Genomic DNA, 143,551 nt, shown 5'->3' with positions numbered 1-143,551 from the left:
CACCCCAGACACATGGCACCTCTACGTAGATGGAGCATGCAATAATAGTGGTAGTGGACTGGGGGCTATGTTAACTTCACCAGAAGGAACACAGCTACAAAAGTCAATCAAGATCGACTTCGCAACATCCAACAATGAAGCAGAGTACAAATCATTAATCACAGGCCTCTGCATGGCACAGCAGCTACAAGTCCAGAAGCTCAAAGCTCACAGTGACTCACAGCTAATCGTTAAGCAGATCACCAAAGAGTATGTAACAAACGGAGCAAATATGGCCAAATATGCTCAGGTCGTCAATGACATCATCAGCTCGTTCAAAATATTCTCCTTGGAACACATTCCTCGAGAGGATAACAGGCATGCAGACAGCTTGGCTTTCTTAGCCTTGAAGACCCAAGAGACATGTCCAACCACAGTCTACATTGACATCCTGGAGAAACCCGCATACCAGCAAGAAAGTGTCAACAGTCTCATAGACTTTCAGCCCTCCTCCAAAGAAGAGATCACTCAATCTTGGATAGGTCCATTTATGAAATTTCTCTTACATGGTGAGCTCCCAGCAGAAGTAAAGACCGCTTGTGCGATAAAATTCGAGCTCCCAGATACACGGTAATCAACGGATGATTATTCCGTAAATCTGTAGGAGGACCTCACCTAAGGTGTATAACTCTACACGAAGGCCAACTCATCTTCAACAAAATTCACAAAGGTGAATGTGGCAACCATGCAGGAGCAAGATCTCATGCTCATAAAGCAATCGCCCAAGGGTATTATTGGTCAGGCATGCACATCGAGGCCAATAAGTACGTTCTCAGATGCCACCAATGTCAAACATTTGGACGCAACCATCTAAGTCCGACACGAGAATTGATCAACATAGCCAGCCCATGGCCCTTTCACATGTGGGGGCTAGACATCATGGGACCATTCATCCTACAAAAGAAAACAGGACTCAAATAAGTCCTAACAGCCACAAATTACTTCACCAAATGGGTCGAAGCAATCCCACTAGTTCAAGTCAAAGAAGTCCATGTCATCAACTTCATATGGACTAATATCATCACAAGATTTGGTCTACCCCACACCCTTCCCATGGACAACGGAACTCAATTTGCTGGCTCACAGGTCAAGGTATTTCTACAAAAATGGCGCATCATTCAAGCATTTTCTACACCTAGATATGCACAAAGTAATGGTCAAGCAGAGGCTACCAACAAAGCAATCAAGGAAAATCTCCAAAAGAAGTTGGAGAACAAGAAAAGCCAATGGCCAGAACAACTCGAGAACATTCTATGGGCATACAGAACAAAAGCCAAAGCCAGTACCAATGAGTCTCCTTTCACACTTTGCTTCAAAACAGAAGCAGCCATACCATCATAACTCACAACCACAACCACACATTCTGACATCGTCGAGTCAGGAGAAAATGACAACATCTTGGCAAAAGAAGTTGATCTCCTAGAAGAGCGAAGGGAAACAGCTGCAATATCCATAGCTCTGTACCACCAAACAATCCGATGATCTTACAACAAGAAGGTTGTCCCAAGATCTTTCCAAGTTAGCGACCTAGTCCTCAAGAAGACACTAGCTCCAGCCAAGCTCGACCCAACATGGGAAGGCCCCTACATTGTTGACAAAGTCGTTGGAAATGGAGCATACTGGATCAAAACGCAGCTCGGTGATATGCTTCCCCGACCTTGGAATACAACTCTCCTCAAGCGTTTTTATCAATGAGTTTTCTCCAGATGTATCAGTCAACATGAATAAAATTTCATCAGCATTTCGTGTACAAATGTCATCTTTACATTATATGAGTACCACACATCTTGCAATAGCTACCCGATCTGGCACGAAAAACGTCAGGTCAGACACCAAAGACAGAATCAAGAGCAACTCGCCTATAATTACCACGCAGTGGTTAATTACTAATCAAATCCAACCCAAGTCCCCCAAAAGGATCCTAAATCAACTTAACACCAACGCCATGGTTAATCATGATTCAACTGTATATTCCACGCAATTATCAGTCAAATACAAACATTTGGGACCCCCAAAAGGACCTAAAGTCAACTTAAGCCTTTGAACAGGGTTAAGCTTGGCTCAACTATAAGTACTACTCAAAGGCTAGTTATCAGTCAATATGAGTTCCCCCAAAAGGAACAACCCAATCAAACACGCACAAGGAGACCTAGGTGACGACTAAGCTCATCTAGTCAGGTCGTGAACCAAACGATTATGACCTTCGAACATTAGACGATCTATCATAGTCCAACAAATCGTCAAGACTACCACTATGCAGCATAGGTCATCATACAATCACATTCATACAATCACATTCAAACAAAATTCAAAGACAATATCAATGAAGAATAGATAAGCAATTTAAATATTTTACTACTTACACAATTTGGTTAGATGCTAAGGCCCCCAGGTTATCCTGAGAAAACGACCTCAGTACCCCCATCAAAAATCAAAAGTCATCAATATCAGTATCAACTACACCAAGAAATAAAATATTGTTCAAACATTTCATCCATCATCAAAATGGATGACAAAGACAAGAGGATCAATTAACACAAGAAAGATTCTCCACATTTAAGGGCTCCAGTGGTCCACCCTCTTCACTAATAGGGCCACCAGTTAGATCACCACTTGCATTTACAACTTTTGTGAAGACCTCTTCAGTTGGCTGAACGGCTGGAGCAGCACCAAGGTCGGATGGTAGATCAGGTCGTCTACTAGCATCTGCAACAGCACTATCCACAGCTACTATTGCAGCCCCACTTTCGACCGACCTTTTCAGAGTTTTGTACTTACGTTCTAGCTCCAAGAAGTCATCCACCAGAACATAAGTATCCTCGCTCTCTACCAAGTCAACCAAGTCGTTTATTCAGCTTGGGCTCGTTCAGCAATGCCTTGCGCTTTCTTGCATTCATCGACCCAGTGCTGAACCTCCAGCTTTGAAGCATCAAGTTAAGATATGGTTGTAATAAGGCCACATTCCCAGCTAGCTCGTGCACCTGAGCCCTTAACCCTACAACTTCAGCCCTCTCCACTTATTGCATAGCCAGAAGCTTGTCATAGGACTCCTTGCCAGCATCCAGCTCCATCTTGTATAGGTCGGAGATAAGGGTTATCTCTTTCAGCTTCCTATACATAGCCAGGACCAAATCAGAAAGTAGTAACATCAAAGAATAAAACAAAGCTCAGATCGAAGAGACACTTACAAAGCACAAGGAGCGATCCATATCTTTCAGGTTCACTCCCAAGTCCTTTCCGTGCTCCAGCTGGTGCCTAACTCCGTCCAAGGCAATGCTCTCCAGCAACTAATGAGGACTTGAAACTACAATCCCCATTCTTCACAAACTTCCTCAACCCACTCACTGGGTCCTCATAGGTGACAAGCCTATCCAGAACGTCATCACCACTCTTGTCACTTGGGGTCGCACTCCCCAACCCCTTCAAGTTCTGGGTAGCTTGCTCATTCTCACTAGCCTTTTTCTTGCCCCGGTTTCAGCAACCCCCACATCAACAGCAAACTCCTTCAGATTCATCCTCTTCAAAGGAGCCCGACCTGAATAAGCACGACCTTCCCCAGCACAAGGTCGTTCCTCAGACTCAGTTCGGGACTTCTTCGCCCCCTCAGTCTCAACCACCTCAGAGCGCCTCTTCAGTTGAGGCCTCCAGAAAGGAACATCAACACTCCCCCCAACACTCCAACCAGCACTACGACCAGCTCGGTCACCATCGCCTCCTCAGAACGTCTAGGAGCAGAACGGCTATCAGAAGCTCCTCCAGCCGTTCTCACTCCAAAAACAGGTCGTACTTTTTGGCTCTCCCTCTCCATCTCAATGTCCAAGCTAAAATCAGAGATATCAAGAACAAGCTTACGTGCCCTTTTCTTCTGCTCAGCTTTCTTCTTGTTAATCTTCACACCACCACGCTTCTTAAAGTAGTAGGCAACCTCTCCCAAGATAGCTCGTTTCTCCTCCCAACTCAAACAAGCAAACTTTTCTATAATGTCAAGCTGAGGACGACCCCGAATGGAAATCTCTGCACAAAAGGAAACAAAAATATTAGAACGTACAACATATCAAACACAATACTTACATACGACCTACAAAATAGCTACCTACCAGACTACTTTACAGAGCGGGTATTCAGCTCACACCCAGAGGGAGTGTAATTACCCACAACTAACAATGGCCTACGCCCCCATTCCTCCTTACTCACCCCCACAATCACAGCAGACTTCTCCCTTACGACCTGCAAACTATAGTTCATTGCAGACGATCTTTTTCCAGAGAAATGCTCCAACACATCTCCTAAGCGGATGTTATTTCTCATTCAACAAATCCAACACATGGAAACACCTCCAACTATTCCCTATAATGACAAGGGGCTTTTCCACAAAAAGTCAAAACATCAACACCCCGAATGGAAATCTCTGCACAAAAGGAAACAAAAATATTAGAACGTACAACATATCAAACACAATACTTACATACGACCTACAAAATAGCTACCTACCAGACTACTTTACAGAGCGGGTATTCAGCTCACACCCAGAGGGAGTGTAATTACCCACAACTAACAATGGCCTACGCCCCCATTCCTCCTTACTCACCCCCACAATCACAGCAGACTTCTCCCTTACGACCTGCAAACTATAGTTCATTGCAGACGATCTTTTCACAGAGAAATGCTCCAACACATCTCCTAAGCGGATGTTATAACCCCTCTCATTCAACAAATCCAACACATGGAACACCCTCCAACTATTCCCTACGAACTGACAAGGGGCTTTTCCACAAAAAGTCAAAACATCAACAGTGAGACGGGAATATGGCAATCTCATCCCAGCCTTTAATTGCCCATAACAAACCACCACTCCTCCATCCGGAGAAACATAGTCATTGTTATACAACCTCCTCTCTCCACTCAGGTCGTACACGACCAGGTCAGCATTTACCAAACCAAACTCCTCCTTCAGATCAACATAAAGTGACCTAGGCCCCAACTCTTCAGCCATCATCTCCGCTAAAGAAGATGATGAAGCCCTAACTCCACTATAAGCTCTAACCTCATCATCCTCATCACTTACCATTCTCTCTCTCCACTGATCTACCTCTACTTCTCCATTAAAACTATCACTGGTCATAGACATTATGAAATAAAAAAGCAACAAAGATCAAGTTTTTCAAAGAAACGCACCTGGAAAACAAAATGACGAGAAAGGTAGGTTTGTTTTTCCTTTTTTTCTCTCTGCATTTTCTTCGCATGAATTGGTAGAATGAAGAATTGGAAGGCCTTTTCCACACGAAAACCCTTTGGCTGTGCAAACCTCAAGAAAAACAAACCTTTTTGTATTCCCACAAATGCAATGATAACTCGCCCACAAATCGCCGCGATTTTGGGCCCACTAATCCAACCTAACAGTTCCCGCACATTTTTCAAAACCCAATTAAACCAACCAGCTGTCCGACACGTATTTTAAAGCTTTATTTTACCCTTCCTTTTTTACACCATAGCTGTTCAAAGATTGGATAAAATAAAAGGGGATGTGTAAGTACCCTCCATTTTGCACTACAGGATACTTGTCCACACACCAGGTCGTACCAATCCATCAACTCATAGCTATCCATCAGAGCGTACCAACGACCCAAACCTAGGTCATCCCCAGCATTAGTTATAGCCATTTATGGAAGCAAATCAACTAGCGCAATCCTAGAGCTAAGTTAACGCAACAATCAAGAAGACATTTACTTTGTAACATCAGAGTAATGGCAAACCATCAAGATAGCACACAAGGTGGATCTACACTTCAAAACAGCCTAGAGCAAATAAGGAAAGTCAGCTCAAACATCTATAAGTAGAGAGAGATGAACTACGTAAGGCTTGATTCAAGTTTACCCCAAGAAACTTGATACGTCGGCAACTCTTCTTCCAAGAAGAGTGCAACCATTCCCTATCAAATAGATCATCAGGTCGTTCTCTCCTAAACACCAAACCTCTACAAGTGGAGTACAAAAAATGAATGTTAGAAGTTTTAAAAAAATACGGTCGGATCCAGAATTGTCACTCAGGGTGGACTGCTATTACCAATATACACTAACACATTTTTTTTTTGGTAGATTATACACTATTAACATTACTAAATCTTTCATTTTAGGAAAGTTGGGGTGGGCTCCCAATTAGAATAGTGGTATGAAACAGCAACTAGAGAAGAACAGAAGGAACAATAGACAAACAGTGAACAACCAAGGCGTCAATAAGACTGTCCTTAAGGAAAGATTTCACCCCTTCCACTGGTGCAAAAAGGCTACAATGGCGTCTTCTCCTCACAAGATTCAATGGTTACAGAAGGCTGGTTTTGCACTAATCAGACTTCTCTCTATAACGGCGTAATAACTCTCTCTGGCGGCTGACTGCAAGAAGAAAAGGAGAAGCTAGGGTTTGGTTTGTGCGAAATCTGTTTCTATAAGTATATTTGATCTGGACACACAATCCTGGTTATATAGAGAGTCACAGTCGGTTTCCAGAAACAGAATAGAAAACGTACTGGAAATAGAAATCCGAAACTTGCTCCAAAAGCAAAACAAGTTTAGGCAATAGTCAAGCCACTACCCACTAACAAGGTTAGTGATGGCTAGGCAATGTGGGATTATCTTCCAAGCACAAAAGTGGAGAGAACACTCATAGTTCTCCACCTCCACTTTGCTCACTCTTAAGTATATTGAAATACAACAAAGAGATTCCAACAATCCCCCACTATTTCAAAATACTTATAGTCCCCCACTATTTTGGAATAGGATATTACAAAAGGAAGGGTTTACAAAATGCCTGAGAGAAACGAAAATGCAATGCTTAAGATACTGGTGCCTTTCGGGATTGAACCAGTCATAGGGTAACATGTCTTTTCTCACGTGAAAGCGGTAGATTAAAAAATCTTTGAACCAACTTCCCTTGTAGTGAAATAAATGACATGCACCCACATTGCTTTTTCATTATATGCCAGTTTTGCGGTGTTGTGCTTTTGGCCCTGCGCTGCCTGTGTTCTATGAATGCTATAGAGTACTTGCCCGAATACTTATAAGAACTGACCCAGTTCTACATTAATGTAGGTGGATTTCCATCAGGTGTACATTGTAGTTTAAATACACCACCTTATTAAAATATGAGCTATGGAATCCAATAAGAGTTAAATAATTTATCCTTACTCACTGCAATTCTAGTTATACAAAGTATACTATAGTTCCATCTCGCCATAGGGTGGGACGTTTCATAAAAATAAGATGATAGTACTGCAAGACAACGAAGTGACTTGTTTTTCCCTTTGAACCTACTTCATGGGATCTCCAATCACATAGGTAGGGTTGCCGTCAGTGTCGTCGCCCTATATATGGGCATAAGTCCCACCCCCCTCGACGTATAACCACTTGCCTCCAAATAAGTGGTGTGGTCAAACATGTGGCCAAACTAAGTCCAACCTAACATAATCTCTAGCAATTGCTTGATTAAGTTATATCTCAAACTTATATATTTACTTTTCCCATTGCACATATTTCTTTATGTCTTAGATATTGCAATGAGACAGTTGCAAAGCATATACACATCAGGAGGTTGTTTAGAGCCAATGGGAAGATTTGCCAAGAGGTTGTTAACCCACTCAACATCATCACATACCTTTTCTAAGGCGATTAACTTGGATGATATCTAAGACACTCAATTTCCACCAAGGGTAAACACATAAACACTACTGGATCCAGTTTATATCACATTACCCTTCCAACAATGATGGAAATCTACTAAACATAAGTCCATAATTAATGGCTCTGCTATAGTACTTGGATAATCTAACAATATACATCCAATGTTCCTTATAAGAACAATGGGTTATCAACTCAGTATGCCATTAATGTAGGCAATGTCATGTCTCACATATATAATCCATCAAGTACAATAGGCTATCAATGATATTGACATATTTAATATGAGAAAACACAAGTAGATTATTTTTCATAAGATGGATATCTGCCACAAGAAGTGTTGACACAGTCTTACTAACGTAATACCCATACTTTTCAAAGAAAATATTTCTACTAAGTGCTAAAACAACATAATGAGGCCAACATGAGTTATAATTCCTATATTCACCAGTCATTCAATTCTGTAGTGCCCAAAATTTCCATATACCATCTGGCCGGTCTGGGTTAAGGTACGCTGTGGGTTTCAACCATATTCAAACGTCAACATCTTGACAACTGAATATAGCAGTTACAGAAATGAGTTTAACAACATAATAAACTATCATTTCCAATGACGGTCTATTATATGTTTAAAATAGAAATTTCTCTGTCTCATACACATTCTCAATGCTAACACTCATGATATTAAATCATCTAAACAAATAGAGATTAACACATATGTCTTGCTTTACTCTAAAGAAAGTACACATCTTTATCAACAATGGTATTTTGACATCCATACGACATCAATATGTTGTTGAATTGCTCATGCCATTTATAGGAACTTAAATCAACTCATACAAAGATTTAACTAAATTGTATACCTTAAGCTCATTACTTGGTACAACTTGGTATTTAGAATTCTGAAGAAGAAATTCTAGTTACATGAGCAAGATTCCAAAATAGTATAAATTTTTTCTCTGAGTGAAACCCCTTGGCTATTATTATTAGCCTTGTATTTTGTAATACAACTATCACGTTTTAGTTTTCTCTTGAAGATCCAATTCAACCTATAGATCCCCCAATAGGTAGATTAACTATCTCCCCTTAATGATTTGTGTAAATCAAAAGTCCAGTTTAGAGGAGTTGTATCCTTCAAAAATGACACTTTCATAGACAGACAACTTCCTTATAGGTTAATGAATCTTCCTTAATAAACATATAAACGTCATCACCGTGAATGGTAGATATACTCATTGATAGTCTTCCAAATTTCTTGTTCATAAATTATGGGATTCTCTTATGTAGTTCATTATAAACATTCAACCACTCTATGCCAATTTCACAGAAAGCACAACCTCAAATAAAATTAGCATATAAAACATTCAATAATAGTGTGGTATCTACAAGATTGTTATTACTCATGACAACTGAAAACAAACATCACTATTATGAGTTTCACCAATGAACATCTACTAGATAGTTCTAGGTCTCAAAAATACTTCTTTTAAATTCATTCACAATAGCCTTGGCAAGACACCCCCCATATTTTGAAATATTTTTTGATAGGTCCAAGACCTTTCCATATTTTGTAGTTTAGTGTCTTTCCAGTTATTTTGTGAGGTAAACTATGGTAAAATAGTGTCATGCATATGGGTCACAACCCCCCACAGTTCAATGGTTACCCAACCTAATCAAACTTACATACAAAACACATTATACCGCTACAAACACTAAAAAAATAACAACAATAATATGCACTCTTATGATAAGAATATACTTTACTCAAGTCTATGATTATGGATCATATTAAATATAGTTATATTATGTCCATGCTATCTATATGAAAGGAAATCCACAAATGATTCTAATGAATTTTAAAGAATAGAAGAATTAGATGAAAAAATTTTTACCCAATATAATATCATTATTATTCTTCTTTTCATCATTCAACATTCCAACTTATATAGTGAGACAATCCACGTACATGTACATCACCTTGACTATTTATTCATAGTCATAGGAGGATAATGTCTAATAAGACAATCTATAAGCGTTACATCTCCTTGTCTAAAATAGTCACTGGAGGATATTGTCTAAGAAGACAATCCATAACCTTACATCTCCTTGACTAAATTAGGTTTATAAGGATATTGATTGTTTCCCATATTGTTTCCTCTCGTAGACAACGATGCTCATTACTTAATAATATATGATATGGTTAAGCTTCATGCCAATGTTAAATAATGCATTCATGCCAAACATGGTTAATTAATATCATATCATAGGTTCATAAAAAATAAACTTTAATTGTACCCCTCACAAATCTTGCCACTGAATATGCAAAACAACTAAGGACTCCACCTCCTCTTCTTATATAAGCTCAAGTAAGATAGAATACCCTATCAACAAGACCTCAAGTACAACCACAACATCTAATGGCTCAACCCATTAATGTCTTCAACTAGAAAAAAAAATTACCAATAAACTATCATCAAGTTCAAAGTAAATCCATGATGATTAATATCCAAAACTAGCATGCTACAAAACATTAAAATATGTTATATTAGATATAAGCTACAAGTTACTTCATCTGACATGTATTTTCACAACATTATAATTATAATCATCGTCTAACAACACGTACACTCAATAGAAGTAAGCAATTATGCATTGAATACATTATAATTACTACCCAAGATTTGAGTGTGGTTGATATTAACTATCTTAAGGTCTCTCTTAGACCATCTACATATATCTACATATGTACAAAGAAAATTAATATCAAACTACTTCTAGTCAAACCAATTAATATCTTAGTGATAAACATATAATTTGTTGACTAGGTTATTAAAGAAGTTTAAGCTTAGGAATTTCCCTCTTAAGAATAAAAACTAGCATGCAACTCAAGGCAAAAATATCATCATATAATCAAACCAAAAGAATTGCAAAGAGTGAAAGAATATGATACCTAACCGATTGAAAAACTGGATTACCATATTTTTCTCCTTCCAGAAAAATAGTTCAAAAGAACTGTAATACTGAACAAGCTTAGGACGAATTGGGTATCAAGCCTTATACCACTGGAAAGATCTTTGAATTAGCTATTCAACACAAGAAGCAGATTGCAAAATCGAGCTCTGAGCTGAATGTTATAGCAGTTTCCGTAACAAGTGATGCAGCTGTCAAAAAGACAAACCTTGACGTTTTTCTTAATAGAAATCTCAAATTTGACTCCCACAAACGTAGGAGAAAGGTCTACAACCATATAGGGTTTGATAAACCACAAAAGATAAATAAATATTCAATCCTTAATTGGTTTCCCTAACAAAAACGAAATTATTAGAAAATTTCTAAAGTCATAACCTAATAACACAAACAATAACTCAAAGTAAAATACTTATCTTTTGATTGTTGTATTAAAGCACTCGCCTTTGTTCTACTACGAAATTCTTTTCTTAATATTGTTAGAATAGTTGTATGAAACAGCAGCTAGAGTAGAACAGAAGGAACAATAGACGAATAGTGGACAACCAAGGCGTCGATAAGACTATCCACCCTTAAGAAAAGATTTCGCCCCTTCCACTGGTGCAGAAAGGCTACAATGACGTTTTCTCTTCACAGGATTCAATGGTTATAGAAGGCTGGTTTTACACTAATCAGACTTCTCTCTAGAACGGTGTAATAACTCTCTCTGGTGGCTGACCATAATAAGAGAAGGAGAAACTAGGGTTTGGTTTGGGCGAGATCTGTTTCTGTAAGTATATTTGATTTGGACGCACAGTCCTAGTTATATAGAGAGTCACAGTCGGTTTCCAAAAACAGAATAAGAAACCTACTGGAAACACAAATCCCAAACTTGCTCTAAAAGCAAAACAAGTTTAGGCAATAGCCAAGCCACTACCCACTAACAAAGTTAGTGGTGGCTGGGCAATGTGGGACTATTTTCCAAGAACAAAAGTGGAGAACTCTTAAGTAGATTGAAATACAACAAAGAGATTCCAACACTCCCCCAAATAGTTAGACAGACGTTTTTTTTTTAATGTTGGAGCGATATATATGATGCACATGTTTTTTTAATTTTAGCTCTTGATATTGATCGATTACAGACGATTGGTAATGTTGATTCGTCAGGTTGTGGTTTGCGATTTAGCTAGCCCTTTCTACGCAACTCTTTTGTAACATTTCTAAGTCTCCATCTATGCAAAACAGAAATTCTTCATCATTGTGATTAACGTAAAAGGACCTCAAAAACAATTCCTAATTTTCTTCGACACTGGTCTAGACGTCTAGTATTTGAGTTCTCGACCACTAAAACGTACTACAAAAAATTTACTTAAAAGGCGAATAAGAAGAAGAGGTCTGAGTGCCCCCCACACATGAAATACCAATGTATATAGTTTCAGAGTTTTTCACTCTAGCTCATACAAGAAAAAGCACTTTTAAATAATACCTGGGTTTTCCACCATACATGAAAAAGCACTTTAGTGTCAAGCTTTCTCACTACAAACAAATGTCGTCGTTTCCTGTCATACGTACGGAGTAGCTCTTATAAATCTGTTATGCCCTTAATTGTTATGTACGAGGATCCTACTAGTCAAATTGTCATCACCATGCCATATACTATGAAGTGCAATGTGTTAGTTGTAAATGGTGTAGAGCAGTAGATCGAACACTCTTTTTTTCGTCTAAAGACGTTGTATTGGTCTTATGGTCATTAATCAACCAACAATAAAGCTTCTGTCCCAAGAGACAATGATCATAAAATCATACCGTGAGTGAAGCCTTTCAATTTTCTTATCTTTAATTTCCTTACATACATCATTGCAATAATAATGCTTCTTGTTTGGTTCATATGCTTTGCTCTATTGAACGGAATAATATGCTTTCAGTCAACTAATTTAAGTGTTAAATCACTTTTAATACATCATTTTAACTTCATTAATACATCACGTAGTCCCTCACTTTTAGGTGTAGGTTTCAAGTCATGCATGTACATAATGCAATTGCTAGCTCAGGAAGCTCACTAAGTCAAAAGCTCAATTGAGTGCCTTAAGAAGAAGTTAATTTAACAGTGTCAAATCTTCTTGTAGTTGATATGATGCATCTAATCAGAGCTGAGGCTCACTGTTTCAATTATCAAAAATTATGACTTGACACCATTTTAGGCTTTGATTAAAGTTTCTGGGACGCGATTTGGCCCCAGTCTTGCAGATACAGATTACTCATTACTAAATATAATGTAACCGTATATTTACATTTTATTTTCTTCAAAAGACAATTAGGGATTAAGAAAAGTATATGCAATCTTGAATGTATGTAACTGTATATATATTATGTTTTTTGGGAAAACAACGAACTTAAATTTCTAAGTGAAAATTATATATATAGACCCAATAGAGTTAGTGTTTTGCAGACAATAATATTCATGATATATGTTGAGGAGAACTAAAACGTTCAAAGAGCCTTAACAGGCCTACAACAATTAGAGCCTACATGAGCACTAATTAAAGCAACAAAGTAAGCTAGAGAGACACATATATAAACGTTGCTCCTCTATCATTGGGACATTAATTAGTGATTTGTAGATCCTAAATAAATAAAGTGATGGTTTCATGAACTTTCTTCTTCATGGAATCGAACATTGTACTAATTAATTTTGTTTTTCCACAAGTCATGCTGTGCTTATAACAAGTGGATTAAAGAAAATGAACTTTTGGAAATGGTGGTATTTGTATTCCAAGTGTATTAGCTAGGACGACTGCTGGCAGGAGTTTTGGCCAAAATTAGCTCTGCATATTGAACTAGGTACGAAGTTCAACACCCAGGCACAAGTACCAGTGAAGGTGCATTATTAACTATGGTTAGCAAAGATAATCAGTTTTAATTGGCCAACTAATAACTAACTTGGCTAAAATTTAAGGGACAAGTTGTGTGGCTTTCTTCCTACTTTCCATCCTTTTTCTTCTTCTACAAAGATAAAGCCAGTTAACTCCTTAAAGAAAGAAAGACTTCCTCCTAACACACCCAATCGAATGATACACTCTTCACTGTGATTAAAATGAAACAATGGTAGTAATTTGAATTTCTTGCTGTGGAGCCCAGATAAAGGATACAATTGATCGAATCCACCCGAGGTCTGGGAAGGTTCCAGATAAGTAACATCACCCAGAATGATGTGGCGGTAAGGAGTTGGAACCTTTCTCCAATATTTGCTGCCTAGACTCCTATAATAATGCTCGACAATAACCAGCATCAGATCAATCATCAGCAATTTTATTTGGACCAACTAGTTTTGACTAAGTGTCAATTTCCTATTCGTCCCACAAGTCCACATACAATATATGCCCATATATAAAATTCACTGGGTAAGTGTGGAACTCACCCCAACTAATAGTACGAAATTAAGCTTTTAAACGCAGTTTAGTAGGGTGGTTAAGCTGGAGACAGTAGAGTACCGGCTACTAATGAGACTCATTGAACCGAACCTATTGTAGGTAGAGAACGGTTCAAGTACCAATTCAAACAGGAATCCAAGCTACGTATGTAGAAAGTTGCAATATGCATGTATCCAACCCTGCAGTTCAATAACATGTCAAAATGGATTGGTGCAGTGTGTCATTCCAGTGATACGAAAGAAGAATCAAATACCAATAATGTTGCAGACAATGGAACCAAGAACAGCTTGTTAAGCGCTTCTCATTCCCTTCAGTTTGTTTTGTTTGTTCCTGACATCCAGAACCAAATCACAAAAAAGCATGTTATTATTAGTACATTTTTTTTCGGATTGCCTTCGGTGGCCCCTATTAGCTGTTTAATTGGGTCAACAGATGTACCATATGGCTTAATTAATTATGACCAGTTAATGCATGATGGTTTCATAAGGAACAACTGTAACTCTGCTATGTTCTACACTTCTAGTACAGAAGAAAGATGGTAGCTTATATGACTCGATCAGTTTTGATGCATGTTTTTGTAACTTACATGTACAAGAACAATGTAGAACCTTTCTCCGTGAAAGTTAATTTATCTCTCGGTCTCTATCGACCAACAATAAAGCTTCCTTTGAAAGATATTGACGATCACATAATCATATACCAAGTGAAGCTTTCATCCCACTTTCTTTTACTTCATCCTTTACCAAAATAATTATACTTTTTTCTCTGTTTAAAGACTTGCTTTCGCGTGTCTCCACTGAAAAGGAAAAAGTGTTATTTTGTGAAATTATATAAGTTTAATCATTACTAGCTTAATATATACATCACTTTAACTTAACTAATACATCACTTGGTGCCTATGAGGCTTATAGTATGTATTAAGCTTTCTAGGCGTAGGTATGAAGTCCTCCATGCGACCATGCACAACAGCACAAATGTTCTAAATATTAAAAAGTACAATATAAATGATAAATCAAAGAAAATATTCAGCTTAAGTGCCTTTAGAAGAATATTAACCGTGTCAAATCGTTGTCTAGTGGATAAATCGATCAAATCCAAGGCTTATGTTCCAACTTCCATGATACAAAATCCTTGATTGATCTGACACCATTTTTGCCCCTTTTTTTTGGTTGTGAAGCTAAAAATTTTCCCCTAATTACCGTTTATAGGGACAATAGTTCAACGTTTATAGGGACAATGATATAGTTCTCATGAGTCATGCCCCCACATTTTACATCATCTCTATTCTCCAAGTAAAAACCACATTTTGCATTATCTCTAAGTGAAAGTTGTCAAGTTATTCACCTAAGCTAGTTATTTTGAGTAAACCTACAACCGACCCACGTGATGTCTCATGCTCGAGTAATTGATTCTCCTTGGGACTTCACTCTTGAATGGGTACTGGGAGTCTGGGTGATGCAGGACATCAAGCATAGAATACAATCTTTTAGTTGCTAACTAGATTTTGGACCCGGTCATACGCCCGGGATCTATTAAATATTTTGTGTGTTGAAAAGGTTTTACAAAATGTTTCACACAAATTTTCGAATCAGAATATATTTTTATTGAAAATAAACGAAATACGTTAATGAGCAGCGATTATGGTGCATAAGTACTTGGGAACTAAGGGATCAAATTGAGATAGTTTCTTCACTTTGTGGTTTAGGATATTAATCCATAATTTTCAAGTAGAATTATCTTAAACTCGATCTAGCTTGTATAATAGTTTTCTTAGATTTATGGTGATTTAGCGGAAAATTTTCGAATCAGAATATATTCTTATTGAAAATAAATCGAAATACGTTAATGAGCAGCGATTATAGTGCATAAGTACTTGGGAACTAAGGGATCAAATTGAGATAGTCTTTTTACTTTGTGGTTTAGGATATTAATCTATAATTTTCAAATAGAATTATCTTAAACTCGATCTAGCTTGTATAATAGTTTTCTTAGATTTATGGTGATTTAGCGGCAAATTTTCAAATCAGAATATATTTTTATTGAAAATAAACCGAAATACGTTAATGAGCAGTGATTATGGTGCATAAATACTTGGAAACTAAGGGATCAAATTGAGATAGCCTCTTCACTTTGTGGTTTAGGATATTAATTCGTAATTTTTAAGTAATCTTTTTTTTTTTTTTTAAGTAGAAAATTATCTTAAACATATAGTCTAACCATCTAGCTTTTTGTATAATAGATTTCTTAGATTTATAGTGATTTAGCGGAAAATTTTCTTGTATAATAGAGATTTATAGTGATTTAGCGGAAAATTTTCGAATCAAAATATATTTTTATTGAAAATAAACCGAAATACGTTAATGAGCAGCGATTATGGTGCATAAGTACTTGGAAACTAAGGGATCAAATTGAGATAGCCTCTTCACTTTGTGATTTAGGATATTAATTCATAATTTTCAAATAGAATTATCTTAAACTCGATCTAGCTTGTATAATAGTTGTATTAGATTTATGGTGATTTAGTGGTAAATCATCACCGCACGGCTTACGTACTAATGTGTACAAATCACTAAAACAGATTGATTGTTTCCATATCCTCAAAGAATACACTGCTCCCACTTGAAAAGATTTATCACATGAACATGTCCTAAGAATGGGTGTTGTTATATTAAATTATTCTAAAAAATATTAACAACTATGCATAGCTATGAGATATGAAAATTATATTAATTACTCATTTAAATTTCTTGCACTACTCTCTATAAAAAGGAAGCATCAAACCTTGATAAAACTCATCGACTTCTTTTTATTGTTAGGTTTAACAATAGAAGTTTGATTGAAGTTTTGTGAGAATGCCCAATGTGGCGAAAATAATATTGATGTTACTTGAATAGCAAGACATTCCCAATCACAATAAAAGAATTATGATAAACACTACTTAAATTTAAAAACTGTATTTGTCGAGACATTTATTCCCCCTACATATAATACAAATATGTTTTAGGGTTATTAGTTCAATGCATTTGCATCAAATTTTTGATTTTCCATTAATTATTCTTTGAGGTTAGTTTAATATAGTACGTTGCATCCAATTTCCAATATCTCATTAATTATTCTTTGATGTTAGTTCAATGCAGTTGCATCAAGTTTCCGATTTCCCGTTAATTATTATTTGAGGTTAGTTCAACGCAATTGCATCCACTTTATGATTTCCCGTTAGTTATTTATTAAGGTTAATTCAGTACAGTTGCATCCAGTTTTCGATGTTTCGTTAATTAGTATTTGAGATTAATTCATTGCATTTGCATCCAAGTTTCAATCTCCTGTTAATTACTCTTTGAGGTTAGTTCAATACATCTGCATCCAGTTTCTGATTTCCCGTTAATTGTTTTTCTAGGTTAGTTCGATAGTTTACAATTTCTATACAGTTTGCATATATGTAAGAGTCTGTTTTTATAAACTCACTTTCGTTTTAGGTTCCTAATTATTCGTAATTACTCATGTGAGAAGGCTAAAAAAGCGGACATTTATGCTTTGAGGTTAGTGTGATGTAGTTACATCCGACTTTCGATTTCCAGTTAACTATTTTTTGAGGTTATTTCAATACATTTACATCCAATTTTTGATTTTCCGTTAGTTAATCTCTTATTTTAGTTTAATGCAGTTGCATCCAGTTTTTGGTTTTTCATTAATTATTCTTTGATGTTAGTTCAATGCAGTTGCAACCAATTTTCGATTTTATGTTAATTGTTCTTTGAGGTTAGTTCAATGCATTTGCATCAAGTTTCCGATTTCCCGTTAATGATTTTTTGAGGTTAGTTCAATGCAGTTACATCAAATTTATAATTTTCCGTTAATTATTCATTTAGGTTAGTTCAGTGCAGCTTCATCCATTTTTCAATGTTTTGTTAATTAGTCTTTGAGATTAGTTCATTGCATTTGGATCCAATTTCCGATTTCCCTTTAATAACTCTTTAAGATTAGTTCGATGCTTCATTTTGTTAGTTGAATTCAACTTCATTTTGTTGTTTAATAAAAGAAGTTTGATTGAAATTTTGTGAGATTGCCTACTAAGGTGAAGTTTATATATATTGAAGCTACTTGAATAGCAAGGAGTTCCCAATCATACGGAAAGAGATAAGATAAACACCATTTTAAATACATCTACATCTAGTTTATGATTATTTATGCTTTGAGGTTAGTTCGATGCAATTATATCTGATTTCTAATTTCCTGTTAATTATTTTTTTAGATTATTTCAATGCATTTGTATTTAGTTTCCGATTTTCCACCAATTATTCAATGAGATTAGTTCAATGCAGTTGCATTCGGTTTTTTATTTTCTGTTAATTATTTTTTGAGTTTAGTTTAATGCATTTGCATCCAGTTTCCGGTTTCCCATTAATTATTATCTGAGGTTTGTTTGATGTATTTGCATACCGTTTCTGATTTTCCGTTAAATATTTTTCAAGGATTTGCATCCAATTTCTAATTTCCCGTTAGTTATTATCTGATGTTAGTTTAATGCAATTGCATCCAGTTTCTGATTTCTAGTTAATTACGTTTTAAGTTTAATTTATTATATTTGCATAAAGTTTCCGATTTCCCGTTAATTACTCGATCTTAACTTTGAGCTCAGTTATGTATTTGAATCTAGTTTTCGATTTTCTTTTAATTATCCAATGTGGTGTATAATACCAATTTCTACTGATCCATCTGTAGTGTCATTGTAAATATGACATAAAATGTAAATTATGCTTGATTTACTATGTAGGATCATCGAAGATTATCCAGTTCCCGATTTCTCATTAATTATTCTTTAAATTATGCATGACTCACTATGTGGAATCTTCAAAGATTATCTACGAACGGGTGTTGTTATATTAATTATTCTGAAAAATATTTACAAATATGCAGAACTATTATATATTAATATTATATTTATCACTTAACCAAATTTCTTATAACGTGAAAACCTCACTCTCTATTAAAAAAAAAAGAACTCGATCACCTTTGATAAAACCGTTCAACTTCATTTTGTTGTTTAATAAAAGAAGTTATTTGATTGAAATTTTGTGAGATTGCCTAATAAGGTGAAGTTTATATATATTGAAGCTACTTGAATAGCAAGGAGTTCCCAATCATACGGAAAGAGATAAGATAAACAACATTTTAAATACAAAACTATACTTATCGAGACATTCCCACAACATATAACCCAATTATGTTTTGAGGTTAGTTCAATACATTTGCATCCAGTTTCTGATTTTCCGTTATTTATATTTTGAGGTTAGTTTAATGCAGTTGCATCCAATTTCCAATTCCCGTTATTTATATTTTGAGATCAATTCAATGCAGTTGCATCTTTGCATCTGTTTTTGATTTCATCAATTTTAATTTCATTATTTGTTTTGAGGTTAGTTCAATGCATTTGCATCTAGTTCTTGATTTCCCGTTAATTATTCTGTGAGATTAGTTTAATGCATTTGCATCCAATTTCTGATTTCTCGTTTATTATTTGATAAAGTTGCATTTGGATCTAGTTTCCGATTTCCCGTTAATTATTGTTTGAGGTTAGTTCAATGAATTTGCATCCAGTTTCCGATTTCCCGTTAATTATTTCTTGAGGTTAGTTTAATGCATTTGCATCCAGTTTATTTTTTGAGATTAGTTCAATGCAGTTGCATCCAGTTTCCGATTTCTTGTTAATTATTTTTTAAGATTAGTTCCACGCATTTGCATCATGTTTCAAATTTAAAATTAATTTTTCTTTAAGGTTAATTCAATGCAATTGCATCCAGTTTTCGATTTCCCGTTAATTTAATATTTGAGGGTTAACTGAATGCATTTGCATCTAGTTTCCGATTTTCCGACAATTATTTTTTTTTATGTTAGTTTGATGTATTTGAATCTAAGTTTTGATTTTCCGTTAATTATTTTTTGAGGTTAGTTTAATGCAATTGTATCCATATTCCAATTTTCTATTAATTACTTTTTTAAGATTAGTTTAATGTTTGCATTTGCATCCAGTTTCTGATTTCCTGTTAAATATTATTTGAGGTTAGTTCGATGCATTTACATCCATTTTTCGGTTCCCCATTAATTGTTTTTTGTCGTTAATTTCATTTAGTATTATATATATATTTTTAAATATTTGTCATTATTGCTTTGCCGTTATTTTTTTTACATTTTATATTATATATTTTTGAAATGTTATTTTTTGTATAATTGTTTTTAACTATATTTTGAGGCCGTGTTAAGGATATATTTGAAATAAGTCGGTGTTTTATCATAGACACTAAAGTTGTATGATTTGTAATAAGGAATTAGTTTCTACAAATCACCTATTTTTTAGCAATTTTTTTTATTTGATCAAATATATAAGAATTGGAACACTAAAAATGTTTGATTTGTAATAGGAAATTACCTTTTACAAATCACCTATTTTTTAGCAATTTTTTTTATTTGAACAAGTATATAAGAATTAGAAATATACTCAAACTCTCCAAATATAAGAATTATAAATGCACTCAAACTCTCTGAGGATATTCAATGTACGTGGGATTGTAAGCTATTAGAAAAGACTATCTTTCATATTAGAGTGTCACATATGAGAGAAAAAAAATTAACTCTCATATTAGAGTGCCACATAGGAGAGAGAGAAAACTAACTCTCATATTATAGTGCCACATAGGAGAGAGAAAATCCTCCATTAAAGGTCTCTGCTTTAGTATATAGATAGTATATATTATTGTTTTGAATTTAGAATAATTGCTTATTAAAAATTTAGAATATTTAATATTTTCTATTTAGAGTTTAATTAGCTTTAGAAGTCTAGGTTAGATTTAGAAATCTAGTTTTCTTATTAATCAAGTATGGTTTATCTATATAGAGAGGTCATTGTAGTTTAGTTCATAATTCAATTATCAAATCTCCAAAACCTATTATACTTTTCTCCCTCAACTTCTACAATTCTTCTATTCAATCTTCTTCCTCTTTAAATCTATTCTCCCTTTTGAAGATCTTTGCATCTTTTCTTCTAAATCTCTCGTTTATTCTGCATCAATTGGTATCTAGAGCCCCACTTTTTAGATTCTGATCTAGAAAGCGATTCACTACCACCACTTCCGCAAACCACCAAATTTCTCTCTCTCAATGGCTGAATATGTTACGAAGAAAAAACTAGTAGAAACTATCGACGACGCTATCAACAAGCTTAAGTTAGAATTGAACATTGATTCAAAGCTTGAAGCTATGGAGACGAGACTCGTGAATATGTTCAAAGAAACTATGGCAGGTAAACCAATCATTGAATCCTCAAACAAAGATCTTCCCCCCAACCCTAAAGATACCCCAAAAACACAAGATCCACCATTACCACATCCAATTGCCAAAAAAATTCCACAAAAAAAAATTGAGTTTCTAAATAACCCACCCAAAACCCCATCTTTTCCCACAAACAAAAAACAATCTTTTGATGACGATGATGATAATGATGATGATGTTTTCGGAGTTGAAGAAGATAATATTGAAGGTGATACTGATCGTCGTGATGAAGATGAAAAACGTCTCAACCAAGATGTAAACCGAGTGAATTATGGCGATATTCTAGAGTACAAACTCAAGGCCAACATCCCTACTTTTTTAGGTAATTTTAAAATGGAAGAATTTCTAGATTAGGAATATGAAGTCGATTCTTTCTTTGATTTTATGGAAATCCCATAAGATAAGCAAGCTAAGATGGTTGCTTATAAGTTAAAAAGAGCTGCGTTGCTGCTTATTGGCTTAGTTTTAAAGAAGAAAGACGTCATAAAGGTCAACCTGAAATTTTGAGGTGGTATAGGATGAAAAGAATTCTTCGCAAGAAATATTTGTCTGAGGATTATAAGCAACAGTTGTTTACTAAATTACAAAATTGTCGCCAAGGAGCACACTCTATTGAAGAGTATGTGACAGAGTTCTATGGTCTTCTTGCTCGCAATCAAATTACTAAGACAAAATCACAATTGGTATCTCGTTTTCTTAATGGTCTCAATCGGATTGTTAAAAATCAGCTGGTTACTCCTGTTCGTACTATGGTTGATGTTATTCAGACGGCGATAAAAATTAAAGCTACTTTGAGTTCTTCTTCCCAAACCAACCGTTCTTCTTACCGTAACAACAATTATTCTAGACCTTACCAACCCAAATCCTACAATTATTTCACAACCACAACATTCCCCTACCCCTTATACATATACCAATTCTCCTTCCGACACGTACTTTTAACTATTCACCCCAACCTCCATCTTTTTCTCGCTAACGCCCATCCTACCAAACCACTTCACACCAATATTCACCACCTTTACTTCCTTTACCTACACCACCATCAAATCCTACCACTCCTCCCTTTACTCGTCCTACATTTCAACAACCTCAATACAATACCCGCAACAACCAACCCAGAACCCAACCTTTCAACCACCCAACTTCTAAATCCAATAACCCTTATGCTAAACATAGATGAGACCACTCTTATAAGTGTGGAGATACTACTCACACTTCTGCCCAATGTTGTTAGTTATGTGGAGCGTGACACTGAACTCGATTGTGAACAAGATGATGATTTTTCTAATGAGCAAATCGATCAAGATACAACTTATGAGATTAATGAAGTTGACGGTGATCCCATACTTGCTATTTGTCGTCCTTTGTTACTTGTGCAACCTTCTCCATCACAAAGGCATGCACAATATTTTCCGCTCTAAGTGCTTCATTAAAGACAATGTTTGCAATTTAATTGTTGACAGTGGGAGTAGCGAAAATTTCGTTTCTTGTGGTTTGGTTGAAAAACTTCAGTTATCTGTTACTCTCCATCCTAAGCCATATTCTATTGGTTGGATAACAGATAATTGTTCTTCTAAGGTAACCCATTAATGCCTTGTTGAATTTTCTTTTGGCAATTATGCTGATTCTATTATTTGTGATGTTGTGCCTATGACTGCTACTCACTTACTTCTTGAATAACCTTGGCAATATGATGTTCGTGTTGTGCATAATGGCTTTGAGAATACTTACTCCTTTTGTAAGGATGGTGCAAAGTTTCTAATGCGACCGTCTCGTTCTATACTCTTGCTCATTCACAAAGTGATGCTCAGACACAAGCTTTGGTTGCTACTATTCTAAAATCTTTACATCCGCAAGCATCTACTCCATCATTCTCTTAGTGCACATGAAGCTGCAAAGCCTCCAGTACGTGGAAATTCCTCCTAAGGTACAACCTTTGATATCTGAGTTTAGTTATTTATTTCCCAATGAGTTGCCGAATTGTTTACCACCTATGAGAGATATTCAGCATAACATTGATTTGATACCGGGTGCTAGTTTACCCAATCTTCCTCATTACCGATTAAGCCCTAGTGAAAATAATATTCTTCAAGGGCAAGTTTGAATATTTGTTACAAAAAGGGTTTATTCGTCCAAGCAAGAGTCCTTGTGCTTGCCCGACTTTCTTAGTTTCTAAGAAGGATGGAAGATGGCATATGTGTATTGATTGTCGAGCATTGAACCGCATAACTATACCTTATCGGTTTCCCATTCCTCGCATTGATGACATGATTGATATGCTATCTGGTTCTGTGGTTTTTACTAAGATTGATCTTCGTAGTGGCTATCATCTTATTCGTATCCATCACGGTGATGAATGGAAGACAGCTTTTAAGACAAGATAAGGTCTTTATGAATGGATTGTTATGCCATTTGGATTATCTAATGCTCCTAGCACTTTCATGCGACTCATGAATCAGGTTCTGCAACCTTTTCTTGGAAAATTTGTTATTGTTTATTTCGATGACATTTTGATATTTAGTCATAGTATTGATGATCATATTTCTCATATTCGCCAAGTTCTGCAAGTACTTCTTGAAAATGTCTTATATGTAAACTTGAAAAAGTGTGCATTCATGACAAATCATGTACTTTTCTTGGGTTATGTGATATTTGATAAATTAAGGTGTCCTTGTCGATGATACTAAGATCAAAGTCATTCGTGATTGGCCAATTCCAATTTCTATAAAAGATGTCAGAAATTTTCATGGATTAGCTACCTTCTATCGGTGTTTTGTTCATAATTTTAGTTCTCTTGTTGCACCTCTCACAGATTGTTCGAAACAAGATAGATTTCAATGGAATGAAGCTACTGCTAAAAGCTTTAATCCTCTTAAGGAAAAGTTTTGTACTGCTCCTGTTCTGGCATTACCAGATTTTGATAAACCTTTTGAGGTTGATTGTAATACTTCTATATATACTTGGTATTGGTGTTGTTCTTTCTCACGAGGGTCATCTTATTGCTTATTACAGCACAAAGAATTCTGATGTGCGCAAGAAATGGTCGACTTATTATGAATTGGATTTGTTTGTTGTTGTCCAAACTCTTAAACAATGGCGCCGACACACTTATTTGATTCATAGAGAGTTTATTCTCAACACAGATCATCAAGCTTTTAAGTTTTTGAAGTCTTCTTCTAAAGTCAATCGCATGCATGATCGTTGGCTTTCCAGCATTAACAAGTATACATTCTCTATTAAGCATAAGAGTGGCCACCTCAACAAGGTTGGTGATGCATTAAGCCGCTATGCTCATCTTCTTGTTACAACTCGTAATGAGATCACTGCCTTTGACTATTTGAAGGACTTGTATGTCGATGATGGAGACTTTCAACCTATGTGGCAAAAATGCTCTAATATGCAATCTGGCACCGATGATTTCCTTATACAATATGGCTTTCTCTTTAAGGGTAATCATTTATGTATTCCTCAAGGTTCTTTACGTGACCATATTGTTCGTGAGCTACATGCAGGTGGTCTTGGTGGACACTTTGATCATGACAAAACCATTACTTTGGTTGAGGAACGTTACTACTGGCCATCATATCTTTGAAAAAGGATGTTGACAAGTTTGTTAGAATATGTTTTGTTTGTTAGCAATCAAAGGGACATTCTCAGAATACTGGTCTTTACACTCCTTTGTCTATTCCAGCTACTCCTTGGGTTGATTTATCAATGGATTTTGTTTTGGGACTTCCTCATACTCAACTTGGTGTTGACTATGTTATGGTAGTTGTTGATCGATATTCTAAGATGGCACACTTTGTTCCATGTAAGAAGACTTTTGATGCTTCTCATATTGCTTTTCTCTTCTTTAAAGAGATTGTTCGTCTTCATGGAGTACCAAAATCCATTGTTTCTGATCGTGATGTCAAGTTCATGAGTTAATTCTGGAAAACCTTATGGATGAGGCTAAATACTTCACTGAAATTTAGCACCACATCTCATCATATCCCCAAACTGATGGCAGACAGAGGTTGTTAATAGATCTTTAGGAAATTTGATTCGTGCTACTTGTGGTGAAAAATCAAGACAATGGGATCTTCTTCTGCCTCAAATGGAGTTTGCTTACAATACTTTCGTAAATCACTGGCAAGGCTCCTTTTCAAAAAAAATTATTCGGTTCCTAATCACGTTCTTGATTTAGTGGTGTTACCCAAAGCTCCAAGGTCTAATATTTCAACTGATCATATGCTAGAGGAAACTTTATAAATGCATGCTGAAATTCGTCAAAAGCTTCAAGCCTCTAATGCTAGATACAAGAAAGATGCTGACAAGCACCGTCGTTTCAAGACTTTTGCAGAAGGTGATTATGTAATAGTTCATTTGCGCAAGGAAAGATTTCCTACTAGAACTTATAACAAGACAAAGATGAAGAAGTATGGTCCTTTCAAGATGCTACACAAAATCAATGATAATGCATATGTGATTGATCATCCTCCTACCTTTAGCATCTCCAACACATTCAACGCCTAAGACATCTTTCAATTTCATGGTGAAGAAGATACTCATATTCCGGACATTAACACGAGGTCGTGTTCTTTTCAAGAAGGGGAGCCTGATGTAGGACATCAAGCATAGGATACAATTTTTTAGTTGCTAATATTATTGTTTTTAATTTAGAATAATTACTTATTAAGAATTTGGAATATTTAGGGTTTAATTAGTTTTAGAAGTCTAGGTTAGATTTAGAAGTCTAGTTTTCTTATTAATCAAGTATGGCTTATCTATATAAAGAGGTCATTGTAGTTTAGTTCATTAATTCAATTATCAATTATCAAATTATCAAATCTCCAAAATCTATTATATTTTTCTCCCTCAACTTTTACAATTATTTTATTCAATCTTTTTCTTTTTTAAATTTATTCCCCCTTTTGAAGATCTCCACATTTTTTCTTCTAAATCTCTCGTTTATTCCGCATCGCTGGGATACTGGTTTGACCATACGGGCGTCTGTACTAGCCTTCACTCCATGAAGTATGAACAGGTTGCGAGTGAATTCCCAAATGTGTTGAATTATTTTGATAGCATAAGGGTTTCTTCAACAGTTTTGTATACCTCGTTAGAGGTGGTTGTCTTTTTGCAATATAAAGAACATCAGGTTATTCCACCATTTTGGGCCACCATAACCACAGGTCCCTTCGCTATGTCAAATAGACTAAAATGAATAAATGATACAAAATATATGGGAATGCCGACGTGCGTAAATGTCAACGGAAAGCGACACAGTATTTGGAAATGAGCTAGGAACATTTTATTACGTTACTAACAAATTATAATTGTTAATTATGCTGCATACCGATGAACAACAAACTAAATAACGGAATTATGTGCTTTGGCACGAATCAAAGCTTACGACATGGTAGTAAGACATTATCATGTATTCATGGCTTCATGCGATTCCACCGAATTGACAACAGGAAATGAAAGTTGATTGTGATAAGCTAACAGCTTGATTAGAACTCTCAATATGTTGATATTTGCTCAAGCATCAGAAGTCAGAACAACTTTAGCTTAATTCAATGTTCAAGTGTATCATATAGGAACAACTTTAGCTTAATTCAATGTTCAAGCGTATCATGTAGGACCGAAGGTGTAAATATAACGTGTTCAAGCATATCATGAAGGACCGAAGGCGTAAATATAAGGTATATAAGATGGCCCTTGAGCAAAGTCGGATAACCAGTGTGTTTACGATGGAGGTGTAAGGACATCTCCAATGGAAAGTGTAGATTTACACCTCCACCTAGGCTCTACATAAGAGCCACTAGACTTTTACACTCCCAATTCCCCCTTAAGGTACAATGGATTTTCAAACAAGATACCGTCACACACTCAGTCAGCATTCGTTAGTCACACATTATAGGATGCTCATAGATCAAAGCAAGTCCAATGGGAAGTTATATGGGCTGCTAAAGGCAAATATAGCACTCTAACCACAAAAATGTCATTCTAATGGGACTGCTAGTTCTTAAATTTGAAAAGAGTTCAAAACTCAGCCAAAGTTAAGACTTTCGATAGCAACTGTTATAATAAGTTCGGGAGACGGACTGCATAGTTTTTGCCGTCCGTGTGTTAAATTTCGACGGACGGCAGAAACTGTGTCGTCCGTCCAAAAAAAAATCAACATAAGTTACAAAATAATAGACGGACGGAATAAACTATGCCGTCCGTATCATTTAACACTTCAAAACAAAAAACGTGATTGGATTGGTTTTTTGATTTTGGGGTGCCAAATTTGGTTAGACAAGCTAAAAAGCCTATGTGGCACCTTTTAGCAGCCCAATTTAGCAACTCTCCATTGGACTTCCTCTCATGAGATCATTTTATAAGGTGCCCAGAATCCCAATATTAGCCCAACTACAGAACTACTCGTACAATCTCACTGGCATGGTAGTCCCCATTTGGCTTACTAGCATGTTTAAATGAAGACTCCACTCTGTTGATGGCGGCAATATCAGATTCTGGACTGAATTATGGTGTGGCAATCGACTCCTCCTATGGCTTGCTAGCATGGTATTAAGAATACTTGATTTTCTGTGGAAATGTTTTACAGTGAGGATATCGAATTAGCCTACTCTAATCTTAGTAAACTAACAATCACGAGATAAAAACTGAATTCAAACGACAGTTTCTTTATTAAAGATCCGTTATAAGTGAGGACATGACTTATATGTTATATATCAATATTATTATGGTATAATGACAACATCCGAAGTATAAACACAATATGACGGTCAGAATTGAAGTGCATTGCATTGTAAGGGTATGTTTCAGTTTTTATACGTCTTTTTGAAATGAGCTGCTGTTCTAGCATACAAGCAAATCCCATCTCTCTACACCCTTGAGAAGTAATCCTTCAACAAGAAGATGGAGACAGATTTGAAGTGCTTACAGTTCATAGAATTAATAAAAACAATAAATAATAAAAAAATGTTCCTCAACCAAAAACGTCTGTGTTTAAGAGCAATCTCCATTCTTCAAGCTTTGAAGCAATGTTAAGAAACCACGATGTTCAGGTCTTATGAATCTGCAAATTTCCAGACAAACAAAATGAAATAATGATTATTTGAATGCTAGAATAACCAAATGTCTTATTCAGTTCGAAGCTAAGTCACCAGTGGCTAGTAAATTTCGCTGAGTTATGCATTATACGGACGAAAAAAAAGAGAGCAATTAAGGTGATTGATAGGACGAAGGTTCGTACCCATGTCGTATCAGGAAATCAATGATAACCAGACAACAATTTGGCTTGAAAAATTCTGTCCTCCGTATGATATTTGCGACACAATTTACTGGGATCATCTTAAAACTCCCCACCTCTCCATCTGCAACAAACAGACAAATGAATCAAGCTGAACGGATCACCAACAAGTTACAAGGTATGCAGTCTCACGCTACACTGCAATTGCAATGCAGTGGATAAGCTAAAAATTAATTCCTCGGAAGCAACTGAAGTGCAAATAACCAGTTAACAGCAATCTGTAGAAAGGTTTAGGTTCACAATAGACTCAACAACATCCATGTAAAGAATCAACTCCAATGCTTACCTTGATTACTGGGAATGAATTCATCAGAGAGTTCTAAATCATAGCAGAACAGAACATCTCTCTTGTAACGTGGCCCATCAATGTCCATGTAAGAAACAGCACCAACTGAGACAGCACTGCAAGACAAGCAGCCAAGAGTTACCTACTATTAACATCCAACATGCATATAAAGTGCAAAATGTAGAAGAAATGCATATATTAATATGATGGATTATCATTTTGATAAAAACCAGAATAATCTTCATTCGAGAATTTCTTCACTGCCAACTTTCTCTAGAAGTCCCATATGTTAGAGGTGTGTAACAATGTCTGTCAAAGTAACGTATCTTCTCAGGTAACAAACCCCATGGGCCAGCACGCACCCATGACTTTTCCCCACAGCAATATTGCTGGATGTGTGGATTGAAGAATCAAACCTATCACCTCTAAGTGCTCTCCGCGATCTTAAAAACTGATATCAAAATCCCCAAGCTGTTAAAGAGTCATGTAACAATTTATATCAAAAGCGACGTGGGTCTAATAGAGGCTGGTACAGATCAAAGTACCAAAAGCCACCCCTGGTAACATGCCCATCACAGGGTCCACAATATAATGCATTCAATCTTACAAACTAAATCATATTATAACTACTGTATCAAAGTTAAGTAAGGTGAAGTAAACATACGATTTGGAGATAGATCTTGGTATTCCTGCTTCCTCTTCACATTCCTTCATGATATTTGCCTTACATGTGATATTGTGCGGCTGCAATAGCCAAATTAGATATGAGTTCTCTGTAAGTAAGTTGAGACAGATATTTGCTCAGACCAAATACAGTGACGTTTAGCCTACAACACTCCGATAGGTTAAAAAGCTGCAAGTGAACTTGTCTAGTTAACAGATTGACATAACTAACAATTTCTACATTCTGAAACAAGGTCGAGAACTTAATTGGTTTCCACACATTCAAGGTCCTTCAAGGGATTCTTTGAATCCATGAAGTTTTGTCGAGACCACACATTCACAATAAGGATCCCTCAGCCATCTTCATCCTTGAAGCTGTGGCTAAGTGATTCACTCATTCTCCCCTCTATCTATGTACAAATAAAGAAGTTGACTGTGTCATATTGATTTAATTAAATTCCAGAAGCAAAGAAAAAGCTGGTTCAGTCAGGTAAGTGCTGCAATAAGTATTAAACTAAATCAATCACCGAGTGGTGGACCCACATCTCTTAGATAGTACAAGTGATTATCGGTGCAGGATCAACTAATCGAAATATATTTACTTGTTCGATTCTATCTAACTTGGTAATGGGGACATCCTTGGATCTAACGTTCCGAATATTGAGGACAGCCATTTACCTTCTTTACAAATTTTGCCCAAGACATAATAAAGTCTTGCAATATCTAAATGACATAATGGTCTCAATCTCCCCAAATAGCATATGCTTAGTAGTCAGGACTATTATTTATTCTGTCTGAAAAAGATCAGTTGCAGACCTGCAGCAGGGTGTTCCTTCTTTTATTTTACATAATGCCCTTAAAAAGGTTATATCTAAACTTCCGCACAAACTCTGATATTGCAGGAAAGTCCCAGAATAGTAGAGGGGCATCATCCAAGCAGAAATCATTCCTCCAGACTCCAGAGAGCTTCCTACCTAGGTTACATGGACACGCCATATTTTGAAAAAAATCTGTGTCGGATACGTATCCACGTGTCCGTGTCCGTATCCGTGTTGGACACACACGGACACATATTGTATTTAATTTACCTCGAATTTCTGATTTACCATCTAATTTAATAAATTTATAATTATTAAAAAATTAATTAATTATTCTTATCCGTGTCCCCGTGTCGATCTTCAACTGCTCGCCGTATCCGACACCCCGTATCCGTGTCGGACACCGACACACGTGCCCGTGTCAATGTAACCTAGCTTCCTACTAGGCACTACGTGTACTTTCTCGACTTTGGGTGTCTTCAAAACCAACACAATATACCATCATGGCCTAAACTACCACAATATACCCAAAAATACTGGTGATATACTTTTACCACCTATTTTCACAAATTTACCTTGATATGAAAATGTTGGCCCGATATTCCGATATCTGTGATAAATATCTGGAAATCAGGAGTACGGTATATCAAACGTTGTCGATCTTGTGGGCTTTGTACACCATCACAGATGTAAACATACGATAACCAAAGTAGCAATAGATCTACAATATTAGCTAAAAAAATATATGTCGATCAACGAAAATCAATGATGCACTCAAAACATTCAGGATTATCATTTACACGAGCACTGAGCAGGAACAAAGAGTAATACGAAGACATGAACTCCATTACATACCAAACCTCCAGCAACTAAATGATCAAGCATCCCTGGATAAGTGGGCTTCACTTCACTTCTCTTTCCTACCCACAGAAATTTTTCTCCATCCTTATTGACATACCCATTCATATGAACACCATAAGCCTGTTAACAGAAAAAGGAAAAAAGAAGCACTCCACTTGACCACCAACATAAAATAAACAGTATCTCAATTGATCAAAAGCACTGTAACCACCAACTTTGAAGCTTAAATACAATCTTTGAAAACATTGCAGTCCAGGTGCTGACCAAAAGAAATTCCCGGCCTTCACAGAATAATGCTGTTTTTTTTTTTTGGGTATCCATTAGCTAATGATTTAGTTTCAAACGAGGTGAAGTATATAATGGTATTATCTTCTAAATGAAAATTGAAATGAAGATCTAGTTGGCAAGTTGGATCCAAGTTTGACTAGCAAATAGCATATTCCGCATTACAGATAAATTGGTATGTATTGAGCCAAAAAGAAATAATTATATAAATTCTACTGTTTGTTTATGCTCTAAAATTAACATGCGGGTTGAGAGAAGCTCCCTTGGTATATGAAGTGCACAATTTTGAATGCAAATGTGTGGGGACTTAAAGCAGCTTTCTTAGAAATAAAAACAAAAATGGAATACATAAATGGAATCAATGTCATAATATATTTACTTTCCTATAGTCCATAATGCCTTGGCTTCCCTATTATAACTTCATCCTCCAAAACTCTGGTTTTTGCAATCGAAGTTCATGGATTTCTTAACCAACCTTTATCCCGAAGTAAGGAGCAGCTGCACGCTCTACCGAGAAACATACTGGCATCCCATATGATGATGTTACAGGGTATAACTGATTGAAACGAAAACAACCAATAATTAGCAAAATGAAGGAAACAAAGATGCTCTTATAGTGAAGGATAAAGGAAGGAAACATGATAAAAGAAGACTAAAATCTTGCACACTCAAGTCTCAGTAAGAAAACGAGGACATTTTTAAGACCATAGTTGTAAATGCCCAAATATATCTTGGTATTCAACATAACTGCATCTCTCTCCCTTCCTCTCATGGTGGTTATGGAGTAGCCCTAGCTAGGGTTCGATCCGCTCACCGCCACTGCTGAGAGGTCGTTTTGGAAGGAAAGCCACAAGGTTAAGAAAAGCTGAATGCGAAGAAGGAGGTACTTTGCAGTATACTGTGTTTCTCAAATTTAGGAATGGTTAACATGATAGCTCAAGCAGCAGACCAACATTCAAAACTTCATTTCATAGTAGTAATCACAAGTTTCACTGGGAGCACTAGCACCCAACACCATATCCACAGCTGTGGGCATAGTAATTCCCTGTCGAGGAACAAAAACATGGAAATTTTCAAATATTGTATCAAGGGCTACGAGAGCAAAGGCAATGTCAGACCTTATTTAAAGAGAGCGAATTAAAAAGAGGGTGGGGGGGGGGGCAACGTTGAAGTGACAATCACTGCAAAAAAAAATTGGGTTACTATCCAGCAGCGTGATCAAGTATTCTAGAGCACAGGAAACAGTGTCACCACAATATTCACCAGAAAAGATCTAGGAGATTGATACAGTAAGAAAAAATGTACCACCAGAGGTATTGTAGTAACTACAAGCATCATGGAAGAGTCATTGCTTCACTCAGAAGATAACAAAAGAACAGTTCTAAACGACAAAAGATATCCACGATAAGTTTTTTTAATCTAACCAGAAATTTTGTTTGATGAAACTTCTAGTCATGGAAAGCAATCAAAGTGTTTCAAATTCTCAAATAATTCAATGTGGAATAAAAGCAAGCCATGCCCAAGTTGACATAGGGATGGAGTCACAAACTATCATCAATTCATTCATTGAGCAATAAAGACAAGAAACATTAGCAGGAATACCTCTTCATTTCTTCTATCAAGTACAAAGGGAAATATCTAAATACCAAGGAACATGAAATTTCTGAGTATATATGTACTTCACATTAACAATGATACAAACACATGATACATAAAGGGTTGTGTCTTTGATGAAATCAGGATTTTTGATAACAAAATTCAACAGACACTTGGATCAAACACAAAGAAAACTGCGTTTATTACATAATGAGCGCAAGAAGTACCTCGTTGCGTATACCTGGAATCAAACCTTCACCCAAGCATTTGACCACATATCCAACCGCTTCCGTCCTATCGTCTGGTGTTTCAAGTAATTGATTCAATGTAACTACATTGCTACCAAATAAACTATCTTCTCCAAATACAAACACATCCTTAAACTCCCTCAAATTATCCGCAAAAAACCTGAAGTTAACAAAAAAAAACGTCATAACCAATTCAATCTCAAAACAAAATGAAGCCGAAAATCTATCTACTTGCGCTTACTGTTTATGTATATATCCAACGACTTGGCTATCGATAACAAATGGAAAGAAGTCCATCTTCTTTTCCTACAAGTAAACTTATAAAGATCAATGTCAACTAAAATATAAAAGAAAGTGCAAGTGGATGTTAGCTTACAGAAGCACGATTGCACGTTTGGATTCTTTGGAAGAAGCCATGAAGGTCTAATGAATCATTATTATTAGTTGACGGTACACAAACTTTCAAAACGTCTTCCCATGTGAAACTACTAGTCCTCTGAGATAAACAAGGAGATTTTGGGTATGCATAATTTTGATGTTTTGGGAAGTAGTTGATATTATTAGTTTGGAACAAGGAAGAGTTGCAGAGTGCCATTAGAGACTGTTGTTGTTTTGACTTTGTACTTTGGGACGCAGTTTATTATTATTATATATACTAGTAAACGGGCACGCTATGAAAGAAAATTGGGATAGAATTATGTAATGTAAAATATGACATATTACATTTGTCTGAATGGATTATGTAAAATGGTTTATATTCAAAGAACTTCAATAAAAAAAAAAAACGATTGAATACGCTAGTTTTAGTCTTTGTTTGAATAAATATATTTGAAGAGGTATTTATCCGTATGTAATTTAGTTAGTATGTAATTAGTATTGTATATGGCACAAACTAATTTACCTAAAAAATAGGTATTATGTTGATGAAGTTTACCTTTGTGCTGCTAGTTTTTGTGGAGCATTTATAATTGATGGAGGAATATTGTTGGATTTATATGAGTGTATTACCTATAAGATACTAGCATTTTGGGCACGCTCGATGAGCGTGAAATTTACCGTGTGCTACATGTTTATACGTATGGTATACATAAAGATCAGTTAAGGAAATTGAGACAGAGTAAAAACGACATATACTAAAGCTTTTGAGACGGAGTACAAACTCAGTAGTTAATAAAGAAGTCATAAGAAGATACTAAATACCATATACATGTGTAGATGCAAAATAACAAAAGACATGGCCGAATAGTCATTGTAATTTTCTTCTAAAGTTATATGTATGGTAGGTAACTGTGGTAGGTAACTGATCTGGTACATGTGCTTATGCCCTCATGGAGGAAAGGTCCACATTAGCCATCCAAAATTCAGAGTAGTTAGCAGACGGAAGCAAGCATATGTTGTGAAGTTTAACACTCTGCAAATATAAGATGATAAACATTTAATCAGTACGTAAATATCACCGTCAGTATAGTTTATAACCAAATGCAATTTTCATTAACTAATCTTCAGAAATTAAATTTCTTATAGAGGTAAAATAAACTGCATATGCTCATAGCATATAGTTAGTTTTTAATATTTTCTGCAATCCCAAATAACAACATGGCAAAGCTATAGTAGTTAAATGGTACATAGTCATGAAATTGTTAAAGATAGAAGAATATATTCACCTGCTTGTAGGATACGGACATGGTAAAATCTTAAAAGTAAATGTTATTGCAATAGTACACCTGCAGAAATAACACATGATGAACACAGATAAGGTAAGCTATTGATGATGAGACGTTGAGGTACATGATAAAAAGGGTGAGATATATACCTGCGATTTCTATTATCCATTAGAGGAGCGGAGAACACTTTTGTACACAATATTCTTCGTGTATGTTCCAGTATAGCCAGTTAGAACTCCTTTTTTAATTAAGATCTTAGTGTTTTTTCTGGATACTCCCCGTGATAGAGCTACATAAAGTTGGCCATGATCAAAGACATGATCAGGTAGATAAATTCCTACATGAGGAATTGTCTGTCCCTGCGATTTGTGAATTGTTAAAGCGAAACCCAATCAAATTGGGAATTGTTTTCTTGTGAAATCAAAACCCAAATTGAGGTCCTGTGACGGCTTCATTGGAATACGATGAAGAAAAGCTGGTTCACCGGCATGAGTTCCTGTCAAAATCTCAGCAAAGATTACATTTTTGTAAAAACCACGACAAATCAGCCTCGTTCCATTGCATAAACCATTAGCAGGATCGATGTTCCGGAGGAGAATTATTGGAGCCCCCAATTTCAGAGTCAGCTTATGTGGAGCTAGACTGCCTGAAGATATAGAATTGAGGAAGTCCTGTTGATATAAATTTTTTGGGTCATTATCAACGGAATCAAATGAGTAGAATGTTTTATCTGCTCCGGGAAATATCTCAATGACGATGTCGTTTAACCTATCAACATTGTCATTTGTAAGGGTTAGCAAAGCTCTTTGTGCCATGTAGTCTGTCAGGTGAGCGTTTTCATGCATCTTAGGAAAAACTTCATATATTAAGTGCTCCAATGAATGTTCACCTTCCCATGGAATAACTAAGTCATCTGGAATTCTGACCATATCATCAAGTATGCAATGCGCACTACCGTTACCGATGTGTAGTAGGAAAGCCGAGAATGTCGGGTCAATTTTTGCTCGCATGTTTTCAGTGAGATGAATTACCTTGACGGATCTCCATAGATCAGATTTTGTAATGCATGCATCAATCTTTTCTGCAATGGTACCATGAGCAACAAACGGAAGTACGGCGGAAATCACCACCAAAGACAAAAAATCTTTCCCCCAAATGGCAAATGAGAATCTGTTATATCCTTGAGCGTTCTATTGAGAGCTTCAAATGTGTGGCGATGTGTCATTGTTGCCTCATCCCAAATAATGAGACTCGCTTCACGTAGCAAGTCAGCAAGTGGAGACTCTTTACATATCCTACAGGTGGAAGTAGCGGAAGTAGGAACAGGTATCTTGAGTCTGGAGTGGGCTGTCCGACCTCCTGGAAGCATGGTGGCAGCAAGACCTGAGGTGGAGGTTGAAATTGCAATGTGGCCTCTGTCCCTTAAATATGCTAAAATAGAACGGTAGAGAAATGTCTTTCCGGTACCACCTGGGCCATCAATAAAATATATAGAGCTCTTGTTTTGGATAGCGAGTGCACAATAACTCGAAAAGCATACAGTTGGTCACCATTTAGTTTGACGATTGATGATACATCCTCTGGTGGTATTACTACTGACCGTTCCTCAGCAATCAAATCATGGACATTGGAGCGATCATCTAAATCAGTACATAACGGCGGCAAATCATAATTAGACAACTTCTTATTATTTTCAGCTAGTGATGATTCAATCTCCTTAAGTAAGCGGTTGGTTGCATGAGTTAAGCTACCCGAGGAAGGGTAATCTTCAATCATGTATGGGAAGAATTCGTTCCATAATTCACGAACAGCTACAGGATTACAAAATACCAAAATAGAAGAAAATAGCTTCCGTAATGCAGAAGGCATGTGAGCGATGCTCGCCGATAAGCAATCAGCGTATAGCACTATCTTCTTCAAAGAAGACCGTTGTTGTTCGGCCAACCGTCACACCCGAATTTCGGCTGCATCGGAAAAACATTATTTGTTCCCGACTCTTCGATCTCCGAGGTGTGACGCTCTCCACTCCAAAACTCATAAACGGTTTAAATATGCGGATAATTAAAACCAATAAAATTTTTAAGCTGAAACAACGGTCCTATTCATTTCAAAATAATTTACAAATGAAAATGCAAATAACATTATCTCAACTGAAAATCTATATCACCTCAAAGGAAAACAAGACACATCCTGAGATGCAACGCTAACGCAAACCACAAGCCGCAACCAATCTTCTTCAATATTAAACCTGTCAAAACTTATCAACTATGTTCATTGAATGAACACCCCGATAAGCAAACATGCAAATCGGTTGACATTATAAACAATCTTTGGTGTGAGTAGCTCTAAAATATAACATATAATTATACATATATATACACAATCCCTACGGCAGTTAGTTCCTCCACCGAGGCGCCTTAACTTTCAACGACTAATATGACATCCTTAAGAATACTAATTAAGGCAGGTAGTTCCTCCACTGAGGCGCCTTAACTTCACACTAACCACACAACAAACTATACTCATAATAAATAAGGCATGTAGTTCCTCCATCGAGGCGCCTTAGGTTCAACTAAACAAATAACCAACCAAACATATTATATACATTCATCTATTTAAAGATACATCATTAACCAAGATATTACCATAATTATATTAATTAAGGTTTTCTTTACGTGTCCCTAAAATCACGTCGTATCTATGTCTTACCTAGTTTCCCTGGCTACCACAATCGCAACCCAACGCCGAACATGTACATCCACATGCCTCCCTTACATAATGAGCCACTCCGTGCGTAACCACCACTGGCGGGATCGCACACGTAAATCCTCACACGGAAGCCAAATCTATGTAAGCACTGCCACTATTCGGCATAAAATATTGCGCATCATCGTTCTATTTTGCGAACGGAATAATCAAGCCACTATTCGCTCGCCGGGGAGGAGACGCCGAAGGCCATTCAAATTTTAAGCGAAGCGCCCGGAAGGGGCCAATCCATGAGTTGTGGTAGTCGGGTTCTAGGATTTTCGATTCGTAATTTATTCGGATGTCATACATCTATGACTCATAAACATTTCTACTATATCACGTCGCGGTCAATTACCTTATTGCACTAAGCCACAATCTCTAGAAATATCTCAATATATCTCATAACCATATTTCATACTTTCGCGTGCCAATATCTTATTGACTACACCACACTCGTGGGGGCAAATATTCACCAATACTATATTAGCATCTCACATATAAAATAATGGGTGTATATACATTTCTCAATATATTGCATTAATACAACTATTCCAAAGATATTATATCATGTCACAATGCTTCAACGTATCGATACATCTTTATTATAACGTATTAGGAATATAATGTCTCCTAACATCTCAATATCGTCCGCGTGTCAAAAAACACAACATAAATGTCAAATCTTTCTTAGATAATGACAACCAAAGTTATACAAGCTTCCACAGCATTTTATTACTATATGTGTCCATATAATATACACATAAAACGTAGCACAAATTAAACAGTTCATAGTCCACAATCAAAGCCCAATATATAAATGCTTTACACACTACTCACGTCAAATCTAAATTAGATAATGACCAACCAAGTTATATAATATTCGACAATATTTTATTACTATATTTATCCATCTAAATCAAACATATGAAAAACTAGAAAAGTCAACATTCGGTCAACGGTCAAAGTCAACGATTCGGCGGTCAAAGTCAATGGTCAGCGGTCAAAGGTCAACACCTCATGGTCAAGGTCAAACTCAACATGTCATGGTCAAAGCCAAACTGTCATTGTCAAAGTCAAAGGTGAAAGTCAACCGTCCATGGTCAAAGGTCAAAGTCAACCATCAAAGTCAACGGTCGATGGTCAAAGTCAAACTGTCCTAGTCAAAGTCAACAGGTCCTGGTCAAAGTCAATTCATCATTGTCAAAGTCAAACTGTCGTTTCCGTGTTCGACAGGTCCAGGGTCATAGTCAATTCATCATTGTCAAAGTCAAACTGTCGTTTCCGTGTTCGACAGGTCCAGGGTCATAGCCATGGTTCATGGCTAAGGTCAAAGGTGCATGGCTCATGGGCTCATGACCAAGGTGATGGTTCGGACCCAACTGGCGGAGCCCAAACCTTAGAACCCGAAACTCTAGAAGTCCACTTATTTATTCTACCTGACCCAATTGGATCTATTTTAAGTCCTATGGACTGGCCTCAGACAATATTAGAAACGGGCCCAAAACAATTAAGTGGTTCAGTCCAAAAATACAAATGAAACGGGCCCATAGACTAATATTAGAACTGGTCCCAAAACTTAAGTTAAACTGGTCCACAAAACTTAATTAAATTGGGCCCAAACAAAACAAACACATTTCGGCCCAACATACAAATGAAATTAGAATGGGGCCTAAACAAAACCGACCACTTGGTCTTGACCCAAGCCCAAGCCCCAACCCGAAAATTCTTTGTTCATCTTCTTCAATCTTCTTCCACCACCAAATCCGCCACCACAAGCCTCCACGCGACCACCCAATTTATACAAAGCGGTTTTAATCCCATAACAACCCAAACAACATTAACAAAACAAAAAACACCATTCACTAAATCGACGCCCATCTTCAAAACTAGATCTACAAGATTTTTCTTATCGCCGCCATTAATGGCTTCCTACAGACCCACAACCGCCCTCACACAAACCTCAAACACACCCCTCACAACCAACCATCAACCCATCACCACAAAAACACAACAACCCATTTTAAACCCAAGAAAAACAGCCCAACACCGGTAGCCATTAACGCCTCCAAGCTTCACCGCCCCCACTCTCCAAAGACCAATCGACGATCCTCATCCCTCAATCAAACCTCATAACCCACCAAGCAAACAACAACAATCGGAAGGGCGATTACCAAGTCGAGGTCGCGGCGCCTCCATTTTGCTTGTTAAGTCTTTGACGAGGGGGTTCAACATCCCACCCAATTTCAACCAATCAACCAATATAACGACCCTAATCACGGTTTAATCAACACCCTTCCCATACACAACAAAACGGTTCAAACACAAGAAAAATAACAGAAAATGAAAGATGAATGAGAACACGAGAACATGGTTTTGACGTACAATTGGTGTGTCTATACGGGAAAAAACGAAAAATAAACTACTCACAAAACAGTTTATTTGGGTAGAAAATTAAGTAAAATCTAAACCGATGAAAATCATAGTTTTGGTAGTGGTGAGAGTTAACTCTACTCACGGTATTATTGACTCCGCAATTCCTCCGAGTCCGGAGCCGTCGGCTCCGCCGCTCCAAAGAAGCGAGCTTCAAGCTCTGCCTCCATTTTTAATATATTATTATTTTTATGAACCCTATTTTCTAGAAAAAGTGTTTATATACTTGGGTCCGAAACCCAAGCCCAACACAGACTCGGGCCCAAAACCAGGCCCACGTATCCCGAGTCCGATCCGACGAATTTTGAAAATAAAATAATTTAATTAATTAATAAAATAGAAAAAATATGTATTTAAAAATACGGGCGTTACAGCTTCCTTGTAAGTAGAGTATCTAACTCCATCGAATGTTCGGAGATCTTCAAAAGAAGTAGGACCTCTTACATGGTTGAGAAGTAGTCGCAAGTAGTACCTCTCAATATCTGATGGATGCATAGTTCGCAGTCTTCCAATCACTTTGAATTTGCTTTTCCTTAGACGCCATTGCTTAGCAGAGTTGTTCCATACATAATGCTCGGGGAACTCCCTGTAGAGATACCGTCTTGCTTCTGGATCAACGCTATTTGTCTTGAAGAACTCGGTTAACATGGTTTTAGATGTCCTCTCGTCCGCTAGAAGGTGTTCGAGATTGACTTTGTCAGAGTAGATAACTTGGTGCATTCTATCAAGATGCACCTGTAATGCATAGACAGCAGGGTATATTCTGTTGAGAGGGAACCTAAAGATCCTCCATAAGGATTCTTGAGGACATATCCAACGTCCATCAATGAACTGCTGAATTTCATCGTGGGTATTATGCACCTTTGAACTGACTTCCATTGATACACGGTCCAGACCTTTGTATACATATTTGTACAAATACTTCACCGACTTTATGGAGGAGCAAATTTCGATGTTGATATGACAATCGTATTTCCTCAACAGCCATGGGTTGTAAGGTACAACCCATCGATTATCAATGGAAAGATCATCTTTTAGCATAATTCTTTTGCCATTATCACGCCTCTGGTAAATAGCATAAGAGTCATTGCCCTGGACGGTTACTGGGGCAAATTCCTTCGGAAAATTTCGTTTGCACCTTCCATTTTTCATGCAGACGGAATCTGGTTTCAACTCTCCACACGGACCGTGAATCATATGTCTCATGACAATGTTGTATAAATCATGTTCATGGTCTGGATCAGGAATTTCAGCCCTAACAACTGTGTCATAATCATCCGGGTTGTTAAGCTTGTCATCCTCATCCAAAATCAAGAGCATATGAACGTGTGGCAAACCACGTTTTTGGAACTCGATGACGGTAATGCGTGGGCGACAACCTTTCCGAGGACACCCTTATCGAACAAATCTTTCTTTAGTTCCTCACATTTTTCATGAAAGACTCTCGTAGTAAGATCGGGTCTGTCTTGTGAGGTTTGACCTTCCTTTAACCTCCTTGTAATCTCCGACCAATTCGGATTGCATGTCATGGTGAGGAATATATCCGGTTTTCCAAATTTTTGAACCAAAGCCATCGCGTCATGATATCTTTCGTGCATATCTCACGGGCTTCCTATATAGGATGACGGTAAGATAGTTCGTCGACCAACATTAGCTATACATATACAATATGAGATGTTAAAAAAAAAAAAAAAAAAAAAAAAAACATATCATCTAAATGAAAAACAGCATAAAGCATGGCAAAATCACAGAGGCTAGAATACAGTCCAGCGTTAACTTTTGTTCACTACTGTAATATTGGTTCGATATTGCAACTAAAATAATATAAATACCTGCATTGGTTTCGCCCATCTGCACAGAGTCGTGCAACCCTTGGTATAACTCAGCTCTTAAAGTGTCCTGGTTGTCACGGATAAATCTTAACTGCTGAGTCGAAATTTTGACATAAATGTCAACTACATACTGTTGTAGGAGCCGACCGCCACGAAGCAATATTGAGTCGTGGTTATCCCGGATCTAATAAAAAAGTAGCATGTATTTTTTTGTCAAATAGAAAGATAAAAATAATTAACTGAGATATAATTTATTAAATATTTGACATTGGAATGTATAATTTACCTGGAGTAGGTAACAATAAAACTCACGACAACTGATTCTCTGAGCATCGTCACTGAATATATGCAAATCCCATCCAAAGTTTCCGTAAGGGTGAAGCAGTGGATATTGAAGGGGGTTGTAAGAGCCAGCAGTGTCAGGCACATTTAATAAATCACCAGTCATAGTCTCTATGATTATATCTCTCTCCTTACGTTCAGCAGGATCCTCAGTCCCAACTAAAATGGCAGCTACCTGGGAAGACGTTGGCAGAGTATAGTGATGCTTGTCAGAGGGCACTTCCTTGATATGTAATCGAATATCCATTAAATTTTCAGATCTAGCAACGCGGCGAAAAGCGCGCACAAAAGGGTTATTACGGTCGAGGACTTTCTGCAAAATGGACAGAACTTGGGGATTCAGCAACTTATTTTCAGATAGTCTGTTCATCATTTCATGATCGGTGTCATAGACATACATTTGCAGAAAACGCGGTCGCTGGCCATGTGTAGGTATTAGACCACCGATTCTATGGTAAATGGATCCTTGAGCTCGATAAGTGTATACTCCATTTTTACCGCTAGCCAATTTTTCATCAAAGTGCACTCCCATCGAGGTGAAAGCAAAGACATGGTTGTAAGCACGGATGTTTGTTCTGAAGTGCGCACCTTGTTCTGACCGTGCAGTGTACAAATACATCAATTCTGGAGGAGAATCTATATGGGGTAGTTTAATTTTACCTCCAAGACAACAAAATTGACGGGACTCAGATGGAAATAGCTTCGGCATGGCGGTTGAGTGCGGAACCGCGATGTTGCTTATTTCATGTCGTTGAAATTCTGGAGTGTCAACGAAGCCTCTTGCACAGTTGTGATAAGATTTCTGTGATGAGGGAACCTTTTTAGAGCGAAAAGTGCTGATCTTTTCGGCACCATTATTATTTTTTTGCTCTAGCAATAGCATATGCAGGTATCGAATGTTATTTAAATATGTCACAATTCAATGCACATGGTAAGCTAAAAACAAAATGTATTGATATTAAGAAACAAACCTTGAATGTCATTTACGAAGTTGATATTATCTAAATCAACTTCATTACGATAGCCATCAATGTCGTCACCGACTGGTGCACTTAATACGGTGCTCGGGTCATCTGATAAAAAAAAAAAAAAAAACGCGCGAAAAGAGTAAGTCGACAACATCAACAACAACAACAACACTAAAAAAACATCTGACAACAAACAACAAACAACAAAATCAACAACAAACAAACAAACAAACATACCAATGACAAAATCTAGATTCATTCGATCTAGGAACAATGTTGCAGACAAAGGGCGGCTACTCAACCTGTCAACTTCCGATTGTACGTGAGTCTGGATGATATTAAGGACTTGATTTAAATCAACAGCAGGATCAGATGGTGGTGGTATGCTACTCTCGTTCAATTGATCAGCCAAAGGTGGCGGTACACTAAAATCATGTAACTGTTTAGTATCTAAAGGTGGCACACTAACGTCATGAAAACGTCAGTGCGTTGGAATGTACGCCCGGCAGACTCAGCATCCAATATGGTGTTAAAATTGGCATCGTTTTCCATAGGCAGTGTCTCATTTGATTGAGAAAGCAATCTTTCTCTTCTGCGTCTATAATTCAGGCGCTCTCATTCTCGTAGCTGGGACCTCTGCTCTGCAGTCATTTCGGCCATTCGCTGTCTATAACGGATATGGCGACGTTCTCTTTCAGAAGCCAACTGTTCACTACTCTTATTAAGATTCCGTCTTCGCTCATAAAGGCGTCTCCGCTCACGCTGCTCATCAGTTAATCTTCTACTTGATAGAGGGCAATGCCCAATGTTTTTCGCAATATTGGGCGACATGATGAAACCGGCTAGATAACGTATACATCAATAAATACAATAATGAAATATTTAAACAATATAGAGATAGTAAGTTCAGATATGATGAATTAAAAAAGAAAAATTACTGAACTTAAAAACTCATCAATTTGCTAAAAGAACAATTACTAAACTTCAATACTCATCAATTTGATGATTATAGTAGAAATAGAATTAGCGAGCGTGAAAGAAACAGAGACAGAGATACAGCAACTTGGATTATTTAGATCGGTACAAATACACAGATGAGTTGATACAAAAAAAAAAAAAAAAAAAAAAAAAATCAAAAGATGAAGTATTACACTAATCTCATTTGAAATTAATCAGTGGGAAATCGGGAATTTGGAAGAGCGCAATGCGTGAATAGAGATGGGGAACTGGAGATGGAAGAATCTGGAATAGGTCGTGGCCATCCACAAAGCCCATCAGAACAGAGAACGAATTGAAAGACATATATACCCTTACTAAACATTATATATTACAATTAGATACAGAACAGGAGTCCATAAATAGAAGGATAAAATAGGAAATGAAAAAATCCTTGCGATGGAAAAGGAACTGTTACGCGGGGAGTTTTATTTATAGGTGAAAGATAAGAATATTACATCATGTTGTGCAATATAATTGATATTCTAAACTGAATAATAAAATAGCTAACAAAAAATGCAAGAAGAGTAACCTTTTTCTTTTTATTGTCTTCAGAATGATCTAGCGAATCCTTTTTTTTTTTTTTTTTTCGTTAATTATTTTGATCAGTTTAAATAAGTAGGAAGCTTGGAGGGTTGGTAGCTAAAAAAAGCCATTTTTTGTTTGTTTTATTTAGGAACGTTCACATTTAAGTTGGATATAATATGTGGACTGAATTGAATGTGTAAATAATAGTTTTCGGTAAGATGGCTATGTGGCAAAATTACAAATTAAAAGTTTTAAATATAATGTGGATCCATTTCATGTGTATGGAGATTGAATTATTCAAATGATGGAGGGTTGAATTTTTTCAATCTATTTGTAAGGAGGTGTCAAAAGGAAGAAATTATAGATGTTAGCTGCATCGTTGAATTACATCTGTGTCATCCTTCTGTTAGTCGCACATTAATTTGATCAATTCTTACATTGTTTATTGGTCCCTATTCTAAAAATGTTATTAGCACCAAGCTACACATTCAAAAATTTGCCAGGTTTCAGGATTCCACTTGATTAACATAATGAAATGAAATGTTGGTTCTTTGGTCCCAATTTATGAACCTTTTTCTTTTGCACCAAGCTGCACATGCCATTCATCAATCTTTTGCTTCATGATGGATTGGGTTATCCCATTTTTATATATTGTTCTGGGCCTGAGCATGGTAAATAACTAATTATTGAAATATTGCCCAACAATGGCGGAATCATGGATTGTTATGGATGATGAACTTTAGTATGAAGACTTTGCAATTGGGTGAATAGGTTCTGTGCCGGAGTTTCGTTTGAATTGTGAAACATGCAATGGAAAGTTTAGTAAAAGTCATTATAAACAATAATTAGAAAGGCAAACAACAGGCTGTATAGCTTAGTGATAGAGTGTAAGTTCCTGCAAAATGTGCTTTTTCTGAGATTTAAGAACACATGGGTTATGTTTATTTTTGGTGTTTTGGAAAAGAGTTTTGTGTCTTTTGGGTTTTAGCAGATTGGGTGTGTAGTAATTTGGGCATATTTAACTGGTTTGTGTTGCATTTTGTAATTGCCTATATGAGTTAAACATTTATCGTCTCAAAACAATTTCTCGTTTAGAATGTTTAAGATGGCATTATTTATGGGTAAATTCACCTTGAGTTGATGGTCAACTGGGAAGTTCTATGGTATTGCAACTTATTTAGGTAGGACACTTACCTTACCATATACGTAAATGAGATTTTTGACATCAGGGAAAGATGCTCAGCTTACCTGTTAGGCTGTTTTATAGAACAACTATTTATGTAAATCCTATGGCATCACTGTGACATGCCAGAGCAAATCTAGTAGCCATTAGTAACATCACTGTTGCTTTACAAATTAAATTCCAACAACAAAATATCTAATAACCATAAGTAATAAAACAATAATAAGTTGAGGACAATATTAATAACAACACGCTCCAAGCCATCTCCATCATTCAGTCCTATAACCGTTAACATGTTCCAATCTTAAACCACTATAGCAGCAGCAAAATAAGTCGATTACACTACTAAACCACCTGCCACCTACACCACTACAACATGACACACCAGTCCACACAAAGATACGAACCAGCACACTCACCACACTCCCACTACCAGTCATCAGGTAGCAGCAGCTGAAGCACTTGGAGTCAGCAGTAACAACAATAGTAGCAGGCAGAAAACAGCACCTAGCCAATTAAACGGCAAAGAAGTACCCAACACACACACGGCGGCGGTCGAATGTAGTAGCAAACAAGCGGTAATAACACCCAACACTCAACACAACACCACACACATAGCACAACACAACACGATGTCACACACATAACACAACACCACATGACCTGCCATCATACACATACACACAAAACACCACACACACACACTACCACCTCCACCACACCACAATATACAGTACCACATCCACAACACAGCACACACATTTACTCCTATAACGACATATTCTTTCATCAAACATTTATTTAAACTAAAGATCACAATAGATGGAAGTTAAGAATTCTAATGACCATAATTAAAGTGTATTACCTGGTAAATTGTGCGGATTCTCTTAGATGCAACAGTCGTGGCGGAAGTTTCCACGGTTTCCTTAAAGTTGTATGAATGAATTTCTTGTGCCAACATAATACGCACATTTTTCCCCAGGTTAGTTATAAAGGAAAAAGAATTGATAAAAACAAATAGTTAAAAATTAATGCGTTTGTATATTTACCACACATTCGGATTTTCTACGCATACGTTTAGGATTTGTTTCCTTAGTTGAGGTTCCAGGCGGTTCAGAAGAATTTTCAAATGGTAATATCTGTATCAAGAAGGATTGAATTTCTAATGAGCTGATCTCACTACAAGAAACAGGTTTTTTAGCGACAAAACCTTTAGCGACGATGGAAAAATGTTGCTGATAATAATTTTTGGCGACGCTGAGAACGTCGCCATTTTTCCATTGTCTTAGTTTGTATAATAAGTTTTGGTGACGTTTTTTAACGTCACTGAAAGACTGATTCAATTTTTTTGAAAATGTTGAATTGAGAAATCAATTTTTGGCGACGAAATGAATGTTGCAAATAGGCGTTTTGTCAATGACAACAATTTCCAGCGTTGGTGATAGCAGTGTTTCCCAACTTTTTTTGGAAGCGTCGCTAGAGGCTACCTTTTTGCGATGCTTTTTCTTGTAGCCAATTGTATTGGTATAAAGTGAAAATAATTATAACAAATGGCGACATTACTAGCATCTCAAATTGTAGTGTTTTAGCTGCGCTATTGATTTCATTTGCTTAATATTTTTTTGGTGTGAAAAAGTTCTCCCACCCTCTCAAACTTTCGACATCTACCGCCTATTTTTTTGATATCCAGCGCCCATGTTTTCGAAATTTTTGATGACCTAAAAAAAAGAAGAAAAGAAAAAGAATAAACATAACCGCCTTTCTTCTCACCTCCACCATCGATTACTGAATCACCTAATTCTACGTACGAACCATCAGTAAAAGGTACACTCTATCGCTCTTTATTCTCTTACTTAGGGTTTCAAGTTTTCAACTATGAATTTAGGGTTTTTAATTAATTTGATTATCAAATTTTAGGGTTTTTATTTACTTTTTGGTTCACATCTTTTTTTTCTATATTGAATTTTCAATAATCCTTTGAATATTTACAAGACTATTGAGAGAAAGAGTCCATTCTGAGTGTACACCATGAGTCACATGCATTTTCGTGGGTAAGTTAGTTTTTAGTCCAACGTTTCTCAGTCCTTTTTATTTACTTATTCTGTTTTGATTTTTGATTTTTCAGGAAAGGTTCGTGTTTCTTCATCAACATTACATACAAGAGAACACCACCATCATGGCTAAAGACCTCTTCACAAGACGTAAGAAAAATAAAAATACCCGAGTTGAGAAAAATTAAAGCAGTTCTTGTATAATACAGCTCAGTCAGCCTTGAAAATTGAGAATAAGTCTTGATATTGGCTTTTAATTTTGCAGAAGACACCGAGTTGCTCCATTTATGTAGTGGCCACTATAGAAACCTTTGAACGGGAACTGGGATCGAGTGTTTCTCTATGCTTTTAGCGTTTTACTTGTAAGAACCTTAATTTAATTTTTTGGTGCTTCTGGATTCAAAACTTAGTTGCTGTTACTATTATCCTTAGTGCTTATCCTAGTTCCAACTGTCCACTCATTTCTTGTTACAGTGGAACTAGTTTTCTCTAGAACATGGGTAACAATGTAGTCTGTTCTCTTTTTCTTCTTATTTTGATTTGTTTGTGGGTTTAGGAGAGGTTGTGTACTAGACTACTAAGGAAAGAGCGAGTGGAACTACGTGTGTCTTGTTCCTGGAAAGAGAATCCAAGGGGTACACCTATTTAACAATTATGTAATTTTGGCCCCCCCCCCTTCTTTTAATGTTTATTATCCGTTGTAGAGTATTTGACTATCAGCTATTCCTTAAGGTTTAATGTTTAGTGAGCCCTTACGGAATTAGAGTTGTTAACTGTATCGGAGATGGTTCTTCACTTCTTCTACTGTTGATAAGTTTTTTTTCCTTAATTTCATAAATGTAATCTTTTATGGTGTATGTTTCTTACTAACGAAGATCTTCTCTTCTAACTAACAGCTAACGCCAAAACTCGGGAGCCTTGTCTTTTGTAGTATATGTCTTCTTCTTCCTCTTCATATTTGTGCCCTCTATTTTGCTTATGTTTTTACAAGGAAATTTTCTCTGTTTTGGAAGAAGAAAGAGTTGGAAATAGATTTGGGGGAGCTTAATCTCTCTCTCGACCTTCACCAAAATTCTTACAGATGATGAAGTACTTAGCCCCTTGATAGGTACAGACCTAGTTATTATCCTTGTTAAAAAGCTTATGCAAAGTGATTGATTTGTGTTTTTCATACAATTTGATTTCAATAGAGTAGTGGATATATATTAGTGGGGTTCGATTTTGATTGCTTTACTAGTGTGCTGTTTTGGTTAGAATAGATAAGATAATCGATTAAACTCTACGATAGCAGGTAAAATAATGGGGAAATAAGGAGAACGTCCAGGAGATGCTAACTAATCATGTTGGAGGAGACTCTGGAATTTCAAGGACGATCTGCTATTCCTTTGTTTCGGTGGATTTGGGTTCCATTACAAGACTTTCATTTAGTTGAGTCAAGTAAACAACTTGATTGATTACATTGTTTGGTTGCTTTCGGTGAGAATCGGTGTGCAAGGGACGGGTAAGTTTTCACTTCAATGTTTCATCACGGGTGATTCACTTGCTATAGACTTGATAATATTTAAAGAACACTTGTTTTCCTGTCTGTCTTGTGGTAGTTGCACTGGTCTGACTTTGCACTAGAATTTGTTTTAGTTAGAGTGGGTTTTGGGATATAGTGATCTAGGATGAAGAGTTAGTTATCTAAATCTATTTAGCAAGGGTTCCAGTTTCATGGTATTTGGATATCTGAATCAGGAGTTACGCATGTCCAAAGATGGTATTCTAGCCTGCCAGGAAAACTACGCTGAACTGACTTCGCGCTCGATTTTGTAGTAGTTAGAGTTAGATTTGGGTTTTAGTGATCTAGGCAGTAAAGTTAGTACTCTGTATCTGCTTTCTAACGATTCCAATTTCATGATATTTGGATTACTGAGCTAGAAGTTACGGGTTTTGAAAGGTGGACTGTTCCAACCGAATTTTAAGTGTACTGGACTGATTTCCAGCTGTGGTTTAGCATAGTTAGAGTCAATTTTAAGCTATAATAACCTAGGTAGAAAAGTTAGCACTCTATCTGTGTTTTCAAATGAACCAAGTTTCATTGCATTTGAATAATTGTAGCAAGGGTTATGCTTCCTACAAGATAGCATGTTCAAACTGAATTTTTACTTGCTTTACCTCATTGATCATAATTATGATGTATTATATGGATCTTGCATGTATATTGTGTGCCTTTATTTTTTTGTATGTGTATTACCTCTGTTGACTATGAAGGGTTTTAGATAGCACTTCTAAGGGATAACCCAACAACTAGAGTGTCTAAAGACCGAGAAAGTTAAATCCAGAAAAAGGTAGGCTTTTGCTGCCCTCCTTATCGGAAGGAGCAACCATACACCATTTCCATTCCTACATAACACCCTAATTAACAGGAAGAAGAACTACACCAAGCAAGAGGTAAATCCTTTTGCCCTTGTGCGTCTCAACCTCATTTGTTCGCTTGTTATTTTTGTTTCAATGTCATCTAAATTTGCAAATGCTTTATGTTTTGTTCACAGGTAGTAAAGATGAAAACAAATATACTTAAGTTCCTAAACTTTGAGATGGGAAATCCCACGATAAAGACTTTCTGTGGAGGTTTACAAGAACTACACAAGGGGATTGTGAAGTAAGTCGATCACACTTTTGAATATCTACTTGTTATGCTCCCTTTTGGATGTTTGAATTAATAAGTGAGTTATGTGGCTTTTTGCGGTGCCCCAAGTCTACAATTTGCAGAGCTAAGTTTATTGGACTATTGTTGCCCTAGGTTCCTACCCTCACTTTGGTTACTTGTTCAATGATATTTCTTACCAACTTCACACTTCAACGAAGATGCACCCTGGGTAAGTAGTTAATTTCACTTTGATACTTTTAAATAGTGTTTATATTTAAAAAGAGTAATAAGTTAATTTCCTCCTTAAGTTAATTGTCATAAGAGCTTGTTTCTCACTAGTTTAAAGTGTTGGGTATATGGATTGTTCAAGGTAGAAGCAAAGCGAATTGAGCGTTAATTGGTATATTTAGTGGTGTGGCATTACCATATTATAGTAAAACTCTTTTCGGCAAGATTTAGATATTCACTTTAGGAAGGGAGAACTTTTACCACTTGCATACAATTGAATATGAGGTGTTGATCGTTATGTTGGTATGTAATTAATGCTAAGCGGAATGAATATTCATCTTTTAACACTAATTAAACTCTACTAAGTTGGCCTACCATTTGCAAGTGGTGAAGGCATCACTACAGTTCAATTCCTAATATTTGATATGTTTTGTGGCTAAGAGTTTGGTGGCACCTTGTTTAACTTGTGTTTTATTAGTAATAACTTTTGTACCTCTTCAGCCACCCTGAAAACCTTTGAAATCTGTTCCATAATAGGGATAATTCTTACTACATCTTTTTTAGCCCTAGCATATATAGCTTGATTGCCCTAATATTCTTATTTGAAGTGGAAATGTGATTTTGGCTTATATATTCGTGGTCTTTAGAGTCTATGCTTTCCTTAGTGCCTTGCTAAGGAGGTATATAACCGTGACAAGACTCCTCTGGCCTTGTACTTTTGTGCCTTCATATTAATGAAATTCTTGTTTTGTATATAGTTCAGTTCTTAGATTTATCTCAATGAATACTAGCTAGTAGAGGTCTAATGGATAAATTATTTGGATACAATTTAAACTTAACATAATTGTTAATAGTTCACCGGATTTTAATTTTGGCCTTGATGAAACTATTATATTTTTGTTTCCATTTTTTTTTTGTGGTCTAATAGATAATATATTTGTATGCAGATAATCTTACGTCAAAATGGATCGGTTTGGTATTAGTTTTTTTGTGAAGAAATGGCGGTTTAGAATTGCAAGAGGCACTAGAAGAATCTAAATGCTATTTTATTATAATTTTTTTTTTGTGAAGACGGTCCATTTGCAAGCTACTTGAGGGATGTTTAGAAATGCTTTTGTTTTTGTTTAAGTAAATACTTTTCTTAAGATGAGTTCAAAAATAAAAATTATGAAAGGGAATGATGCAACTCTCTTTTGTTTCTAATGGAGTGAATTAACTCACTTTTATTTATTGAAAATTTGTTGCTTAAGATAATTGATGTTGTGGTTGTGAGTTTATTTGTTGAATAGAAGGGGGGGGGGGAATAATTGTACAAATGGTGCACAATCGGCAACGATTTTAGTGATCAAAATAGTCTTTTGCGACACATGTAGTGTGGGAATATGATCACAACTAACCAATAGCTACGATCAAAACGTCACTTATAACACTAATTTTTTTAATTCGTTTGACCTTTTTCGACGATAGAAACGTCACTAAAAACACAAAAAATTTAAATATTTTAGATCTTTAACGATGATAACAACGTCGCTTATATAACCAAAGTTTCAAATTACTGATATCTTTAGTGACAATAAAAACGTCGCTAATAGGATTTTTGTTTTTTTTTATTTTTTGGACTTATAGCGATGATTAAAATGTCGCTAATAATGCTAAAATTTTCAAAATTTTCAGACTTTTATTGACGTTAAAAACATTGCTAGTAATGCTTTATTACCTGCGATTTTAAAAATGTCGCCAAAATTTCATCTTTTGCGACGTTACTGCATTGAGAATACCAAAATTAGTTAGCGACGAAATTAGAGAAATAGCGACAGTAATAAACGTCGGTAAATATCTACTATTTGGCGACGTTAAAATAGCGTGGCTGCATATCATTGCCGACTATAGCATTAGCGACGTTGACTCGACACTCCAAAAAGCGTCGCCAAGTTGTATTAGCGACGTTTTTGAGATTTTCAGCAACAATTTTTTTTTGTCGCCAAAGACCCTGTTTCTTGTAGTGTCTGCCCAGGACATGATTCTTAACAAAATAATATTCAATTTTCTAATTGAACCCCTGTTACAAATAATAAAAGATGGCAACAGATAACATAACGTAAAAATGTGTAATAGCATATTAGTATGTACATTTTCTCTCTAATATATATATAACAGTTATCTCAAGTAAACAAATAAATAAAAACATTTTTTTTTATTAGTTTAGAATCACTCACTTTTGGATGCTCGGATATAGGATCTGGGTAGATATTATTAAGAGTATGAATTTCTACTTTGGCCTGCATCTATAAAAAAAAAAAAAAAAAATTATGCATTGAATAAAAAAATAATAATGTCTTGTCTATCTATCTTAAACTTTTATTAAATATACTGTTTCTTTTTACCTGATCAATGTGAGTAAGCATCATGTCTCCTTCTAGCTTGTAATCCATAGGAAAAACTCTAGTTGTTATGAAGTCATTGGTTCCTTGATTCTTGATGTTGTATTCACTAATTTTTATTTCAAAAATTAATGATGAACCTATAAGCTCATTCAGTATATTCTTAACCATTTGAGAACCACTTGCCTGGTTTAAGAAAAGATTATGCACTTGAATTAGATATATTTAAATGCAAATAAATTAGTGTTGAAATGTTTAATAGTAGATTTACCGATTTAAGCATAGCCTCCAATTCAGATGCTGGATGTTTAACCAGTGTTTCTGCTTCTTTTCCAAATATGGTCACAATAGAACGATTTGTGTGATCTTGAATGCGGGCTCGAATTTGATATCTAGCATTCAATGTCAATATAAATAATTGAAAGGGAAGTGAAGAAGTTATAATAAAATATAATAGTTTTACCTTGTAAATGGACATGGTAGAAACTCATTACAGCTATTACACCAATAGCGATCATCTTTTTCCAAAACTTTTTTCTTTCGACAACCAGCTTTAGGGCATGATAAATAATATGGCTCATAGTCATGTATGACCCATAGAAATTGAAGCTTTGCATGTTAGAACATGTCCCTGAAAAGAATGATTCTATATAGTGAAAAGTTTTAAAGCAAAAAAAAAAAAAAAAAAATTATATAAAAGTGTATTGTTAACTCACAATGGTGTCTCTGTCCAATGAATTAAGAATTTCAGCAAGAGTTTTCCTGTTCTTGAGTTGTCGAGTACTCGATATACGATCAGTAGATGCTGACCCTTCAAGCAGTTCAATTGTTTTGTTCTTGGGACTGAAAAAATGAAAGTTAAATTTTGAGTAATGTAAAGTATATGTACGTTTGAGAACTTTACCTGTTCATTAGATGTTGAAGTTCAGGAATTGCCAAGTTGTAATAATTTTTTGTCGCCCTTGTTGAATTTAGATAGTAAACTCCTGAAATATTTAAAGCAGCAGTTAGTTCCAAGGAGAAGGAATAATATAGTAATATAAAGCGTATAATTATACTTGTATTAATTAAGTTACCAGTATAGATGTCAACAGTCAACGATGTTACAATGACCACCGGCAGATCCACAGTAGAATTAATGATATCTTTGTCAACCAAGTCCACTGCATTTTCCCATAGTGTAATCCTCATTTTTTTCCCACTGGGTAGTTAATTTTTTTGTTAGTATATAGATACAGATAAGATGTTTTCCATGCATACTCATTAAAACAAAATTTGGAAGCTAACTTGTCATTCCTCAAGTGAATATTTCTCAGTTGCTTCATTCCTTTCCTAACCGTTATGGCTGAAATTCCTTCAAGCATGCCACATACATCTGATAAATATTATAAAGAGATATTTGTTATGTATAAATATACATATTTGTAGTTGTATATATTGCTCAGTGGCTTCATTCCTCGGATACCTGTTAGATTTGTAATTTGTTTGTAACGACTGTTGATGTTGTCAAATTCAGTAAAAGGAAACTTGTACGGCGGAATTTCTGGTGCAGTTTCACTTAGTAGTTTAACAAACGTGTCCCATTTAAAAAGTATAAGAAACGCATGTTGAACAGGCCGATAATCAGCCACTGTTTGTACATTAAAATGCTCAGCATGATACACGCAGCCTTCTCGGATAACTTCTGAGAATTTTTCAGATTGGTTCTTTGGAACAATTGCATGCACTTGATTCCCCTGAAACCAAAATATACGCAAATAGTTAATAATTGTTTGAATAAAATATACTGGAAAGGGAATTTGTACAATTCAAATAAAATTGGCTAACTTTATTGTCTATCAAAACCATGTCAAATCTGCTAGTTTTTCCATGCAATTCTTTTCCGATGCTCCATTTTCTAGAGACGCGAAACTTAATTCTACAGTCTTGATTCTGGTAATTTATGTCAGATAAAGGAAGATATCCCGGTGGTATCATTTTGAAGGAAACCTATAAAATTTTAAAGTCAGAGAAATATAGACCATAAAAAATATATTTTACGAAGGAGTTTATGAAATGCAGTAGTGAATAAGAAAAAGTACACTAAAAAGTAATGAATCACTCTTGAAAGTGCACGTGATGAACAGTCTTGAAAACTACAACACTATGAAAGAAAAAATGATACGATGAAACAATTTAGTAGAGTTAAAATGGTCTATTTAAAGTTGAAATATGTTGTTGAAGAGACTGAAATTAGTCATGACCAAAGCTTTTTTGCAGGATAATGCTATTTGTTGATGCCAAAGATGGCACATGAGAAATTGGGAAGGAAGAGAATAAGTGAGGCTTTGACATTGGAATTTTTTTTGTATGTATATTGACAGTTTCGCTTAAGAAACGGTTATAGTTTGAAGGAACCATACGAGCGGTAGTTGAAGCAGTTAGTACTTGAATTTTGAAGGAAGAGTTTTTTTTACGATTGAGGGGATTGAACTTCAAGCAGTGAGGATCGAAGGGATAAGTCTTTTTTTTTTTTTTTTTTTTTTTAATTTTTTTATCATTCCTGGGCCTTCCTAGTGGGTTTGAAAGCTCTATGGTATGGGCATTTCCAAAAAGTAATATTGGAAATTCGCTCTCAAGCAATACCTCGTCTGAAGGTGTGAATGTAGACTAAATGTAACACTCGTAGCTCCCTCCTACAACTCTATCTGTGTATTAGCAAAGTGTTGTAAAAAAAGGTTGACGTTTGTATGTATATTTGTTGGAAACTGACTTTTTAGTTGCATGTAAAAAAATGCATATTTGATGGCGTTAACTTTATAAGTTTGTATTATGAGATAGTAGTAAGTATATATCAATGACACAATACGTTTAAAAACTGATGTAAACCGAAATGAGTACATAATTATACAGATCTTGCAATGTTGAATTACGCCAAAAACATACAGATCGAGTTCATGGGTATAACATGTGGAGAAAACACATTTGTTCAAAAAGCAAGAACAAATGTTTTTCAATCAAACTCTTCGAAGATTAACGGAGCTCGAGAGGGGCAGCAGCGTGAAGAGTGATCATGGTTTTGTAGTTTCCCATCTTCTTCTTATACGTCTAACTGGAGTTTCTTCTTAAAGAATCTCATCAATACGTCTCACTGGAGCATTAATCATTTCACTTGTTTGAGTTATGAAGAACTATGAAGAAGTACTCCTATACTCCTATATTGACCTGGGAAGAAGCTCCTTGAAGTATACACTACTCTCTAAGCTCTAACGAAAAACTTCGTACAAACTCCCTTTCCCATGCGATCCTTCACTCTTTATCTGTTGTTACATAATGTCAAACACACATGCAATCTACCCACCACCATCTGAGCTATTTGGCATAGGTTACCATTTGACCTATGAGGCAACTGATAAGAGCCCAAAACTGTAGTTTTAACCCCTTAATAATCATACTGTAGACCAATTATGTGAATAATAAGTAAGAGTTAATACTGATTAAGTGTTTTTTATGCATTTCGAGGCTTCAAAGTCCATTATGTGCGAGAAATGTGCCATTTTAGCGAGATAAATGAGCAAAAGTCAGAACTTCGAATGCCATATCTTTGGACTCAGACCTCGGAATGAGGCCTACCTTATGTCAAAACGACCGGCTCGGAAGAGCTTTGCAATGGTCCAAGCCTTGACCCAATCAGAGGAGCAGAAGTGGACGAAAAGTCTGTGGAAGCCAACTGCAGCTGAAGAGGCCTTTTGGATTGAAAGAATTGGGTTTTGGGCACGATTCTCCGGCCCAAAACATGGCTCCAAGCCCATGCACGATTTTTGGATCTGGATGTATAAAAACAAAAGCTTGACTCAGTGTTAATGGCAGTCGAGAGCCGATGAGTTAGAAAATAGTAGATAGCTTAGAATAGAAAGTAGCCATTAAAATAGCTTATAGATCTAGTTTTATTTAATTGTTTTTATTAAGTATAGTTTCAAATCTAATTCATTTCATTAGATTAAACCTTGAATCTTGTTCTTCATTTGATTAGATCAATAAAGTAGTATTCTTTACCCATTTCGATTTTGTCAATTCAATTCTAGATCTAAATTCAATTCTGTCCTTATTTCAATTTAGTCATTAAATTAGATTTCATTATTGTTAAATTAAGTAAATTTCAATGCTTTATATTATGTTTAGTCTTAATCTAAATGGAAATGATTGCGGAATGATTCAAGGCTAAACCTCCATTAGAGGGGTTGTGAAGCCTTGATGAAAGCTTGATTCGATTATCGTAGAGTAAAATTAAGTATTTTCTATTCCACTCTAGAGAGACGATTAGTTCACCATGAGAATGGGTTTAATTGTTCACATGCTAGTTATGAATTGGTAGAAATGCCATGTATAATTAGGGGATTAGGAATAACCAAATTGTTTCGAAGCGATTCAATTCGATTACGACGATTCGTCGTTAGTGGATTAAGTTGAGTTAAGGTGGAATCAATCCCCTCTAACTCCTTATCATAGAATCAACGTAGCATTCCCTTAGTATTCGATAACCCGACTAGTTGCATCTTGTGGGTAGTTGCATCGGGAAGGAGTATAATTCCTAAAACTCTCATAGACTTAAAAACGACTAGTTAGATTAGAAAACATCCATGCTAGAGCACTAGGAGTGGAACGAATTCGTTACTCCATTCTATTTCGATAGACTTGAGAGTAGGAAACTTTGATAATCAACCACGTAAAATTGTTAAGTTCTAGTTTACTTACGTTGTGAATTCATCGTTCATTTCGTAGGTAGACTATTCATTTTTTATCATATTCAGTACATTTACAAATTTATTCTTATCAGCAACAAATTAACATGTTAACAGCCAATAGACTTACTGGGGCCATCTTGAAACATTTTAACAGCCAATACTTAAATAGTTGAAAATCTTTCTGCTTGAAACAATTGGATCTTGAACTGCCGAAGTGAGCATAGAAGATAAGTCCCTAACATGGGAGATGTTGGTAGTTGCATCCCTGATCTCGGAATATAACTGGTCAGTCATGAACAATACCTGTACAATGTAGATCTTAGTTAGATAAGATTGGAAAGATCAAAGTATTGGCTTGAGGTATTTGGAGTTGTAATAAACAATTATTATACTGACAGCAAGATGCCTAGAGCTAAACATAACAAAGGTACATATAAGAATTTCATTCGCTTACTTACGATGAAAGAACCACTCCTCACAATCTTTGTTGTTTCCCGATCAAATAATGTGCTAGGGAAGGAACTCTGCCCACATTGAAAACATCCGCAATATATTTATCCTTTGCAACATGGCGCCATCGGCTTTAATGGTGTCCTGCCAAGTTTAGCTCAGTAACAAAGAAATGTAGGAGTCCTATTGGTAACACATTATTTATGGTAAGGAGACCAGCATACCGTGCCAGTGAGATGTAATATAAAAGCATTGGATTTTCGGATGGGCCGACCTTTGGGCATACACAAACATACACTATGAAGCCTTGATTTTGTTTGTTGGCTGAATAAGATGTGATTGTTTTAAAGAAAAACTATGCTCTAACTCTTCTCAGACTGGTGCTAAACTGATAATGGTAAACTTAGTTTACAACCAGCATACACATACACATACACAAAACACAAAACACAAAACACACACTACCACCTCCACCAAACCAGAACACACCATACACTACCACATGCACAACACCACAACACAACACATATTCTTTCATCAAACTTTTATTTAAACTAAATATAACAATAGATGTAAGTTTAGCATTTTACTGAACATAATTAAAGTCTATTACCTGGGGTGCAGCAGTCGTGCCTGAAGTTTCCACGGTTTCAGTAAAATTGAATGCATAAATTTCCTGTGCCAACATAATACGCACATTTTTTCCTCTCGTGTTAGTAATAGTGGAAATCCTCTTTCAAGCAATGGCTCGTATGAAGGCATGAATGTAACACTTGTATTCCCTCCTACTACTCTATCTGTTTATTAGCGGTGTGTTGTAAAAATATTTTTGCTTATTAGCATAGACCTTCTACAGGGTGTCACTCCAGACCTTGAGCTTCCGGAAAAGCTTGCCAGTAGAAACGAAAGGAGTCGACCTATATTCGAGAAGAAAAGAAGAAGGTCAATTAAGAATAGAAAACTTTAGGAGTTTAAAAGACGAAGCTTACCCTTAACAGGTGCTTCCCTGTAACCCTTCGGAGTGCTTGGGTAGTGAAGGAGTATTACTTCTTCTTTCCTTGATGACGATTTTAGGTCTTGGACAATTCCTGATTATTAAATCTGAATAAGTAAAGGAAACATATCGAAGAAGTTGTGAATCAATATGATGTCGATTTCCCAAGTATGTTATTGTTTCTAATATGAGACAACAGTTATCGGCTATCTGCAGGACCAACATAGTTAGAGGATAGTAGAATCCATATCTGTTTTTTGGATGTCCTACGTTGTTACATTCTGAAAATATCTAGTATGAAACACATGGGATCGGAATTCGACAAAACAGAACAGAAGCATAAAGCATACCCCTTCAACATGAGGTGGTGTTGTAGATCCCAGAACTACTAATGTAAAAATAATTGTTTGTTTGCGGCGGTCGGGGCTGCTTATTACAACCAAATAGCGAGTAGAGTATGAAGCCGAACCACGGCCGGTTTATGCATGACAAATGCACTGTTTTATTTTTCCTTCTAATAATTGCTTTATCAAATGAAACTATGAAACTCATAATCGCAAAAAGACATAAAAGATAATTACAAAAATAGTAATGGTGAATTTGGAGATAGGAAACAAACCTAACAGTATCCAAATCTTTGCCTTTTTATTCAACACAAAATCGAATTGCATCCTGCCAACAACATCCGTTTCTAATATGCTCAGATAGAGTAGCATGAAATGCAAGTAACCTTTTCTAAGAACTCGGTAGTGGTTGCAGTTTTTTTCAGGTGGAATGCCTCCTTAATAGCTTTTACAACCTTTACTTGTAGTGGAAGCATTTGTTTCCCTACTAGACTGTCAGAAATTGGAACATATGTCCCTCAAGTACCTTAGATCTTGATCCCTTAAATCTATAAACCTTTAAAACCAAAGTGATTATATATACGAATGTACTGTAAAATGGAAATTATATAGAGGGAATCAAAGAAATAGCACAATAAATGCAATAAAGTTATTCACATTATTATACTGGTTCTGATACGTATGATAGAGATGTACTTCATGTCTAAAAGCAATAAAGTTACAGAAGATAGCACAATAAGGTTTCTTTTAAGAACACAACTAATAATAAAAACAAATAAATATAAAATATCTCCATCGCATGATCTACTTTGACACATTTTATCTTCAGTCCTACAAACAAAGAAAAAATATATGTGATTGAAATGAGTAAGAAGAGTCATGTAGAATTGTGGTAAAGGTCTATTTGTTTGAAAATAAGTAATGTTTAAATACCTTGTTTTCTTTTATCCTACGAACTCTTTTAGATGGAGGTCTAATGACTGAAGTTTGGGATGGTTCATTCGAATCTTCAGTCGAAAATTTCTTTGACAAATAAGCAGACAGAAGATAAGTGAATGTCTAACTATCTATTAAAAAGGGAAACATATAAAAGTAAAACACATACCATATAAGCTTTTATTTTGAAAGTTTTATTAGATCTTTTTTTCTTATTTGAGGGCTGAGGAATGTCATTGGAACTTGCCAAAAGAATCTGCTGCTAGACAAAAGAGCATAATAAGAATAAAGCGATGAATAAAGGAATATGCAATTTTTTTTTTGTATAGATACTTAGTCATTTGCAATAGGGTAAAAGTAAATGAATACCTTTTCTTTCATAAGAGTTAAGTTGTTCTGCTTCATGTTGTCAGGTAGTTGGGCATGGAAGGAATCATTTAAAATCTGTGATGACTCTGTCACCTGAGTGTATATTAAGAGGTAAACCAATAAATATAAGCCAATGATAAATAATCATATTATTGGTAGCTAGTGTAATAAAATTGAACGGGTCCAAAGGGTGAAAAAATGAAGTATGTATCTAATAGATAAAACACAATCATAAAGGAAAAGTTTGTATATCTATTTACCTGTTCAATTTCTTCTTGTATTTGGTGTGAATCAAGATTGTAATCCATCTGAAAAACCTTATTAGCTGTAAAGCCATCCCTTCCTTGACTCTGGATGTTGTATTGGTTGATTTTTATCTCAAACACTATCGAAGTTCCAATAATTACATCCATTATGGCCTTAACAGTTTGGATACCATCTACCTACTCCAATAAATGATAAGTAGTCAGTTATAATGTTGTATTTTGTAAAGATATATCGCATGGCATAAAGATCGGATGCAAAAATTTTGATAGCGTTGTAATGGTTTTACCGTTTCGATAAGCCTAGCCAACTCAGAAGCTGGATGTTTTAGTAGCTCTTCTGCTTCATTGCCAAATATAGTTATTAGGGTACTTTCTGTGTCATCTTGAATGTGAACTTTCAGTTGATACCTAGCATACATTTTTATTAGATCAAAATCATAAAGTCGAGAGAAGTATTAAATGAATATCTTTAAATGAATATATATTATATATATATATATATATATATATATATATATATATATATATATATATATATATCGGAGATGGAATAGCATTGTTGCAATTATTGCACCAATAGTGATCACCTTTGGCTATCACTTTTTTCCGGCAGCCGATTTTGGTGCATGACTTATAGAACGGTGCATAATCATGAACAATATCATTAATAATTGCTTTGCATGTGAAGACTTGTCCCTATATGGAATGTAAGTATTTTGAGAAAAGTAAAATTAAAAATGGTCGATAGGCAAATGTAGAGTAAACTTACAACAGAATCTGCGTTTAACATCTGAAGAATTTGCGAAAGCGTTTTCCTGTTTCTTAAAGATCTATCCTTCATATTACGTTCAACTGATGACGAAGCTTGTAGCACTGAAATATTTCTTTCTTTGTAAGTGGAGCTGTAAAAATATAAAATATAGTCATACTTGATCAATGGCTAGTTAATAAAAGTGTATATTTTATTTTAAATAAGTTTTCATTTTATTTGATCACCTGTTTTGTAATTCTAACATCTGGAATTTCCAAGTTGACATAGAACTGGGTTACGCTTGTTGAATTAAGGAAGTATTGATTTGAAAAAGAAAAAATTTAAGATTAAATAGGTAATGTAAAAGAAAAAGTGCTATATAGATTATAAATCCAATATAATCACCATAATAGCTTCCAACAGTTAGCGAAGTGACAACCAACACCCGATACGCTCGTTGCATACGTAATAACATTATCCATCAATTGTATTGCATTTTCCCGGAGATTTATTTTCAGTTCAGTTCCACTGCATAGATAATATATTACTGTGTTAATGTATAGAGTTGGTTATGCATTTTTTAAATTCTAAATAAGCATATGGAAAAGCAAACCTGCTATTCTTCAAGAAGATCTCTTTCAACATGAGTCCTTTTCTAAACATCAATTCTGAAACACCTTCAAGCGTACCATACACATCTGAAAAAAAACAATTTGATGAAATAGTCATTTCTAACGATGTTTTTAGAATTGAAAGACTGCTATTATATCACGGCAACTTACCTTGCAGATTCTGATTTTCTTTTGGAAGCAGCCTAATGTTGTTAAACTCAACGAAGTCAAAATTATATTTTGGAATTTCAGGGTGTGCTTCGGAAGATCCCCTAACAATAGTATCCCATCTGATAAGTATAAGATATTCGTGTTGAACGGGGTGGTATGAATCTGTTCTAGTTTGCACACTGAAGTTTTCAATGTGATATACATGTCCTTCGTGAAGAACATTTAAGAATGTGTTCGAATGGTTCTTACTTCTTAGGAACAATGGCTTGAATTTGATTTCCCTGAAAATAATTAAAATCATTTAGGCAATGTCATAATGGGGAGAATTCAATATAACGGAACATAAATGACTTATACAAATTACCTGTTCATCAATCAGGACAACATCAAATCTTTTCTTCTTTTCTTGGGAGTCTTTACTGCCTAAGGTCCATCTTCTCGAGACACGAACTTTAATTTTACACCGATGAGTTCTGTCAGTTAATTCAGACAATCGAACATATTCTGCTGTACCCATTTGTAACGTGTACTTAAAGTGCAATGAATTAGTTGAAAGGAAAAATAAAGCAACAACATGCCAAATTTAAAAGTTGTAACTTAAAAGTGAGGAGATTTAGAAGCCAACTTTTTGGAGTGATTTGGGTACTTGTTGTTCTTGGTGATGATGTATAAGAGAATTGAACAGAAGTAGAAGAAAAGAGGGATTTGAAAATGTAGTTTTTTGAGTATTTATAGTAACTATCATACCTGTTACAGGGTAGTTAGGATTGACAATGTATGAAGTAACTGAATCTGTATTCTAAACGGTGTGTAGGATGTATCTCTTTTCAAATAGATTCAACTGAAACCTAGATTCTTGGCTTTAAGGAAAGTGGTTGTGTAACTGTTTATAAATGAAAAACTTGGCGGTTAAGCCAATTTTTTTTGCAAGTAAAAAACGGAAGAAAAAAAATTAATGTGGGAAAATATTTCTAAGACGTGTAGTAATTCCTAATAAAATTCTTGAATATGATTTCAAAACGTGCCATTCAAAATTAACAATGTTACATAGCGATAATTTTTTTTTCAAAAAGATTTATGATTTTTTTTTTGTTAGGCAAACCTCTGTTGAGCTTTAAAAGCAATGTTAGGGACGATCGTTTATTGTAAAACGGAACTTGAAAAAAAATAACGTCAAGACATTCAAAAGGAGACAACAATAGAACCAAAAAAATTGGGATGGAAGCTTGCAATTCTATGAAGAAAATGAGTGTCAGTTCTATATTACCACCATGTGTAAATGATTTTATTATAGTCATCTCTGTATGAATTCATGTGAAGGAACAAAGGCAAGTGTGTTATGTATGTCTAGAGAGTATATATCAACAATGACGACAACAATATAGTCTTGTCTAGAGAGTATATATCAGACTTGGTTCCTAGCATGCCCGTTTGTTGGTACTCTGGGTCTATGTAACAAAATGTCCCCGCTGCTGATGTCATGTGATATTGAGTAACCATGTTGGCTACCGAGGGTGGGACCAAACGTGCCATCCCAACATCACTGATCTTGGTCACATAGTTGTGATATAGGAGAATATTGCATGGTTTAAGGTCCCGGTGCACCAGGGGCTCTGGTTTTGTTTGGTGAAGGAATAGAAGTCCAGTTGCAATCTCGGCTGCTATCTTGAATCAATCCACCATGGAATCGTAGGTGTCCCTCCCCTCCTAAAGAGCCTTTCTTCTAAGCTACCATTGTCCATGTACTCGTAGACTAAGCATCCGGACTCGGGGACGAAAGCAAAAGAACCATGTTTGGATGTCTAATGCGACTTAACACTTCCACTGCATAGTCATGTTTGTTCATCATGAATACAAAATTTCGTGATAAAGACATAAATGCATAGTTATTTACTTATGCTACCACCACCGCTAGCACTATATATGTTACCTCTTGTTGGAATTGTTTCATCCCTTGTCTGCGCATCCGATCTTAAGACCTTAATGGCAACTGGTGTGTGATCAAGCTCAACTCTATATAAACTGGCCCATATCCACCTTCACCAATCTTTAGAGAATCGAGAAGTTATCGATAGCAATCTCGATCTCTTCTATGTTGTATGTTACTGTTGGCCAAAGCAGTCAAGACATTGGTTTTCGCTTCTGCTTCAATCAGAGCCTTAATCTCGACAACCTTCCTCCTCTTTGTCTCCAGTTCGGCTATCCTTTTTGATGCGGCAGTAGCTTCATTGGCCGCCCGCGTCCTCGCCTTTTGCATCTTGGCAATTGCAAGTGTTGCCTCTTCAGCAAGCTTTGCATCCTCAAACTTGTGAACTTCATTAATTTTCCATTGGTGAAACTCTAAAGCCTGATATCAAACATCACAGATACCAATTTTCTTAGTAACTTGGTTTTGAAGGAAATCAAGAAAGGTTCATGCAAACTTGGCGAGTCAATGGTAGTTAAATGTTGCAACCATTGCTCTTAACTTATATTTGGTACTTGGGTTATAAGCAGGTCCTCAGTTATAAACTGTTGTAGTTCGACAAAATATGATCAGGTGTTCAAACTGAAAAGATCTTACCTTGTGTCTGAGATCGCTTCTTTGCGGTCGTCTTTGTACATGTCCATGGTTTGCTTTAGCTCCATTTTTAGTCTCCTCATCTCAGCCTCTATCTGTTGAAAGAAGGATGTATTTATTACTTATCTTCCTTGAAAGTAATGGACTACCTATCTGACTAAAATCAATAAAGTCGCAAATTTGATGTGACATATGTACATATGAAATCATAACTCATTTTTTGCAATGGATACAGATGAAGTCCTTTCGGCATTAATGGTTCAAATCACGCATAAAAATAAATTAGAGGAAGGCAACGTACAATAAACTATTTAAGATTAAATTCTAACTGAAAGTAAAAGTGAAATTAGGAAATAGGAATCTCACCTCTTCCATTGTGGTTGCAGAGGTAATGGAGAGTATGCAAGGGGAGAGACTAATTAGAGGGAGAAGTAGGGGGTGAGACATTTAAAGTGATAAATCTATTGAGAATTCTCATCGAGTAATGAAGATTTTATCGGTGTGTGACGTGATAACACTGGAGTTGCAAGGGTTCTTTGTTGAGTATTATCTTACTGGCATGGGAGTATACATTCATTAGGAAGGGAGCATATATCATTCTCCCGTGGAAGATATTTGATGTTTCATACTCACCCTTAGATCCATGAAGTTGCTTGCATAATCTTTCACGTTCTGACCATATAGTCCGGCAACTGGCATGGACACCAGAAATGCATGAGCAGCGTGGCCAGTGGTTGTCATGAGCTCGCGACAAAAAAATCATATCACCATGAATTATTCTGTCTATAAAGCAGATGAGGAGCAACTTGTAAGTCTGTAAAGAAGGTTGCAGTCTAAAAAACAGGATACTCAGTAGCACTTAATAAGCATCAGGGAACCGGTGTGTCAGAAGGAATGCAATAAGAAGATAATTGCATGTTGGAACATTAGGGCACAGACCTGCGGCAACCATATACTGAAACCATCTACGAGCTTTACCAGCCTTTCCCCATGAAACTAACGGGAGAGCGTAGACAGGTTCATCTGGAACCAAATTATTTAGTTTCATATCTTTAAAAACAGCTTCTGCTTCAGTGAGATGACCACAATGGGCAAGGACTTCATCACACTAATGTATTTGTTTATGGATATGTCTATGTCCTAAGGGCACTGGTATCATTGCCCTGTCATCGAAACAAATGCACCCTGGATAAAGGCCAGTGTCAAGTAATCTGATAATAACTTTTTTACAATATGAAGCCACAAGCCATAAACCAGAACTGTGTAAATAGATCTTTATATGACTAATGGTATGCGGCACGATCACCTGGTAGTTTATGCATATCGGATAGCTGAGATTGTGTTAGCCTCGAACTAAATACATTCATAATATTGTTGTAGGAGTAGAGTAATGTTTCTTACTTGAGCGATGCCAATGTGTATCGATGCAATGATTCACGTGTTAAGAAGGGTGTTTGTTTTCCATCGGCTTCTTTTGCATCATCATTTAAAGTTGAATAACAATGACGGCAACAGCTAGAATTGAATTTAGTTCAGTCTGAAAACATTGTTCATATCTCAGCTTTTGCACCACCATTGAATCTATTGGCCTCTTTATCGTCACAATCGATTGTTAATGGAACAAAAGGCAGATGCGATGACTTGTATATCTTGAACAAATTGCACGAAGTTTAAAAGTAATATGTAAGCACGTGGAGAATATAAGGAAAATTGGTCATATGATGGGTAAATAGAACTATATACACTTGAATAAAAAAAAAAAAAAAGGCTAGTCCACAGATCGTACGGAAACGCATAAAACAAATTTTTAAAACAAAATATTCTTGTGCAGAGTTAAATTCTTCAATCCTAATCTTATAGACCCATTAACGGGTGCACATCTTGTATATCACATTTACAAACCTGTACTTGCAGAACAACTTCAGTGTCGTGTCTATTGTTTCAGCACCACACAAAAAAAACTTAAATCAACTTTAGTGACAGATAAATTGCTGCACCACCACATGTAGAAGCTGAAATTGGAAAAGGACGAAACGATAGGAAGTAACAGCTTGATAGTCAGCACTTCCTAAGAAAAGTTCGATAATCAGCACTTCCTACGAAAAGTTAGAATGGCTGACATGGTATGTTTAAATTCCAAAATGAAGCTATCAGTACTAAGGATAACTAATAGCATACAACATAAAAATAAATTTATTTCCCCTCCTCCTTTATCTGGGCTTGGGACCAGCAATGCAAAACGCAAAATGCATTGGCGAAGTTAAAAAAAATTTTGGTCAGTCATGGATACCCTCCCTTTAATAGTTGTTATTCTAATTGTTTGAGCGTTTGCTTTGTTTACAATCAGGAATTCATTGAAAAAACTAAAGGCACTTGTGTACTGTACCAACAAAAGGAAACAATCACATAGTAAATATTACACGTTCTAAGGCACGTTCAATTTGCACTCTGACTATTCTTTACTAAAAATCCTAGTGACTACTTGAGCATTGTTGGGTGGTTACAGACATATATAGGTTTTAGGGGGTCTAATAGAAAAATCAGATAGGAAGACAATATTGTGAATTCAATGGATTGCCCAAAAAATTTCCTCATATGATATCTCTAATTCATGAATGTTTATATCTCCGTGGAGAGTTTTTTAAAAAGTAAAGCGTGGGGGAGTGGTGGGGATGACGTATACCTAAATGCAAATATTAACTGTGGGTGGGTATCCCGAACTAACCATATTGTTTATTTTAACTGCAGTAGAAAAGTATTCATCACATTTTATTGTACATACGAAAACCGGGGAGTGAAAATCAAAGGAATAACGATTCATTGCATGATAGCATAATGACACGAAAAGAAGGTCAGTGTAAAGCATCCATAGCATCATCATCATCTGAAAGTAACACGTCCTGATATACAATATTTCTAGTGTAAGTTCCACTACGTTTAGTTAAGGTTCCATTTTTGACTAAAATCTTTATGTTATTTCTTGAGACGCACCTCGACAGTGCAACGTATAGTTGGCCATGAGTGAAAACATGATTAGGAAGGTATATACCAACATCACGAATAGTTTGTCCTTGTGATTTATTAATAGTCAATGCGAAACTAAGCTTAATTGGAAATTGTTTCCTTATAAAAGTAAACGGCATGTGTTCGCTTTTATTTGGCTCGAGAGGTATTCGTGGTATAAACTCTTTTTTACCTATGAACTGGCCAGTGGCAATCTCAGCATATATAGTATTATCATAGAAATGAATACAAATTAATCTAGTACCATTACAGAACCCTATAGTCGGATTAATATTTCTAAGAAGCATGATTGGGCATCCCTTTTTCAGAGTTAATTGATGTGGGGGCAGGCCACCTGGTGCAATAGAATTCAAAAATTCTTGTTGATATAAGTTCCGAAGATCAGGTGGAACAATATAATATCAAATGAGTAGTAGGTTTTTTCTTGTCCTGGGAACATGTCTATAATCTGATTATTGAGTTTATCGACAACATCATTCCTCGGTGTTAAAATAGCCCTATCAATAATGTAATTACTATTACATCCATTAAGACTTAGTGAAGGATAAACAAAATCTATTAGATCATTTATTGACGAATCACTTGTCCAGGGCAATACAATATCATCAGGTAATCTAATCATTCTATCATCATCAATATAAGGCTCGTCACCATTTCCAACACGTAATAGAAAATCAGCAAATCATGGATCAATTCGTGCACGCATATTTTGTGTTAGAGAAATTATTTTTACCTTGTTCCAGAACCATGACCTAACAACAGATGCGTCAATCTCTTGAGCCCATGTAGAACGCGGAACAACAGGAAGTGTTTGACGAAAATCACCTCCAAGAACAAAAAAACTTCCACCAAAAGGGAGGTCAGAGTCAGTGATATCTTTTAAGGTTCTATCAAGAGCTTCAAAAGCGTGTTTATGAGCCATTGTTGCGTCATCCCATATAAGTATATCTGCACAACACAAAAGCTTGGCAAGTGCAAATCGCTTACCAATGTTACACGTCGAGAGGTAATCTATATTTATTGGAATGGCGAACCTCGAATGTGCAGTTCTACCCCCAGGTAATGCAATGGCTGCTATCCCTGATGTGGCTGTCGCTATCGCAATATGATTATCATTCCTTAAAGATGCAAGAAGTGCTCTATATAAGAATGTCTTCCCCGTACCTCCTGGTCCATCAATGAAAAAAATAGAATGTTTTTTTTCTTTAACAAATGAAAGTATTTCATCAAAAGCCTGTTTTTGTTCAACATTCAAGTTTTGAATCGCCATAAGGTCCCCTTTTGGAATTTGCAAAGATCTCTCTTCAACAATAAGCCTTGTTAAATCAATATCCTCGTCAATGCCCCCCAATAATTTCGGGTAAATCATAATCAGTAATTTTCTTTTGTTTCTCAGCTAAAATATCATCAAGTTCCTTCAGAAGACGATTAATAAATAGTTGGGTATTTCTATTTCTATCATTTGTCGAAGCATAGTCCTCAATCATAAATGGGTAGAATTCATTCCAAAGTTGTCTTACTCCACTTGGTTGACAATAAATTTAAATGGTAGCAAACAATCGTCTTAAAGAAAAGGCATATGTGTAGTTGCAGCCTCGCTTAAACAACTTTTAATGCTATCATCATCTTCAAGTAAGCCCCTTTTTCTAACTTATTCCTTAAAAGTGCCTACATGCTCACCATTGACTGTTAGCAAATCGTTAAAAGAAGTAGGACCTCTGACATGTAACAATAACAGGCGTAAGTAATAGCGTTCTCCTTCCATAGGAGAAATTGTTGCAATTCTTCCGATCGTTCTGCGATTGCGACTTCTACGGAACCATTCCCTACGAGTTGAATCCCAAGAAAAGTATTCTGGAAACTCCAAATATAGATAATGGCGTGCTTCCTCATTAATAAGATTTGTTTTGAAAAATTCTGTGAGCATGGTTTTCAGACGGTGTTCATCATCTAATATATCCTCTATAAGTTCACCACTATAGTAGTAACTTGTTGTCTATTAGGTAGATGTATTTGCAAGGCTATAACAGAAGGAAACATGCCATTTAAAGGGAACTTATATAATCGCCAAAAAGCTTCAGGTGGGCAAATCCATCTTGCATTAACAAATTGTGTTATCTCATCATCACTACCAGATGGTTTACTACTAACTCCAAATGACACCCGATCAGGTCCTTTATAAACATATTTATACAAATATTTAACAGAAGTTATGCTGGAACAAATCTCCACATTGATATGGCAATTATATTTTAAGAGAAGATAAGGATTGTATGGAACAACATTACGATTGTTTAATGTGTATTTTCCAACACTTATTTGCCTTCCATTATCACGTCTCATATATGTAGCATATGAATCAGTACCATGTGAAGTTGAGTGTGAAAATGACTTAGGAAATGCACTTTTACATCTACCATTTTTCATACAAACTGCATTCCTATTAACAGTTCCACATGCGTTATGTATCATATGTTTTGTAACAGCAGCATACAAATCAGGATCCGTATCAGGATCTGGAATTTCAGTAGAAATAATCTTATCGATATCTTCAAGATTATTTATTTTATCATCTTCATGGAGAATGATGAGAAAATGAGCATGTGGAAGGCCTCTTTTTTGAAATTCTATAACATGAACTTGTGCAATCACTCTACCTAATATATGTCTGTTAAATAAATCATGTTTAAGTTCCCCTAAAATAGAATGGAATGTTCTGGTGGCCACATCTGGTCTCTATCTTGTGTACGTAGGTCAAGGTCTAATTCTCGTGTTATTGCATGCCAAGATGAGTTACATGTGACAGTTCACTACTAAAAAAATGACATATTATAACACTTGTTTTTTATCTATCTTGACGGCTTTGTTAAAAACCGTCAAGATAGGTGTTTTAGTAATATTTTTATGACGGCTATTGCAACATTATGTCGTGTATGACACAAGCATCACGAAATTATAATAAATTTATGACGACTATCGCAACATTATGTCGTGTATGACACAAGCATCAAGAAAATATAATAAATTCATGACGGCTGTTGCAACATTATGTCGTGTATGGCACAAGCGTCAAGAAAATATAATAATTTTATGACGGCTGTTGTAATATTATGTCGTGTATGACACAAGTGTCAAGAAAATATAATAGTATTTCTTACAACAGTCAAATTAGCAATAGAATAAACCACAAGCGTCAATAAAATATAATAATTTTATGACGGCTGTTGTAATATTATGTCGTGTATGACACAAGTGTCAAGAAAATATAATATTATTTCTTACAACAGTCAAATTAGCAATAGAATAAACCGTCAACCTTCTCATAGTTTTTTGGGCACTAGATTTGTTCCATTTTCCTTTCAATTAAACCGTCAACAACTTAACCGAAAAAAAGAATACCAAAATCAATGAACTCGTTAGTAAGAATTGAACCTTCTTAAACCGTCAATATACTCCTCACTTATGGAAACAGCTTTAATTTATCAAAAAAAAAACTTATCGAATCAAAAAAAAATCTTATCGAAACAGCAATAATGAGAAATTCCCCTCGCGATGAAAATTTTCCCGCTCACCCCAATTACTTTTCCCTCTCGCCGGATATTAAGGGATTGATGTTAGGGTTACCCCTATATATCCTTCTTCCCCTTCCAGTGCAAACCCTAACAATTACGCCCTTTTTTTTTTCTTCATCTCATTGGTCTCTTGCACACTCACTTCTTCACTGCTGCGCTTAAACTTGTTTGAGCTAGAAGGGATCAGTCTGATTACTACTACAACAAAGGTTTCTGAAATCTAAAAGTAAGTATTTTTTTTGTTTATCTCTTTTTTCTTGTTTAAATTGTTTGTAGAAATATTTGTTATTGCATTTGAATTTTTTGTTTTCAATGAGAACCTCGGTCGAGGCTATTAACACTTGTTATTTCAACACGACCATGAGCACTTATTTTTGTAATTTCATCCCACCTCTTTTCCGATCATAATTCAAACAATGACTCATGGCCGTTGTTTATGCATGTTCTGGTGTTACTGGTTGTTGTTTATTGTGACAATACATTTTTTTTTTGCTTCTTTGTTTACTTCTTTGTTTTTCCATTTCATATTGAAAATTTCAACAAAATTGATCCCAGTATCCAGTTTTAGGTACAGCGAAGCTCCCAATAGAACTAAGATAGAAGAAAACCCACCTTTCCTTATTGGACTCCTTCCTTTACCAATGACACAAGGCACTAAAAGTACTTCTATATTTATTTTGTATGGCATTAGGTATTTCTTGGTCAAGCACCTGAAAGTAATGTTAATTATTAGTATATGTCAAAGTACTCTACAAGGAAAAAATAAAACATACAAGAAATGTGAAGTATTCAATCGACAAAGAAGCCTGTTTGCCTAATAGGTATATTTGCTATTATATATGTTAGATTGTCATATGCATGGTGACCAGAAAGTAGGTAATCTAGGTAAGATTCATGCATTAATTGTTGCTTCACGCATGAACTAGGAACCAGTAAACTGTGAGTATTATTACAAGTGTTGTTTTACTCTGCATGCATACATGAATAATTACCCTACAAATTGACATATTATATGAAACGTTGTAGATAATTTTTTTTAGAGTATGTAAATATAGAAAATGGCCATGTGTGTGCCACATGTCAATACAGTTACAACCAATGTTTGTGATTCTCTACCTTCCAAACAGCACTTGGTAACACTAGCTAGGAAACAAAGAAGAATGTTGTGATGATGATTTAATGACAGATTGGTTTTTAAAGTAATAACCATAGTTTGTGATTTTCCTTGCTGCTCTATAACACGAGTTAGCTAAAAGTTGATACAAGAGCCATTCAACAAGCTTTAGAAGAACAATAGATAACACCATGTTTGTATGAACCGAGAGAGTACAAATGAAGTGTTGTGTGTGAAGATGAATAGATAGTGGTGATGTTAAGAAGATATATATAGAGTACTGTACATGATGGTCTTTAGTGTGAGTGCTTTAACGTTTTGTTGTGTGTACATGCGTGTGTGTGTCCTACTTTGTGTGTGTCGTGCTGTATTGAACAAAGAACTTAACATAAAGCTTAACAACTGAAATGAATTCTAAATTACTAACTTTAACATATAAAAGGTAAACAAAGCGCCACCGCTTATTAAAAAGTGAAAAAAGAAAAGATAAAACCATTAAAGTAGCCAAGGAAATCTTGGTACACCACCTACCCTTAGTCTTTACCAAAGTATACAACAACCAAAACCTACTCAAGTAACAAATAATATACTAATTAATGGATTTTGCATGTATACAACATCCTATTTTGACTAAGGACATTACCAGCTAGGCTTGGAAACAATAAAGTCATTCTCTTGCATAAAATATTTCATGAAAAGAAAGCAGTTTAATAAAACCACATTCAACAATTTGTTGGGTTACGTTTCTTCCCTCTGAGACTCACCAAGCCAAAAGTGCGTATTGCTCAACTACAAGCCAAAGTAGCAATTCTTTAGACAAATTTAATAAACCGAAATTCTAACCTTGATATATGAATACTATTCCAGCTCTAGTAAAACAGTAAGAAATCTGCACTTCTACTTCTCATATTCACATCTAATTTTTCAGCATAACACCCATATCTACTATAATTATTAGACCAACCGCAAACTACACGAAAATAGTAATTCCAAGAATTAGTAGTGAGCTTTCCATCTAAGGAAAACTTCCTTGAACCCCAACAAAGCCACATGTACAAACCAAATTCATCTAAGGTATTTCCTTTATATACTTTTGCATTTTTTATTTATTTATATTTTTAGCAAAATTGAGTGCTCTGTTTGGATGTCTTCAGGAACTTCTTGCCACGCACATACTTATTAGATACTAAATGGACAAATTGTGGATGTCCAAGGATAGGTTGTCAGATGAATATATTCAAGGGGTTGCAAATTTTCTTTTATTTGCAAACCCCACAGAGAATTAGGAGACTTGTATGAGATGTCCATGTGAGCACTGTGTCAATCTTTGCGAGTTAAGTCAAAAGGTGGTTAGAAATCACCTTTTCCATCACGGGATTGATAAGCAATACACAAGATGGGTATTTCATGGGGAGAAAATTCTTAGTGCAACTCCTTGTTTTGATAGACAGGATGCCTTCCTTCACGGGATGGAAACTCCAGACAATGTAGCGAGCACAAAAAACTTGCTACAAAGCGGACTTGAACAATATCCGGGGGATCCTGGAGAGTTTGGAAAACTGCTCAATGATGCTGAGAAACCATTATATGAAGGGTGTTCCAAGTATACCAAGTTATCAATGGTGGTGAAATTGTACAATCTAAAAGCGAAGGGTGGGTGGTCTGATAAGTCTTTTTCTGAGTTATTGAAATTGTTTGGAGACGGGCTTCCTGAAGGTAATTTACTACCCTCTTCAATGGGGAAGGTGAAAAAGATGTTGTCCGTTTATGGAATGAAGTATGAAAAGATACATGCATGTCCTAATGATTGCATACTATATAGAGGTGATGCTAATAAGGACCGCACTACATGTCCTACTTGTGGAGTGTCAAGGTTTAAAGAGAATAAGAATATGGTGAGACAAGCAAAGGTGTGCTTATAAAAGTTATGTGGTACTTTCCACCCATCCCGAGGTTCAGAAAGATGTTTGGTCTGTAAAACTGCCGAGGATTTGACATGGCATGCCAATGAAAGAGAAGTTGATGACAAACCGTCACCAGTGATTCCCGGCATGGAAGTCTGTAGATGCTATGTGGCCAGAGTTTGCAGCAGATTCGAGGAATCTTCGTCTAGCCCTTTCTACAGATGGATTCAACCCACATGGTTCTTTGAGCAGTAAGTACAGTTGTTGGCCTGTTATGTTGATCACTTACAACCTTCCACCTTGGTTGTGCGTGAAAAGAAAGTTCATGATGTTAACTATGTTAATATCAGGCCCACGACAACCGAGAAAACGATATAGATGTGTACTTGCAGCCTTTGATTGATGACTTAAAAGTTTATGGAATCTGGGGTTGATGTTTATGATGCTTACCGACAAGAAACCTTCACATTGAGATCTGTGTTATTATGGACAATAAATGATTTCCCCGCGTTTGGTAATCTATCTGGTTGTTGTGTTAAAGGGTATTATGCTTGTCCTGTATGTGGTGAAAAAACACGTTCGTTTAGATTAAAGCATTCTTGTAAAAATGTATACATGGCCACCAGAAGATTCCTCCCAAAGAACCACCCATTTAGAAAACAAAGGAAGGTGTTTTATGGCAAGCAAGAGTTTGAGTTACAGCCAGAAGTGTTGGATGGTGATAAAGTAAAAGCAAAGGTTAGCATGATCAAAGTCTCTTGGGGGAAAAAAGTGAAGAACACAGGTTTGAGCAAATCAGTAATGCCAAAAGGGGGGAAAAAGGTCACAGGAGGAAAATCAGTAAAGCGAGTGGGTAAAAGGAAGCGACAAGGTGTAGGAGGACAAGCAAAGAGGTCAACCACACCAAGGTCAAAACAGGTTGATGATGGAGTCGACGAAGTTGTTAAGAAATGTTGGAAGAAGAAGTCAATGTTTTTTTAATTGGACTACTGGGAGTTTTTGCTTGTCAGACACATTTTGGATGTCATGCACATTGAGAAGAATGTGTGTGACAGCATTATTGGTACATTGCTTAACATTCCCTCGAAAACAAAGGACACTGTTAATGGTCGTATGGACCTTCAGGACATGGGAAAGGATGAACTAGCACCAAAGATTGGTAAAACTAGGACATTCTTACCCCCAGCTTGTTACACATTGTCTAGAGCTGAAAAACATAGGGTTTGCCAAACATTGCATGAGATGAAAGTCCCAGAAGGATACTCTTCTAATTTCAAGACACATGTTTCAATGGAAGACTTGAAGTTACAAGGGCTGAAGTCACATGATTGCCATGTTTTGATGCAGCAATTGCTTCCAGTGGCAATACGGTCTGTCTTGCCGAAACATGTGAGGTATACAATTATTAGACTGTGCTTCTTCTTTAATGCACTTTGTGCGAAAGTAATAGATGTGATGCAGTTGAGTAAAATTCAAAGGGATGTCGTCGTCACACTATGTTTGTTGGAGAAATACTTTCCACCGTCGTTCTTTGACATCATGGTTCATCTCACTGTCCATCTCGTTAGAGAGGTTAAACTTTGTGGTCCAGCTTTCTTCCGATGGATGTACCCATTTGAGAGGTAAAAAAACTTTATCCCACTTTTTTGTCTTTATAATGTATGAAAAATGGAGAATCATCCTATCTTTTTGTCTTATAATGTCTTAGGTATGAGTGTGTTGAAGGGTTATGTACGAAATCGCAATCGTCCAGAAGGTTGCATGGCTGAAAATTATATTGCAGAGGAAGCAATTGAGTTTTGTAGTGAATTCTTATCTGATTTGGACCCAATTGGAGTTCCTGCCAACTCTAAAATCACACCTGATGATATGCTTCTGGAAGGAATCACTCCAGTGGGGGGTGTTGCCACTGCAGTTGATGGTACTGCCTTAGAGCAAGCACATCTTTATGTCTTGCGAAACACAAGAGTTGTTGAACCTTACATTGGGTAAATTTCTTTAAGTGTTTCCTTGTTGATTATTCCATTAGCTTAGAAATTCTATAACTAATTCATTCTAAAACTTAATAGGGAGCACATGGAGTACCTAAAGAAAAAACACCCCCGTTCCTCAAAGAAACCAACTTGGTTACAAGAAGAACACATCCGTACTTTTAGTGATTGGCTGAAAGGAAGGGTAAGATAAACTATTGTTAAGTAATAATTTTGTGTACGCCTTGGTTACTAACTTTAAACATAATATAGGTTTCGTAAGAAATGAAGCATTCGAATAACAAAATCTCAAGTGTGTTAACTTGGATAGCTCGGGGACCTCGAATGCATGCATTGAAATATGAGAGTTATGTCATCAATGGTTATCGGTTTTCTACAAAGGTCGTGATGCTTCACGAAAGTGAATCAAAATAGTGGTGTAAGCTTGGTGGCAGGAGCAATGCAAGTTGCAAGTGCAAAGGACAAAAATCCGGACTTTTCCAACATGTCCTTCTATGGTATTGTCGTTGAAATATGGCTTCTTGATTATTTTAGTTTCACATTCCGGTGTTCAAGTGTGATTGGGTTGGCGATGGGAATGGCATAAAGACCGATGATCCGGGTTTCACACTAGTGGATCTTGGTAGAGTTGGGCATAAATCTGATCCCTTTATCTTAGCCTCTCAAGCCAAGCAAGTCTTTTATGTTCCCGATCAACTTGATCCTAAATGGTCGATTGCTCTAACAGCTCCTAAAAGATGTTATAATGTTAGCGATATTGGTAATGACGTGTTTGATGGGGATATTGGAGATAGGGTTCAACCTTAAGTTGTGCCAAGTGTTGATTCATTTGATGTGAATGATGAATCTCAACCAATTTTCTCACGTAAAGACTGTGAGGGAATATGGGTCGAGAATGATTCTTCTAAAACCTAGTGTTTGTTTTTCCTCTTTATTGCAATTTTTTGGTTGTAAGACTTTTATTAAGTGTTTTTAATAATTTCAAGTGATTGATTTTTTTTTTTTTAAAAGTGGTTAGTCCATCTTGTATTTATTCATTTTAATCGTCTATTTACTATTGCATTCAGTTTACTACTCTATATAATATGGTTTGAATGTAGATAATATGGTTTGAATGTGGATAATATGGTTTATCTTACGCATTACTAATTACTACCATATGTTATTCATAGTTCAATGATGGATCCGAAGAGGTTGTCCATTCAGAAGGCGAAGAAGAACTAAGTGACACTTTGAAGCACTAAGTGAGAGAGGTGCGACCATAATGCATGCCTTGTCTCGTAAGTGGGATGGCATAATAATTATTGTTGAATTTAATGGAAAAGGTAAGCCTATAGGTCAAAAGGTGCGCAACCAGCTTTACGGTTGGGAAGGTGCTCTTCTTGAGAGCCCTAATTCCTTTAAGTGCTTTTCAAACATGGAAAAAAGCACCTAAGGAGCTTCTAAATCTTTTGTGGGTCGGCATTCTGGTAAATATATCTTGTATAGTTCATTTTTTTTGGTTTGTTTCTTATCATGCTTGTATCTTGATTTTTTTTTGTTTGTTCATTACTCAGATTAGATTCAATATAGATGTTAAGTATAGGAAGGCAGTTTTGAAATCAATTGGAGTTAGTTGGAGGACCTTCAAGAATATGCTTTACGAAGAAGTTTATCTTCCCTTTTAAAGATGATCAAGATGCATTTACAAATCCACCTAAAAATATAAGATAAGGAAACCCGTGGCATGCATTTGTGAAATCGAGATTAGCGGGGAGAGTTTCGGGTATATCATAAATTTTATTAGAATAGAATTTTCAGTAAATTGGTTGTGTTTATTCATGCGTACTTGTGAAATATATATACTAAGAATGCATGTAAACCATTTTGAAAGGAGAGAAGCAAATTACAATCAGCCGAAGGAAAATGAATAAGTATAACCACCGAATCGGGGAGGCTTGGATATCTTTGGCCTAGAAGATAAATTGGTAAGTACTTGCACAAATATTTTAAATATCAATTTATATATTGAACGTAACATATACTCTACAAATAATTGGACTTCCTATTTATATGTTTTATAATAGAAAGAAGAGTTGGGAGAATCTTTTGATGAGGATGATAGAGCTAATTTGTGGCTTTTAGCTCGTCAAGACAAGAATGGTGGATATTATGATGATGATACGAGGGAAGTGGCAGAAAAAATTGTAAGTTGTTTATATCCTTTTATAGATATTTGAGTATATGTACTTATGTGTAATGTGTAGTAATATTATTAGATATAGCAAACATGTAGTAGGTTGTGTGCTGCTATAGCAAACAAAGAGTTTTCTGCTAGCCCCTTTAGGAAGTAAAGTTTTTCCAGACGAAGCCCTCCACCAGCCCCACTTGACCATCTGCCACTACTACAAAAAAGGACATAGATAGCATCCCAAAAACGCTATGAAATTTATTGGATAGCACTTACAAAACGCTATTAAACACGATGCTATCCTTTTATTGATAGCGTTGTTTCCAAAAAGTACATCATGTACCGGTTTGATAAGATCGTAGTCTCCCAACGCCCTTTAACAACTAACTCATGTAGAGCCGCCCAATTCAATAACTTGCATTGTCATCTAGGTGCCTATATTTCCAAAAACAAAAGAAGAAAAAAATTTAGTATGTGACGAGTAGTCTTAGGCACACATTATACATTGCACCATGACACACTAATATATCTTAACTCAATAAAATATCATGCCAGACCAAGTAACCGGCCTACAAGTTACCCCTGCTTGTAAAAGAAATATTTTACTTGTTGAAGAGTAGTTTGTATCCCCTGATCACCACTGCCTATGCCTTGACCCTAACACCGTGCGAGAAAATGATTTCATGTCTAGCTTGTCTATCCTTCTAGCCATAGCCTTGTTCTATTAAATTCAATCTACAAAATAGAAAAACAAAACAAAAGTAGATAGGTTCAATAAATCGTAAAGCGACAAAATCCAATATAGTAAAAATGCAAACCTCAACTTCTTAAAAAATTTGCGCAATGTACAGCCAACAAGGAAAAGATATCTAATCAGCTCGAGTAATTAGCGAGATAGCTGGATAGTTCTAGTTGAAGTTGTTTTATGCAGAAGGGCGGTACTTCAAGAATGGGGGTAGCATGAGCTTTATTTGAGTAGTGAGTACTAATTTTAATGCATTTCTTTCAAACTTAACCTTTTATCTACCCAATTAAATTTTAAAATGCAAAAGAAACCCTTACCTCTTTGCAAAGCGGTTGTCGACCTAGGATGTGCATGACAAAATGGTTTGGGGAAATCTTGTCCTCGGCTTCAAATCCGGACTCAGCGAGTAGATGTGTCACCTCCTTTCATTTGTTCCAACAGTAGGAATGATACCAAAAAAAAATAGAAAGCTATTACAAAACAATGTATTGAAGATGAGTTCAAAAATGTATACCGAGTATTGATAAATTTAAAGGTCTTACGCCTTTGTGATGTGGCTTACTATAAGCAATTATCGTCACGATCATTGATCAGCGATAACAAACCATCACCCCACCCATCCATTCACACCGACTTCAATTCAACTTAGCTTAATTATCTTACGGTACACTACCACTACATTCTTCATACCACAAAACTTCACATTAGTCCAACCTTACTATCATACTTCATTCAAAATAAAGTATCTATTTCAATAATCATCATTTTAAATCCCAAATCAGTACCTACACTAGCTAAAACTAGGGAAACTAACAAACCACGCCACAAAAAATAAGTAACCAAACCACTCTAAACTTAAAACAACAAATGTACCTTCAAAGTACATGAAGACACCATCGATGTAGTGGCAACGCTGCGATGCTTTTAGTCCAACGGGATCGGCACCATTCAAAGAAACATTTGTGAAAAAAAAAAAAAAATGTCGTCAATACCGGTCAAACATACTAATTATATTGACGATCAACTTACTATATTGACATCAGCCTTAACTATAACTCTGGAAGTTACCTCATTTACAATAAAAAGAAAAAGAAAAAACCAAACTTAAACATTTTCTATGAGACACAGTTCTCATTATATACCTCGTGAACATAGTCTGCCCATATATCATGAAACAAGGATAATCAAAGAATAATCGTATACCTCTAAAGATATACACCAATCAAATCCTGGCACGTTCGCGATAATATAATAGTCCATGGTTTGGACTAAAATATGTATGTACCAGGGTTTTCAGTAAATTAAAACAAAAAGCAAATCAATGTAAAAAAACTTTGAAACCCTATACCTGGCAGTAACCAACAAAGGGATTATGCCGCGCATAAGGTGTAAGTAAACACCCTCAAGACATTCCTACCGTCCTCGTCGAGGGGTAGGATGGCGAGGAAAGTTCGAGGCAAATCCTACAAACTATAAGCTTTCAACTAAGCCAATACTAACCATGTTACTCGTCTGTAAACATACCAACAATTAAGTAGAAGATTTTTAAGAAAATGAATACCTAAACAAAAGTCGAAAAAGCTAGCTAGCATGAAAGCTTATTCTTAAGGACTTTGAATTGTTAGTTAATAGAGTGAGTGACAAAGTGCAGAGCTGGAAAACCAGAGTTCTTTCCCAGGCTGGTCGAACGCCCGGACGGTGGAAGAGCCAGGGGAGGCCGGGTCATTTGACGGAAATGGAAGGCTTTTTCCGAGCGGCTCATGAATTCTTGGAAAAAGAGGGAGTGATCCAATGGATCAATGAATAGATAGAGCAGGCAATCAATCACCTTTTGTGGGCTACCTTTTTCCCTCATCCTGAATGAACTTGGCCGATTGAAATTGATCCGCCCTTTCACTTTCTCATTCGAGCGCATTTTTCACCAAGCCAAGCTTAATTGGATTTGGTTGTACCCATTTCATTCCTGCTTCAGTCCATCAATGCAGGAAGCAAGTCAATAGTCAAAGTTGCGACACATTTCCAAATCATTTGAATGTCGGGGTTTTTCCCCTTTGGAAAGAGAATAAGTCGATCCAATAAGATAAGAGACGACTTACATGCATCAACCTGCTGCTTTTATTTCTTCCTTTTCTATTAAATGCTTTAAACGGTTCAAATACCCACGGAACATTTCTATTGAATAAATAACTGAATCCTTCTTATCATAAGGGTTATAACAAGCAAGGCCAGATAAGAATGTCTTTGATGGTAGCTTTCTTCCTACTGGTAGTTTTAGATCAAGATAGAACATATAATAAGAAATAAGATCTCGCGTATGCGAAGAATACAACACAAGTCCCACAAGATCAGGGTGAATCCGAAATAAATTTTAGAGATGGTGGTGACTGTTTTTCGGAGAGGGGTTTTTTTTGGGGAAAGAAAGAAAATAGAAATAAAGAAGCCGCCTCTTTCATTTTCATTTCGGGGAATTTCAGTTGAGGTGGCCTTGGTGGGCTTAAATTTTTGGTGCTGAAGCCCAACAAAGGCTTGCCGTTTATAGCAGTACGCAACAAACGCAATGAATTTGATCACATTTTCTGTCCAAACGCAATACTTAGTGTACCAGTTACAAACCGTAGGATACTTAGTCCATGAGCTCCCTTCCCTTGATTTTTCGAGCTCGACATCTATGTTTCTTTTTGGGAGACTCCCATCCAGTTTCGATCTTGATTTTTACGTGTCCTTGATTTTCTCGGTCTTGATTTCTGTGTCCTTGTTTTCTAATCTTTTTGTTTTCGATGGTCAAATGGTCAAATGTTGTTTTGGGAACTTCGTCAAATGGTCGTCCTATCAAACACATAGCATTAATACTCTTTCTTTTCCCAAAGATGCAGAGCTATTTAGGGAGTTCAAGTACAATACTCCAAAGGTCCCACGACCTTTAAGGTTATTTCAAAGATAAAGCAAGTATCAACGGTAAAGATATTGACTTAGTCTCCTTCTAAAAGTTAAAGCGGTGGGGCATGTTCAAAACAACAAACAAGAAACCTCGCAAGTATATCCAATCAAGTAATCCCCAGCCTATTACAATATATGATCACCAAAAAAGTCATACAGAAAAAAATTTGCAAATTCTAAAGTTGTCGCCACCACAAACCACAGGCAATCCTAACAAGTTCTACCACTTGCCTCAAGCCATGTTTGTAATGTTGTTTGATAGCCAATCCAGGCCCTCATAAAGGCCTTTTCCAGAGGTTGCACAAGTACTCTGATTAATGGCTTATCTAACGATGATATATATTGGACTGCTAGAGTATAAGACCCCCTTAAGTTTCTTTTATGTTCCGATTGTCACTTTAATTAAGTAAAAGTTCAACTGACGTGCAGGACCAACTAAAAAAAGAAGAGGCTAATGGGAAATTAGTAACCCAAGGAAGCGACGATGTTCTTGCGAAGGCACTAGGGACTCCAGAACATTGTGGAAGGGTAAGAGCAGGAGGTAAGTATGTCACTCCAACAACTTACTTCAATATCGAAGAAGGGTCGAAGGCACATAGAGCGAGAGATGGAATCCGGGATGCGTAAGAAAGAAGATGAGAACAAGGTTAAAGGAAAGAGTGAGACAGTTTAGAGGCATTAGGTATTATACAAGGAATTACCACCAACGTGCCAAAACTAGAGAAAGTTGCTTCCAACAGTTCTAAAAATGAGGGAAGAAAGCGAATGTCAAGCCCATTGGGTGACCAACTATCTAATGGTGCTAACAACAAGACAAATTATGAATGTCTTAACATTGAACTTGAAGCAAATGTGAGAAAGAAGTGCAAACAGGTAAATTTTTATGCTTGTGATTATATAATGCAAACAGGTAATTATATTTAATAACTCAAACTATCCAATGCGTAGATAAAGAGCAGTGCTAAATCAAAAAGTGACGAGGCAATCTCAAAACCTAAATATGGAAAGGAGCAGGTATATGTTACTTAATGTTTAAACCGTAAATGTTATTTTATGTATATAATTGTTCAATTTTACTTTTATTTTTTTGTTAGGCTATGGGCTTGAAAAACAAGAGTGTTGCTAAAACCAAATGCAAAGTGGCGGTCGTGAAACCTACTCTAGGAAATGAGCAGGTACTTGTTATTTTAGTGTAAACTACAATAAATAGTTGTACTATCAATATTAGTGTATGATTTTCATTGTGTGTTTATTAGGCTATGGGCTCAAAATGTGATGTGGCAATCCCAAAACCTAAATCAGGAAATGTGACGGTAAATGTTGTGTAATTTCTATAGTGAGTTATCATGGTATTCTAGGATATTTGAACTTATCATTATTGTTATATTTGTCATTGATATTAAAAAAGTGTAAGCTGGCTTTGGAGTCAAAAGACAATGTTGTTGCTGATGCTAGTCTCATTGAGGGGTTAGGACTAGACGAGAAGATCCATAACGTTACATTGGGGGAAGGATATGTACGTGTTCATATTATACGTGCAATTTTAGCAACTGCCATTTTGCCAAGACCAATTCTTGATGATGATGTTACCACTGTCGGAGGAGCGGTTGGTTACATTGTGGCTTGGCCTCGTGAATTTGTGCTACTTTGCGATAATGCAATATCAAAACCTAAGTCGGGAAATGAGCAGGTACTTGATGTTAACATGTTTACTAAAGGTTATACACTCACCATATTATTAAAAACATTATTATTATGCTTGTTAGGCTATTCGCTCGAAGGACAATAACAAGGTTCTTGAAGCCAAAAAGGACATGCCAATCTCTAAGTCTAAATCAGGAAATACGAAGGTAAACTCTGTGTAATGTCCATAATTAGTGACTATAGTACCCTATTGTCTCCAAACTTACTATTATCGCTATGTTTGTCGTAGTTTCCAATGTGGTTTGGATTTTGCTATCCCGCTGATTTCAGCCGTTATGCTGATAAGAATGAGATGAGCCGTTTTGTCTTGAATAGATTACAGGCAAGACAAAGAGACCAAGTTATTTTCCTTCCTTACAACCCAGGGTAAACATGTTGGCTATGTTAATTAAGATCTGTTGGATCTCATTAATTTTGTTTTATATTATTTTGTGATGCTATTGTTCTATATATGATTTTAGGAATCATTGGGTCTTGGTAATGATTGACGTAAGTGCAAAAGAAGTATATTATCTTGATTCAATTGGACGTGAACCGAATATAAACCTAAAAGTGATGGTGAACACGTGAGTTGATTTTTACTTTTACTTTTAATTTTTGTATGATACGTACATATGCCTACATCTTTTAACATATTGAAATTCTTCTTTAGTGGGATCAAAACACTAGCATTGGGTGAAGGAAAGAGAGTGGAACCAAAATGGCAGCGTGTCCAGGTAAATAAGCATTACTTGAATATACAATGTAAATTATAGTCCATTATCGATTGAATGTTGATCAACAATTTTTTGATGTTGGTGTGTAGTGCCCTAAACAACCAGGAGATTTTGAATGTGGATATTACGTCATGCGGTTCATGAGACACTTTATGAAGAACCCTAATCAATCACTTAAAACAAAGGTTAATAGTTGTTATTTCTCATACTAATTGCAAGTATATAAAAAAAAAGAAGAGATGATTGTAATTTCTTTGTTGACTTATGTAGCTAATGGAGTTGGCTAACACTAGGACATATGCAAGCGCGGACCTTATTGAAATTCGTCTGGAGTTTATCGAGTACATCGATAAATTTATCTCGGCATAGGTATGTGCGCCATTTATATATCTTTTATGTTTGGCTTAGGTTATTAGGCTTAGTTTCTTTATTATAAGGATAAGCACGGTTATTCTTTGTTTGTCCCAACATCGGCCGAGGTAGGCTACTAACTTGCTCGTTAGAAGTAGTTAATGAACGGAAATAATGCCATTTGATGTCTATAAGTGAAGATTGGATGGATACCTGCTCCTTCAATATAGGCAGAGCCAGCCTGCACTCCTTCAATACTGACTCAAGACGATTCATCCTTCATTACCATTCTTCTAATCCTTACATTCATCCTTACATTCATGCTAGTGGAAGTGTATCTAATTTTTTTTGGCTTCACCGACCAACATTCATCCTTACATTACCATTCTTCTAATCCGATTTTGGTGGTATTTTGGCAATTCTGCAGCCATGGATGTCTTTTTCAGCCTCAAAACAACTTTGGTTGGGTTCTCTAGGTTCGATGTGTCTGAAACCGGAGTTAGGTTTCAAGTTGAGAAATTTGGTCCAATAGAACAATTCATGTTCTTTCCTATCAAAGGATTTGCTTTGGTTGAGTACATGAACATTATGGATCTTTGTTAAAAGCTCGTGAATATATCGCGGGGATCTTCTCCTTGGGGTGCCCGTCGCAAGTTAAGTTTTTAGATGTAGGGTTGGGGAGTAGAGGATCTATTAATGGTGTGGCAGTTGGTTCCGGTTGCCATGTCTATGTTGGAAATGTCTCAAGCCAATGGATAAAAGATGAGATCTTGCATGAAGTGACGAAGTCGGTTTCGAGGACACATGGTTTCGATCTTACCGGTGAAAAATCGTTGTCGATGGAGTTTGAGGCGACCGAAGAAGCTGCCATTGTTATGGAGCGTCCCGAGGAAGCAGAACGCAAGGAAAATGGGAATTATATATCATTAACTAGAAGCTTGAGTTCTAGTGATGGTACATCAGATGTTTCAAGGTGTCATATGGATGGTGCAAGATTTAATCGTACTCCTGTTGGTACTGAAACTCAGTTAACATGCCTACTAGTCTTACAGGATCACCTCGTGTTCCAACTGAGCTCGATCCTCAGTTATCTTCATATGTTTTATCTTTATCTTCAAAATACAACATATCAAGAAACTGTCATGCAATTATCTCAAGGGATGAAATCAGAATGCCAACCAACACTCTCTGGATAAATTTACCACATATTAGCTCTACCTTCCTCACTGATGATGAGCTAATGGTCGCCCGATCATCTTTGTGGGAAATGTTGGATCTGCTGTCAAACTGACAAGGGAAAATATGCAGATGAGTTCCTGCTGGTATGTTGAATCTGCTATCAAACTGACAAGGGAAAATATGCAGATGAGTTCCTGCTGGTATGTTGAATTTAACAGTGTAGATGCAGCAATGACGGCTATGAAGAATCTTCGTCCTTACATTACCATTCTTCTAATCCTTACATTCATCCTTACCCTTGACCCTGATGATTTACACCCTGATGATTTAAATGCAGTACAGGAGCACTCCGTCAGGCCCATCAGACCATGGCAGAAGTGTTTCCCAACCAAGTTCCCTTTGTACTGCCTGATGATTCACCATCCTCCGCGAATCGAGACTGAACCGCACACTCTCGAGATGACACATCCCCATGCGTGCGCCCCTTGACCCTAATGATTTTACTGAAGGATGCTTTGGGTGCGTCATCGCCCCCAGCTTTACCCTTTATTAGTAGAAATGGGGCATACTCTGATGAATCTAATCACTTTATAAGCAAAAAGGGATTGAAGCAGCTCAATGAGTTGTTTGGATCAGGAGCAGGAAGGGTTAGAAAAGGCCTCCATTTTCATGATGATGACGGAATGGACTCCGAGAGCCAGAATCTCAAGGCAAAAGTAGCTGCAGAGTCGGTAAGAGCAGTAAATGCTGAGACTGAAGTTCAGACCCTAAAGGATGCCCTTGCAAAATTAGAAGCAGAAAAGGAAGTTGGCCTCCTTCAATAAGGCCATTTGATGTCTATAAGTGAAGATTGGATGGATGCCCGCTCCTTGGGTATGCTTTCAAAAGGGTTGTTTTCATGCGTGCTGGTGTTCGTGGTCTGTTGGTTTTTCTATTCTCGTGGGGGAGCATCTACAAGTTGAGAGTGTGCTTGGGCAAGTGGGCTAACCAGAACTACTAGTAACGGGATTTGCCTGCAATAGGAGTAAGGGGAATGGAACTCTTGTTTAAGAACTTTAGCTACGGACTTAGGTTAGCTAGCTCAGCTTCTCCTATGGCTATTTGGATTAAGGAAGTAGGGTAATGCGCAGACAAAGAAGGCCTAATCTAATAATGGTGAGTCGAATCGCACGCAGCCGCGTTCCAAGGCTTTTATGCCACCTAAAGGCCTAAGATAGGAGAATGAGGTTCATGTTTAAGTATCCTCCGGGTTTTGCCTATATTCTTTGCTTTAGCGATTGAGTTCCCCTTTTCGGGTGGTAGCGCCTATACATTTTAGTGCTTCGGCTAGTTAGTACATATCAGATATATCCTACAGTGGTGTACGTTATTTGGGGCTTAACCAATATGATTCTCTGTCATAGTTGATTGTATCTCTTTCGTTTAGTAGTTATTGACTTAGTGTGTTAACACATTGTTTGTGTATTTTTTAATCTTGTGTAGAAGTTGTTATATGATTATATTTTTAGTTTACTTATTAAACAAACTAACACATTCTTCTTCATATTGTTTTTAGGTTATAAGTGAGATAACACGGTAGCTCAATTCAGTTTGTTTGAGATGGATCGGTTGATTAGCAATTTGTTGGATGGGTTATGTAAATTGTATTGTTGTTGGATTATGAGACTTGATTTTGAATCAAGTGCTTAAGTTATTTAATTTTTTTTTCTCCGTGAATAAATCATGTAATATGAACAAGTTCTTGGAATGATTTATGTTAGTAATAAAAGTATGATTCTTGTTTTCGTAATGGACTCAAATTTGTCTGCCAAGTGTCCGAATGTATTGGTGGTGTCGGAATGTATTGGTTTATAGGAATTTTTAGATTTTGAGGAAAAAAAAAAAGTTATGACGGCTTCTAAAAGAACGTGGTGTGGCATACCAATTCTTGACAGTTTTAGTATTAATTTCTTGACGCTTTTGTTTCTCGGGATGACACTTAAATAAAACAGTCATAAATGAAGGTTTATTTTTTGACACTTTTTCTAATAAATTATGACGGTTAAGTAAAACATGTCATGCAAAAGGATCCAGTTATGACGTTTATAAATGAGTTTTTGTCATATTAAATTCGAGCTTTGATGTCAGCTTCTCTAGAATCGTCATCAAAATTATGACGCTTTTGGTTAACTTTTATGACGGGCTCTATAATGACGGTAGTTTTTTTAATGGAAAAATGTCATTAAACTTGTTTCATGACGGCTAAAAGCCGTCATCACAAGTCATTTTTTTAGTAGTGGTTATAAATAAATCTGGTTTTCCATACCTCCTTACCAACGCCATTGCATCCTAATAGCGGTGATGCATATCCCGAGGGCTACCCGTATGAGACGGTGGAAGTATGATCCTTCTACCAATGTTGCCTAGTTATCGTAAGTGTAAATAATTTAGTTTTCAAAAGATAAAAAGTTAAAAAAGAGAATGCCAATTAGTTAATAATATGAATATTGAAAGACAAATATAATGCACCTGCAGATGTAATGCCAATTAGTTAATAATATGAATATCGAAAGACAAATATAATGCACCTGCAGATGTTTCCCCTGCATTTAATGCATCTTGAATGCCTTGGTACAGTTCAGCTCTAATATTTTGTTGATTATCTCGATAATACCTCATTTTCATTGTTTCAATTTTGACACATATATCAACGACAAATTGTTGCAAAAGGCGACACCCCAAAAGGAACAATGAGACCTCCATGGGACGAATCTGAAAGATGTAGAAACATGAGCCATTAGATCATTAGATATATGGTTTTGTCAAAGACGTTGTTAACTCTGTGAAACAACTATGAGTTATTGAGTTTAAATTCGATAATTTGTTGTAATTGTCTGATATGTCCTAAACTCTGACGACAGCAAGTTATCATGCATTAATCCCATTTGATTTAAAACAATAATGTTTTGTCTCTAGTATTCTCGGAGGCTATGTCAGTGCCAACCTCTGAAAAAAAAAATAAGTAGTTCTTCGTGAAATGTCATGTGTAGTTTAACAGTCTGTTTATAGGGCGTATTTAATATAAGCTTGTGACTTAGGGCTACGAGCGCATGAAAGCCATAAGAGGAATTAGAATTCATATATAAACTATTAAAAGAATTGAGGGCATAAATAAATAAATAAAACTTAAACACACTGATATTAATTGCTAGAATGAAAATTAACGAACTATCAATGAAATAGTCATTATACAGCCCAATCAAAAAAAATACATGTCAATCAAAAAAATTAAAAAGAAAGAGTCATTTACATTATGTAAGGTTTATGCTACCAAACATTGGCGAGCAAATATTTTTTTAAATCAGATTGTTGAATGACATTTCAATAAATATTATTAAATGCATCGTCGTATTAAGACACTGGAAACATTTGATACGAAGACTTGAATTAGCATAATACTTGGTAGCACTCATAAAATTAGAGATGCTCACTGAGAGACGATAATGCTCGCACAGCAGTCCCATATGCCTAAAAAAATTCAAGCTTGAACAGTAGTGTAAAAAAGAATGCTTGGGACGACATCTAAAATGTATTTTGCAGGGCTAAGCTGAGAATAAAAGTGAACCACGGAATATGGCAATTTCTGCAACTATCAATAACTGCCAGGATTTCATAAGAGCAACATAACTTGTATACTGCAATTTCCATTTTTGATTAATAGGGATGCATGGACTTCCAAGCATCTTACAGAGCACATGCTTAGTTGACATCTCACTCAACTTCATTCAGAGGGTGACTTCCCTTAAACATCGTTTAGTAAGTATTTCATAGCTAAGCTCAAACCACAACAGGTAAACTTCCAATGCAATTGATTAGTTAGCAAAGGCATGAAAACTTGAAATTTCTCCGGGTTCGGGACATACAAAGTAAAGAAGCTAATGAAAGCTCAAGAAAAAATGCACTGATCAATTAATAAAAGAGTGCAAGATGATCTCAGAATCGTTTGATGCTATAGCCTATAATAGTTCACATCTATCTCATTGAAGTGTTCAGGAAAGAATATTGCTAAATACAAAAGGAAGAAGCAGAGATTTAAAAAAACAGAAAAAAGAAAAAGAGATTTCAATGAAGCTATATATAAGCTTGTCTGAGATAAATTCTCACCTCCAAAGCTTTTTCTTCATCATAAATAAATTTTGGTAGCTTCCTCATTTAACAATTAACAAAATAGTAGCAGTAGTAGTTACAAAATGCAACAATTTGTAATAAAAGGAAAAACTTTTATAATCAATATAAAGACTGTTGAATGAATTTTGTGCATACCTGCAAAATATAAGCATAGTAGGTGCGGCAACTTATTCTTCTTGTACCACTGCGATGTACACCCAAGTCCCAACCATATTCACCAAAAGGAAGCATAAGAGGATATTGTAACGGGTCATAATATCCAGCAGTGTCAGGAATTGGCCGAAGTTCACCCGATTGTGTTTGTACAATAATATCTCTCGCTTCCATTCTATCTGGATCAGTATCTCCTATCAATACTTCAAAGAACTTGTGATTTGTGGGTAGAGCATGCTCCCGATGGTCTGTTCTTAATTCTTTGATAATGAGCCGACAATTCTGTAAATCATTTCTCTGTCCAAGTTGTCTAAAAACGCCGACAAAGGGATTATTGCAATTATCTAGGATATTTTTCAACGTAGATATAATACCCGCCCGTAATTTAAGGTTTTCAGAATTCCGATTCTCAATCTCATGGTCAGTGTCATAGATGTACATCTGTAAATATCTAGGTTTCCTATTAGGTCCCGGCAACAAACTTCCAATCCTATGATAAATAGACGCTCTTGCACGAAATGAGAAGACGCCATCTTTACCATTTGCAAGTTCTTTATCAAAATCAACACCCATTGAAGTAAATGCAAATATATGATTGTAGGAGCGGATGTTTTCTCTGAAATGTTTACCAAGGTCACCGCCATCACGAAATAGTTGAACTAATTCGGCTGGCGCCGATGGCCTAGGAAGCTTTATTATACCTTTTCCACAACATATCTCAGATGTCTCGTGAATGAATTGTTTGGCTCCACAGTATTGACAAAGTATAGGTTTGGGCAACATGTAAGGATCAAAGCTTTGATCAAAAACAAAACCTCTCGCACATCTATAAAACCCATGACTTATCCTAGACGGTCTCGAAGATGGTAGAGTTATTGACATTACATGCGAGCTGGGTATGTTACTCCTTGCAAAGTGTTGATTGAGTAAAAAGATAAGCAGAGAGAGGGGGGAAAAAAGTGCGTTTGAGTTTCTTAAACGACGTAGAAGAACTAAAAGCATCAAACAGGAAAACAATAAATGTCACCTAAATCCGGGTTTATGTTTCTGGCAATTTTCAATGAGGCTGTTAGTTGCAGGCGTGGGGTCACAGGAATAGGTTGTTGATGGGAATCTGAAAGAAAGCGTTAAAAAAAAGAATAAGTTAGACAGAGTGAAAGAATAAAGTTTTAACATGGAATAAGGAATAAGGAAATGGCCAACCTTGATTAACGGTAGAAGATAAGTGTTGTTGATTAATACGCCTCTGGTAGCGATTTCTATGATTAATAGAACGCCTCTGTCTTTGTTGTTCATTTTCAGAAATTCTTCTTCGATGTCTGGTTCGGTGCCGCCGATGGGAAACACTTCGGGTCAAAAATGAAAATGTCAAAGGAAATGCTCGTAGAGAGTAGTAATTGAAAGGAAGAAATAACAAAATACCTCTAGCATCGGAATTCTGTATAAAAAAAAAATAAATAAATAAATAAATAAAAAAAAAAAAATGAGAAAAGCTTGAAAAAGAGCGAGAGATGAGAGTTTGAAATGATGAAGAGAGGAGACTTGTACTTAATGAGAAAAGCTTGAAAAGAACGTTTAAGATGAGAGTTTGCATGTTATTTGTTATTTGTTTTTAAAGAAAAGAAAAAATAATGTACTCTAACTTTCCGGTTTTTTTCGCGGGCGGGTGTAATTTAAGGGGTTTAAAGGCTAAGCATGTTGACCAATTTACCCTTTTAATGAAGAACAAAAAATAAGTGGCTGTCTAACTTTCCGGTGCCCTTCCAATTAAAAACTTTGTGTTAAAACCGGGAATACGGAACTAATTGGGAAATCTGGTATCCGCTTTATATATAAGATATATAAGTCAGCGGTGAAACTTTTGAAGTCTTGTGACGGAGTAACTCCTACATTCGTTCGTCAACATGGCCAATAAGCAGCTTACGCCCACCCTTTACTTGCTTATTATTCTCCTTGTTATCTTTGTTTCAGGTTTTCTCTTGTTCAATTCCTTTTTATATGTTAATAGTGTGCATGCGTTCTTACCAATAAAAGTTATAGTTTATCTTTTCTAAACAAGTGAGATTTTTCTAATTTCCCACTTCCTTATTTTTAACCTTGAAGAGTTGAAGATATGTAGGGTGATCGAGGCTGTTGAGGTTGCAGTGTTGCCTGCACTCTCGATCTTAATATCTCTCTCTCTCATTTCCATTTAATAGGATAATTATTAATAATTTTGTCTTGGGGGGGGGGGACTTTGAAGTCTTTGAACCAACCTCCGATCCTGTTTCTTGGTCTAGCTTGTGATGACAATTTCCATGTAATTGTAAGTGAAAGCGAATGATTAGCAATGAAGGGACTTTTTAGCGAAAAAATAAATAAACGAAGGGACTAACTAAGTAACTAGTAGCAACATATGGCATATACATTTTGCTAGTTTTTTTTATTTTTCGATAATTGACTTCCTTTAATTACTGATACCTAGTTAAAAGACACGAATACACGAATAATTACTGATAGCATTTTCTCTCTTTGAACAGCAGAATGGTAGTAGAGTTTTTCTAATCTCAGAAGGTGTGACCGACTTACACGCATCCCCAGTATCCATCTATTTTATGATGATGATTGGTTGTACAGGTATACATTGAGGTTGTGAAAAGTAAGTAACTTGTGAAGTTGTGAAAAGTAGTTAACCTGTTCTCTTTTCTATCAAACTTATATTGAAGATCAACATCACCGACTAGTCCAAACTTCTTTCTAAGTTAGTTATCCACATGGTCCTTATATGCCTAGAAATAATTCCAAGTGTCTTGATAGCAAGAAACATTTAGAGAAACTAACTAGGTGTCCATCTTTATCCCTTTGCATATGTAAGTGTTGTATATAACACGTAGTTGTGTTGATGTGTGTTCCAAGTTCTAACACACTCAAGTATTGTATTCTGTATCTAACTATCTATTGCAAGTACCTGTAAATAAAAGAACTTCTTCTCCAACGAGTACAGTGTGTGTTCTGTTTCAACAAGTGGCATCAGAACTTCTTGTCCATGGTTGAAACACGTTTTCGGCAATAACCTAAGTGGTAGGGGATAAGCAATTTGCTGGTGTTAACCACGTGATTAGTTTTCAATTGGAGTTGCTAAATCAGTGGTGTCTGATCTCAGAATCTGTAATCGAAAGTTTAGGTAGAGTAAGTGTTGCATGAGTATAAAATGGCAGATATTCTGAATACAGTTGGTGGAATTGAAAAACTAAATAACAACAATTACGGGTATTGGAAATCCTGCATGGAGTAGTTTCTTCAAGGGCAAGACCTATGGGAAACTGTAGGGGAAATCGGAGAAGTGATACTTCTCCACCAGAAGAGACAGCGACTAATGCAAATGCAGTAAAGAAGTGGAAAATTAGAGCAGGGAAAGCCTTGTTTGCCATCAAGGCATCCATTCAAAAAGAGTTGCTGGAATATATTCGTGATGCGAAGACACCAAAGCAGGCATGGGATGCCTTTGCAGCGTTATTTTCTTGAGCAAATGATGCACAACTTTTGGAGAATGAAATTGAAACAATTGCACAAGGGAATTTCTCTGTTTCTGAATTTTTTCTGAAATTTCTCAAAGAAATGCAGAGTCTGTAATAAGTGAATCTAGAGTGAGAAGAATCATAATTCATGGGCTTCGACCAGAGTTCAGTGGAGTTGTTGCGCCAGTTCGTGGGTGGGCCACCCAAGCTTCTTTGTTGGAGTTTGAGAATTTTATTATAAACCAAGAGACACTCACAAAGCAAATGGCTGGACTCTCAGTCAAAGAGAATGAAGAAGCTCTGTTCAATTCTCCGACAAAGGGAAAAAGAAGTTCAGTCCTAAGTGGAGACATACTTACCAACATGATAGATCAAAAGGGGGAAGGGGTTTTTTCTAGTGCTACACAAAGAAAGATGAAGAAACTGAGGAAAGGAGAGTAATTGGTTTTCGGTGTGGCAAAGTGGGTCACTATGCATGCAACTGTAAAACAAAAATGACAGAAGGAAATGCTGCTGAAGTTGGTTTGGGTTATAACGAAGTCTCACATGAAGAAAGTGAAGAAGACTGGGATGTTTAAGCCTCATATGCAGCTATTGAAGAAGATGAAAAGGATGTTGTGTTTGCTTCAGTACTTGAAAGAAGTTCCCACAATATGGTTAATGGGGAGTGTTTCCTGTTCGAATCTCCAAGAGTATTTCAAAATACTTGTGTGTGTGTGCAAAGTGGAGGAGATAAACTATGTGTGTTCTCTCCACTTTAGTGCATTGTGTTTAGTCCCACATTGGTGAATCACCACTAGCAAGTGAGGTATATGAGGAATTCCTCTACCATAAGGGCGTGCCCTTAGGGTACAGCCTTTAGGGTACAATTGCTTTTGTGTTAGGAGGGAGGACTCACCTCAAAGCCAGCCGCCCGCCCGCCCACTGTTATCTTTTTGCACCATTGGAAGGGGCGAAATCTTTGCGTCATGTTCCGGGAATGAAGAAGTACTTGGTATCTGTTCCACAAATTACTGTTGTTGGTCATTATGTATTGTTTGGGCAAGATGACGTTAAAGTTATAGCGAATGCAGATGTTCGAGGAGATATTTTAATGGAAGGAAAGAAAATGAAAAATTTATGTGTTATCTGCCTGTACAGCATACAAAACACATCAACTTGAGACAACCAATCTTTGGCATGCTCGCCTAGCACATGTCAATTATACTCGGTTAAAGGTGATGATGAAGAAAGAGATGGTTTGTGGTCTTCCCTGCCATTTAATGCGTGATGGTGCAGTGTGTGCTGGTTGCCAATTTGGCAAAGCACATAGACAACCATTTGAAGAATATAAGATATGGTCTCACGACCATTGCAACTTGTTCATTCAGTCGTGTTTGGACGAGTTCGTACTCCTTCTTGCTCTGGGAAGCGTTATATGTTGACGTTTATCGATGATTACTCCCGATATGTTTGGGTCTATTTTGTGTAAGAGAAATCAGACATGCTCAAAAAGTTTATTGATTTCAAGTGCTTAGTGGAAAATGAACTTAGCCAAAGGATCACATGTTTAAGGTGCGACAATGGAGGAGAATATAGTTCAAATGTGTTCGAGGATTACTTACAAGAGCATGGGATCCGTCACCAATTTACTTGTTCATACAGTCCTCAACAAAATGGAGTCCCAAAAAGAAAGAATAGACACTTGGCTGAGACTTTTCGTAGCATGATTCATGCGAAGAATGTAGTACCACTCTTTTGGACTAAATGTATGGAAACTGCAGCGCATGTCATTAACAGATTGCCTCAAGCAAAGCTTGGTTTTCGGTCGCCTTACCAAGTTTTGTACAGCAAGAAACCAATAGTTTCACACTTCCGGGTGTTTGGCTGTATCTATTATGTGTTTGTTCCAGACCAACTAAGGACCAAGTTGGAAAACAAGGCGGTTAGATGCATTTTCCTTCGATATGACCCGCGAAAGAAAGGATGAGGGGGGATGTTGAAGATCAACAACACCGACTGGTCCAAACTTCTTTCTAAGTTAGTTATCCACGTGGTCCTGATATGCCTAGAAATAATTCCAAGAGTCTTGATAGCAAGAAGAAGTTAGAGAAATTAACTAGGTGTCCATCTTTATCCTTTTGCATATGTAAATGTTGTATATAACTGTAGTTGTGTGGATGTGTGTTCCAAGTTCTAACACACTCAATTTTTGTGTTTTATGTATCTAACTATCTATTGCAAGTCTAAATAAAAGAACTTCTCCAACGATTAAGTGTGTATTCTATTTCAACAACTTTTGAATGACTAAACTAGCTTTTAATTTGATATATATTTTTTTTGTTTCACAGCTTGCCAAGCTTGCTGAAAATGAGAGACAAAAGATGAAAGTTTGTAGCCAATTAGTGAAAATGGTTTTTTGTTGCAATATGTTAATTTTTTATGTTCACATACATATGCAGGCATGGATGGTATCGTATCAGTCTTCCCAAGTAGAAAATATCAACTTCACACAACAAGATCAAGGGATTTAGAGAAAATATAGAGAGGGTTCCTAGGGAAGAAAGTGACACGATTGTGGGCATTCTCGACACTAGAATCTGGCCAGAAGCAAGGAGCTTTAGCGATGAAGGTTTTGGTCTTCCCCCCCAAGAAATGGAAAGGTGATTGCGTGCGAGACAGTAACTTTACATGCAATAGGTAAACCTTGTTTTTTATGCATATCATCTAAAGTAGATCAACTTTTGTGTTGCTCGTTGCCGTCTAAGCGAGATGTGTGAAGCTAGTCAAGATTCCTTAAAACTTGTTGTTTTGTCTTAGTACCTATTGCTGCCTAAATTTGATTTGATCAATGTTTACAGAAAGATAATTGGTGTTAGAATCTACCACTCTTCGTCTAGCAATCTCAATGATAATGTCAGGGACTGGGCGGGACACGGTACCCATACTGCATCCACACCAGTTGGTAACCTAGTTATCAACAGCGGAACTTATGTGGACATTGTCTAGAAAAATCTTCAAACTATAAGGACTTGCACCCCCAATTTTTTTTTAGCAAACTTCCGCTACCGCACTCCCAAAATTTTCATAGTAAGAATATTATCAACAAAAAAAATAGTATGAAAAAAAAACTAATAAAAAAAAAAAATCTAATAAACCAACTTTTTTCTTACTTCTCTTTTTGCCTTTACAAAATTATCATTTATAATTTATTTTGAGTTCAAAACCATTAAAGAGGGACAAATGTGTCTTTGAATATTTGATGGGTTGATAAGACTAAAACAAATAGTTAAAGGCCCAAAGTCCAACCGGTCAGTTTGTATAATTCTAATCACCCATAACAAATTTGTATGCTCTCCTTCCTCTCTTTCACTCTCAATTCTTAAACAAACGGTTAGACCTCAACCAAAAACAAAAACAAATAAAAAACAAAAAACAAAAATTCATAAAGGACTTGCGGCACAACGCAGCTTGTTGCACATTTGTTATAATTATTTGTAAAACTCATTATCATTATCAATAAAATTTTCACTTAAAAAAAAAAAAAAAAAAAAAAAAAAAAAAAACAAAACAAGGTAATTTTTTATTTTCAATGTTAATCTTTAATAAGTCTATATAACATTATATATAATTGTTAACTTTCTATAATACTATATATAAGGCTTATATAATGTTATATAAGAGACTTATATAACATTTATATAGACTTATATAAGTTTATATAACATTATATAGACTTATATAATTTTTATGAATATTATATATAATATTATAAGTTCATATTAAATTATATATAAACTTATAACATTATAGGAAGTTAACAATTTGTTGAATTGTTGTAGACTTGTGGACTAGATTATGTAGATATTTATAGACATAGTAGTATCAATTAATGGCTTAAGTGCTTAAGTAGTTAACTTCATCAGTCCATATTAAATTTTTAGTAGTCAATGCACTCTAGTTTTATGAATTGAAATAAATACATAATTTTGTTGATCTTTATTATTTAGACCTTCTGACACTTTAAAATTTAAATCACTAGAAAGAAAACACTTTAAAAAAGAAGAAAGAAAAAGAAGGAAAAAATGGTTTAACCTGTCTATCATTGGCAAAAACACAAGTGTATATGGAGAAGAGGAGAAATGAAACAGAAGTGAGAAAGTTAGCTATGGTTGGATATGGAGTTTAGGAGAGTGAGGAACCTCAATTGATAGGGAACCAACAAGAACATTAACACATTATTTACACATTCTCCATAAATAAACATTTTCCAGTATACCCAAACATTTTCATTCAAAGGTATGCATTTTGTATGCATATTCATAGATCATAACATCATACCCCCATTACATTTTTTTTGTTTTTTATTTTTTCTTTTATTTACTTCTTTTGTTAAGAAGTTTCTTCATTCAAATGTCGGGACCAATGTTTCTCTGAAGTCAAAAGATACAACAATATCCATTACCTAAACTAGCAAACGTGCATGTGTGTATCCCTTTCCTGGCCTAAAATCTTTTAACAAGTATATGGGAATGAATACTGGAAACAAGTCTATAAACTCAACTACTATATTTAACATTACTATCTCTATTCATTACTCAATGAAAGTTACAACATAGAGTGAGGAAAGTTGAAAATGACGGAAAAGTTTAGAACAAACCTGCTTCTCAAATATCAACACCAACCTCCATTGATAGTTGTTGTTACTGAAGAATAAGAAATTTACAAGGAAAAGATGAGTGCTTATTTGTTCCAAGTTTAAAAGAACTGTATGTACAGAAAGATGGTGTTACTGTGACCATGTGTCTTCTTTCCATTCTTCTCAATAAGACAGAGCAAAGAAAAAAGATGACAAATGTACATTTAAGGTTTCCTTCTTTATACTTTTCGTCTTCTGCGGAAATGACCTTTTTACCTACCCTATTATGACATTGTTTCCCACATAATACCATCCCTCATTTATAACGTATGGACTTAAGAGTAATTTAATTTTATGGTATTCTTGTACTTCTTTGAGTCTTTTTGCATTTAATTTAATTTTTCAAGAATAATACTTTGGTTCAAAATTCCAATAAGTTGTTGGGTCACCTAGTTCCTTTTTTTTTAGTGGAAGAGTTTTGAGTTAAATTAGAGCTCTTGAGTGGGACAAGTTCCCAATAAAATGAAATAAACCACCAAGCAGCTACCCTGAAAGATAATAAAATGTCAATCCACTTCTTTGTCACCCCAAAAATGTACATATGCCTCAGTGCAATGAAGAATCAGTAACAGTTTGATTAAAGTTAATCCGTCATTGGTAGTCTAAAAACTATTAGTAACTTATCTTAAAACTGGAATTACTTATACATTCACATTCAGAAGGCGCATGTGAGATCAGAGTTCAGACACCACCTATTGACCTACTCACCTATTGATGTTGGAGGAGCATCTATTTGAAGACCTCCAAATCATTTAAGTGGGGATGGGAATCAACTATTGACATCATATTTTTGTATGAAGAACAAATTAAGCACGCTAGGTGTACTTTTAAAATCTGCAATGGCTCCTATAACAGTATAATCTCATGCGTGATTGGGTTCAACGTCAAGTCACAGTGCCTTTTTGTATCTAGGTGAAAGCCTCACACATATCAAGTCTATGAGCAAAATATATTTATTCACGTTAAATGCAAAAAGTTTTACAATTATGTATTTCTTTTGTGCTTACTTTGTCTAAACACTAAAGAAACTAAAATAAATATATACTCAATACCATGGTAAATAAAATGTGCAACAAAATCATGATTTAACATACAAGAAGGGGATCATTTAAAGAGCAATAAAGTGTGAATCCTGTTACATTGTTACCTACACACCCCGGTTCAAAAGATGGCACACCTTGAATCGGTTTTATGTTCTTGTTCACAAAAAACCAAGGTGACATTGTGAACTGATTTTCTTAGCTTTGCATCACGGTGTCTATGTACTGAATTTGCGGTTCACTTACAATACCTTATTTTCGAAATTTTCTCTAATATTCGATACTTTGTTGTTGTGAGTTTACATATAAATTTTTTGTTGAGGGAATTTGATGTACAATAAATTTTGTGTTTCGTATGTGCCGTGCGAGTTATCTATTTCACTTACGGTCTCGAGATGCCATGGGAGAGCAACTATTTTGGCAGCCTACTACCGCACTTAGTTGGCTTATTTTCTTTGTATTTAATTGTTATGGAAGATATTGAGATGTCGTGTGTGGAACCGTGGATAACTATTTCGCTGTCGTAATTAATTTTTCAGAGTTTGGGCCTAAAGTCCACAGTTCCAGTTTAATTATGGATAAAAGACACCTGGTTTTTTATTTATGTGTAAAGCCCATCCGGTTGACTTTTGAGTTAGATTACCACTTTGCCCTTTAAGACAAAACAAATAATGCCAAATATGAAATCCGGCTTAACTTTCTCATGTGAACTTTGTCTTGAAATTTTGTGAAATTTCAATCGGTAATTTTGTCCTTAAAATTTCCTATTGATTTCTCTCCCAAAATTTCTCCCAAACACTGCAACATGGATGTCTATTAATATTACAACAACAACCGTCAACTCCCACTACAACATGAATGTTACATTGTCAACTATACTACAACATGGATGTTGCACTATCTATTACTATCGCGAATAAACCATCGCAAACATGAATGTTGCACTATCAAAATATACTTTAACGTGGATGTTGTGACCGCTTCTATTACTACTTCAACAACTCTGCGCAACATGAATATTGCAATCGTTAACTCTACAAAGAACATGAATATTGATCGTTTATTACTACTTGCGAACAACCATTATCAACTCTCACTGCGATATAGATGTTGCACTATTAACTCTTCTACAACAACATGGATGTTGACCGACTATTACTACTTGCAAGAATCACCATCGGCAACTCGATCGCAACATAAATGTTTAATCGGGTAACTCTACGACAACATGAATGTTGCACTATCAACTCTAATGCAACATGAATGTTGCACTGTCTATTATTATTGCAATAACCACTATGAACTCCTACTGCAACATGGATGTTGCACTGACAACTCTACTACAACATGAATGTTATACTGTCAACTCAACTGCAACATGGATGTTGCATTATCTATTACTACTGCAACAACCACTGTGAAACTCACACTACATACAAGTCATTTTATTATACTCACACTAATGGACATACTTAGTAGAAAGTTTGTCGTAGAGATATGGATTAAAACGGTGATAGAATCAGTTCCAGTATTAAGGGCTCCAAACATGAGACATTCTACAAATGACAATTTGTGCATGAGGAAGGTACTTGTAACAAAGCGTGGTATTAGAAAAGCAAATTAAAAGCTTGATTTTTTTTAGTATAAAACAAAAAAAGAGATGTTAGCTTATCTAAGAACAAGAATGTGTTTTTTATAGAAGTATCAGGATCACCAATTTTCTCGAGGATAACTCCTACAATTTCATACAAGTTTCCATGGTAAATAAGTCTTACTTGCAAAAGATTATCCAAGACTGGCGCAACGCAAGACCTCACTTTTGGCTCCTTATCTTAAATGCATTCAAATGCGTAGTAATCAAGTTATCACATATATTAACAAAACCACTTTCTTCATGATGATTTTTTTTATGAAACTCTCATCACCCTTTACAATTACCACAACCTTGCAAAAGCTATGAACCCATCGCAGGGCTTCTAATTTAACTGCGAGAGGAGAAGAAGCATGGAGAGACTTAACAAGGAACATGTTGTACTTCTTTAAATACTCAATAGCCAAATTAGAAGCTACATTCTTGGAAGAATAATGACCGAAAAACTTTTCAAAGATCAAGACCAAAGACGAAGTCTTCTTGCTTAAATTTTTTCTTACAAAGAACTTACTTAAGAGTTCAACTTTACAAAGCTTGTTTAAGGTCCTTAAAACACTGACTTGAACCTCAATGCAATCTCGAATTGGTAACTCGAAAGGATCAAGCTTTTTAAGAATACTTGTCACAGCCCGAATTTCTAAACAATTAAAAATAAATATTTGAAAAATAAATATCTCAAACATCACTTGGTTCAATTGTTTAAAAACCCAGGCTATGACGGGGTGGATACAACACATGTTAAAACCTAAAACCCACATCATAAAGAATCTTAACAACAAAAATAATCTCCAAAAATTCTCTTTATTACTTTATGCAAGTCTATCTTCCATCAAAAATCATCAATATAACATTCTAAGAATAACAGGTCCTCAACATCGTATTCTCATGTCATATGAAAAGAAAACTACGTTATTACATCCTTCCAATAAGAATCAGACCTAAAAGAAAAAACTAACGGACCGCTCCGTGCAAGAATCCCAAATCAAACGCCGGTTCCATCGCCTTCCACCTATGTTCCTAAGAACACACCCACGTTGCCAAAACAAAGCAAACATGGGTGACAGAAAATGGAATTTCTTTGGTATGAGTAGACTAACCACATGAAACCATTATCATACTTTAATTATCCAAACAATCACTTTATATTTTTCCATAACTTAATCATTCTCAGCTTGGAAGCAGATAGTTCCGTCATTTCAACCGGCATAGTTTCTTCCCAAGCAAAACTTCCATTATATTAACTCATTCTAATAACTCGTTTTAATATCTAAACCATTGAATTAAAACTTACCGATATCCACTGCTGTATAAGGGTAGGACCGCATCCCTGCACAAAATGTTATTAAGTCCTACCCTCCTGCAAAAGAAAGTTAGAACTTCTATATAACATATGTAGATATTATATTAGGTATTCAAAAGTAACCCAAACACTTGCATAATCAAATAATACAACCAACCCGCAAGGCGAATACTTTAGTTCCTCTCTAGGGCAGTCCAAACAATCTGGTCATTCATGGCACATTCAATGAATACCCGGGTCATTCATGGCACATTCAATGAATACCCATATATAACGCTAACGGGCCATTTATGGCACATTCAATAAATGCCTACCTAACATATGACATCAACAGTTATAAAACTCAATTCCAAAACTTGAGGCGTAGAGAGTTCTAAAAGAGTGCGGTAAGTTGGTTTACGCATGATTGAACCTTATTGCATATATTATTTTAGAGAACGAAGGAGTATCTTATTTCATATATTTTTGGTTTACGCGTTATTAATTAGATTGATGTCTAAGTGTCATAACGTTGCATATCATAAAAACTGAAACATCACATAGTAGGTAATGCACATACACACGTATATATAAAGGTCTTAGCCTAAAGCCAAGCATGCTAATAGCCCTAGACCTATCTTAATAACCCAAATCATAATCCGAGTTAAAAGGTCAAATTGGGTCAACTGGTCAAAGTCAACTCTGGTCAAAGTCAAAGTCAAAGTCGACCTGCCAAGAGTCAACAACAATCAACCAGTCTAAACTTATCTAACCCCAAAAGCCCAAAGCCTAAAGCCCATAGTCTAAACTTAAAATCCAATTTGAATTTTCAAAAATGAAAACATTCAAGCCCATGTTTTTAGTTCGGCCCAAGCCCAACAAAAACCGACACTGTTCATCTCCTCTCTTCCACTATCCAGCGCCTCCACCACCAGCCTCCACTAATCCGCCACTTTGACTCCAGCGGTTTGGTTCCTGCTGAAAACCCCTACCCAATGATACCAACAAATCGCGATTTTATTAAACTGGGAAAAACTCGACTGGACGCCATTGATGCGTCTTCAAGCTCCCAACAGCCGCCCACCACTCTACAACACTAAAACAAACATCCACAACCAACAATAAGCAACCAAATCACAGTTCAAACGATTTTACTGGAGGAGGTTTGGTCGAGCCGCCATTAATGGTTTCTCCGAGCTTCCAACCGCCCCCAACAACACCCATTCGACAGCCCTCATTCCAACCTCCATCAATCCTCCTAACCCATAATGTCACACCCCGAATTTTGACAGAATTCGGAAAAACATTATTTGTTCCCGACTCTTCGATCTCCGAGGTGTGACGCACTCTCAACTTCCAAAAACCCATAAACAGTTTAAATATGCGGATAATTAAAAACCAATAAAAATTTTAACTTAAACAAAAGTCTTCTTCATTACAAAGTTTACAAATGAAAATACAAATAACTTTGTCTCGACTGAAACTCTATATCACCTCGAGGGAAAACAAAACATATCCCGAGATCAACGCTTAACGCGAAAACCACAAGAAGCAGCCTAACCTTCTTCAACACTAAACTGTCAAAACTTATCAACTATGTTCATTGAATGAAACACACCGATAAGAAAACATGCAAATCGGGTCAACATTATAAACAATGGTGGTGTGAGTAGCCCTAAAATACATAATTATATAATTATATATATATATATATATATACAATCCCACGGCAGCTTAGTTCCTCCACCGAGGCGCCTTAACTTTTAACGACTAATAAAACATCCTTAAGTACAATAACTAAGGCAGGTAGTTCCTCTACCGAGGCGCCTTAACTTCCCACTAACCACACAACAAACTATACGCCTAATGAATAAGACATGTAGTTCCTCCATCGAGGCGCCTTAGGTTCTAACTAAACAAATAACCAACATATTACCATAATTAGATTATTTAAGGCTTTCTTTGTGTGTCCCTAAAATCACGTCGTATCTATGTCTTACCTAGTTTCCCTGGCTACCAAAATCGCTACCCAACGCCGAACATGTACATCCACATGCCTCCCTTACATAATGAGCCACTCCGTGCGTAACTACCCTGAGCGGGATGCCGCACACTAGGTAAATCCTCACACGGAAGCCAAATCTATGTAAGTACAGCCACTATTCGGCATAAAATATCGCGCGTCATCGTTCTATTTTGCGAACGGAATAATCAAGCCACTATTCGGCTACGCCAGGAGGGCCAATCACATTACTTACGCCCGAAGGCCATTCAAATTAACCGAAATGCCGGGAAAGGGCCAATCACATTATTTACGAAGGCCATTCGGATTAATCAAACGCCGGAAGGGCCAATCACATGAGTTGTGGTAGTCGTTCTAGGATTTTCATTCGTAATTTATTCGGTGTCATTCATTTATGACTCATAAACATTTCACTATATATCGTGCATGTCAAATACATTATTGCACTAAGCCACAATATTTAGAAAATATCTCAATTATATCTCATAACCACTTTCATTCTTTCACGTGCCAATATATTATTGCACTACGCCACACTCCCGTGGCCAAATATTCACCAATACTACTACCTCATAGTAGCATCTCACATATATACTAATGGAGTGTTTATACATTTATTTCTCCCAAACATATTGCATTATATATATATCCCAACATATTATATAATATTACAATATCCACGTCAAATCTTAATTAGATAATGACCACCAAATTTATACAATTTACAACATAAAATGCAAAAGACAATTAAATTAAAATCCCACGATCCCCACAATCAAAGCCCAATATATATATGTTTTACACACTACTCACGTCAAATCTTAATTAGATAATGACAAACAATGTTATATAATGTTCGACAATATATTATTACTATATTTATCCATATAATCAAATATGTGAAAAACTGGAAAAGTCAACATTCCACAGTCAAAGTCAACGGTCAAAGGTCAACGGTCAAAGTCAAAGTCAACATGTCATGGTCAAAGTCAACATGTCATGGTCAAAGTCAAACTGTCGTTTCCATGTTCGACAGGTTCAGGGTCGTAGCCATGGTTCATGGCTAAGGTCAATGCATGGCTCGTGGGCTCATGACTAAGGTAATGGTTCGGACCCAACTGGCCGAGCCCAAACCTTAGAACCCGAAAGTCTAAAAGTTGAAAGACCTATATAGATCTATTTTAAGTCCTATGAACTCCGCCCCAAGCAATATTAGAACGGGCCCAAAAACTTTAGACCGAATCGCCCAAAGCACAACCGAAGTTCGCCCAAAACAAACAAAAAGAAAACTGGTCCCCAAAACTTAACTTAAACTGGGCCCAAACTAAACTTAATTAAACTAATCCAAAAATTACAAAACAAATAGAAAAGGGCCCAACCACTTAAATTAGATTTCGGCCCACATAAAATTAGAACTTGGCCCAACTAAACAAACAAGCCCAAGAGAAACCGACCCAGGCCCAAGCCCAGCCGGTCATCTCCTTCCTCCAGCAGTTCTCCACCACCACCAAATCCGGCCACCACCAAGCACTAATCGACCACCCCTTTTGATCAGGCGGTTTTAATCCCCATAACAAACCCAACAACATTAATGAAAGCAAAAACCCCAAATTGTTAAATCCAAACCTCACCCAAAACTAGATCTAGAAATTTTACTGCCGCCATTAATGGTTTCTTGGAGTTTTCAACAGCACCATTAGCATCCTCCACACCCACACGACACTACCCCATCAATCAATCAATACAAAAACGCAACCATCACGGTCCCCATACTTTTACTGGCGATTCTCTGGCCGCCATTAATGGTTATCCCAAGCTCCCAACAGCCCAGTAAATCAACCACTCGATCCCCCTCACGCACCCTCACTAGCTACCAAACCTTTAACCCACCGTATTCCATCCCTAACTCCTCCGCCATCAACCAACAACTTAGAAAACCCCACAACAACGAGTTCAAAAAAAACAGCACCTGCGACGCCATTACTGCCGAATGCAAAGCTTCGACAGTCCCAACACCACTACACCACTATACCATGACAGCCCAACCTTCATCCTTAACTCCCCCGACATCATACAACCCAAAACAAAACCACCCACGCACAACAGTAGAACGAATTCAATACAAAGTTAGTTTGGGCGTGGGTTCTTTAATTAATGACCCCATTCAGTAGTTTCGGACGGTTTAATAACTACACAAAATGGTATACTAACGTTACCTAGTTTTAACAGTTCAACAGGACGCCAAAGATAATGAGCAGTAACGAATTGAAATAAAACATGGGAAGAAATCGTTTCTTCGTGATAACGGTGAAGTAGAAAAAACTAACTACTCACCTGACGTAACAACTCGACGAATCCTCCTAGTCCGAATCGTCGCGCTCCACCCTCTAGCAAACAAGCTTCAAGCTCTGCCTCCATTTTTAATATTTTTCTTATTTTTCAAAACCCTATTCTCTAGAACAATGTGTTTATATACTTGGGTCCGAAACCCAAGCCCAACCCAGACTCGGGCCTAAAAACCAGGCCCACGTATCCCGAGTCCAATCCGACGAATTTTGAAAATAAATAATTAAATTAATTAATTAAATAGATAAAAACGTATTTTAAAAATACGGGCGTTACACATAACCAACCAACAATCAACACATTTAAAACAACAAGAGTTTAAACCAACCCAAACAAGACCGGCAACTCCATTAACAGTTTCTTCAAAGCTTCGACAGCCGCCTCTCACGACACCAACAATCACCCTCAATTCAAACTAACACTATACTATACCAACAAATTCGATTTCCAGCATCATCCAACAAATACACAAATTAACAGTTCAAAAAAACAAAATCTACACAACCACAGTATCACAGTATCAAAAGTATTAAGGAGGTGACGGTGTTTGGGGCTCGCGCCTCCATGATATAGTATGGAGGTGACAGTATCGCACTAAAGAGTTTCAACAGCAGTCCAAAAATTACGCACATAATAGAATGAACAGGAAGAATAAACATAAAACTTATATATTTTAATAATAAATTCGTAGATTTGAAATTGATGAAAAAAAACATCGTTATAGTAGTCCGTGAGAGATAAAATCTACTCACCTGTAGCGCTCTCCGATTATCAGCCAGCTACAAGAAAACCTTCCCTTTCTTCTTTCAGTAAAATCCCGTTTTTCTGTATAAAACTCTCGCTGTGTTTTTCCCCAAAAACTCTATTCTGTTTCCTTTCTGTTAAAAACAAAACCCCGAAATAGGGAAGAAAGTTTATCCCATAAACCCACGTCTTCTATTTCCACTAACACTTATCCTATTTTATTTTATCTATTATCTATTATTATTATTATTAGGAAAATAAAAGAAACAAAACACGGGGTGTTATAATACTAATGCCATTTTCATTAATCTCTCGCTATAGCACGCCGCAACCTATGGCTAGCCCAACAAGCTCCAATCACCACTTCCTAAGGAAACATTGCCCAACAAGACCTTCAAATCAAACTTAAACATGAATTAAGCTCTTTTTCAAAATCCAAACTTATTTGAACCAGCAACTTTAATAGTTCTAGCTTCTCAATCAATGATGAAATCGACTATTCGACAACTTCATTACTCCCATGCTTAAGCAAGAACAGATACGTAGCTGCACAACCCCTTGTCACAAGGTGATAGGATGCAAAACGAAATTTAACTAACTAACTAATCTAACAATAGTATTTTCACCACAGCCGATGGAAGAATACCAAGCTTTTGTAAAGAAAGTAAATGTAGGTTCATCTCCAAAATACCATGGATCTCAACAGACGAAACCTTACTAGACTCAATTATCAAAAAATTGACAAAGATGCAGAAAGAGATCTAGAAAAATTACCTCAAACTTACGATCTCTAAAAGAAGATTTCAATAACAAATTAAAGTCAAAAGAAAAGAATGAAATCATGACTACAAAATCTCATTAAATCACAAATCACGATCTCAAACTCAATAAAAGAGTGATCTTTTCGAAGACGAAACTACACTAAGAACTAAATAGGTAAATTGAGAAGAATTGAGAAGAAAAGGGTAAATTTGGTATTATAAAAATCTCTAATTGCGTCAATGCCCTCATTCCGCAATTTAACGTGGCCAGACATTTTTAATTCACATCTAAAATAAGCGGGTGGGCTTTAGCCGTAATTCCAAAAGTCAATGGGTTTTAGGCTAATAAAGACCGGAATCAAGGTTTTTACCCCAGTTATATGTTATTTTTTTTTCGCCATTTTTGAGATCTTTATACATTTCAAGGCCAGCCATTTTACACGCCTTTTGAAGTGAATGCATTGAAAATGCCCTTGGTTCCTTCGATCAAGTTTCTTGTATTCTTTCATTAAATTCATGATGATTTAACTCCAAAAACCAGAATTACAATCAGAAAATCCTGATATATTCCGAGTAAATTTTGGAAATTTCCATTTTTCGACTGTTAAATTATTAATGGCGATTTCTTCAAAAACCGAAATTAGACGGAATTTCACGATTCTGTTCGAAATCGCCAACTATTATGCATTTAACATTGCCCAAGCCTTATCTAAAAAAATAAAATGGCACCAAAAGTTTTTTTTGTTATTTTTTTTTTGCGATAATCTAGGACGTCCTAAAAGCTGAATGCAACAGTAGAACAGTACTATATTTTTTCTACTAAGCTTGTTTAAGTTTTTTACTTAAAAAAAACAATTTATTCGTTCGACGCCTTCTAGATTTTGAAATAACATGCCGTCAATCAACAGGGGTAACGACAATAGCATGTTTCAAAATAAAGCTTTTCTTGTAGATTATAAATACATTGGGCCAAGCCACCTGGATTTCACAATTTGGACTGCATGGATGATATGACTGATGACACAATGTCCATTTCTATGGACTGGCACAGGGGAACGCAAGAGGGGGAGTTCCCTCCGCTAGAATTGTTGTGTACAAGGTTTGCTGGGAATCAGGATGTGATTCGGAAGATATCTTGGCAGCATTCGATGACGCAATAAGTGATGGTGTTGACATCCTCTCCCTCTCACTAGGTTCTGATTCTGCACATAAATACTACGAGGATGCAATTTCCATTGGCGCCTATCACGCCATGCAGAGAGTAATTCTTACATCTAATTCGGCTGGAAACAGTGGTCCAGAACAAGGAACCACCGTGAGTACTGCTCCTTGGATCCTAAGTGTTGCTGCTAGCAGTATCTATCGAAAAATAATTGATAGGTTGTCCTAGGGGACAATACAACTTTTGAGGTAATTAAACTAGATAACTGCAAACGGTGGGGGCGTGAGCGGAGGTGGAAAAGAGAGAGGGAGAGGGGTTTGTGGTGGAGAGAGAGAGAGAGTTGGGTTTGGTTGAGAAGGAAGGAGGGAGAGGGAGAGAGAAGGAGAAATTGCTCGAGAATGAAGATAGACAGAAACCAACCAAAATACTTTTTGGCCACATACCCCCCTGTCGGCCCAGAACGTTCACTCTGCTCACTTGATAAAACAACCTCTTCCTATATATAGGCATTCTCTATTGTTTTAGCGATCTACATTCAACACATAATTTTAATTCCTCTTCTATTTGTTTATTCTTGTAACAGAATTTATTATCATGTAAATTAAGCTCATCTTAAAGCAGCTTCACTCGATATATTTGATGATTCATATTTTGTCCTATATGCAACCGCTGATTCAAATGATGCACACGTCCACAATCTGACTTAGCAATTCTAGTTCTAATGAATAGATGGTGAATATCCAATGACGAGTGTTATCTGATAATGTTAATTGTGTTCCTTGTTCTGTTGATCTTTTCGTTCTCTCGTATAATAGTTGTAGGATATAATTAGTGGTCGTCCCCAGTTTGTGTTGCATACTTGATATTGTGAATATACAGATGATGTCTTTACTGATTTGTCTGTCTACTAAATAATATCTATATGCATCTGTTTTATTCAATTAATCTATATTCAATTTTCACCATATGTTCTCTCTGTGTCTGGTTGGCACCTGAACGAGCAGTATATGGCTATATGCAACAACGTTTAAACGAGTTTTGATGGTTAATATGCAGGGAAGAGCTATGAATTCCTTTGATATCTTGAATAAAGTAACTTTGGTTCATGGAAACTTGAAGGATCAAGGGAATAATGGTTCCTTAGAAGGGAAGATTGTCGTTTATAATGGTTATACAGATGGTGAACCCGCTTTAACCAGGAAGGCATCTGGTATGATTGTGCATTTGGAAAACGAAGTAGATAATGGTCAGTGTTACCCCTTGCTGACATCTCTTTTGAAACCTAGTGATGCAGAAAGAGTTAAATCCTACATGGATGACACAGAGTAAGAATCGACCAAGCTCAATAAACTAAGTCACTCTAACAGTTGCTCAAATAACTTTTTGAATGATTGGTTGCAGCAAACCAATTTTACCAACTACATTTGAAAATTGTGGAACATTTTGAGTATGAGGAAACATTTTATACCGTTTCTGACGCTTTAGTTGATAGGAACCCTGTGGCAAGCATCTTGAAGAGCGAGACGTTTGAAGATGTAAGCGCTCCCAGGGTTGTTTCATTTTCCTCCCGTGGACCAAATCCTATTACGCAAGTATTCTCAAGGCAAGTGTTTATTTTTTCGGTTTCTTTAGGTGACATATTACCTTTTTCCTCAGGCGATTCTCTGTTTTGCGCTTAAATTAATTATTTCACTTCCAAATGATTTGCAGCCAGATATAACTGCCCCGGGAGTAGAAATCTTTGCCGCATGGTCACCTGATGCTTCACCATCAGGTGTCATTGGCGATCCGAGGTCCGTTAAGTATAACATCATATCTGGGACTTCTATGTCATGTCCCCATGTTACTGGTGCAGCTGTTTATGTGAAGACTTTCCACCCTGATTGGTCACCTTCAGCAATCAAGTTTGCCCTTATGACTAGAGGTACTTTGTGCTGCAACAAAACTTTTTTTGTTTGTTCTTCATTCAATTCATGTTTGTTCACGTGTTCTTAATCTTGTAAGTACTTATGTTTCTTCATTCATTCAAGTCATGTGGTTGTTCACTTGTTCTAATTCTTGCAAGTACTTATGTTTCTTGGTGTTTGTAGCTTTCCCCCTAAATCCAACAACTAACCCAGATGCTGAATTCGGTTATGGTGTTGGACATATTGATCCTGTAAAAGTTGTACGTCCTGGCTTAGTTTATGATGCTCTTGAAGGCGACTACCTAAAATTTCTATGCAGAATAGGGTATACTACGGAGCAGACAAAACTCGTATCGGGTGCTGAAAATGATTGTCCCAAGAATTTCAAAGGGTCTGTGAAGGATCTCAACTACCCCTCTATAGTTTCTTTTGTTGCCAATGCTACATTTTCAAGGACAATTACCAATGTTGGCGTTGCAAATTCTACGTACAAAGGTCACAATCACCTCTCCATCCAATTTAAAGATCAATGTGAGACCCAGTATTCTTTCGTTCCAGGCTCTACACGAAAACCAGTCTTTTGTTGTGATGGTTTCAGCAATGTCATTGAAAGCTTTTGAGATCTACTCGGCTTCACTGGTTTGGTTTGATGGTGTCCACATTGTCAGAAGTCCCATAGTTGTTATGCATAACACCTCTGCCCGTTACGTCAACACCTTAGGGGCAATCTAGTTTATAATCGTATTGTTAGGTTCTATTTTTATTTTAAGTTTGTTCATTACGGTCAGACACTTGATTGTTTTTTGAGACTTGATTTGAGTTTAAGTTGATTTATTGTAGTGGAGATGTTATATGGTGAAATTTTTGTACAGATACTAGAGACATATAGTGATACTAGGTAACCATTTTCTGGTTACTTACTTGAAATTATTTAGCTCATGTATCCTATCTTGAACTGCAAAAATATATGTCATTGTTGCTTTGTTCATTGAATGTGTTTTGTGCAAAATAAAGATTAGTACCCAGAGGACAAACAAAGGTGTATCTTACTTCACTAAGAGCATCTCTAGGTGGACGTATCCGTGGTCGCATTCTTCAAATTTGAAGAAATGCGTCGGAATTTCCTGGAATTCCAACTCTAGGTGGTCGATTCATGGTCGATAACCCGCCCATTGCTCGCATTCTTGTTCGCAAACTGAGGTTTGGATGCGGATCTTTGGCGACAATAATAGTAATGTCGTAGCGCCAGATACTAATGTTGCCCCAAGTTTTTTTGACTTTGACCAACACCACACCGCGCCGATTACTCTTTGGCGCCACTACTAATGTCGCACAAGTTATTTTTTTTTACTTTTTCAATTTGGTGCGACAGTGGGAATGTCGCGTGAGTTTTTTTTTTAACTTGGGGGCGACAGTGGTAATGTCGTAGCGACAACTTTGATATCTTGCGCGCCGATTACTAATGTCGCGCAGGGTCATCTCCAATGAATTTTGCGACCACCTAGAGTTGGTCGAAATTTGCTACCAGATTCTGTCGTCGCATTCTTCAAATTTGAAGAGTATGCTACCACCACCTAGAGATGCTCTAAGCACCTTAAAAGTATACAAAGGAGACGAAACTATGATGCCAAAGCAGCAATGCAGTATGCATGGTAGAATATACTGGAAACAGTTTATGAGATACTCGAAATTTCATGAGATTTCATATTTCAACTGAAATAGGTTCTCTAATGCAGAGAATAATGAGTCGTCGTACGTTGTTGTTGTTGGGAACAAGAAGCAGACCATGAAGGACCAACTGAAACATTGAGAAAACAAGTAGCTGAATTAGTTGTTGAAGTTAAAGAAAATAATGCTTATTTTGGATATGATTTGTTTCTACTCCACTTCTTTTTAATTGCCCCAGTTGTTCATTATTGTTTTTTGTACAACATTGGAACTTGTAGAGATTGTCATTGAGTATACTAATATATATTTGTCATTGAGTATTATAGTGATAGTAGTTGGGTTAGGCCACCAACTGCGTTGATCCACACTATATAGTAGATATACTTGATCACTACTTGCCAGGATCAACCTAGCTCCTTCTGAAAGTAGCTTCCTAATTTTCTCTGAACAGTTTCCATGATTGGATTCCCTACCGATTTGTTTTTGTAAGTGACCCCTAAAGGTTAGTCCCGAATATCGGCAAGGCAGCTGATCAAATGCACACCCCATAGCTTGTGCGATTATTATCTACTTTGCCTACTGCAAATAGAGATGTCTTAGACATTTGTTTTTAGGCCAAACACAGGTTCAAATATGAGGAGTATGGCTTTAATACCAGAACTTGGGACTCTGAAGCTTCGAGCAGAAATAAGATGTCGTTAGCAAACTAAAGCACCGACACTTTAGTACCATAAGGTGCTAGTTTAAAGCCTCAACCCAAATCCAGTGCTGACCATCTACAAGTACAGAAAAAGAAGCTGTAGACATGCACAAATGAATCCAAGTTTTGTATCTCTCGCCGAACCCCATCCGTTTTAACAAGTACTCCATAAAACCCCAATTAACGTGGTCTTATGCTTTTAAAATATCTACCTTGCAAAGTATACCATTTTCCATATTCTTAAGCCGAGAATCGATACATTCATTAGAGATCATTAGGGCTTAAGTGTGAACAAATGCACTTTGTTGTATGGAGATGATAGATGGCGGCACTCACCGAATTCTTGTAGCAAGGACTTTTGAGATTACTTTGTATATTCCCCCCACCAAGTTTATTGGCCTGAAGTCCTTTAGAGATAACGCCCCGACCTTCTTAGGAAGTAGTGGTAATAAAGGTAGAGTTGTTCCTTCTGTCCAAAGAAGCGTGTTCTTGAGATTCACGCACAACGCCGTGAAATCCTCTCTGAAAAAATGCCAATATCGCTTGAAGACACGTATCTGAAATCCATCAGGGCCAGGGGATCTATCTCCCTCTAACTCATTTATACCTTACACTACTTCGTCTTCAGTAATATCTACATTTAAATCCAAGGCTTGATCCTCTGAGATCACGCTAAAATCCATGCCATCCAATTCAGGTCTAACCAGGGGATCTTGTGGATAAAGAGAGTCATAATAATCTACTATGTGGTCTCTAATACAGTCGTTGTCCCTAACCTCCATTCCATCGATGACCAGACTACTGATGCTATTTAGTTTACTCCTAGCATTTGCAGTTTTATGGAAAAAACTAGTATTGTTTTCCCCTTCCTTGAAATATTTGGTCCTTGATTTATGGAGCTAGGAAATATCTTCTCTCCTCATGAGTAAGTGAAGCTCACACTTAAGGTTGGCTCTGTGCACTTTCTCGTCGGAAGACAAGTGAGATGTCTCCTCTAGTCTATCCAGTTCATCGATCTCTTTGGCACTAGAGTGATTTCTAGTTCATTTCTTTGACTTTAGGGAGTTTTTGGAAAGCCTCATTTGTTTACTTGTTGAGAAATTGTTATACCATGGAAAAATTAGCCTGAAATTCTGTTTTTGGTTTTAGTTGTGTAGAGAATATAGACGAGTATGTATATTGGGACCAATAATGTAGGGAACATGGGTAGCATAGGAATTTTATTTGTGGAGAATATAGACAAGTTTGTGTATTGGGACCTGATTATTAAAATTTAAAATTGATGTGAAAATACAAACTTGTCTATATTATCAACAAGTGGTCATATCATTATTTTTATTTCAATTGATTGTTAGAATTGCACTTTGCTAGTAGGGTAATTTCCCAATTAGTAACCCATAATGTCAATCTGTTCCCAAGTAGTAACCACTCTTCAATTTTGACTTTTCAACCTCACTTTTGACACTTTTGCCCTTCTCCTTATTTTCAAAACAATGCCACGTGGACTGCAACACTCTCTCTCCCTCTTTACCTCCTCAAGCGATAACTCATGTCATATCAGACGATGAGTTTGACTTTGCGATGATAGACAACCGTTGGATCTTGATCAAGAAAACACGTTAATCAAAACATATTGTAGTATCGTGGTTGCTATAATGAAGAAGCAATTGACTAATAAACTATCAAGAACTCTCGGTGATTTTGGTTGTCGATGACTTTTACAACTTTTACCTCAGATTTTGAGCCAACCTAAAAAATAAGGACAAAAGCTCAAAGTTTACATTTTTTTTTTCTTGGTTGTTTCTTCTTCTTCCTAAATCATTGTTCCTCTCGCTTTTTGTATTTTTAAGGTTTGACATGGAAAACATGACACATTCACATGATAAAGGTATAGTTTGTTGTTTTTTAAGCTATCTAGGGCCTTGGGTCTACGGTTTTGTTCCACGTAGTTTAGTATTTTGTTTGTTTGATGTTTCATCTTTCAAGGAAGAGGGTTTTGAAGACAGCTATGATGTCTCCATGCATAAATGCATGTTGATTATATAGTTGTGGTAGAATGTTGGTGGTTTCCATGTTGATTCTATATTTAATATTGGGTTTAATATTAAGGCATTTAAGATAGATTCTGTCATAAATATCATAAAAGTGTTAGTTTAACTAGTTTAACTAGTTTGTGCTTAAATGTTTGAATTTACTTTTCAGTTTTTATGGTTTATGGTTAGATACTTCTTTGTAACCATCGCTTTTTGGTTGTTTTTTTTATACTTACTGGTTAGGTACTTCTTTGGATGTTCTTATTCACTACAATGGGGACATGAAAGCGGACAAGTATGGCCGGATGAAGTATGTTGGTGCCGAGGTGAAATTGAGAGTTTGTGATGGGGGTATTTCATTTGAAGGATTCATGAGTACCGTGGAAGGTGTGTTGTCGAGAAAGAGATCTACTTTTTCTATAAGATACTTGTGAAAAAGTCCCCCGCGGTCGAATTGATGAAGAAACAGATTATTTGAACATGATTATGAAACAAAGAAAGTTTCCAAGAAAAACAATGATGGTTTAGGTTATCAACGAAGTAGAAGTGGTAAGCAATGGACAGCCTAATGTTAAGAAGAAAGAAGTTGCTATTGAGTTGTTTAAGAAAGACGCGACTCCAAGCATTGTTTCTCCTGTGAAACACTCTTTTCTGAAACAGAAGGAGCTAGCTCGTCAGAAGCGTCCTATTAACCAATTTAAACTTGTCGATGAAGCAATTGGTAAGTAATGCAGTTCCATTTGGTTAGGTCATTATTAGTGAGGGTGGGTACATGCTTTATGTAACGCCCGTATTTTTAAATACGTATTTTTCTATTTATTAATTAATTAAATTATTTATTTTAAAAAATTTATCGGATTGGACTCGGGATACGTGGGCCTGGTTTTGGGCCCGAGTCGGTGTTGGGCTTGGGTTTCGGACCCAAGTATATAAACACATTGTTCTGGAAAATAGGGTTCAGAGAATAATAAAATAATGAAAATGGAGGCAGAGAGAAGCCGGTTTCTTTGGAGAGGTGGGAGCTGATTTAATTCGGACTTGGAGGAATTCGTAGGAGCTGTTAATACAGGTGAATAGCTATTGTTGCTATTTCACCGGATTTATAGTTTTTCTGGTATACCGACAAAATTCTACTGTCAACTGTTTCTATTCATTTTTGGTTTGTTCGGCTGTAGTTATTCGGCGATATTGTCAAATTGATTAAACTAGATAATGTTAGGATATCTTTTGTTTAAGTTATTGGACTGTTGTTTTTTTGAACTGTTGAACTCAAGAGAGCGTCAATGGCGGCTCCTATGTCTGTATGTGTTACGGGGATGTCGTGGGTGTAGTATTTGAAGTTGGTTGTAGAGTGGATTGGAGTCTTTGCCGAGATTTACATTGGTGGAGTGGTGTTGGTCGCCGAAGCTTCGCGATCCGACACTAAGGGCGGCGCCATGTCGTTTGATTTTTGATTTTGATTCGGCGGCTTGAAAGAGTGTGGGTTTGGATGATGGGTTGAAGGGGTATGTTGGAGTGTGTGAGGACGCCGAGATGGAATTAGAGTGTCTTTGTTGGAGCTTGAGAAGCTTTAATGGCCAACGTCCATTCTTGTATTCTTGGATTTGTTTTGACGCTTTTTAAAATTGTTTAAACTGTTTTGTTGTTGTGGGTTGGTTGAATGATGTTTGGTGGTAGTGGGGATGGTTGGGGGCTGTCGATTGGAGCTTGGAACAAGCTGTAATGGTGGCCGAAATTTGTGTCTAGATCTAGTTTTGGGGAAGGTTAGATCTAAGGAATTGAGGTTTATGCCTTAATTAAAGTTATAGGGTTTTTGTTTGTGAGTCTAACCGACTTGTTGAAATGGGAGTGGGTGGCCGGAAAATTTGGTGGCTGCTGGTGGTGGAGGATGTTGGAGAAGATGAACAATAATTTCGGGTTTGGGCTTTGGGCCAGTTTAGATGGTTGGGCTTTGGGTTGGTTAGTTGGGCCGAAATGTTTAAGTGTTTGGTTTGGGCCAAATTCTTTTAGTGGCTTGGCCGAAATTTCAATGGTTGTTAGGCCGAAATTTCAGATTTAGTTTTTGGGGCTGAAAACTTAGTTGTTTTGTATGGGCCAGTTCTAATATTAGTCTAGGGCCCGTTTTATTAGTTTTGATTGGGCGTTTTAGTTTTAAATTTTTGGGCGAACTTCGGTTGTTTTTGGGCGGTTTAGTATAAGTTTTTGGGCCCGTTTCTGATATTGCTTGGGGCCAGTCCATAGGACTTAAAATGGATCTATTTGGGTCTTTAAATGTTTAGACTTTCGGGTTCTAAGGTTTGGGCTTGGCTAGTTGGGTCCGGAACCGGTTTCGAAGTCATCGTGCCCACGAGCCCGACATTGACCTTAGCCATGAACCATGGCTATGACCCTGAACCTGTCGAACACGGAAACGACAGTTTGACTTTGACCATGACATGTTGACTTTGATTTTGACCATGATATGTTGACTTTGACTTTGACCTTTGACTTTGACCGTTGACCGTTGACTATGAAATGTTGACTTTTCCAGTTTTTCACCTATTTGATTTGTATGGACAAATATAGTAATAAAATATTATCGATATTATATAACTTGGTTGGTCATTATCTAATTAAGATTTGACGTTGATATTGTGACATTATATAATATGTTGGGATATATATATAATGCAATATGTTTGGGAGAAATAAATGTATAAACACTCCATTATTATATATGTGAGATGCTACTATGAGGTAGCATAGTATTGGTGAATATTTGCCCACGGGAGTGTGGTGTAGTGCAATAATATATTGACACGTGAAAGTATGAAAATGGTTATGAGATATATTGAGATATTTCTATATATTGTGGCTTAGTGCAATAAGGCAATTGACACCTTTGATATAGTGGATTTATTATGAGTCATTAATGTATGACACTTGAATAAATTACGTGAACGAAAATCCTATAAACCTAGCTACCACAACTCATGTGATTGGCCCTTTGGCGTTTGATTAATCTGAATGGCCTTTTTGACCATACGGCATTCGATAAAAATTTGAATGGCCCTCCCGCGTAGCCGAATAGTGGCTTGATTATTCCGTTCGCAAAATAGAACGATGACGCCAGCGATATTTTCGCCCGAATAGTAGCATTACTTACATAATTCACTACAAATGAGAAAGGCTCATTTGCAATGCCACACACCCCGCCGCTAAATGTACTAAAAAGTGTATCGCAATTGATCAATTGCAACGCCAAATGAGGCGCCGCAAAGCGTTGCAAAAAGTGGGTCACAAAGCCTCATTGCAAAGAAAGAATGGCGTTGCAAAAGCTTATAGTCTTTTTGCAACGCACGTTCGCTAATAGTTTGTGTGCATCGCTACTTTATTTTTTGAAAAAAATTGATGTTAAAAATATTTCGTACTATTTGCAGCGACTAGCGTCGCAAAAAACAATTTTTAATAACACCATTTGGCGTCGCAAAAAGGTTACTTTTATATACACCTTTGGCGTCACTAAAAAGTAAAGTTTTTAGCCACAGTTTGACTTCGTCGCAAATTGTTTAACCCTATTGCTACATACAAAGCGTTGCAAAATGGGTGTTTTCTTAATTAACCCGTATGTATTTTACGCAATATTTGATTCTTTTGAATTTGATGAATTCTTCCCAATGAAATTTATGCAGATAACAATAACAATGTCATGTCAATTCACAATAAGCCATAACAAAACATATTTCATTAACTAAGATCAATAGATCATCCATTACAAAATCATTTAAAGCATCCACGGCCACACAACTAATACATTGTATCACATAACTTTCACAGCAATCAACTAAATTAGAAAAGTTCTTCAGAACGAGATTTTAGCAAAATTCACAAATATCTATAGTTTGCCAATTTGAACAGCATCCATCCATGTTTTCTTCATGAATCTACCGGCAATATATCGACCAATGGGTACAATGAATTGAAAAAAGAAGTAAGTGAATTTATCTAAACCGGCCATTAACAAAACTAAAATGCACTCAATTAAGCAATGCATGTGAAAATATGTTAACCAAATCAAATTTATAGACCTAGGGTGTAGAAACACCACTACAACCAATTGGTAAAAGTCCCCAACCTTTTACAGTTAGAACAATATTCTACCCACGCCAAAAGCTTAAAAGGGTATAAATAAAATAAGAATAAAAAACAAGCAAAACCAAAAGAGTTTGAACTGAACAACATAGAATAATTACTAAAAGAAAGAAACAATGAGACCAATAAGCAATTGTGTACGCAGCTTGATACCTTGATCCAAGTGGGAAAAGGGATAGGTCACCAATTCATGGTACCCGCTTTGTTGGTTCATATATATATACCTTCCGATCTCCCAAACAACTTATAAGCTAGGCCTTCATAATGGAATCAACAATACGAAATTCAAATATATCAATATAAGTTAACAAAAGATACTACCCCAAAACGGTTTCTAGAATATCTAAATGTTGCTTAACCCTCTAATCAGTAGTTGAGGTTGATCTCATATTACTAAGCCAATCAATAACTGCCAAGCAATTCCCAAACAAAATCTCAACAAACTTACCGGTGACCAAGATAGAAAAAACGAGGCAAGCGGTTAAAAGCTCCATTGAAATACATGAAGTGGATCAATTGTCAATACTCCAACAGTTCCATCTTTGGTATTCTTTTCTAGAAGCCCCAACCATATAACGCACCATCTAGCTGTGACTTAATTTATCAATAACCAAACCGCCTTCTCAAACAACCAACGAGCTATCAATAATACAAGCACAAGCAACCTAAACCCAATAGTGTAATATTAGTATAGCTCTAAAATGAATATGTGCATAAATATAGCAATCTTATACAACGAAGTGGCGGTGTATATCTTTTATCTACTATTTCTAATATCGTTTGGATGCTTACACTGCACCTTCCAAGCGTTAAAGGAACACCTAATAGTGTTGCCAACAACCCATAGTTCTTGCAAAGTCTAGTTTGTAAGCAAAAGGCTACTGAGTTGCATGTCAAAACGGAAAACCAAAACCATAAGATGTCCATATATGAATTTAAGAGTGTCTTTGATTGCAAAACAAATTTGTTATCAGGGATTCTATTTTCTAGTCAGAACCTTTAAGATATTCACTAAGAAAATATAACCATTCTAACCTGTTGGATTGAGCTAACCCCTGATTTCCTTTCCATCCTGAACAATGAAAAGCACGTATATATATTTAGCCAACAAGAAAGCAAAGACAATATGGAACAACATTGAATTACAAATAATGAAGTATTGAAGTTAAGTGCAATAAATAGGAAATTACCGAATCTAATATGCGTGATTTATTTGTCTTGATGATATGGAAGCTAGAGGGGTATTTAAACTCATTGCGAAAAGTGGTGTCTCAACCTGCATCAGATTGTACACATTGAGTCCTTGGATGAACTAATATTTCTTTGCAGCCAATACTTTAGACCCTACAAGACACTCTTAATTAACCAATTAGTACGATCATCTATAATAGAACTATAGCTAGAGCAAAATGTAATAGTTAATCATCCCGATGTCCCAATTTGAACACCGGTGAGTGTGTGAATTACAATCCCAAGTCTTGGCGATATTATTTTTGAACTCTAGAATCACAACTTAGAAGCTACACGAAAGATGGACAACTCCATGCGATAAATGAAGAGTCAAACATAAAGTGAGATGTAGCTTCTAACATGGCATGGTATGATACAATGAAATAATCACTAGACCATCTTACTGCTTAGCAATGAATTTAAACTCCTGGCCGGTATCAATGGGCTCAATAGAAAAATCTTCCCCAGTTGCATCAACATTTCCCTCATACTCCTCATCCATCTCGAGTGTTTTCAGGACTCGGCGAGCCAAGAGAAGGCCAGTGCAGTAAGCTGCAGAGTAATTGGTGAGACCCACATCAAGCCCATATTGGGACAGTTCATGGACATAAGTTGATGTAAGAATCATATCACCAGCGATACTAGCAGATACAATTTGAGCGATTATATCTTTGTTGGTAAACCGCACAACAAACGATATTTGGGTGTCCCGTACTTGTTCTTGTCCTAGTTGATAAGACGGATACGAGCCCATGTCAGTCTTTCCGGCTCTCCTCTCTCCGAACTTGACTTGATAACGCTTGAATAAGCCCTTGACTTTGTGGTTTGATGAACACCATGGTTAGGTTTTCGGATCTGCACTTTCTTCTGCTAGCGAGAAGATAATGAGAGTTCGACGATGTCGAAGCTTAGATTAACCCAACACCGAAACCAAAACTTTAATTTCAAGAAACCAAATTACAGTAAACAATTGAAACAAACTAAAATGTAAAGGCATACTAAAGCAAAGAATACCCAACCGGAAAATTGAAGATTCAAACTTTTTTTCTCTACTTGCAATCAACCGTAAAATTAATTACACGAGTCAACCTGAAACAATCCAAATAGAGTCAAAAGTAAGAAACCCAAAATTAATCAAAGTAAGAAATGGTTTATCAAGAGAGAGAGAGAGTTACATGAGGAGGGTTTAGACTCGTTACCCTGCAGATGGGTATGGGAGCGGCGGTTGCAAAAAAAATGTAATAGATAAAAGAAAGTTTGTTTGTTTTTTTTTAGGAAAAAAGAAAGTTTTTTTCGGTTTTTCAGTTTTGGTTTTTCAATTTTTCAGTTTTTAGGTTGAGCACCAACAAATAGAAAAGGCCCACCCAAAAAAAACTCATTAGCAACACCACCATGGTGGCAAGAAAACTATACCAAATAGAAAATTTGCATTCGTAAAAACTTGTTGCAACAAACGCTGCGTCACAAATAATAAATTTAACTTTAGCCGTGACTACAACATTGTAAATAATAAAGCCCCTATAAAATATTGCATTTTCTTTTTCTTAAAATTATAATTACAACCATTTGCCACACAAGAGGCGTCACAACAAATAAATCCATGTACTCTAAACCTAATAGCACGACAAACTTTTAGCAGCCCCAAAAGGCATCGCAATAGGTGACCTGTAGTAACGATTTTATGGCGTTGCAAAGGTGCGCGTGCAAAAACCCTTTTCGTTGTAGTGATTGCTTTCGCGGTGAGGATTTACCTGGTGTCGCGGCTCGTGGTGGTTACGCACGGAGTGGTTCATTATATAAGGGGAGGCATGTGGATGTACATGTTGGCGTTGGGTAGCGATTGTGGTAGCCGTGGAAACTAGGTGAGACATAGATACATTGATGATTTTAGGGACACGCAAAGAAAACCTTAACTAATATAATTATGGTAATATGTTGGTAAATGATATATCTCTAGATAGATGATTGATTGTATATGTTTTACCGGGTTAGTAGTTTAGCTAGAACCTAAAGGCCTCGTGGAGGAACTAAATGCCTTTTATTATTATGCATGGTATGTTGTATTAGTTGTTGGAAGTTAAAGCTCGCCTCGATTGGAGGAACTACACTGCCTAGATTATTGTACTTAAGTATGTTATATTAGTCGTTGAAAGTTAAAGGCCTCGGTGGAGGAACTAACTGCCGTATGGATTATGTATATATTTGTATAAGTATATGTTGTTTTAGAGCTACTCACACCAAAGCATTTTATAATGTGACCCGATTTGCATGTTTTTTATCGGTGTGTTCATTCAATGAACATAGTTGATAAGTTTTGACAGGTTTAGTGTTGAAGAAGAGTGGTTCTTCGCTTGTGGTTTTCGTTAGCGTTGCAGATCTCGGGATTTGTTTTGTTTTCCTTGAGGTGATATAGAATTTCAGTATAGACAATGTTTTTGAATTTCATTTGTAAATTTTATTAAAGAGTTATTGAAAGGAGAGTTGTAACCTAATCTTATTTGTGAATCTTTGTCATGAAGAAGACTTTTGTTTAAGTTAAAATTTTTATTGGTTTTTATTATCCGCATATTTAAACTGTTTATGGGTTTTTGGGAGTTGAGAGTGCGTCACACCTCGGAGATCGAAGAGTCGGGAACAAATAATGTTTTTCCGAATTCTGTCGAAATTCGGGGTGTGACACTTTATTTCATGATAGTTATGAATCTTTGGTTTTCCAGAAAGTCCCCTTGACCAACCCTGGAGTGGTAGAGTGGGGACTCATCAATGGGAAGATGTGGAGATTCACGACGTCGAAGAATACATTCAACCTCACCTTGTCAACGTCGGAAAAGGTGATGGTAAGTCTTCGATATCAATGGGATATGTTGATAGATGATAGCTTACCTCGTCGCTGATAGTGGTGTGGAACTTATCGAGTGTTCATTGAAATATAGATATTTGGCCGAGGGTGTTTCCTCCGGTTACACCCGAACCTTCAAGATCTGAAAAGAGAAACGGTCACACCGCTTCTCTGTTTGTGGAAGGTACACACTATAGCCTTGCAAGGTAACATATAGTTCCAGTTCTTCGATAGTGGGAGCTAATTATCGATATAATACAGGGGCGGTCAATGATGGTGATGAGCAAGATGGTGTACCGGATCTTGATCAACCGATTATGATGACTTTGATTCCCAAAATCCATATGGTGATCTGAGGGCGTCCCCCGAGGAATATAGAATTTCCATGAATCAAAATATTGACAATAATGAGGGTGATGATGATGAAGTTGAAACACTACATGAAGTTAATTTTGAAGAAGAAGAAGTAGTACAAGTAAAGGATGGAGCTGATGATGATGAAGTTAGAGTAGTAAATGGTGGTAATCAAGATGATGATGATGAAGTTCAATTATTGGATGATGATTGTGATGTACGGTCTACTCCTAACCGTAGTCAAGAGTTTTTTTGGGGAGGCACGCCTATGACTGTTAATGATGAGGAAGGCCAAAGTGAACCTGATATGACTGTTAATGATGAGGAAGGCCAAAGTGAACCTGATATTGAAACAAATGGAATGGTTGATGCTACGCTATTCGGTGCAGAAGATCTCAATTTAGAAGACTTACATCAAGGATATGATCCTCTTCGCTCTCCCCATAGTCCAGAAACACCAGCTAAAGTGGATGTAACTCCTCCTCATGTGAACCTGAAGTTTGTTCCTCCTAAAGTAGAACAACATTATCCTACTCGGGATGATCTTATAAAAGACATAAAGTCATACGCAATAGCAAACATGTTTGATTTGCGTCGTGCGAGCACTTCTCCTGAGAGGATTTATATGAAGTGTAAGTCTCCTGATTGCACATTTCATTTGTTTGCAAAGCCGACCACTGGTTCTGATATATGGGTTATTATAACCTTCAGAGAAGCACATACATGTTCACAAGATAAAGCAATTGCAACTAATAAACAAGCTGATGCAAAATAGGTTTCAGAAGTTGTGAAATCGAAACTTAGGGACAATATTGATATGGCTCCGAAACAGTTGCAGTTGGAGGTTAAGGGCGCACACCAGACAAATGTGTTGTATAAAGTTGCTTGGAAAGCAAAAGAAATTGCAATGCAAAAGGTAACTGCCTTGGTTATATCAGCAACTAATGAACGCAATAGTAGCAACAACTAACTTATGTTTGTTTGGCTTTTTTGCTTGCAGATAAGGGGAAGCTTTAGTCAGTCGTACCAAATGTTGCCAAATTATTGTAAAGAACTTAAAAGAGTGGATTCAGATTGTTTCACCGAGCTGCAAACGTCATCGGCCCCTGAGCACAAGTTTGAACGTTTGTTTGTGAGCTACGGCGTCACTGTCCGAGCTTACAAAAGATGTCTTCGTCCATTGATTATGATTGATGGCACTTTCATGACAGGTAGGTACAAGTCAATCATACTAACTGCTATCGCGGCTGATGGCGATAGCCACGTGTTTCCAATTGCATTTGCCATAGTCCCAAAGGAATATAATGACCACTGGGATTGGTTTCCGAAAAAGTTAAGAGACCTTGTTGTTAGGACGGAGCAAAACTTTGTTCTTCTCTCTGATAGGCATGTAAGCATTCTTCAAGCCGTGCCTAAAATACTTCCTAATGCGGTCCATTGCTTTTGTGCACAACACATTTCAAATTGTATGACTAAGCAAGAGACAAAGGGAAGGTGAAGAGATCTTTTGGAAACTTATGAACAGCAGAATTTGTAAGACTTATGAGCCAAATTTATTGTGCCGACAAGCAAAGGTTATGCAAAGATTGTAAAGATTCGAAAAGAGTGATGTTGTGCTTTTTTGCTCCAATGAGAAGGTATGGCATTTGCTACACAAATCACATAGAGAGCTGGAACAAGATGATACTTCGAGAGAGAGCTATGCCGGTGACATCTCTTGTCAATGGTATCGGGTTGAACATAATGAAACATTTTATGACTACGGGTGATGGCGTCAAAGTGAAGACAAACCGACCAAATCCACCGAGGAAGTGCTCATCTGTCGAGATATTCGAGTAGACGTTTCAACAACAACAAAGGCAAGTGAGCACGTTTACTCTGCGGCAATCACTAGACCGTCTCGACACCGTAGACCTTTTGGAGAGGACTTGCACACGCGGTTTCTTTCAACAGGTTGGTCTTCCTTGTAGCCATGCTATGAAGGCAATCGATCACTGTAAGCTATGTGCATATGACTTTTGCTTGCATTGGTACACAAAAGAAACGATGATGGATACATATAGAAAGAACTGGACACCATTAAGAGGAAAAGAACAGTGGGTTTGGGTTTATGATGGCATCATCATCCGTCCACCCGTTGATGAGGTGATGCCCGAAAGACCACAGAAAAAGAGAAAGCGCTCTAAAGGAGAGGGAATCCCAGTGCAAAGAAGAAGGTGTACGCGTTGTGGTGGTCTTGGACACAATAAGGCAACTTGCACGGTTGCCAGTGATGATGCTGAGTGGATTGATTTTTCAACTGGGATTCCACCAGATTTTGAATATGAAGAGTACATATGATCTTTCTTTTAACCAATCACCAATAGTGGCAGCTTTGGTTTGTTTGTTTGAAATTGGCACTTGCAGTTGCATATATGTTAGTGGTAAATTGTTACCCTGTGGCTTTACTTCGGGGTTGATATTTTGGATAGTTTTGGTTGGCAATTTTGGTTTCATAATTAATTTGGTTTGAACGGACATCTTCTTGTACTATTAATATCAGTAACTATAACAATGACATGGTCAGTCTCTAATGGATAGTTTCTTTACAAGTAGGCTAACATCATCAACACTGCCCTCTATTTTCATTTTAATAGGACCATCAATGGTGATTTGCAACTGGTTTTCCTTTGTCACCTTTGCTTCACTAGCAGGTGCTTTAGCCTTATGTGTCCCTTCACCTTCTAGATCTATCCATTTAAAACCCTTGCATGGATCGGCCCTGCATGAGAGAAACCTTCTTCCCAGACTATGTGGCTTTGTACTTACACCATACCTCATATTCGTACTTGAGCATAGCGGACAGTGCGTAGTTGCCCATGGACAGTTGATCTTCCAGTGCCCAGTTTCCCCACACTCAAAACATTTGCTATAGTTGGTTGATGATGAACCAACATTTGTATTATTCTTGGTAGAATCCTCACCCCCACCCATTTTGAACGAGAAAAAAAAAGAGAAAGAGAAATGGGATGGACCAAGAAAGGCAACCCAGTTTGTACTTATAAAGGAAACACACTATTTTCCCGCCCAAGTGGTGTTGGCGCCAAACTATTCCCGCCCAAAACATTTCCCACCTAAACTATACACAAATGTTTGATGAAACAAAATATTCCAATAACCATATTGCATTGCAGGACCTATCAGCAACTAATTCCATAAAAAATGCTTCACTAAAAACTTAACTCATCACTCCATGAAAGCATGAAGCAATGAATGACAAATTTCATCATCACAAATTCGTAGCTGATGATATTAACGGCACCACAAAATGATATTACCATACTAAAATTAGACAACTAAACACAAAATAGAAGAAGTTATTTGTTTCACTAAACACAAAATAGAAGAAGTAGCATCCACCAAGCCGTTTCATAGTGATTCCCCGCTCCGCGCATCAGGCTTCTTTAGCATCCTCCAAACTCTTCTCCAATTGCTCTTGTGCGCTTTTTTGAAACAATATCTGGATTCAACCCATAATTAATTATATCCATTCCAATCATCTTCCTTATTCGATGGGGTTGCATATCTATTTTGTTTACTTCCTCGTACACCCCGGAAGGATCCTAGATAGGCTAGGCAAAATAGGCCACAACTATTTGTATCCGGTTGTTGAGTAACCGGCAGCACAAACTCACGAGCCCAAGGGGCTCCCAAATCATGAGGTGATGATGGATCAAAGACACCTCATGACATAAGTAAAACAAGTCTCTATAGCAAGTTGCTCATCGAAACTTTCTTCGGACCAAGAGAATCATAGTTGTAGATTTTTTTCTCTTTCCAAAATTGTAGACTTCAAGAACCGGTGGCTACCTTCAACTTGAAAAGGAATGATAAGACCCATTGCCCCGGATGGGTGTGCTTGATCTCTAATTCTTCCTTCATAAGGGTCTAAGTACTCTTTAACAACTTCATGTGGATGATACGCACCACTATCTACTCTGTCATCGGGGAGTTGCACCATGAAGGTTTGGTCTTCCATCTTCTTCTTAAAGTTTGTATACTCTCTGTTCATGAATTTCTACATCAACAAAATCATAAAGTACTTCATCGATGGGTGAACTATACAAAACAACTTCCATCAACCAATGAGATACAACTTAGAGAAAAGTATACATCCTCAATGATAGTATATGTTTCTTCTTCCGGAATGTCATTTTCCTTACAATGTTGGATGTACCACACGATCAACAACTTCACATATATGGTGATCACCGAGTCATAGAATTTTAAACATTATTATCGAAGTTCGATGGTTAATATGTTAGTTGGCCGATGGTTAATATGTTAGTTGCTCTTGGTTAATATGTAAGATAATATGTTAGTTGTAATCTTGACCTCCCCATCTACCCACTCTCTTCCATGCAATGAATGGAAACGTGCACTAAAATAGACTGGTTGTATCCAAACACTCTAGCATCTAAACAGTTTTGTGGACTGTACAACCTTGTGAACATCTTCCAATAGTCTTGTAGTGACGAGGAGGTCACCTTTGGTGGTGGTTTTCTTGATAAATATTTTGGCCGGAAAGCGGACTTGATCATTTCATCACATTCTGTCAATGTTTTCTTCCCATGGTGACCTTGCATCCCTTCCCTTCTCTTCTTTCTTCTTTGGTGTGTTTCTTGGTTTTTTTCTTTTCCATTTCACTTGCCATTTGACTCAGTATCGCACCACATCGGGGACCACCATTTCCCCTCCCGGCATCATCATCATCTACATCATTATCGCGTTCTCCCAACATCACATTATCATTTTTTAGATTTCATAACAACAATAGATTTGGTGACTATCTACCTCAAAGGTTTGGCGGTTGTGGGTGACAATACTGAGCAAGTCGGTTATGTCGATCTTGCAAGAAAGTAAAGCGAGAAAATGTGACCTTCTCCATTTCGAGTTGAGGGACTTCTTCCCCATCAATATCAACATCATCATTGGAGGGAACATCAACATTAGGTGTAGGCAAGGGACCATCACCGGGAGCAATGTCCAAGGGACTAATAAATGGCACATGCTCAACAACATCCATATTATAGACTTCCACTAGGGGACTTTGGCCAACCACATTCTCATCAGCAGTGCTCTTTCACACCCTCTTCCTCGCGACTTCATTGCTCAAAGACTCTGAACCACATTCTCTTGACATTTGTAGGTATTTACAACCCTCTCTTCAACCTCCTCAACAAAAACTGGAGAGCACCCTCATCATTATCATAAAGGGTCTTCATGTTCATGTTCGGGTTCTTGGAAAAACCATGTACATGGTCTTCCCCATCACCTTGTCATCACGAGGAGTCTTGGGTAACTCTTCACTAATATCTCTCAAAACATCATTTCTTTGCAACAAGATCAGTTTCACTACCCTCTCCCTCTCCATCTTCTTCTTCCTCACTTAAACCAATCAAATTTCTTCTTCTTTTTGGTTTGTTAGCTTCCTTGCTCTTAGCCTCCATGTCTTTTCTTTTCTCACTGACTTGACTTCTTTTCAAAATTGTTTGCCTTTTGCTAGCCTTTACAGCCTCTACTTTACTTAACCTTGGTGGCTGGACTCTCACTTGGTGCATACTATGTTTCTCTTCACCCCTCCTCCTTACCATTTTAAACCCCGCATTGACTCCTCTTTTTCTATTTTCTTCAACCTCATGTGAAAGATCAAATGTAACTTTCTTAGAGGATGATGACTTCCTCTTAGAAGGTGGGGATGATGACTTCCTCTTAGGAGACTTCCTCTTAGAAGGTGGGGATGACGACTTCCTCTTAGGAGGTGGGGATGATGACTTCCTCTTAAAAGGTGGGGTAGACACAACTTCTTCCACAACAGCTTTAACCTTATTCTTAACAAACCGTGTAGTAGGTTTTTTGACAACAGCATCAGCATTGGTGTAGATACAGCTTCTTCCCCTTGTTTTCTTTGTTCTTGGTCCCTTCACAACCCCCTGGGATGATGATGGTTCACCTAATCCACTTTTCTTCCCACCCTGTAAAACCCCTTGCAATATTGTCTCCATACCTGTCCTAATTTCAGACTTGATGTCATTCCGAGCCACCCTAACCTGTATTCAAAAGTTAGTTGAAGTAAGCATTGTCGGTGTATCATAGAGTCCTATCTTATGAGTCCTATCTACCTTATGAGCACTAACATAAAGTTCTCGATATATCCGGTTATTGAACCTATCTTATCGGTTAACATAAAACTACCATAGAGTTTCGATATATCAAGTTTAAGAACCTATCCCGTGAGTCAACACAAATGTAATATATATTTCGATATTTTCGGTTTAAGAACCTTTCTTATAAATGCAGCGGATGTCAAATAATTAAAAATGCAAATTTGATGTATCCGATTCGTGTAGAATATAATTAACAATCAGAGTTTATAATCAACAATGTAGAGTTTATAATCAACAATCAGAGTTTCAATAATATGCTTACAAGGCCTTTCGGTAGGTGTGCTGTCTCAAGCATCTCCTCTCGAACCGGAAGCGGCGCTTTGTGTGGCTTTGTTGGTTGAAAGCCACCTTTATTACATCTTCATTCATTTCTTCTTCTTCAATATCCAAAGTGTCAAAGGCAACAACCTTACCCTTAAGAGGCTCGAGCTTTCTTCTTCAGTGTCCGGAGATGTAAGTTCTTGGGAGGCAACTGAACCCAATCTAGTATTTCTTGGGAATTTACCATTCAATGCCCTACGAGCCCCAAGAGAGGGGATGTGAAGGTATGCCCAAATATCAAAACAAATAACACAACCATAAACTGCAAATGAGTCCTTCTCAGCTAACACATTTTTGTAAATATCATCCAAACAGTATTCCAACATCTCAAAGCAAGGTGTGCCCCATGGAAACTGATCAAAAGCAGCTAGGTCCTCTGCAAGATCAACATACCTTCCATCTACAGTCCTAGAAGATCAAGGAAGCACAACTTGGAGCAGCACATACAACCTATTGAGCCTAAATATATCATTTTTATCTTCACTACCCTTTGGATTTTGCCACCACTAAAGCATCTAATATTTACGTCTCACTATTGCTGCTTCCTTTAAAAACCTAGCCGCGAAATTACGATGTGTTGTTCTTCACATCAGTGGTGTAGAATGAGTTAGCAACAGAGTTTACACTAAGACCCATAATCAATGTAACATCACTCTTCTTGAATACCAAATCTTTGTTACCAATCCGATAGCAAAGTCTACCAACTTTATGGCTAACTATGGCACAAACTAGTGTAGTTGTTGCGTGCATATTTTTTTGGATTTGCAAAAAGCTTCGAAAACAGGAATTCTCAAAATCCTCCCTCTCTTCCTTACTAAATCCACCAAATAATTTTTGCATTTTATCTAATGACATTCTACATGTTAGGTTAAGCTTCCTCATTTCTCCACCAATAATTCGAACCGTAAAGATAAAATGAGGGTTATAATATGGAGATTGAAGTGAAGCTAAAAATTAGGGTTTCCAAATTTAATTGAGGTTCATTAGGACAGTTTTTCCCCCTAATTCCCAATTGATTTCTTTAAGTTTCGGTTACTATGACACGTACGTTCCAAGGTCATTTCCCTCCACGTGTCAGACTTCATTGGGTACCCAACTTCATTTCCCGCCAAAATACTGATGTCCATGTTGATTCCTCTATCAAATGAATAAACATATTCCTACCCTAAAACTATCAGCAACTTTACTATACATTGTCTAAATAATTAATTCTAATAAGGTTAAAAAAAAATTAAGTAAATTCAGTATAATGATTAACATTCTACATGAAGCTTTTTAACATGTCGAAGCATGCTTGCCACTAGATATCATGAAATAAACATGGATATTTGAAAAAAGAAAAAAAGGGCTTGATTGCCTTTAAATAAATAAAAGGTCTTCTACAAATTGGGGACACATGTCAATCCTCAAATTTCTCGCCAAAATAATGATATTCATATTCGTCTATCCAATTAATAACTATATTGTGGCCTTAAGACTATCAGTAACTTTCTTGTACATTGATAATTATTTATGGGTACCCAAATTATTCATTCAATCCATTTAGGGTCCATTTATGGGTTAATTTCGGGGTAATTTAGTCGAGTTGCATACTTGCATGTCCTCTAATATGACAAGAAACGAATTACATTGGGTTTGACAAAGGGTCAAAATTCACTTCATTTTCTAAATTAATTTGGTCTTGCCTATCCCTTCATTGTTTGTGTGTCATGATGACCATTTACGGTACATTAAGAAGGGTGAAAAGAAAACTAACCACCCCACATAATTACAACGCCTCGTTTCCCTTTGAAATCACTTCGAAATAACAGTGGAAATAGTCATCTAAAATTTGATCTCTCTCACATTCTAATATTCTTTCTGTTAGCAACAATCTACCAAAGTTAAAACTTTTCTCTCCATCGCTTTTTATCAACATGCCTCTTCCCGGATGTTCAAGCGGTGAAACCACCGATTACTCAAGTGGCGAAAGTCACGAGAAAATGTGGGATAGTTATTCTCTTCGATGACTACAATCGATGAAGAAGAAGGCGATGAAGAGATGTATGATCCTTATTTTGTTGAAGACCCTACCGATTACATATGGGAAGACCAACATGATGATGATAGTTCAGGTTCGTGGGGATGATGGCGATGATGAAGACGAGAAAGATGAAGACGAGGAGGAAGATGAAGACGATGAAGATTAAGGGTTGTTATGTTCTGTATTTATGTTGGGGTTTATGTTTTGTCTTAGTTTACGGTGCTTTTGCAATTTTTGTTGATGATAGTTGTAGAACTGAGAACATGTCCCGTGAATCTTTGTGTAGATTTTGCTTAGTTTTAATCCTTTGTTGATGGTTTAAGGGTTTAATACATGGGTTGGTTTAATTCATGATTTTTATCTTGTTATTTTTTACAAGAATCTTATTATTTTTTACCATTATTCATGTTTTTGTTGGTTCTTGTAATATCTCTACATTTTTCTTATTAAAAATAATTTTTTTTATAATAAAAATAGTATATGAAACGATGTTAATGTAAATAACCGCCCATCTTAATGTTTACGAATCTCGAGGCTTTTAAAACCTTGAGATCGTTAAGTGACCGTTCATTTGCATCTCTTTATCTCTAAGATAATCTGTGGTATCTATCCACACACCCATCAAATCACTTCAAATAAGGAGAGAGAGAGTGTTGCAGGTCCACGTGAGCATTGTTTGAAAATAAGGAGAAGGGCAAAAGTGTCAAAAGTGAGGTTGAAAAGTCAAAATTAGAGAGTGATTACTACTTGGAAACACATTGACATTATGGGTTACTAATTGGGAAATTACCCTTGCTAGTATATCATCCTCATTATGGGTCTTTTGATATGTTATCATCCTCATTATCGGTCTTTTGATATATTGAGTACAACATATCAATACTAAATGGATCAACTCTGAAGAAATGACACTTTCAGGAATTATCAACATGGATGGATCTGAACTTGTAGAAATTGTCTTTTTAATCGTACTTTTTCCTGACATAGTACTATAGCTCAACCAGTTAGCAGCAAGACAATCTAAATTAATTTTCCCTCAAAGGATAAGGATTTGTCCCCCTCCCCCCAACTTTTGTTTTTAGTATGCGTGGATATGTTGCGTGAAAACTGGTGAAGTTGTGAAAGTCTCAGGTGGTCGCAAGTGGCCTCGCATGTGGCCAACCACAAAAAGTAGAGGTCATTGATTGAACGAAAGTGATCATCTTATAACAAGATTATAGACTCAATAATGTTACCAGATATATATTCGTATTGGATAGGTGGACACGCATCCCTTCTCCAGATCAACTTATAGAGATATGACATGACTTTTTCTATTGAGATAACCCCATATGTTTATTTTATTTTTAAATTTTGTTTGACTGTGGCAGCATTAGCCTGAAAGTCAGTTTTTGGGTTCTTGTGGCAATATCATTATTTTTGTTTCAATGAATTGTTAATTACATTGCATTTTCTAGTATCAATATCCTCATTATTGTAATATTGGTATGTTTGGTACAACAATTTAATACTAAATGGTTCTATTGCAAGAAATAGCAATTTATCAAGATTGATGGAAACTTAACTCATAGAAAGTCTCATTTATCTCAAGTTTTTAGTTTTTAATGAATACATTTTTTTAGTACACTACGACAGTTAAAATGGTATCCATTGAGATTCTGGATTGGTTATGCTGGCATCCATCTTGTAAGGAAGATTGTTTACTCTAAAGTTGGTCTAGTACTATAGTCCTTGGTCAAACAACTTGCAGAGAGAGAATCTTATTTTATCTTTCTCTCAAAGTTTCCTATTGTTTATTTTATTTTATTCTACATGGATATATTGGGTGAAAGTGATACAGCTTTGAAACTCCTAGGTTTATACATACGGTTTCTTGGTGAAATGGGGAAAGGGTGAAACTAACTAATCTATAGCATTAAGATTAATTGTTATAGTGATAATATCGCACTAGAGCATGTAAGTATTTATAATGAGTGTGATGGGTAACGAAGAGTAGAATTAGCTCTTTTCACTTGGGGTGTCTTTGATTTGGGAGATTACACCATTAGTTGAGTACAATGGTTATTAGTTAGTTATTATTTCATTCTTATTGTCTCCTTATCAGAATTAACTATGAGCGCTTTCTTGTAGGTTTCAATGATCTGCGGTTTATGTTTTGTACCCCAGATGAAACTTCATGGACCGTCATGTAGCATTAAGTAGTCTTAACTCTTTTCATTTCTGTTTTATGCATTGCTACCTAGTCATGCATATTGACTATTGAGTTGTATTATCGTACTAAGTTGTTTATTATATGGCTGTGGTTGTAATATGACGAGTCTAAATCCTAAGAGATGATTGAGCGTACAATTCAGAATGCACCTCCAGGCCAAGGGACCACAAGGATGCTCAGTCGTGAAGAGTGGGTTGCGATTCAATAAGTGAGACCAAGAACTCCTTTTGAATCGAAACATGCTCGTCCTAAGGCATGCTTAAGGACTGATGAGCCAATGCGTATGGTGAGGAACACAGTTCTATTCTTGTTCTTTGTTGCTTCAGCATGTTAAATCCCTCCGATTTTTTTTTAAATCTGCTTTCGTTTCCACGGTATAGTAAACTGGATTTAGTATAAGTATCTTAGTTTTTTACGTGGAGCCATGGGTTCCTACTCGCTTGGTACGAATGGCAAGATACTCACTGTTCACTTATCAGCTAGTTGCCGGGCATTGCCTCACCAACTCATCTAGCAATCCAATTTTTTAGGAAATCGGCTAGGCCGATTAGGTGGGTTGGGAGGGAAAAAAATGTAATAATAAAAGGCTAACCAAAAGGCCAAAAAGGGCTAAAAAGAAAAAACAACTCTCTGTTCTTACCCTCTTAGTCATCATATATTTTTACGTGATTGGTTGTCAAGTTTCAAGAGAATGTTTGGAGATTTTGGTGTAATTTGTGGTCATTTAAGCTCTGTGGCTATAGTGGGACTTGTGGCATTCTTGATTAAGTAGAGGTGACATTTAAGGATGACTTCAGGATGTTCTATGACTTATACTTTACAGAAGTATCCCACAATTGACCGGCAGCTTAAGACTTGTATTGATTGGAAGACATAGAAAACGGTCCTCATAATATATATATATACACACACACAAGCGGAATAGTTAATAGCTGGTGATTTATTTGCAAAATGTGAATCTTTTCGTGCACCTTTTTTCCTTTTTGATTATAGGAAAACCTACATGTTTGTTGAACATTATTCTACTTTTCTGTATTTGTTTCATATTCGACAGGAGGATTTGAAGGATTGGACCATCAATGCTCTCACTGATGCACTCACAAGGGTGGAAGAAAGTGTTAAACGCACTTCCAAGTGACTTTTGTAAACTGTTCTTGTAGACTAGAACCTCCTGAGAGTCTCTTAAAAATGTACATTCCGGCCTATTACTTCAAATTATCCGTTACTGCACTGAAAGCAGTTGATGATATTTTGATTGCAATTGCTTGCAGTTGGAATACTGTAGTGTTAATATAAGGAAAGATGTGACTCAGTCTACTTGTATGAATGATGGTGTAGATATGCTCAAAAAGTTCATTTTGAAAAATAAAAAACTGAGTTACATTTTTTGCTCTTCTACAGATTCTCTGAAGTCTGAACATGCAATAGACACATTGAGCCAAAACATTTCCAGAGTAATGGTTTTTGTACATAATAATTAGGTTTTCTGATTCTTGTTATTCCTTATTCAGATGCAAGTCCCAGTCCTTGTTACATCAGTAACTTTTGACATTGTAAAGGAGCGTTTTGATCTTCTCCTAATTACAATAAGGAAGAACGGGAAGGGTTTGGATTTTGGATGTGACCGAGGTTATTTGTGTGAAAGCTTAACCGCCTACACGATCTTCTCTCGTTTTTCCTTTTTCTGGGGAGAGAAGAATCAGGTCTGACGTAGTTCCAGTAGGTGGTATTTATAGAGTTCAGGGAGAGGAGATCCTTCTGACACGTGTCCTCTTTTGTACAAATGTAGGGTGGAGATCATGGATGAGTGTTGAATTGGATTTTGGATATGCCCTGTTGTTATTGGGGGTAGATGCGGTAGTCCCTATTTTCCGGTGATGAGATTACCACTAAGATCTTGGCAATCATTACACCTGGTGGGGTGTGTCTCTATTCGAAACATTCTGTATCTGGCGAAGTGTTCGTACTGAGATATCTTCGTTCGTACCACCTACTCGAGCTGCTCGCAGGTCGGTCTTGGAGGTCGCCTTGGGTTCATCTATCTTTGCGCTTTTCGTGTAATGCGCTGGCCGTGTTCTCGATCTGTCTTGGAGGTCGATATCTTGATTCGCTTATGCTCCTCGCGAGAGTCGCGATGCCCTATGAGGATATCGCTCCCCCATACAACCCTCTCGGTAGGGCGTTGATGTAAAACGCGTCTTTTTGAGAGAGAAAGATTCGGACGAGTGTGGTGGAGCATGGGCGAACAGTAGTGGAAGAACTGACTGGTAGGGCGCCACTTTTGAATGCTGCGGCCTGGTGAATTTGGCGGGAAAAAGGTAGTTTTACCTGGCTTGCACGTGACAGAATCGTAGCAGTTGGAGAAGAAACGTGTCGCCGCGTTATGCGGAACTGCTGAAAGGACAGTGCCTTGGAACACGTGTGCGGGCTATAGCGTAGGCTGTAATGATTACTCCTTGGTAACTGAACGGGCGGTTTATACAAAATCAGATTTGGGATACCAAAAAAGGTATTTCGTGTTTTCTTCCTCCCGAAAAACGCCGACTAGGGTTTCAAAGTGCGTGCTCACATTAACATTATCTTTCCAATTTCCATTTGTTTTCCTCTCTGTCCGGCTCGTTAGTTTAAGTAAGTAGGTTATTGTAAGGCTATAGGGTTTAGGACTGAATATTTGATAGAAAAGAGTTGTTATAATGTCTGATTCGGATGATACTCGATCGGAGGAGGTCCGAGAGATATCTTTGAGTTGTGGAGAGTACGAGGAAGAAGAAACAGTAAGTGTCGGCGTTGGGGCTGAGTTGGAAGAAGAAGATAGGATAGGCGGGGGTAATGCCCGATCTAGGTCGAGAGATGGCGTGGACGCCAGTCGGGGAGAGGTCGTCATCAGCGATGTGCCCCTAGAAGTGTGAACCGTCGTCTTCGCTAACTCTTTCCCCGAAATGGTGGCGGCGTATGGGATTAAGGTCCCGACACGGAGATATCTGAGCCACGATTGAGTGAAAATGTTCAGTAGTGAGGAGTATAACCCGAGCGGTGGAGTTATAATCTGTGAGAGGGTCACCGAGAGCGATATGCATATACCGTTCTCAAACCGGTATCGCGACTTCTTGGCGCTTTGTTGGAAGTCGCCCTGTCAGTTCGTGGGTAACACCTGGCGATTATTTAAGGTGTTCGACCTGTTGAACGCGAGTGGGGAATATGACATAAGGGCAGCTGACATAGTGGAGCACTATGTGATACGTCGATCGGGGAACATGAACTTTAGCTTGCAAACCATGACGACGCGTTCTGCTATGATCGATGGAGTAAGCAATGAGGCCTGGACTAAGAGACCGTTGTTGCTAGTCGGCAATTACTGTGTGAGCGGATGTATACTGCGAACTAGGATTTGTAACATATCCGGTGGGTAGGAACACTTTTCTGTTGTTATTTTTCAGAACGTTTGATAGTTGTTCTAACAGGTCTTTGTTTTGCTTTGGCTGCAGAGTTTTCTGTGAAGCGGCGAACTGATCGTGGGGAGATAGAAAGATTTGCTCGGCCGAAGTCGTCTTGGAAAAAAAGTTTGAAGTTGCCCGAGGTTGCACATTTCTTTGTAGAAAAGGGTGGACCGGCAATTCGGGAAAAAAGGAAAGCGCAAAAAGAGCGAGCTGAAAAGGGTGGACCGGCAATTCGGGAAAAAAGGAAAGCGCAAAAAGAGCGAGCTCGAGCTCCGCTAAAGGCAAAAGGAGTGATGGAGGCACGAACGAGTGACCTGGTAACACGAGAGGAGAGGCAGCTGGTGCATGGGAGCGCAAGGCGTCCTGTTAGGGGAGGAACCTCGAATTTGGAGGATCGGGCGACCCGGCCGAATGGGGTTCGATCGAGGCTCCGTGGAGCTGGAGCCGATGGTGTTGACCGCTTCGTGCTAGTGGTAGGTCGGAGGAGGCCACGCGACGCCTCTCGAAAGCAAGACGCGGGACGAAGTTCGCGAAGTATAGCTCGACACGCTTCGTGGGGATGGCGCTAGCGCCGGGGTGGATCGATGGTGGTGCGGGCCGGGGCCACGGTATCTACGCCGTAGTGGGGCCCGACCGAGCGAGTCATGGACTTGGCCACTTTTGGAGTGGAGTCCAAGACGCGCCCGATTAGCGCCGCGATCAATCCGCGAAGAAGGCCAAGGTTCAGCGTAAGGTGACCGAAAAGCGGCCGTGGTTCCGGATGATCCGGAGGACATTTTGTCTATCCGACGAGCATGGGGCGCAAAATCGTGAAAACGGTTTAAAGCAAGCGGCTGTTGCCGTGATCCGAAGAAGATAGCAGGCCGTTTGCTAGAACAGATAATAGCGATGGCAACAACAGCAGAGCTAGATGAGAAGCGGGTTGGCCGACAACTTGAAACGAATGGAAATGCGCAAGAACGCGTGGTATGTCTGTAGTTTCATCCGAGGTAACTTGTTTGCTTATGCAAATTGTTATTGTGCTAACCCCGTATAAGTTCGTCGCGGTGGTGAGTGGATTCGAAGTTGAAAGAGATCGCCCGATTCGCGAGAATCGAGATAGGGAAATGGTAGTGAAGTTCGACCGAGGAGCTAAAAAAATGTCGGGGGACGCCGCAGATGGAGGCGAGGAAACTGGAAGAGTTGAAGAAAGCTCATGAAGCCACCGAGTCCGCCAAGATGTTGAAAGATCTGAAGCGGAAGAGTCGAGGCAAAAAGCTAGAAGGATTTGAAGATAATGTCCGAAAGCGACTACCGTGGAAATTGGTAGGTTGAAGCGAGTATGCCTTGCGCTTGCAAGAAGGTTGCTTCGGGGCTAACCGGGCTTATGACCACATTTGGGACGCAGATTACCGTTGAAATTTGGAGGTCGACTCTGACAATGCTTGAAGGAGGAACACGCCATTGTCGTCCGGTCCCTTGGTGGAGGAGGTCCAAGGGGATGCGGCGATTGGGGCGATTGCCTCTTCGTGGCGATGAAGCCGGGGTGGCTCGAAAGTGGAAATTTGCACTGGAGGAGGTGATGAGCTTAGAGTTGGATGGCATAGCGATTATTGTGGGCCGGGGAGATGCCGAGGTCGATGAAGCTTTTGGCGTGGAGGGATAGCTTCTTGTGCGGAGATGACGAGTTGTAAAAGTTATTGCTTGTCTTTTATCGGCTTATATCTTTGGATACAATAGAACCGGTTTCACAGGGGTAACACAGGCAGTTCGCCTTTGTTGTGTTTGTGTACTGTAATCTTGAACAAGTGGGTGTTACTTGTTACTTGCGATTCGGGGTAGCGAATGTTGTTAACTTGTGTGGGGCGGGTTGGATTTTACGAGTAGTCTCAAAGAACTTCGGCTCAAGATTTGAGCTGTATGAAAAAGCTGTTAAACCAGTCGTCCCTTTGTGTGCATGCGATGGTAGATATTTGTTGTGCTTGTGTATGTCCGAGTCGTGTGTGCTCGCTTATAGTTATGCAGAGATTAGGCGACTTATAATGGAAGCGTAGTAGGCACATTGTGGTGACAACCTCCTTACTTATGATTGGTAAGATGGGAGGGCGCCCCGTTGTTGTTAGGTCGCGTTCGATTGCGAAAAATGCGACGCCGCAACATGAGCATCGATCCCCGAATCTGAGTACGAGGCGGAGGTCGAATTGCTCGTATTGATTCGCCGCTGCAGTGTTCCGGCGTCGCGTGACACGTGTAGGGAGACGAAGCGGTTCATGGGACATAATGATGGCGGGCAGATGGCATTTGGCGTCTCAAAGGTGATTATGAGGCACTTAGGAAAAGACGTTTCCTAAGGAATATAAACCGCTCCTCGAATATCATCAAGGGGTTTTATCATTGTTGTGCCTAAGCTTCCCTTCATCGTCTTTGCTCGTCCGCCATTTGTGCCTTTTCGTATTCGCTTTGCTTCATCAGGTATGTGGTTTCTTATCTGCGCGTGTTATTCTGTTTGAGAAATACCTAGAGTAAGCTTGAACTCATGACGCAGTAACTTTGTTGCTAGGTTAGGATGGCTAGATGTCGTGCGTTTGTGAGAGAAACGTCACCACTATCAATGGAGGAAATGGAGTTTGAACCTCATGTTCATGGCGTCGGGGAAGAGAAAGGTTGGCGATGGGGAAAGCGAAGGGTCATAAACGACCGAGGAGAGATAGTCGCCCTGCTGGCGGCATTGTGTTCAGTCGCCACGCCGAATGAGTGGGCGAAAACCATCTTTGGTCGTTCGTTTGCCAACGAGCTGGGGCAAAGGTCGCCCGATCCGCAGGTGTGAGAGGTCGTCCCCGCAATGTAAGGATGTGGGGAGCGAATTCTACTACCTGGGGAAGACGGGGAAGAAACGGATGGTGAAACGTTCGGACTGTAGCTTCCACTCGGCTCCCATAGCGACTAGCGTTCTGAAGGGGATTGTGCTAGATGGTGATAAAGCAGAGGTGGAGGACGAGGACATGGGGACACTACTGGGGACGATGGATATGGCCGCTTGTTTGGTGAGCTCTTGATACCTTAAGCTGTTGTGCCGACTTCCGGGGGAGTCTGGTGTTCTAACTTTGCTCATACAGTTTCTTGCAGGGTATGATAAGCTGAAAGATGCTGTTCAGCGTACTGAGACTAGTGGTAGCCCTCACGTGGAGCTGGGGTTGATGCGAGCTGCGTGGGGGGTGGACAAGAAGAAACTAGAAGTGATGTCCACCAAGTACCGAGCGTAACGTAGCGCTTGAGAGAATTTATCGCGGTGACGGATATGGAAATTTGGAAAGGGAATTGGCATTTGGATTTGCTTATGCGAAGAAATGTCAGAAGGTGGCGCTGGCGAAGAAGGCGATTATCTTGAAGCCTGTATCGCCTATACCGATCTGGGAAAAAGTATGACACCGAGGAAAAACGATTGCGGCGAGGAAGGAAAGCCCGAGATCGTGTGATGCCGAGGTCGTCTTTAAGATACCGCTTCGACTAGCGGCCGGGAAGACAAGCATGTCATTACTGAGAATTGAAAAGGTGGCCTTCATTTAACTCTGTTGGTCTTGAGTTGTGAGTGTAGTCTGCATTTCTCTCTCTTATACGAGAGCAAACAATAGAGCTGTGTTTTCAGGCTTGCCTGAGCAGTTCGGCATTTTCATTCAGAGAACTGGTTTCCACGAAAGTGGCAGTTCAATACTTGGTGAATTTTTGTAATGATCATCGATCTGGATTTCCTGGGTAATCCCAGCAGATCGGTGGATGTATTTGCTATGACGTATGGTCATATAATGTTATTGTGAATGTGTATGCATGCTGCCGTGTACTTGTGTGTAACTAGCATCCTGACTCTTATTCTAGAAATATGCGTCCTGTCATGTAGTCAGCCCTAGAAATAGAGGTCGTTAATGTGACAGGAATTGGAGAGGCTATGGTGCCTGTGAGCTCCGGAGAGCGTTT

The 143,551-nt window shown here is 37.0% G+C and overlaps 12 protein-coding genes, 5 long non-coding RNA genes and 2 pseudogenes across 29 annotated transcripts; 8 read left to right on the top strand and 11 right to left on the bottom strand.

Moving 5' to 3' along the window:
• The first annotated feature begins 172 nt into the window (after positions 1–172).
• Positions 173–613, top strand: LOC147523731 (uncharacterized). Its single transcript, XM_086572225.1, has one exon. The coding sequence runs from the start codon at positions 173–175 to the stop codon at positions 611–613; it is 441 nt and encodes a 146-aa protein (XP_086428351.1).
• Positions 614–28,182: 27,569 nt separating this feature from the next.
• LOC147523730 (nudix hydrolase 20, chloroplastic-like) lies at positions 28,183–34,126 on the bottom strand. 2 transcript variants are annotated; one of them, XM_086599465.1, is made up of 9 exons: positions 33,849–34,126; positions 33,714–33,778; positions 33,452–33,632; positions 32,104–32,184; positions 31,338–31,463; positions 29,666–29,745; positions 29,002–29,117; positions 28,659–28,779; positions 28,183–28,481 (listed from the first exon to the last, which is right to left on the bottom strand). In XM_086599465.1, the coding sequence occupies exons 1-9, from the start codon at positions 34,065–34,067 to the stop codon at positions 28,412–28,414; spliced, it is 1,059 nt and encodes a 352-aa protein (XP_086455591.1). In that variant the 5' UTR covers positions 34,068–34,126; the 3' UTR covers positions 28,183–28,411. The 2 variants fall into 2 exon arrangements, with proteins under 2 accessions (XP_086455591.1, XP_086455595.1); XM_086599469.1 differs by having other exon boundaries at positions 33,714–33,789; positions 33,849–33,954.
• Positions 34,127–35,528: 1,402 nt separating this feature from the next.
• On the bottom strand, positions 35,529–36,146 carry LOC147523729 (uncharacterized). The gene has a single exon (XM_086572213.1). The coding sequence runs from the start codon at positions 36,144–36,146 to the stop codon at positions 35,529–35,531; it is 618 nt and encodes a 205-aa protein (XP_086428339.1).
• Positions 36,147–39,624: 3,478 nt separating this feature from the next.
• On the bottom strand, positions 39,625–44,287 carry LOC147523728 (uncharacterized). Its single transcript, XM_086572200.1, is given in 8 exon segments — positions 39,625–39,813; positions 40,678–41,679; positions 41,682–41,968; positions 42,147–42,330; positions 42,433–43,358; positions 43,460–43,561; positions 43,694–43,881; positions 44,091–44,287. Coding segments are annotated over 8 exon segments (3,075 nt in total).
• A 1,988-nt stretch (positions 44,288–46,275) lies between these two features.
• Positions 46,276–54,865, bottom strand: LOC147523725 (uncharacterized). The gene is made up of 11 exons (XM_086562647.1): positions 54,743–54,865; positions 54,532–54,656; positions 54,360–54,441; positions 54,172–54,298; positions 53,919–54,086; positions 53,727–53,847; positions 53,459–53,641; positions 53,291–53,359; positions 47,213–47,302; positions 47,029–47,111; positions 46,276–46,670 (listed from the first exon to the last, which is right to left on the bottom strand). The coding sequence occupies exons 6-11, from the start codon at positions 53,736–53,738 to the stop codon at positions 46,433–46,435; spliced, it is 675 nt and encodes a 224-aa protein (XP_086418773.1). The 5' UTR covers positions 53,739–53,847; positions 53,919–54,086; positions 54,172–54,298; positions 54,360–54,441; positions 54,532–54,656; positions 54,743–54,865; the 3' UTR covers positions 46,276–46,432.
• Positions 47,557–49,642, top strand: LOC147523727 (uncharacterized). 3 transcript variants are annotated; one of them, XR_015196759.1, is made up of 5 exons: positions 47,557–47,987; positions 48,289–48,364; positions 48,480–48,576; positions 48,771–49,322; positions 49,506–49,642. It is a non-coding gene; the product is annotated as an uncharacterized LOC147523727 (long non-coding RNA). The 3 variants fall into 3 exon arrangements; XR_015196758.1 differs by having other exon boundaries at positions 48,480–49,322; positions 49,506–49,641; XR_015196760.1 differs by lacking the exon at positions 49,506–49,642 and having other exon boundaries at positions 48,480–49,325.
• Positions 49,749–51,060, top strand: LOC147523726 (uncharacterized). Its single transcript, XR_015196757.1, has 3 exons — positions 49,749–50,647; positions 50,749–50,858; positions 50,955–51,060. It is a non-coding gene; the product is annotated as an uncharacterized LOC147523726 (long non-coding RNA).
• Positions 54,039–55,432, bottom strand: LOC147523724 (replication protein A 70 kDa DNA-binding subunit B-like). The gene is made up of 7 exons (XM_086572187.1): positions 55,283–55,432; positions 54,921–55,191; positions 54,743–54,830; positions 54,532–54,656; positions 54,360–54,441; positions 54,172–54,298; positions 54,039–54,086 (listed from the first exon to the last, which is right to left on the bottom strand). The coding sequence occupies exons 1-7, from the start codon at positions 55,430–55,432 to the stop codon at positions 54,039–54,041; spliced, it is 891 nt and encodes a 296-aa protein (XP_086428313.1).
• An 8,986-nt stretch (positions 55,433–64,418) lies between these two features.
• LOC147523723 (U-box domain-containing protein 34-like) lies at positions 64,419–66,613 on the bottom strand (annotated as a pseudogene).
• LOC147523722 (uncharacterized) lies at positions 66,491–70,024 on the bottom strand. Its single transcript, XM_086572169.1, has 2 exons — positions 69,389–70,024; positions 66,491–66,739 (listed from the first exon to the last, which is right to left on the bottom strand). The coding sequence occupies exons 1-2, from the start codon at positions 70,022–70,024 to the stop codon at positions 66,491–66,493; spliced, it is 885 nt and encodes a 294-aa protein (XP_086428295.1).
• Positions 70,025–70,617: 593 nt separating this feature from the next.
• On the bottom strand, positions 70,618–73,534 carry LOC147523721 (uncharacterized). The gene is made up of 2 exons (XM_086572158.1): positions 73,435–73,534; positions 70,618–71,171 (listed from the first exon to the last, which is right to left on the bottom strand). The coding sequence occupies exons 1-2, from the start codon at positions 73,532–73,534 to the stop codon at positions 70,618–70,620; spliced, it is 654 nt and encodes a 217-aa protein (XP_086428284.1).
• Positions 73,535–83,853: 10,319 nt separating this feature from the next.
• Positions 83,854–88,730, top strand: LOC147523720 (uncharacterized). Its single transcript, XM_086572148.1, has 11 exons — positions 83,854–83,961; positions 84,037–84,102; positions 84,183–84,263; positions 84,345–84,401; positions 84,497–84,778; positions 84,855–85,158; positions 85,254–85,358; positions 85,445–85,508; positions 85,598–85,693; positions 85,779–85,877; positions 88,594–88,730. The coding sequence occupies exons 1-6, from the start codon at positions 83,854–83,856 to the stop codon at positions 84,951–84,953; spliced, it is 693 nt and encodes a 230-aa protein (XP_086428274.1). The 3' UTR covers positions 84,954–85,158; positions 85,254–85,358; positions 85,445–85,508; positions 85,598–85,693; positions 85,779–85,877; positions 88,594–88,730.
• Positions 88,731–90,494: 1,764 nt separating this feature from the next.
• Positions 90,495–91,931, bottom strand: LOC147523719 (uncharacterized). Its single transcript, XM_086572140.1, has 2 exons — positions 91,341–91,931; positions 90,495–90,545 (listed from the first exon to the last, which is right to left on the bottom strand). The coding sequence occupies exons 1-2, from the start codon at positions 91,929–91,931 to the stop codon at positions 90,495–90,497; spliced, it is 642 nt and encodes a 213-aa protein (XP_086428266.1).
• A 1,150-nt stretch (positions 91,932–93,081) lies between these two features.
• LOC147523718 (uncharacterized) lies at positions 93,082–97,719 on the top strand. Of its 2 annotated transcripts, none has more exons than XR_015217195.1 (3): positions 93,082–93,329; positions 93,878–93,974; positions 97,297–97,719. It is a non-coding gene; the product is annotated as an uncharacterized LOC147523718 (long non-coding RNA). The 2 variants fall into 2 exon arrangements; XR_015217199.1 differs by having other exon boundaries at positions 93,085–93,329; positions 93,881–93,974.
• A 12,222-nt stretch (positions 97,720–109,941) lies between these two features.
• On the top strand, positions 109,942–113,434 carry LOC147523717 (cucumisin-like). Of its 9 annotated transcripts, none has more exons than XM_086599459.1 (6): positions 109,942–110,692; positions 111,596–111,749; positions 111,826–111,864; positions 112,032–112,146; positions 112,254–112,463; positions 112,630–113,434. In XM_086599459.1, the coding sequence occupies exons 1-4, from the start codon at positions 110,630–110,632 to the stop codon at positions 112,052–112,054; spliced, it is 279 nt and encodes a 92-aa protein (XP_086455585.1). In that variant the 5' UTR covers positions 109,942–110,629; the 3' UTR covers positions 112,055–112,146; positions 112,254–112,463; positions 112,630–113,434. The 9 variants fall into 9 exon arrangements, with proteins under 9 accessions (XP_086455585.1, XP_086455584.1, XP_086455582.1 ...); XM_086599458.1 differs by having other exon boundaries at positions 109,955–110,692; positions 112,032–112,142; positions 112,250–112,463; XM_086599456.1 differs by having other exon boundaries at positions 110,177–110,692; positions 111,596–111,864.
• A 634-nt stretch (positions 113,435–114,068) lies between these two features.
• LOC147523716 (uncharacterized) lies at positions 114,069–115,978 on the bottom strand. Its single transcript, XR_015196756.1, has 2 exons — positions 115,151–115,978; positions 114,069–114,244 (listed from the first exon to the last, which is right to left on the bottom strand). It is a non-coding gene; the product is annotated as an uncharacterized LOC147523716 (long non-coding RNA).
• Positions 115,979–121,536: 5,558 nt separating this feature from the next.
• LOC147523715 (uncharacterized) lies at positions 121,537–122,951 on the bottom strand. The gene is made up of 4 exons (XR_015196755.1): positions 122,613–122,951; positions 122,169–122,254; positions 122,014–122,050; positions 121,537–121,643 (listed from the first exon to the last, which is right to left on the bottom strand). It is a non-coding gene; the product is annotated as an uncharacterized LOC147523715 (long non-coding RNA).
• Positions 122,952–126,218: 3,267 nt separating this feature from the next.
• LOC147523714 (uncharacterized) lies at positions 126,219–127,741 on the top strand. Its single transcript, XM_086572131.1, has 4 exons — positions 126,219–126,317; positions 126,402–126,525; positions 126,613–126,791; positions 127,355–127,741. Exons 1-4 carry the CDS (start codon positions 126,219–126,221, stop codon positions 127,739–127,741), a joined length of 789 nt encoding a protein of 262 aa, XP_086428257.1.
• A 6,192-nt stretch (positions 127,742–133,933) lies between these two features.
• LOC147523713 (uncharacterized) lies at positions 133,934–137,358 on the top strand (annotated as a pseudogene).
• The last annotated feature ends 6,193 nt before the right edge of the window (positions 137,359–143,551 follow it).

The sequence above is a fragment of the Coptis chinensis genome, chromosome 1 (genome assembly GCF_015680905.1).
Source record: "Coptis chinensis isolate HL-2020 chromosome 1, ASM1568090v1, whole genome shotgun sequence".
Classification (NCBI taxonomy): domain Eukaryota; kingdom Viridiplantae; phylum Streptophyta; class Magnoliopsida; order Ranunculales; family Ranunculaceae; genus Coptis; species Coptis chinensis.
This window is presented reverse-complemented; position numbering and strand designations above follow the sequence as displayed.

Coding starts and splice junctions, on each gene's coding strand:
- LOC147523729 (XM_086572213.1), bottom strand. CDS start 36,146: ATGCGAGCAAAAATTGACCCGACATTCTCGGCTTTCCTACTACACATC.
- LOC147523717 (XM_086599449.1), top strand. CDS start 112,367: ATGTCATGTCCCCATGTTACTGGTGCAGCTGTTTATGTGAAGACTTTC. Junction 112,464..112,629: donor GTTTGCCCTTATGACTAGAG/GTACTTTGTGCT, acceptor TGGTGTTTGTAG/CTTTCCCCCTAAATCCAACA.
- LOC147523730 (XM_086599465.1), bottom strand. CDS start 34,067: ATGGCACTCTGCAACTCTTCCTTGTTCCAAACTAATAATATCAACTAC. Junction 33,633..33,713: donor GTTGGATATATACATAAACA/GTAAGCGCAAGT, acceptor TGTTAACTTCAG/GTTTTTTGCGGATAATTTGA. Junction 28,780..29,001: donor ATTCATTCCCAGTAATCAAG/GTAAGCATTGGA, acceptor TGTTTGTTGCAG/ATGGAGAGGTGGGGAGTTTT.
- LOC147523725 (XM_086562647.1), bottom strand. Junction 47,303..53,290: donor CTATATCCGAGCATCCAAAA/GTGAGTGATTCT, acceptor TTCTTGATACAG/ATATTACCATTTGAAAATTC. Junction 47,112..47,212: donor GTAGAAAATCCGAATGTGTG/GTAAATATACAA, acceptor TGTTGGCACAAG/AAATTCATTCATACAACTTT.
- LOC147523719 (XM_086572140.1), bottom strand. CDS start 91,931: ATGGGTGTTGATTTTGATAAAGAACTTGCAAATGGTAAAGATGGCGTC. Junction 90,546..91,340: donor ACTATGCTTATATTTTGCAG/GTATGCACAAAA, acceptor GAATTTTTTTAG/GCATATGGGACTGCTGTGCG.
- LOC147523714 (XM_086572131.1), top strand. CDS start 126,219: ATGGCTCCGAAACAGTTGCAGTTGGAGGTTAAGGGCGCACACCAGACA. Junction 126,526..126,612: donor CCCTGAGCACAAGTTTGAAC/GTTTGTTTGTGA, acceptor CTTTCATGACAG/GTAGGTACAAGTCAATCATA. Junction 126,792..127,354: donor TTCTTCTCTCTGATAGGCAT/GTAAGCATTCTT, acceptor TTCTTTCAACAG/GTTGGTCTTCCTTGTAGCCA.
- LOC147523724 (XM_086572187.1), bottom strand. CDS start 55,432: ATGATACCACCGGGATATCTTCCTTTATCTGACATAAATTACCAGAAT. Junction 55,192..55,282: donor TGGTTTTGATAGACAATAAA/GTTAGCCAATTT, acceptor TTTTGGTTTCAG/GGGAATCAAGTGCATGCAAT. Junction 54,442..54,531: donor GACTGTTGACATCTATACTG/GTAACTTAATTA, acceptor TAAATATTTCAG/GAGTTTACTATCTAAATTCA.
- LOC147523721 (XM_086572158.1), bottom strand. CDS start 73,534: ATGGTGTTATCTATTGTTCTTCTAAAGCTTGTTGAATGGCTCTTGTAT. Junction 71,172..73,434: donor AAGGAAAATCACAAACTATG/GTTATTACTTTA, acceptor CTGAAATTCCAG/ATCCTGATACGGATCCTGAT.
- LOC147523731 (XM_086572225.1), top strand. CDS start 173: ATGGCACAGCAGCTACAAGTCCAGAAGCTCAAAGCTCACAGTGACTCA.
- LOC147523722 (XM_086572169.1), bottom strand. CDS start 70,024: ATGATTTACCCGAAATTATTGGGGGGCATTGACGAGGATATTGATTTA. Junction 66,740..69,388: donor GGTCATGGTTCTGGAACAAG/GTAAAAATAATT, acceptor CAAATACATTAG/TGTGATGAAGTCCTTGCCCA.
- LOC147523720 (XM_086572148.1), top strand. CDS start 83,854: ATGTCAAGCCCATTGGGTGACCAACTATCTAATGGTGCTAACAACAAG. Junction 84,264..84,344: donor CTACTCTAGGAAATGAGCAG/GTACTTGTTATT, acceptor TGTGTTTATTAG/GCTATGGGCTCAAAATGTGA. Junction 84,402..84,496: donor CTAAATCAGGAAATGTGACG/GTAAATGTTGTG, acceptor ATATTAAAAAAG/TGTAAGCTGGCTTTGGAGTC.